This window comes from Staurois parvus, unplaced genomic scaffold (assembly GCF_062004578.1).
Source record: "Staurois parvus isolate SC_StPar_1 unplaced genomic scaffold, SC_StPar_1.0 ptg000297l, whole genome shotgun sequence".
NCBI classification, from domain to species: Eukaryota; Metazoa; Chordata; class Amphibia; order Anura; family Ranidae; genus Staurois; species Staurois parvus.
The window spans coordinates 4,092,803-4,236,981 of NW_028318093.1; the positions used below are offsets into that span (position 1 = coordinate 4,092,803).

The 144,179-nt window shown below is 42.0% G+C and overlaps 2 protein-coding genes across 3 annotated transcripts; one reads left to right on the forward strand and one right to left on the reverse strand.

Annotated features, from left to right (window-relative positions):
• Positions 1–6,205: 6,205 nt before the first annotated feature.
• On the reverse strand, positions 6,206–20,538 carry POLD4 (DNA polymerase delta 4, accessory subunit). Its single transcript, XM_089682736.1, has 4 exons — positions 20,258–20,538; positions 14,525–14,602; positions 8,806–8,917; positions 6,206–8,532 (listed from the first exon to the last, which is right to left on the reverse strand). The coding sequence occupies exons 1-4, from the start codon at positions 20,433–20,435 to the stop codon at positions 8,508–8,510; spliced, it is 393 nt and encodes a 130-aa protein (XP_089538862.1). The 5' UTR covers positions 20,436–20,538; the 3' UTR covers positions 6,206–8,507.
• A 10,001-nt stretch (positions 20,539–30,539) lies between these two features.
• Positions 30,540–110,371, forward strand: TMEM130 (transmembrane protein 130). 2 transcript variants are annotated; one of them, XR_016313520.1, is made up of 9 exons: positions 30,540–30,698; positions 40,909–41,214; positions 47,261–47,432; positions 50,289–50,449; positions 60,449–60,533; positions 78,488–78,687; positions 84,206–84,327; positions 106,513–109,246; positions 109,347–110,371. XR_016313520.1 is itself a non-coding variant. In XM_089682737.1 (8 exons), the coding sequence occupies exons 1-8, from the start codon at positions 30,572–30,574 to the stop codon at positions 106,699–106,701; spliced, it is 1,362 nt and encodes a 453-aa protein (XP_089538863.1). In that variant the 5' UTR covers positions 30,540–30,571; the 3' UTR covers positions 106,702–110,371. The 2 variants fall into 2 exon arrangements, 1 of the variants encoding a protein (XP_089538863.1); XM_089682737.1 differs by having other exon boundaries at positions 106,513–110,371.
• The last annotated feature ends 33,808 nt before the right edge of the window (positions 110,372–144,179 follow it).

A 144,179-nucleotide genomic window follows, 5' to 3' on the forward strand; every position in this document is an offset into this window, starting at 1 on the left:
CCTACAATAAAAAAAGATATATTTCCATGCAAAAAAATGTACTGCTTTGAGCACAGAAATATTGACATAATCAGACCGCTAGGGAGGTTAATGCCTGAAGGTTGTATATCACTGCAACTACTTTGTGTATCTGAGAGAATTGTACCTTGTTTTTTTTTTTTTCTCAGGACAATATTGGACCTTTATTTGATGATAAATGCTAATGCATAGCTCCTGTTTTTATTAGAGGAAAACTGACTTAACATATACATATACGGCGGCAGGGCGGCACTCACAGGCAAAACCACGTTTTAAGGTGTGTGTTTTGTAAACAAATAGGGGGCGCGCATGAGGCGTGCCGCTGCCCTATTTGTCCCGCGGATCACCGCTGCAGATGTCAGTCCCCGGGTCACAGACGCTCCTTAGCGGCTATGTCCCGGCGATCAGCGGCAAACAGTGACAGAGAGCACAGCTGCAGTAGCTGTGCTGTCTGTCACTTCCTTCTCAGCTTGAGGATGAGCTGATCAAGAAAGAACAGTTTCTCTTTCTCGATCAGCCTTGTCCCTCCCAGTACACACCCCCGCCCCCTAGTAAAACACTCCCCTCACTCCTATAACCCTTCCCTGCAAAATAAAGTTAACCCCTTCCTCCCCATTGCCATTGTCAGTTTTTTTTTTTTGCACTGATCACTGTATTAGTGTTTTTGGGGATGTCAGTGACCCCAAGTCAGTACCCCCCAATGTCAGAGTGTCCGCCGCAGTCCCGCAGTCCCGCCATAAGTCCCTGATCGCCGCCATAATTCACTGATCGCGGCCATTATTAGTATAAAAAAAAACCTAAAAATCCCAGTATCTTTCCTGCCATTTGTAAACGCTATAACTTTCACGTAAACCAATTAATTTACACGTATTGGGGTTTTTTTTAGGAAAGACATGTCGCAGAATGCATTTTGGCAGAAATTTATGACTAAATTTGATTTTTGCATTTTTTTTTACTGGACATGTTTTATAGCAAAAAGTCCAAAATATTGTTTTTTTTTCCTCAAAATTGTCAGCCTTTTTTTTTTATAGCGCAAAAAATAAAAACCGCACAGGCGATCAAATACCACAGAAAGAAAGCTCAATTTGTGGGGAAAAAAGGATGTAAATTTCATTTATGTACCATATTGCATGACCGCGCAATTGTCCATTAAACTAGCGCAGCGCTGTATAGCAAAAAAATGGCGTAAATTGCAGTATCTATACCATAGTTTGTAGACGGTACAACTTCCACACAAAGCAATCAATATACACTTATTGGGATTTTTTTTTACCAAAAACATGTAGCAGAATACATTTTGGCCTAAATTTATAACCAACTTTGAGTTTACTATATATTTTTTATAGCTGAAAATAAAAAATATTGTTTTTCTTCAAAATTTTTGGCCTTTTTTTGTTTATAGCGTGAAAAATAAAAAGCGCACAGGTGATCAAATTACACCGAAAGAAAGCTCTATTTGTGTGAAAAAAAGGACTTAAATTTCGTTTGGGTGCAGCATTGCATGACCGTGCAATTATCAGTTGAATTAGTGCAGCGCCGAGTAGCAAAAAGAGGCCTGGTCATTAAGGGGGGTAAATCCTCTGGAGCTCAAGTGGTTAAATAGTTTTACAAAATCATGATTTGAAATGTAGCTGTGTATTTCTTGCTCACCACAAAATTAATTCTCCTGCTCCTGTTGGTGGTCCGAATGCCATATATGTGCGTGTTATCTGTTGTGTGTACCGGTCCAGAAACAATCGCGTGCCTATTGATCCTTTTATCTATATTTTTTAATTCCATCTAAAAGACACTAACCCTAAGGCTCAGTTCACACTGCCACGACTTGGGATCTGACCTGTGAGACCCCAAGTCCCATGTCATGTGAAATCCCATATTAGTCAATGAGAGCTGTGTTAATTTGCACTACTGAAGTCGCTCTGACTTTAGAAAAGGTTCCTGTACTACTTCAAGGTGACTTCTATCCGACTTGTGCCCATAGACTTTAATGGAAGTCGCCTCCAAATCGGATCCTCATCTATATTGATGTAATTTGGATCTGATATTACAGGAAGATTAGCTGTAGCTGATATTCTCATTGGCCACAGGCAAAGTCTCATGGCATGAAAGTCACTTCAAAGTGGTACTTAACTCACATCAAGTCACCATCAAACCGCCAGCAAAGTCGCACCGCAAGTTGCACGACTTTCAGGACTCAGTAGTGTGAACCAACACTGACAGACCCTGATCTAGCTTAAAGCGGAGTTCCACTCACACTGTAAACAAATAAAAGTCAGCAGCTAAAAAAACTGTCACTCACCTGTCCCACGATCCCGCGGTGTCCTCCCCGCAGCCCGTTTCACCAGATGTCTGGTGTTCCAGGCACCGACATCTTCAGTGTGGGCACCTGGCTGTGACAGCTTGCGGCTTCAATGATTGCAAATATCAATGAAATACACTGAAATAGCAATAAAAAAAAATTCCTGATCACTTGCCCAGAGCAGTTCAATGTTACTATGGTAACATTGTATTGCTTTGGTCACAGTGTTGAAAAAAACAAAATAGTAAGAAAAGGAAAAAATAATGTACTAAAAAATATATAAAAATGTGAAAAAAAATTTAAATTACATTTTAATTTTTTTTATATGCTGTCACCAGTCAGTGTCTCTTATCACCGCCACACCAGTTGTATAATAACACTGTACACTGGACTATTGACAATATGTAAAAAAAAAATGACTTATTTTTTTCTTTTAATTTCTACATTTTCCAAAAAATTGTACCAAAAAAGTAAAACCTCCAAAAAACTCACCATGCCTCTTACTAAATACCTTGAGCTCTCTATTTTGCAAAAATGGGTAATTTGATGGGCTGTCAGTACACCAGGATTGATCGATTGTCATATATATATACTATGGTTTGTGGACTCTATAACTTTCCTACAGACTAAATAATATACACTAATTTGGAGTATTTTCACCAAAGAAATGTAGCAGAATACATTTTGATCTAAATTTATGAAGAAATGTTATTTATTTGCAAAATTTTATAACAGAAAAAAAGAAAAATGCGTTATTTTTCAAAAGTTTCAGGATTGTGTTGTTTTATTTAGCAAGAAATAAAAAATAGAATCTCTATTTGTGTGAAAAAAATCAGTGATGATTAAATATGACCAAAAGATAGCTATATTTGTGTAAAAAAAATAATAGAATTTTTTTTATGGGTACAGTGTTGCATGACCGCACAATTGTTATTCAAAGTGCGACAACACTGAAAGCTGAAAATTGGCCTGGGCAGGAAGGGGGTAAAAGTGCCCAGTATTGAAGTGGTTAACATGGGACCCTTTTGTGATAATAGGAACAGAACTGTCTTGAACTAGTTGTGTACTACATTTACAATATTACAGAGGTGTTGGAACCCCCTCACTTGCACAATTTTGGAATTTGATTTTTATTGTGTTTTTTTTATATTTGAACCAGGGGCGGACTGACAACTCATGGGGCCCCCGGCAATAGGGGATCATGGGGCCCCTGTGTCCTTGCCCAAACTCAAAAAAGCCTATAAAAAAGGTACCAGGGGCATCTCATGGGGCCCCCTACTGACCCTGGGCCCTCAGGCAGCGCCCGAGTTTCCAAATCAGTCCGTCCCTGATTTGAACACGGTATTGGTTATTATTCTATATGCATACATAATGGTAAAACATTGATATATTTTCCATATATATATATATTTTTATGATATTGGTTTGTTTGCAGCATCTCACATATATAATATTTGTTTGGAGTTTTGATTATTTCTGATTATGTTAATGTTACGCAGCACCTTATAATACAATTATTCATGGTTTGATGTGGGAACACAGTTTAGTGTTTTGCAGCACATTTAGTTAATAGGAAGAAATGTTTGCACTAATTTAATTTTGTGAAATTTTTACACAAATTTAATTTTGTGAAATTTTTACACATTGGAGGTTGCAGAGTTTTTTTATTTACTTTCATCATAATAAGGCCTACCTTCGTGATGTCACATATTTCTATTTACGTCGGCACCAGCAGGTTAAGAGGGTAAACTGTAACTGGAGCTTTCATCAAAATAATACCTGTAATCCTGTCATGAAGGTCCTTGTTCAGGCACTTCCTGTTACTTGGTGACAACACTCCATTCCCGTCTCCCAGTTTTTCTCCAGCATTGTCCCTCTATTACTCAGGCTTACAATGGAGACTATAAGGGTATGTATGCTCACAGCATAGGCATGTTCTACCAATGTCACCATCAGGAACCCCACCCTGAGAATGAAATGCTTTTGCAAACACAATGTCATCCTATTAAGGTTTACACCTACTTTAAAGTGTTACTAAACCCACAACAGTAAATTAGTCTGTATATGCAGTAAAGCACGCTTGTTATTCTCACTGTAGAACCTAAGGGGTTAATCCTCTGCATTGTGTAAAAAGGCCGTTTGATCCTGTCTACTCTGGTTCAAATGTCCACGTCTTATGTCCTGATAAGACAGACTGAATCCGTAGCCACATGCACATGCTCAGTTTGGTGTGTATTGCTAGAGAGGTTTTTTTTTTTCTTAGGAGAGTGCATGTGATCAGCACAGGGCCAATCAGCACTGTCCAGGCAGAGGTCAGGGGTTCTGCATCCTCCTAGAGCAGAAAGAAAACTCTTCCTACAAGCTTTAGCTAGTGCTCTTCTGGACACTGATAGAAGTCGCAAGACTGCTCTAACTGCTGATGAGAAAAGGTATTTAGCAGTTAATAATTACTAAAACAATTGCATTTCCATATTGTGTGTACTGTGGGAAACCAGATATAGTGAATGCAGGGTCCTGGGTTTAGTAACACTTTAACACGAAAAGTGATCAGCTGGTCTGAAGAAGACGGGGTGCGGTGGGCTGAGCAATGGCAGAGCCAGCTAATAAAAAATGCTTTACTAGACAAACACACTGTATGGATAAGTTCAGTTCTCTTTAAGGTTAGATTTACACTAGCCCACTTTGTATTCACTAAAAATACAAAATGTTCTCTGAATGGCAGAGGGGTCAAGTAAACAACCCACTGTGTTTGATAAATAGATGGGAAGTCACTCAAGCAGCACTCAGAAGAGACCAGAGCCAAGAGTATGCTGCACAGGCTACTAGTGAGTTTCTGCATCCCCAGCAGCCCTGTAGATGTGAGATATGAAGAAGTAGATGTAACCAGAATGATCCAATGTAAGTTTAAAAACAATAATTCCTGGAGTTCAGCTTTAAAAACAAGTCAGTGGCAGTTGCCCACTGCCCCAGTTGTGCTGTGATTAGTTACAGCACAAGCCAAGCAGCGGGTCCCAGGCAATAATTTATGGCTGGGAACCAGTGATCAGCAAAGCGGAAGACAAGACAGAGCTCTGTGATTGTAAACAACACAGAGCTTGGTCCAGACAGCAGAGATGTGCCGTTCTTTTTTTCTTTTCCCCCTGGAATGCAGGGAATAAAACCGGCAAATTCCTTAGTAAATCAGCACACAGTAAACCCACCAAGCATTGTTAGACACACAGTTAACCCTTTGATTGGCCCTAGATGTTAACCCCTTCCTAGCCAGTGTTATTAGTATAGTGTCAGTGTATATTATTAGCACTGATCACTGTATTAGTGTCACTGGAGATGTCAGTGCCAGTTAGTCAATTCACAAAGAGTTAGTGTCAGATTGCCCACCACACTATCACAGTCCCACTATAACCGCCATTACTAGTATAAAATAAATAAATAAATAAAAAATCCAGTATACATCTCATGTAGATGCTATAACTTTCACGCAAACCAATTAATATACACTTATTGGGATTTTTTTTACCAAAAATATGTAGCAGAATACATTTTGGCTTAAGCTTATAAAGAATTTAGATTTTTAAACATTTTTTGTATTAGAAATGTTTTATCTCAGAAAGTAAAAAAATATTGTTTTTTTCTAGATGTCAGTCTTTTTTAATTTATAGCACATTTGTGTGAAAAAAATGATATAAATTTCATTTGGGTGCAGTGTCGCAATTGTCAGTTAAAGTAGCATAGTGCCGAATAGTAAAAAATGCCCTGGTCAGGAAGGGGGTAAAACCTTCCAGAGGGCAAGTGGTTATTTTTTTTTTATCCTGAAAGGCTTTCTTTGAAGCGCTGAATAAGAAAATATACTCCCTCAACCCTACACAAACAAAGCAAAACATACACATGTAGTTAAAATGAACACCAAAAATATTTATTTTAAGAACATTTTTATAACACAACTTTTTTATATACATGGAAAATCAAACTAAATAGATACATTTTCTTTCAATCTTAAAACATAAAAACATATACTATATAGTCATTTAGGGCATCTATCTTTTTGTAGAAGGCAATGGGGTGGATTTGCTAAAACTGGAGAGTGCAAAATCTGGTGCAGCATGCCATGCAGCCAGCTTCTAATGTCAGCTTGTTCAATAAACCTGGAAGCTGATTGGTTTCTATGCAGATTTCACCAGATTTTGCACTCTCCAATTTTAGCAAATTAACCCCAATATGCTAGAAAAATGATGGGGGTCACAAAGATGGCACTGTCCTTGTTGGAAATGTGATGGCCAAGCCTCCAGTACTATAAAGAGACTCTGTCATTTTCATCATTTAAAGCAAAATAACAGGTTCACTCGCTGACACTCTTATCTTCACTCTGCTATTCCATAACTCCATTCCTCTATCAGTGCTTCTGAATATAATTCTGGCCATAAATAGGTTGAATTTCAGCTTTCTGAAGTCCTGCTGAACTAACCAAAATTTAAACCATGGGTGACCCTGAAGCACCAAAAATCAGCTGAGCCAGGGGGAAAACGATCATCAAGAAAATGACTGAAACCTATTAGATGCAATAACTGTTCAGCAATGCCATTGTATGCAGGCAGTCACAAGTGCCCAAATATAATAGCCAGCAACGGAGACTCCTGCATCCATGTTGTCAGAGTGGTTTTGAGCCATGTATGGCTGCCTTAGGGGGGTAGGTGACCAGCTCCCATCATGTAGTGCACAGGCTTGAGAGGCTATTCTCCAGTCCTGGATATTATCACATGAGGAAAGGGAAGAAGTCATTAACCTTCCATAAACTCCAACATCATTTGACACGAGCCTATACAGGGCTAGGTCTTTCTACTCCAACAGCAAAATGGAGTGGTGGGGTAGCATGGCAATAGTGAATATATGTCTACCTAAATAGGTAGTAAAGTCAATAATTTAAAAATTTGCTGACAAGGCAGACTTTTTATAACCGAAGCACCCTACAGGTCTCTTCTGTCTTAAATGTCCCCCCCCCTGCCTGTCAGTGGGTAATGTGATCTGAGCCACACATGCGCAGCTCAGACCACATTTACGGCCCACTCTGTATGTAGCAGCGATGTAAAGTTACCTGAGCTCGGCCAATCAAGTGGCCGAAGATATGAAACCTGGTAGGAAGAACGGGTTAGGATGGACATCGCTGAAGGTCTCCGTTTGTAGGAAAGCCTGTCATAATGTACTAGTATATAGTGCATATTAGTACATTATGACTTAATCCTTCAGGGGGGCCACTTTTTCTGAGTGCCCGCCACACATAATTCTCCCTCTTGCCAACCCCCTTAGCACTGTCATGGCAACATACAAACATGATGGGATGGAGCTTAAAGAGACCCTGCCTGTAGTCTTCATACATTTAGCCATAAGCACCGTGTTAAAAAAACATTAGTTATACTTACATGTCAAATGAGCTGTAAAATCAATCTTTGTTCAAGAGCTAGGGTTGCTGCTAGCAATCTATCCTGCCACCAGCTTCTATATCAATACAGGACACTATAGTGACATAGTGGTTGGCAGGAGGAGCCACAAGGGACTATATCTGGGGACCATAAATCTTATGTTTCCAGATGTGTCCATTACCAGTGGTAGCTGTAGCTTTTGAACAGAGCAAAGGTTGGCATCACCTCCTGCTGGAAAGTTGAGTATCAATGATATTCTTTTACATGGTGCCTGTGGCTTAATTTTGGAAGACTAGCAACAAGACCTCTTTAAGTGGGAATCAAGCAGACTTTAAACTTAACCCTTAAGCATTACTGAAGAACTAACATAACTGGAAGATCAAAGTACAGGCACACTTTATTAGGTTTAATAAAAGGCCATGACAATGTGGAAAGCTTATCAACCCATAGAACCAGACTGCAGCCAAACATGGCTTACCGGTTATTGTGCTTGTGGCCTAATTTTTGAAGGCCAGCAATAAAGGATTGAGTTCCTATTGGCTGCTATGGGTATTTGTAATTAGCATTGCTCTTGACTTACTGAATAAGATTTATCAGCTTTACTACAAAGTAACCAACAAAACAATTCAAATATAGTCCCTATACGTGGATTTAAATGTAATCTCCTTAAACAGAGAATAATGTTAAGCAAGGCACTTTTTCCTGTGTGGCCCAATCTGAGCCATCTCGTCCTTCTCAGCTTCCATTCAGTCTTGGTCATCACTTCTGTTCTGTTCTCTTTAGATGGCATAAGTGTTCCAAAGGCTAAAACAGATAATAAGATATCATTTGCCATCCATACAGTGTATTGAGAATATTCAACATTTTTTAAACGTAGTGTTGGACACAAACAACAGAGAGATCCTGTACAAAGTGACAGGCTAGATTCATCTGGATATCCAGCACCGATGGTGCCTGTATGTGCCTACCCTCTTATCTTGGTTTTCCACACAATGCTCTTCCTCAGAAACTCTCAAGATATCTGCAGTATATTGGACATACAGTAAATGAACTCATGTTCATCTGCCAAAAACTTACTTCTGCTGATACTGAGGATCTGCACTGTGCGCCAGGAGGATCTGCTTTATGTCCTGTGGTGGCATTAGTCCCAAATCCTGTGCTCTCTGCCAGCGCTCCATCCTTGAGATACCTAAAGGTGATTAGATGGTTCAGAAATACATAAATTACTTATGTGATACAAATGACATTGGGCCTTATTTATATAGGTGGCTTAAAGGAAAACTATAACAAAATAATTATCTTTAAAGCCCCACACTGGGAAAATTAAAAATCCACCCTTGCAGTGCCCCCTCCCCCCCCGCATTTCAAAGGATCCTCAGACTTTCCAAACAAAGGGTCCCTATGTTGGTGTCAGTAGGAGGAATAGTGCCTCATCATTGATGTCAGTGGGAGGAATAGTGCCTTGAAACAGTGGGAATGGTAGTGTCCCAAGATAAAGTTAAGCAAAGGACAACATCCATCCTGCAGGCATTTCAAGGGATCCCCAGACTTTCCAAACAAAGGGCCCCCATGTTGGTGTCAGTGGGAGGAATAGTGCCTTATCATTGGTGTCAGTGGAGGGAATGGTGCCACATCATTGATGTCAGTGGGAGGAATAGTGCCTTGAAACAGTGGGTATAGTAGTGTCCAAAGATAAAGTTAAGCAAAGGACAACATCCAGCCTGTAGGCCACAGTTTGGAGATCACTGGTCTAGAGCTGAGGATTAGGGCAAGCCATAGGTTATGCATCTATCTTTCTACGGGTTGCAGGAAAGAAAATTGCTCAATTCCCCCCATCACAGTCAGTGTTGGAGGGGGAATCCCTCTTGTGGAGATATTGGGGTTTATTTACTAAAGCTGGAGAGTCCAAAATCAGACTCCCTTCTGCATAGAAACCGATCAGCTTCTAACCTCAGCTTGTTCAATGAAGCTTTGGCAATGAAACCTGGAAGCTGACTGGTTTCTATGCAGAAGGGAGTCTGATTTTGGACTCTCCAGCTTTAGTAAATAAACCCTATTGTGTTCTCCTGGCAAGGAGCTGTCCCTGCCTGGAGAACACAATGATTACTTGTTTGCAGCTATAGCTGCAGGCAGTAATCGCATGCTAACAATCTGACAGGTTGGTTGTACTCCAGTCTATCGATGGATCAACTTTGGTACAATCAGCTTGCCCATAGATTAATTGAATCTCAGCTAGTCCCTGCTGAACCATCATTCAATCCATCTATGGCTGTCTACTTACCCTACTCCTCAATCCAGCAAGCTCCTTCCAGTGCTGCAACCAGCTCCAGTCGCACTCCAGCCTCCTTAGCATAAAATATGGGGTTAATGTCCCTGCAGTGTACATGATGACACCAAGGATATTGTCACAGAGTGGCACTTCAGGCAGAAGAGGAAAACACTGAAGCCAGCTGGATCTGGGGTATAAGGTATTAAAGCTGCTTGAATGGTAACCCTTAGGCATAAGAAGCTTTTAACCCTTTTGTTGGTGGGGGTAGGGCACTGTAAAAGTGATTTATTTTTAATTTCTCTGGAGTTGGGCTTTAAATTATAAACATTTTAAATGGTGTTTCAATGTACCAGAAACTTGCAAGAAGGAAGGTAAGACATTTTTATTGCAGAAGAGATATAGTGGTTGGTACACTAAAGGAGCAGAGCATGTTCCCTTCGCAAAGTCAATTTTCACTTTAGTGAAATAGGTGAAGTTGTGCTTCATTTATGCAACATGTGCAAAGCTAAAAACTTTTAATTTTTTTCATTCTTCTTGCATATGCCTGGGAATTCTTTGCAAATGGAATTTTCACTTTGTTTCACTTAACCACTTGAAGTCCGGATACTTTCACCCCCTTCCAGTCCAGGCCAATTTTCAGCTTTCAGTGCTATCACACTTTGAATGACAATTGCACGGTCATGCAACACTGTACCCATATGAATTTTTTAGCATTTTTTTGAGACAGAAAAAACTTTATTCTGGTGGTATTTATTCACCACTGGGATTTTTAATTTTTTGCTATATAAAGTCCAAAAATTTTGAAAAAAAAGTGTTTTTCTTATAAAATTTTGCAAATAAACAATCTTTCTTCATAAATCTTGGCCAAAATGTATTCATCTATCTTTTTAGTAAAAAAAAATAAAAAAATAACCCAAATTAGTTTATAACCAAAAATTATAATTTTTAAAATAGTTTTTACATTTTTATTTTAATTTTTCTTATTATTATTTATGTTTTTTTAACATACTATCACCCTAGCAGTACAGTGTCACCATAGCGACACTGTACTACTTGTGGGGGGTTATGAAGATTTTTTTTTTCTCTTACACTGATTGTGTTTACACCCATAAAGGTTGTAAAAGCAATCATTTCTCCTTCTCTCTGTCTGCATTCCTGCAGCCATTGATAAATACTGTGCGAGCTGTGATTGGTCACAACTTGTCACATGGTACAAGGCTGTTGTGAATAGCCTTGTACCATGTGACCTCTGTGATCATTCACAGATTTCACAAGTAGTAAGCAATGATGTCAGGAAGTGACATCTTGTTTACTACTATTCATGTGATGACTAATTAGCCAATCAGTGATCAAACGAATTGGGACTTCACACAGAGGTCCCATACAGCAATCTGTGTTTCGCTGTGTCCTCTGGATACAGCGGGCACTGATCGCAGTTCCGCGCGCTCCCAGGGAGCACGCACAGGCAATGGATGCGGGGGGACGTTTAGAAACATCCCCCCGTATCGGTAGCGCTCCTGTCTGGCCGTTTATTAACATGGGCTGGAAGGGAAGAGGTTAATTCACTAAGATAAGTGAAAACGCAGTTTGAAAGTGAAAATTTCCTTTAAAAGTGAACATGCTCTTCACCTTTAGTAAATCAACCCTATTTAGAGGAGAGCTACCAAATCAGGTCAATGATTTGCACTATGCAACAGAACTAAAAAAAAGCCTATGCTCAAATCCATTATATATATATACCAGGATGTACCTAACGTTGAAATTTAATATTATCAATTAATTTCTGCACACTGCTCTACACCTTTATGCAATTCTAACAATTTAAAACTTCAGGGGACACCAGCACTGCAAGGGTTAAATACTTCTTTAAGTCTAGGGGATGGGAAAAACAGTTTATTTACCCAATTCTCCAGTCCCACAGCAGCCGATGCTCCCTTACAGGTGAAATTCGAAAAATTTGAATATCGTGCAAAAGTTCATTTATTTCAGTAATGCAACTTAAAAGGTGAAACTAATATATGAGATAGACTCATTACATGCAAAGCAAGATAGTTCAAGCCGTGATTTGTCATAATTGTGATGATTATGGCTTACAGCTCATGAAAACCCCAAATCCACAATCTCAGAAAATTAGAATATTACATGCAATCAATAAAACAAGGATTGTACATAGAACAATATCGGACCTCTGAAAAGTATAAGCATGTATATGTACTCAGTACTTGGTTTGGGCCCCTTTTGCAGCAATTACTGCCTCAATGCGGCATGGCATGGAAGCTATCAACCTGTGGCACTGCTGAGGTGTTATGGAAGACCAAGATGCTTCAATAGCGGCCTTCAGCTCTTCTGCATTGTTCGGTCTCATGTCTCTCATCTTTCTCTTGGCAATGCCCCATAGATTCTCTATGGAGTTCAGGTCAGGCGAGTTTGCTGGCCAATCAAGAACAGTAATCTCACGGTCATTGAACCAGGTTTTGGTGCTTTTGGCAGTGTGGGCAGGTGCCAAGTCCTGCTGGAAAATAAAGTCAGCATCCCCATAAAGCTCGTCTGCGGAAGGAAGCATGAAGTGCTCCAAAATCTCCTGGTAGACGGCTGCGTTGACTCTGGACTTAATGAGGCACAGTGGACCAACACCAGCAGATGACATGACTCCCCAAATCAACACAGACTGTGGAAACTTCACACTTCAAGCATCTTGCAGTGTGTGCCTCTCCATTCTTCCTCCATACTCTGGGTCCTTGGTTACCAAATGAGATGCAAAAGTTGCTCTCATCAGAAAAGAGGACTTTGGACCACTGAGCAACAGACCAGGTCTGTTTCTTTAGCCCAGGTAAGACGCTTCTGACGTTGTTTGTTGTTCAGGAGCGGCTTGACAAGAGGAATACGACATTTGAAGCCCATGTCCAGGATCCGTCTGTGTATGGTGGCTCTTGATGCACTGACTCCAGCCTCAGTCCACTCTTTGTGAAAGTCCCCAACACTTTTGAATGGCCTTTTCCTGACAATTCTCTCCAGGCTGCGGTCATCCCTGCTGCTTGTGCACCTTTTTCTTCCACACTTTTCCCTTCCACATAACTTTCTATTAATGTGCTTTGATACAGCACTTTGGGAACATCCAACTTCTTTTGCAATTGCCTTTTGAGGCTTTCCCTCCTTATGGAGGGTGTCAGTGATGGTTTTCTGCACAACTGTCAGGTCAGCAGTCTTTCCCATGATTGTGATTCCTACTGAACCAGACTGAGAGACCATATAAAGGCTCAGGAACCCTTTGCAGGTGTTATGGCTTAATTAACTGATTAGAGGGGGACACTTTGAGCCTAGAATATTGCACCTTTTTACAATATTCTCATTTTCTGAGATTGTGGATTTGGGGTTTTCATGAGCTGTAAGCCATAATCATCACAATTATGACAAATCAAGGCTTGAACTACATTGCTTTGCATGTAGTGAGTCTATCTCATATAATAGTTTCACCTTTTAAGTTGCATTACTGAAATAAATGAACGTTTGCACGATATTCTAATTTTTCGAGTTTCACCTGTATGTTCCAGCAGTGGACTGTCTCTTGCCGTCCTCATATCCAAGGCTATGGACACTGCATTGGTCTTGATGATGTCAGAGGACATTAGGCTGCTGGGGCAAGAGGAGAAGAGGCAGCAAGAACTGGAGCCTGCAGGAGCGGAGGATAGGGTAAATAAAAGTGTTTTGCTTGTTTCCCTAGACCTAAATAAGCATTTAACCCTTGCAATGTGGAGGCAGCCCAACTGCAGGAGAGGATTTTTACTTTCTCTGGCATTCAGTGTTAAAGCAAAATTCAAGGAAACTGTTAAGATTTATGCCTAACTGTGTATTTACATTTCTCTGCGCCTTTTCTGTGCTCCTAATTGCTATTCCCCACCCCTTTCTGTATGCTCTAGATCAGCCTTTCTCAGCCAGGGTGCCCAGACACCCTGGGGTGCCTTGAGGTTTCTTCAGGGGTGCCTTGGCAAAATGTCTAAAAATTGCCCAAAACTTTTATGCAAGCCAGCGGGTGGAATAAGCCTGCCTTTTAGTTACACAAAGTCACAGGCTTTCATTGTGAACCATTATGATCTTCTAGCTGCTGGTGTCCTGACAGCCAGTGACGTTACCAGTTGATAAGGAGGATGTCAGCTGCCTGCACAGCATCCTAGTTTGACCCTCCCCTGCCCCTCTCCATCAGTGTTGGTGTCACATTAGCTCAGTGATGGAGAAAAACTGAGGGAGAGAAGAAACACTGGAATACTAGTCAGTACCAGTGTGCAAAAGTGTATTTGCTTTGGAAGAATAAATAAACTCTAATGTTGGGTGTCCTATGTGTGTGGATGTTGCTGCGTTATATAAAACTATTAGAATAGTTTTTCACATTTTAGAATGTGGTGCTTGAACACTGTCCATAATTTTAAAGGGTGCCTTGACCGAAAAAAGGTTGAGAAACACTGATCTAGATGGGTTAACCTGCCAAAAATGCCAGTGAGGCCTAGCTGCTAACAAGAAATGATCTCTCACCTGTACAAGGTCCAAAATTCCAATTTAGGTCAAACTGGACAAGCTTCTCCAATGGGGTTAGTTTTGGGGTTGGAGCAACTACAGGACAAAAACAAATGTATATAATCACCAACATATTCTTGCAATTAGAAAAACTGGCAAATCAATACATATTTTTGGAGAACATCATTCGATCTGGATGGTGAGTTAGGATATTTTCAATCACATACTGCTTTGTGTACTAGTTACATGCAAGTCTGATATATTTTTGAATTTTGGAAACATTTTAATTAAAAAACTGCAAAATGAGAAGTCTTGATCTAGTTTTCCAGCCAATGTCATATACTATTTTCAACATCTTGCAATAGAAGTTACATGTTGCAGAAAGTATCATTCACCTGAGACTTTATTAATGAGGATTCCATAGTAGCTGAAGGTAAGACCACGTGATATTACTGGTATTAGGAATACACAATGAAAATACTCATAGAGCAAAAGAATGTCATCCTCTTTTTGGACTATATTTTGTATGCAGCTTTATTTGATGTAGTTTTGTATATTTGTATGAGGCCTCATGCACACTGATGTCTTTGGGGCTTTTGTGCCCCTGAACGCACATCAATAAAAGCCTATGTGTCCATGCGTTCCATTTACAAGAGCTTGGGCTCTTTCACACAAACGTTTAAATTGGGTCAGCCTGCCTATTTTTCAGGTGGACCCGATCGGAACCTCCATTCTCCTCTATGGAGCGGCGGGTGTAAATGGACATGTGTCCGTTTACACTCGCTGGCATCCAATCCACCAAAAAGGGATGGGTGGGGATCCAATTCCCCTTCTGTCTGTTGGATTGGATCGGATGAAAATGGACAGGCGGTCTGTTTTCATCCAACTGCCCATTGAGGAGAGCGAGCAGCTCTGTGTCTGCTCTGCAGCAGTGGAGCAGACACAGAGCTGTCATCCACTTGCTCAGGGGGGATCAGCAGAGAGATTCCCTGCTGAGCAAGCGGATCCGCTAAACAGGTCCGTCCCATGTGAAAGATCCCTTTAGGAGCAGCAGCGTTTACAGGCAGTCTAAGCTCCTGTTCCTGAATGCAGAAGAATCGAATTCAGGAGAGGAGCTTTTGAGCATAAAAACAGCAAAATGAACCTAAATGCATCAAAGCTCTAGGCACATTTTGTGCTTGAGCATTTATTAATTTTAATGGCAGAATAAATGAAAATTCTAGCCAATGAAATAAACGCCCAAATGCACTTGAACGCATGTAAACACGACTAAACACATTTGAAAAACGTGGCTTAGGAGCGTTTTTAATTTTCTCTTGTCACAAGAAACAGCCTTTACAATAAACCAGTGTGCATGAAGCCTTATGCTGGACTATCATACTGATCTGGTTTCAGTAGCTTCTCAGTCACTCACTAGGTTAAAGTAGACAGATATGGAGCTCTGAATTTTCTCTGACTTTCTTTGCTGTATGATTGTTCCGGGTCTGCATGGTCTCATTCACACAGCTGTACCAATCGTATATCAGAGCGAAGGGCCGCCTTTGCCAGTGCAGGATGCAGAGGTGTTCCATGTAGCCGAGGGCAGGCAGCCTGTTCAAATCAATGACAGGTGGGTGGCTGCGAGGATCTGCACAAATCTCCAAGGGCATCTTCAAATGTACATCCATGCGGAACCACTGCATGGATCAGAACACAGACAGACTGCTCACATTTGCAGCCAGGCACCCCTGAAAGTCCTGTGTATGCTATGTACACTCCCCTGCACTCATGAAACAGTGTTTGGATCCAGGGCTTCTGTTAGAAACCAAGGGGCCCCATACAGACAACTTGACAGGTCCCCCTCAAATAAACACAGTTTACTATGCTTCAGTAATGAATGAACACAGTGAGTGATCAGTACCAATCACTCGTGTTCATTCAGGAAAGGACGGGGCTGGTAAATGTGGCATATTTACTGGACCCTCCCCCCACTCTCCATTCTGAAGAATCCTATTGTGGGATTGCAGCTGCCGATGGGAAAGAGAGGAAGGAAGCCAGCAGCACTAAAGAGGGTACACGGGGGGGGGGCCTGGGCAGTAGAGGGAAGTGTATGGTGCACATGGAGGGTGTTCAGTGAGGTGAGGGGGGCAATTACCTCCTGATCCTCTGTATGGTTCTTTCTGCAGCAGCCAAAAGCCAGCGGGATGGAGAGAAGAAGCCAGCTTTCAGCTGCTGCAGAGAGAGCCATACATAGGGATCGGTTCCAGTAATTGCCCCCCAGCCATGCTGGTCAACTAGATGCCTGGGCCCCATACAGAGGACTGGTGGTACCCCCTTATCCACGGCCCTGTTTGGACCTGGTGACTGACCACTAAGTCTACTGTGGAAGGCAGGAGGGGATGTCATGTGTTCCCCATACCATGTATTCTTGCAGGAGGGCAAGTATGCATGGCAAACACAAGTTGCACTGTCCAACTTTCTGGTAGCTTGTAGCATAAAGTATATATCAAAGGACACATCTAACCACATTCCCCAGCAGTGATGAGCTTGGACATGTTCAGACAAGGATCCGAACCCCCATGTGTGATCCCCCCGGGAAACTGTCACCTGTGCAGGCCAATCTGTGGCCGCGGCACTCCCTGCCTGGTGTCTGCATGTTCTTCCTGTGCCTGCCTGGTAGGTAAATTGGCTCCTGTCCAAACTGGCCCTAGTGCATATGTTCCTTAGGTACCTTAGATTGTAAGCTCCTTGAGGGCAGAGACTAATGTGAATGTACAATATACATATATAATGTGCTGTGTAAACTGATGCGCTATAATAAATTAATATATGCTGATTGCCCCTGCTGCAGATGATTGGCCTATGCAGGTGACAGCCTCCTAGTCGGCTCACACACGTAGGTTGGAATCTTTGTCCAAACATGCCCAGCACTATTCCCTAGGACGGTAAACACACCATGAAAAATCCATATGCAAAATAATTTGTTTAACCCACTGATTTCCTTTCCCTTTAGTATTTAAAAATCAATGCTTTGTCTCCTCCTCACATGCTCATCTCCAGGACTTCTCCAGAGCCTCTCCCATCCTATGGAACTCTCTACCCTAATCTGTTTGACTATCTCCTACTCCATTTTTCGGCCTCATGTTTACCAGCAGGAAAAAAACCCCAGGGCCAGTGCGTCCAGGAACAGAAGCGTTTTGCCAGGAAAAAACATTTGACGCGGCTAAATGTGTTTAAACGTGCCTTAAAGCGGAGTTCCACCTAAAAAAAAAAGTCATCAGCTACATAAACTGTAGCTGTTGACTTTTAAAATACAGCCACTTACCTGTTCCTCGGTCCAGCGGTGTCCTCACCACCACTGGTTTCGTCGGTCGTCTTCTCTCCCTGGCGTTGGCATCTTTAGTGTGGGCACCCGGCTGTGACAGCTTGCAGCTTCACAGCTGGGTGCCTACTGCCCATGTGCGAGAAGCACTGCACTTTGTGAATGGCCCCGTAGTCTTCTGGGACCTGTCACATGTCCCACAAGACTACGGAGAGGGAGATGGGGGAGGACAACTTCCGCTTTTGATTGCCTAGGCCAGGGGTAGGCAACCTGCGGCTCTCTAGCTGTTGTGGAACTACATTTCCCATGAGGCATTGCAATATTACAAAACTGACAGTTACAGCTATGACTTGCAGAGGCATGATGGAATTTGTAGTCCTGCAACAGCTGGAGAGCCGCAGGTTGCCTACCCCTGGCCAAGGCGATCGCAGCAGAAGTGGGAGCGGGTACTTGTCAAATTCGAGTACCCGCTCCCCAAAGGTGCCAATCCTTAATGGGGAGCGGGGGACCAGTCTTTAAAGCGGAACTTCCCCTTTCGGGTGGAGCTCTGCTTTAATTTTTATTAATTTACACACAAGTTTTTTGGGGGGAGTTTTCTTACAATCTTCACCTCTGGCTGAGAGAAAAAGATACAAAATCTTAAAGCGGAACTTCTTTTTTGGGTGGAGCTTTGCTTTAACACGTTTAGCGCTTGAGTGTTAAATAATTTGAATGGCCAAAATAAATTATTATTCTGGCCAATAAAATGAATGAATGCCCAAGCACTTGACGCTTTAGATTTTTTTAGCGTCCTGTGTGCATGAGGCCCAAGGCTCCATGCACACTAGGGTTTTTTTTTTTTATATAGCATTTTTTTTTCTGCTCCTAGAAGCTAAATTGTGTTATCCTATGTGTAACGTTTTTTGAGATTCAGTGTCTAGGAGCAGAAAAAAAGTTGTTTTTGTATTGTTTTTTAGAGCGTTTTTCCAGCAGAAAAAAACTACAAATGCTCCTAAAAGCTACTAAAGCACTCCTAACAGCTTTTTCTACATGTTCTATATAAACGCTAATAAAACGATAACACTCCTAAATGCTATTAAAAATGCTATTACCAGCATTTTTTATCCAGTGTTTTTTCCAGCGGTTTTTCAGCTTAAAAAAATGCTAGTGTGCATGGAGCCTTTGGTGATCCCTGAATACTTGTCTCTTCAGAGAAGCCTATCCTGCCTTCAGCTATAACCAAATTTTCTCTTTCTCCCATCAGTTCATCCCTCAAAGTTATTACTTTTTGTTCCACCAGCCCCTCCCTCCTAGATTGTAAGCTCCAAGGATCAGGGCCCTCCTAACCCTCTTGTATTGAACTGTATTGTTGCTGTATTGTCTCCCGTTATATTGTAAAGTGCTGAGCAAACTGTTGGCGCTATATAAATCCTGAATAATAATAATAATAATGCAATAAAAGCATTTGCAAGGTGCATTTAATGCCATATGAAATGTTGGATAGCAAAATGATTTAGATATGTCTCTAAACCAAAAAAAGGAGGACAGTTGAGGAAGGACAGAGGTAATCGGTTCCATAAGACAGACAGTTAGGGCCAGTTCACACTGCAAAAAAGCACTCCAGATGCATTCTGGATACGGTTTTGCTGACAGTTCACACCACACGCAGTTTTGATGCAGTTTGCTACGTTCCAGTATGGTTCTGTGCAGAAATGTTTTCTGCACAGAACCATATTGGAACGTAGCAAACTGCATGTTGCAGCATGTTCTACTTTTTTTTCTGCACCGAAAACTGACTAGAACTGGCTGCAATGGTGTGAACCAGGGCCATTGGAATACATGGAAAACACTGTGCATGCATTTTTGATGCAGAAAAAAACACACTGAACTGCACCTGGTGTGAACTAGCCCATAGGCTAGGTTCACGCCTATGCAGTTTGCATTTGATCCGTTTCTGCAGTGCTTTTTGAGGTGCGTTTTGCATACGTTTTTAATTAATTTTGCATTTTATTTCCCAACTTGTTGCTGGGCAGATTAAAACGTGTCAAAAACGCATCAAAAACGCACTACATACATTTCTGCAGCATCTCCATTGAAGTCTATTAAACCAAAATGCAACGTTTTGCGTTTTAAAAAGTCCCTGACCCTTTTCAAAAAACGCACCCGGTGAAAGCGCAGAGATGTGAACGTGTCTCATAGGAAATCATGTTAAATGGACTGTAGTGTGTTTCTGCAAAATGCACCGGAAAATGCTTAGGTGTGAACCTAGGCTTGGAAAGGATAATGTGAACCTGTTACTTTCCCTACAATGGGCAAAGTACACCAAACAATCATAGACTGGTGACAAGCAGAGATCAGCTCTCTGCATATAGCAAACAGGAGACTGAATGGTAAATGAGGAAAGTGAGATGAAGTCACAGATCCAGACATAGATGCAGCCCCTCTAGATGACCCCAGTGATCAGTCCTCACCTCCTGGGTCCTGCTTCTCTTTCTGCAGACTGGTCCTCTTGGCTTTGCCTCCCCCAGGCTGTGTCTGCTCTACCTCCCCCTTTACCAGGGTCTTGGCTCTTTCTGCGGCTCTCCTTCTGCTCTCTTCAGCATGTTTTACTACTGGCAGGCAATCTGTCAGCTTTCTCTTTCTGCCCATGATCCTATGCAGTGCCCCTTCCTTTGCCTGGACTTGTTTGCTGTGTTCTTGCTCCTTCTTCCTTGTTGCTGGTTCTCCTCTCCACCCCTACAGCTGTTATGTCACCCTTGTCATCAGAGCATGTGGTTTTCATATAAGCAATCAGCGACATCTAGTGGACAATTTGCAATAGAACAGCACTGAGGCCTGCCTTATAGCTAAACCAAAAAAGTTGTGATGCCAATGAAAAAAAACTTTAGTTTTGATTGATTCACAGTAGTGATGCACCAAAATGATAATTCTGGTACCGAAATCGATACTGAAAATTCAGAATGCAAGTGGAAAAAAATGTTGGTCTATCACATAAAATCCCAATAAAATACATTTACATTTTTGGTTGTAACATGACAAAACGTGGAAAATTTCAAGGGGTATGAATACTTTTTCAAGGCACTGTATACTATAATATAAATTTTCATCTACGATTTGAGAAATAATGTCCTTGGCAATGGCCTGTAAATCATCTTTTCCAGCAATGTATCTCCTATCTAAATTCTTCACGTTATTATTATTATACAGGATTTATATAGCGCCAACAGTTTGCTCAACGCTTTACAATATAACGGTGGACAATACAGTTCAATACAAGAGGGATAGGAGGTCCCTGCTCCTTGGAGCTTACAATCTAGGAGGGAGGGGCTAGTGGTACAAAAGGTAGTAACTGTGGGGGATGGACTGGTTGGAATAGTAGAAGATTCCATTATTAGCTGAGGGCAGGATAGGCTTCCCTGAAGAGATAGGTTTTCAGAGATCGCCTAAACGTGAGCAGAGTAGGTGATAGTCTGAAAAATTGGGGTAGAGAGTTCCATAGGATGAGGGAAGCTCTGGAGAAGTCCTGGAGACGAGCATGAGAGGAGGAGACAAGGGAGCTAGAGGGTAGGAGGTCTTGCGAGGAGCGGAGAGTACGGTTTGGGTGATATTTAGAGACAAGATCAGTGATGTAATTTGGGGCAGAGTTATAAATGGCTTTATATGTTATTGTTAATGTTTTAAATTTTATCCGTTGGGTAATGGGAAGCCAGTGGAGGGATTGGCAGAGAGGGGTGGCAGATACAGAATGGTTAGTAAGGTGGATGAGTACGGTATTTTATGCGTTTATTTTTGTATTATTGACAAAAGATTCCTTGCAATAATGGGTGGTGGGTGGTGAGTCTGAACTTTGTTATTTTCAGCAGCTACAGCCACTGGCAAAATCTCAAAGTGGTTCTAAAGTCTCCAGTATTCATTGTATGCATGAAGGTAAAAAACCTTCTGTGTGTAGCAGCTCCCCCCAGCCCACCCTAACACTTAACTGAGCCCCATCCCGATCCAGCAATGTCCACAAGAGCCTCTGTTTTTTTTGGTCTCTCACTCCTTATTGGCTGAGGCAGCAGCAGGAGCCATTGTCTCCCTTTTCTCCTATAAGTTTCAATACTTTTATTAGTCACTGTCCTACTGTAAATATGCATATCAATAGGTCCTGACTGTCCTATTTGACTTCACTACTTGCATTACTTGCATACATATGCAGTAACTCAAAAAGATTTGAGGAAAGAAGACAGATAAGCAATAGGGATAAGCTATATGTACATAAGTTTGGTTTGATGTAGGTTCAGTAACAGGGGCGGACTGACCATTTGGAAACTCGGCACTGCCCGAGGGCCCAGGGTCAGTAGGGGGCCCCATGATATGCCCCTGGTACCTTTTTTATAGGCTTTTTTGAGTTTGGGCAAGGACACAGGGGCCCCATGATCCCCTATTGCCCGGGGGCCCCATAAGTTGTCAGTCCACCCCTGTTCAGCAAACATTACCGAAATCCAGATCCTGAATCCGAACTCTATTGAAGTCAATAGGAGACGAATCTTAGAAATCAGAAATGGCCATTTTCTAAGTTAATAGGTAAGGTATTGTCAAACAAAGGGCATGGCAAGCTGGGCAGTATTTTAAAGAATGTTTACCTTATATTTATTATTTGACCAATGTCCACAGGGACCCCAGTTACACTTCAGGGAGACCTATCATTGTTTCATTGGATAGTGTCCAAATCGTCTTTCTCAAAACATCGACTATTTTTTGTATACCATAATATTATCCCTGCCATTGTACATTATAGATTTTTTACATCTTCTCAAAACCCTTTGTGATTACATGTGGAATTCTTTGCATAGCTGGTTGTCATTGGATGTAAGCTCCCTTCATACTTCCTTTCTCCATAACGTTGGCCTTCATGCCTTGAATTATTTTCTTACATCACATCCCAATTACACTACAAACAAGCCTAGTTCATTCTAGAAGGGACTAAATTTTGTCTGGAACACAACTAATTTACATTTGATAATGAATATTATCTCCAAATCAAGGGTATAGATATGGGGGCAAATTTTATGCACAGCTATGCTATCCCGACTATGAAGTATTGGGAGAATGTTCACATTTGAAATCAAAATCTATTTGCCTACAATATAGTATTTTACAGATGATATATTGATGATACTATCATCTGGAATGGTTTTCTGTGTTCAGTACTATCGTTCATGGATCACTGTAATAATAATGACCTAGGCCTCTCCTTTACTTACAAAAGTGATCCCATTTCTTTGCTGTTTCTGGATCTTGAGCTTAGAATGAACAAATCTTATCCAAAATCCATTTTAAACCTACAAATAGTCAATTTTGTTGAATGAGAAAAAATTATTATATGATGATTATGTATATCAAAGTTATATCCCTAAATTGGTTGTAAACATATACACACTGAAGTAACATGAATCAGGTAAAACACAGACATGAAGTAAATCATCCTACATACGTTGTGTCTGTTTTATCTTCAGCCCTCTCTTTTTTACAGCTTTCTAAAACACACCGATCTTAGGCTATTTCTCAGCTTGAGCAAGCAGGGGTGGGGATCTGACATCACACACTCCACAGCAAAAAGAGCAGAGCTGAGTGTAATCTGAGACCTAAGTAGAGGGAATGGACACTGCCAATCACCTGCTGGGGCAGGAACATCTCTTCTGTGGTGTTAGGATACCTTTCCAGAAATGAGTAAATCAGATAGTAGAGGAAAGAGAGAGGAAAAAGAAATCACACTTGGTTCTTTGGATGGAGGCTAGCACACACTTCAGAGGTATACACACTGTTAATTGTTTGTTTCAGAGGTTTACAACCATCTAAAGCAAAATTCCTAGATAATGGCTATAGTCACAAGATGTTAAACATAGCATATCAAGACTGCTTAACATCCCAACCATGATGTAGGGCGAATAACGTGGATGCTCCTGCTGTCCTGATATAAAATTGAATTTGATCAGAAATATAAGAAAATGGAGAATATTATAAAAAAAGGTCTATATTGTTACAGGATCCTAAACTGCGCTCTATCTACCTTCCAAGTCCATATTCATATATCAAAAAGCACTTACTATAAAAAGAAAATTAGCTCCTAACAAACTAAGATCTACCACCGCAAAAATACAGCCTAAAACTTTGTTCATATCTTTTAGTAACCTTCGAAGTATGTATCAATACAAAAAGACAATCTTTCAATTGAATCTAAAACAAAAGAAAATAATTACAATATATGGATTAGGTGGTATCATGTTCCCACTAAATTTGCACTGAAAAATTCCCCAGCCTTGTCCCTTTGTTGGAGAAACTGTGGTCAGCGGGGCACAGTCCTCCATATTTCATGGGAATGCCCCAGGATTCATGTTTTTTGAGCAATAAAGTCATACTAGATGTTGATATACCTCCCCCATCACACCATTTCCTCCTACATGTTCCTACCATGCCATTAGCCACTACAAATGATGTGTATTGCCCCACCTACTCAATGCAGCTTGGAGATTGGTGCCAGTTTACTGTGAATAGGCTTGGGTCCCTAGTAAAGATGACTAGATCAAAAGGGTAAATGAGATCATGGATGCAAAGGAGTGGTTGATAACTTGTAGGGATGCACTGGTGGGCTTTGGTAAGACTTGTGCAGTTTGGTTGTACTATACTTCATTGTCATTGGCCCAGCCAGATTCTCCTTTCACTTTGCCAATGTTTCCCCGTGGGGAAGTGGATAGACCCCTCACTCCTGTATAGAGCATAGCTTTTTGTCTGTCAGGTGAAATGTCCAATGGTATTATGGTAAATTCCCAGCTTTATCTCCGCATCCTCAGACGGAAATCCTTGTTTATTGTTGGTCTTTGACCTCGGTGCATTTTCTTTCATTTCCCTTTGCATGCACCCCTGCTCACATGATCTATCTGTGATCTCTTAGATTGCATCCTGTTTACTCACTCAACATGTACTATCTAGAGAGAATTTCTAGTCTTTGCTATGCTAAGAGTTGATATGGGTTTTGCTGGATGGATGAATGCCCACATTCTGTGTGTTACATTTACCACCAGCTATTGGCATTCCCATACTGTATCTAATTTTCGACATATTCATATATGGCAAAAGTGTGTAACTATACAGATAATAGGGCTGCTCTTGCTTTCCGCTGTTGGATATGTGTCTATAGCACTAATAGTTTGACATTTTATGTATTGAGTGTATTGTTTGTACTCTATGGAAAACTTCCTATAAATAAAGAATACATTTAAAAAAGACAATTTCTCACAGGTAAGTTTGTCCATCATGGGCAAAAAATGTTTATGGAAGGCTATGGGAGATTGTTTTGGCTAAATGCATTTTACAAATGCTCTGTTGTCTTTCTTTCCCATGTGGCCTATTATGCAGTGGGGCAAAAAAGTATTTAGTCAGCCACCAATTGTGCAAGTTATCCCACTTAAGAAGATGAGAGAGGCCTGTAATTGGCATCATAGGTAGACCTCAACTATGAGAGACAAAATGAGAAAACAAATCCAGACAATCACATTGGCTGATTTGGAAAGAATTTATTTGCAAATTATGGTGGAAAATAAGTATTTGGTCACCTACAAACAAGCAAGATTTCTGGCTCTCACAGACCTGTACCTTCTTCTTTAAGAGGCTCCTCTGTCCTGCACTCATTACCTGTATCAATGGCACCTGTTTGAACTTGTTATCAGTATAAAAGACACCTGTCCACAACCTCAAATAGTCACACTCCAAACTCCACTATGGTGAAGACCAAAGAGCTGTCAAAGGACACCAGAAACAAAATTGTAGACCTGCACCAGGCTGGAAAGACTGAATCTGCAATAGGCAAACAGCTTGGTGTGAACAAATCAACTGTGGGAGCAATAATTAGAAAATGGAAGACATACAAGACCACTGATAATCTCCCTCGATCTGGGGCTCCAGACAAGATCTCACCCCGTGGGGTCAAAATGATCACAAGAACGGTGAGCAAAAATCCCAGGACCACACAGGGGGACCTAGTGAATGACCTGCAGAGAGCTGGGACCAACGTAACAAAGGCTACCATCAGTAACACACTACGCCGCCAGGGACTCAGATCCTGCAGTGCCAGACGTGTCCCCCTGCTTAAGCCAGTACACGATACAGATTTCAGTACATGAAACGTGGCTGGGTCTTCCAACATGGCAATGATCCCAAACATACCGCCCGGGCAACGAAGGAGTGGCTTCGTAAGAAGCATTTCAAGGTCCTGGAGTGGCCTTGCCAGTCTCCAGATCTCAACCCCATAGAAAACCTTTGTTTGGAGGTGAAAGTCCGTGTTGCCCAGCGACAGCCCCAAAACATTACTGCTCTAGAGGAGATCTGCATGGAGGAATGGGCCAACATACCAGCAACAGTGTGTGCCAACCTTGTGAAGACTTACAGGAAACGTTTGACCTCTGTCATTGCCAACAAAGGATATATAACAAAGTATTGAGATGAACTTTTGATATTGACCAAATACTTATTTTCCACCATAATTTGCAAATAAATTCTTTCCAAATCAGCCAATGTGATTGTCTGGATTTGTTTTCTCATTTTGTCTCTCATAGTTGAGGTCTACCTATGATGCCAATTACAGGCCTCTCTCATCTTTTTAAGTGGGAGAACTTGCACAATTGGTTGCTGACTAAATACTTTTTTGCCCCACTGTATGTAACATTCTGTCTAGGCACATTATGCTTGAAGGCCCTTGCCTTTTTTCAGCGCACATAAAAAAACTCTCCTTTTTTCTTATTATAAACAAAATATAGATTTTATACATGTTGCAACATTTTATATACTAGTTTAGTTTATATATTCATATATAAATATATCTTTTATTTGCTTATAGTCTTTCATATTTGTTATATACTGTATTCATATAGATTCCATATATATATATATATATATATATATATATATATATATAAAAATCATAACTCACTCAAAATAATTTATTGTTAAGCTATGCTAGCTTTTTCCAATTTTCAGAATAGAAAAACTACGCTATCAAACAACTTCACAAGCAGCTTTGATCCTGCAACATCAGAATGTTGATGCAACAGAATGAAAATTGATACAATCTAATTAGCTGTCCTTTCAGCATATGATATTCTCTCTGCTAAAGACATGCTTCCCAAACAGTATGTCCTTTTGGTCTTAGGCTAGCTTCACCTCTTTGCGGGTGAGAGACGCACTCAAAATTATGCATGTTCCCAACCCAAGAGAAATGTGCTGCACCTTAGCAGATGTGCAGGGGGGTCCCATTAATTCCTAATAGCACTCTGACGTAATGGTAGCCGCAATGCGATTCTGTTTACAAAACGCATGGTGCCACAGCACCATGTGATTCCATGCGGATCAGTTTCTAAAAGGGGTCAAGGAATTCTTTCACCGCATTTCTTGTGGGTAGCAGCCCATTGAAAGGAATAGACTGCCGTACCTGTGACGCAAACACATTTGCACATAGTTGAGCCTTATTCTTGAATATAGATTTTCTGTCATTAATATAAAATATTTTGGAAGAATATAATTGCCTGTTATAGGGGTTTTAACTATTGTCGATTCAATATGTATCACTTTTTGGTTTTATTGAGCCCTGTAGTCCCACATCAACAAAGTTCATCAAGGTATTTCTTCAAAGCAGATCTACACAAGGTCCACTATTCCCTATGACAAGCCTGGGTTCACTCAAGAGTGGTGGGGAAACTGCATGCTATTTGAACAGGAATCACATTTCTGATCAAATCAAATGATTTTCTTTGCGGTGCAATTTGCCTCCGTACATTTTTCATTGATGCAAATCGCACCGCAAAGTATCGGTTTCAGGTATTGGGAACATTTTCACGAGTACTCTTGAAAATACTCGGTATTGGCACTAATACCAATAGCAGTATCGGTGCATCCCTAGTTATAACCAAACTAATGTATGCATTCATTTCTTTTGGATGACGTCACATGATGCGATAGTAGTTTATAGTCAAACATCGTTTTTATTGATTTCTCAAAATATAAAAGCATTACAAAGTTAAGTCAGTGAGCGGTACGTTTGTATAAGAACAGAAACAAAAGTTTACAACAGAATCCAAGGATAGGCTATGTGACTCTACACCAAAAACCTAATCTGACATACAGGGCCGGGATAAGGGGCGGGCAGAAGGGACAGCTGCCCTGGGCTCAGCAGTTTACTGTATGGATAGGGGCACCAGTGAGCTCATTGGGATACTGTGATACAAGGCATTTTGACAAGTGAATGACTGCTGGGGAGAGCATCCCCTAAGCTCTGACTTAATGAAAAGGGGGGGGCGTAGTTTGGCTTCTTTGCCCTGGGCGTTGGATAACCTTGTCCTGGCACTGCCAACATATGTATACAACAGAGGTCTAGAAATGATCATCCTATATGGGTCAAAGGGTTGGAATAAGGGCCAAAAACCTAAAGCAGCAAATTGACCACAGTAAATGGGATACAGGTGTGTCCCACTGAAAGGACAAGAGAATAGGATCAAAAAATAGAAACAAGGAAGAAATTATTTATTTATTTCAGGTACTTATATACCTGAAATACCGTAAAGCGCCGTCAATTTACACAGCGCTTTACATACATATATTGTACATTCACATCAGTCCCTAACCCTCAAGGGGCGTACAATCTAAGGTCCCTAACTCACATTCATACATACACATACTAGGGCCAATTTATATAGGAGCCAATTAACCTACCAGCATGTCTTTAGAGTGTGGGAGGAAACCGGAGTACCTGGAGGAAACCCACACAGTCGCAGGGAGAACATACAAACTCCAGGCTGGTGGTGCCGGGGTTGGAATTCCAACCAGCGACCCAAGTACTGCCAGGCAGAAGTGCTAACCATTTAGCCACTGTGCTGCCCATGAAAAAAAAGGAAAGAAGGCGTGATATTCGGAGGGGACCAGAGGCCAGGGATGAGAAAGAAGTAGTGGGAACCATGTCCCCTATGAAGAGGGAAACCTGTTCAGCAATGTGGTGAGCAAACCAATGATAACTCCTTGATGTATATTCGATAGTAGTTTAAGTCCATGGGGAAATTACTTCAATTTTCGAATTCATTTGATCCTTCCTATAATGATTAGATCCGAATTTTGTTCCATTCATTAAGCTGGATGTACATGATGCCAGTCAATTTTGTACAGTCAGCTCATGCCATTCCTCTTGATGGGTTGGACTCTGAAATGATTGAACCCGTCTGACAATATATCGAATGTATAGCAGTCTTCCAGAAAAACTGAAAATTTTTTTTGAATCCAACGAATATATGAAATGAATGCCAAAGATATAAAACAAATTCCGAAAATTAATCGGTTCAATATAATGAATATGACTAAAGCCCCTTTCAGACAGAGCGGACCTGTCAGCATGATTTTTCCATGATCTTTCCCCGCTAAGCAGGCAGATGACAGGTCTCTGTCTGCTCTGCTGCTGCGGAGTGAACACAGACATTGCCCGCTGATGTCAATGGGACGGTCGGATAAAAACGGACCACTTGTTCGTTTCCACCCGATTGTCATCAGATCCGCTGGACGAATGGGGAACGGATCCCCATCTGTCTGTATTTGGCGTACAGAATCAGATTGGATGCCAGCACGTGTCAGCGACTATTGTCTGCTGACACCCATTGGTCCATAAAAGTTTATAGATGGACCGATTGGGTCCTCCTGAAAAACGGACAGGCGGGCCCCATCGGTCCATTCGTGTAAAAGGGGCCTAAACAAAACTCAATGAATAAATGCATCTGAAAGGATACAAAATGAAAATATCCAGCATTATTATTATTATTCAGGATTTATATAGTGCCAACAGTTTGTGAAGCGCTTTACAAGATGAAGGTAGACATTACAGTTACAATACAATTTGGTACAAGATGAAACAGAGGGCCCTGCTCGTTAGAGCTTACAATCTAGGAGGAAGGGTTGAATCTAGGAAGAAGGGCTGAGTGATACAAAAGGTAATAGCTGTGGGGGGATGAGCTAATGGAGGAAATAAAAGGCAATTTACTAGTTAGAAGCAGGATAGGCTTCTTTAAAGAGAAATGTTTTTAGGGATCATCTAAAGGTGGATAGATAAGGAGACAACAGGACAGATTGGAGTAGGGAGTTCCATAGGATGGGAGAAGCTCAGGAGAAGTCCTAGAGGCGAGCATGGGAGGAGGAGACATGGGAACTAGAGAGCAGGAGGTCTTGGGAGTATCAAAGAGAGCGGTTTCAAAATGCGTCAGTATGACCAAGAATCTATCTCCCTTCCGGATGGAACTCACACATGTCTTCTAGCCCTGTTTTAGTTTGGGATGTTATATGCCTTTTTTACTACTACTCTTGAAAGTATAATTTAGCAATAAATTCATGAACTGTTTACTGAGGTAATGCGCAAGGTAGGTTTTGTTGTCTACTACAGTCAATATCGAGCTTCCCCAGCTTCGTGTTAGAGCTGCATAACCTTTGATCAGTGTTGGATGAACAATATCATTTTACTCGATCGGCCCTCCTCTGATCTGAGTCCTCGAGCGCAGGAGGTGGTGGATGTGCGTCGATCAAGGACATAAAGGACTGAGTTGTATGATTCCACTGACTGTCCTAGAAATAGGAATATTTTGGAGGACTTATGATGGAAATAAGACTTTCTACTGTACTGCTGTGATCAGTGTCAGTTCCCTGTGTCGTCCTGTAGATGGCGGTATGATGCCTCGCTCCATTATACACATGCTCTGGGAAGGCAAGGTGTCAGCTGTCATATGATAAAGCGTCTTCACATCTCCCATTCTCTGCCATTGTGTCGGGCTCACATGGCCCCTGGCATGGATCTGATGGCCCCGGGTCTTCTCTTTGTTATTGCTGCTGCTTTTACCTGTGTATCTGCAAGTAAGTGACCTATTTACTGTATATCCAATATATAATACATAGTATACCCAATACGGGCCATAGAACAAGTCCTGGGTTTATTATGTAGACATGACACAGAGGGATCTAGCTGATCACTGTCATCCTACTATCAGATATGATCATTCTGTAGACAGTCCTAGGTGTGTGTCTAATACACTGCATTACATACAGGGGATTAGCTCCAATCATAGACAAGAAAAATCACTGCTTCCCAATGTATAGGAGGCCATGGAATAGGAGAGCAGGCATTATTTATTTATCAGAAATCATTATTGTATAAACATCATAGTTTTTAGATTACATTATTATTATACAGGATTTATATAGCGTCAACAGTTTGCTCAGCGCTTTACAATATAACGGGAGACAATACAGCAACAATACACTTCAATACAAGAGGGTTCGGAGGGCTCTGCTCCTTGGAGCTTACAATCTAAGAGACATGTTCATGCTCTTGTATTGTATAGCTCTCCCTTCGTACATTTTAAAATAAAAATAATTACATTAATTTAATTAAAAATGAAAAGTCTTACGTTGGGCAAATAATAGTGATTGTCCATTTCATGTCCAAAATGCCCAGTTGTTTGTCCCCCCACCCCCATAAGCATAGTTGGCCTGCAGTGTCCATTGTTGCCTTCAGAATTAAAGGAACCAATCACAATTGGGTTTATGCAAGGATCTCAAGCTATTTAAAACATGTTCTGATATGCAGCGGGTTTGCTTCTCTGCATCCATTTTTGTCTTTGACTTTAAAGTGTTACTAAACCCAGGACCCTGCATTCACTATATCTGGTCTCCCACAGTACACACTACATGGAAATGCAATTATTTCAGTAAAAATAAACTGCTAAATACCTTTTCTCATCAGCAGTTAGAGCAGTTTTGTGACTTCAGCAGAGCACTGGTTAAAGCTTCTAGGAAGAGTTTTCTTTCTGCTCTTGGAGGATGCAAAACCCCTGACCAGGGGCGAACTGACCATTTGGGAACTCGGGCACTGCCCGAGGGCCCAGGGTCAGTGGGAGGCCCTATGAGATGCCCCTGATACCTTTCATAGGCTTTTTTGGGTGTGGTTTGAGTGTGGGCGAGGATACAGAGGCCTCATGATCCCCTATTGCCCGGGGCCCCAAGAGTCCGCCCCTGCCCCTGCCCCTCTGTCTGGAAAATGCTAATTGGCCCCTTGCTAATCACATGCACCCTCCCAAGAAAAAAATACCTCTCTAGCAATACGCACTAAACTGAGCATGTGCAGAAGGGCTACGGGTCCAGTCTGATTATCAGGTGGAAATTTGAACAAGAGGAGGGGCAGAGAAGACAGGATCAAACAGCCTTTTTACACAGTGCAGAGGATTATCCCCTTAGGTTCCACAGTGAGTATAACAAGCATGCTTTACTACATATACAGTACAGACTGCTTTTACTGTTGTGGGTGTAGTAACACTTTAAGGCTGTTTAAAATAAAAAATAAACATGTCATAATTACCTGCTGTGCGTAATGGTTTTGCACAAGACAGCCCCGATTCTCTTCTTCTTGGGTCCCCTGCCACCTTCTTCCCCCCCCCTGCTGAGTGCCCCCAGAGCAAGACACTTGCTATTGGGGTACTCAGGCATGTTTGCTCCTGAGCCCCCCTTTGTATGTCTGTATAATGCACAGAGATTGTGGCTCACCCCCTTCCCCATCTCTCTCCTCACTGGCTGTGATTGACAGCAGTGGGAGTCAATGGCTGTCACTGCTGTGTCTTAGCCACTGAGGAGAGAGAGACAATGAGGAGCTACTGCTCTCATGCACATCACTGGATTGAGATTGGGTCCATGTAAATATTTGGGGGGGGGGGCTGCGAGGGGAGCAGCAGACAGAAGGTTTTCTACCTTCATGCATAGAATGCATGAAGGTAAGAAAATTTCAGCCTTTACAACCACTTTAAAGTGTAATTCAAGTCAAAACCAAAGTAAGTTTAAAGCAAAGCCCCACCCAAAAGGGAAAGTTCCAATTTAAGACACCCGCCCTCCTCCTCTGCCTAACTTGGCATGTCATTTTGGAGAAGGGGGTGTGGGCACCTTGTTTTGACAGGTACCCTCTCCCACTTCCGCTTGGTGATCTGAGTGGAGGTTCTCCTCTCCCCTCCCTCTCCGCAGTCTTCTGGAACATGTAACAGGTCCCAGAAGACTACAGGACCATTCACAAAGTGCAGAGCGACTCGCGCATGTGCAGTGGGCACCCAGCTGTGAAGCCAAAATCCGCACATCTGGTTGCCCACAGTTACCAACCCGGAGGCTAGTGAAGAACCAGGGGGAGGACAGTGCTGGATCCTGGGACAGGTAAATGTCCATTCATTAACCATTAGCCGCCTGGCCAATGGCCGTTTAGCGGTCGGCAAAATCCTTCAGCGTTCCCGGTGGACGCCATATGGCATCCTCCCGGGCATTCGCAGTTTGCTCGCCTGCAGAGCTGCGCAGCGGCACGATCTGTCACCGGCCGCGTACCTCGGATGTGGCCGATGACAGATCTGAGTACTGGCCCCGTTGCCGGAACCATGTGACCAATCACAGCAGGTCACATGACAGCTGTATACAATGGATGGCTTCATTCATGCCATCCATTGTATTCTAGTGTGCCTAGCTGTGAATGGTCACAGCGATCACATGCACAAGCTGGGCCAATCACAGCCCAGCTGTGTCATGTGATTAGCCGTGGCCAAATCACAGCTAAGCACAAAAAAAAAAAAAAAAAGCCCTGAATGAATCGATGTCATTCAGGTAAATGCTTGCTTATAGCAAAGTAATTCTTTGCTATAAGCAAATTGTGTAAAAAAAAAATACTGATCACTTCCCCAAAGTAGTACAATGTTACTATGGTAACATTGTACTACTTTGGTCAAAGTGAAATATGAAAACTAAAATCTTAAAGAAAAGAAAAAAAAGTAATAAAAAATTAAAAATAATAAAAAAAATTAAAAAAAAAATTACATTTTTTTTTTCATACTGTCACCAGTCAGTGTCCCTGATCACCGCCATGCCAGTTATATGATGACGCTGTACTGCACCGGTGACAGTATGTAAAAAAAAAAAAGTGAAAATAATTCTTTTACTTTTTTAATTTTCTGAAAAATTATGACAAAAAAAATACAACTTCAAAAAAACTCGTCATGCCTCTTATGAAGTACGTCGGACTGTCTACTTTGCAAAAAGGGGTCATTTGGGGGACATCTGTACTGTTCTGACATTCTTGGGCCTCAAGAAATTAGATTGGCTGTCAGTACTTCAGGATTGATCAATTTTCAGATCTATACCATAGTTTGTGAACTCTATAACTTTCCTACAAACTAAAAAATGCATCCTAATTTCGGTTATTTTCACCAAAGACATGTAGCAGAATACATCTCGGCCTAAATTTATGAAGAACAATTATTTATTTGCAAACTTTTATAACAGAAACAAAGAAAAACATGTTTTTTGTTATTTTAGCAAAAAATAAAAACCCCAGTGGTGATTAAATACCACCAAAAGAAAGCTCTAGTTGTGTGAAGAAAATTATAACATTTTAGTTTGGGTACAATGTTGTATGACCGCGCAATTGTCATTCAAAGTGTGAGAGCGCTGAGACCTGAAAAATGGCCTGGGAGGGGGTAAAAGTGCCCGGTATGGAAATGGTTAACAGTCAGCTGCTATAGCAGTGGTTCTCAACCTTCCTAATGCCGTGACCCTTTAATACAGTTCCTCATGTTGTGGTGACCCCCAACCATAAAATTATTTACCCAGTAATTATAATTCATGAGAGTCGTTTTACCTCCAATACTGCTGCTTTCAACACAGTAGCTGCTTTTAACAGAGTAGCTGCTTTCAACACAGCAGCTGCTTTCTACACAGTAGCTGCTCTTTACACATCGGAAATATGTGTTTTCTGATGGTCTTAGGGGACTCCTGTGAAAGAGTCGTTCGACCCCCAAAGGGGTCGCGACCCACAGGTTGAGAACCACTGTGCTATAGGATCTGTAGCTGCTGACTTCTCTTTTTATACAGACTGAACCTCTGCTTTAAATCTCCTCTAATCTCCATTCTAAGACTATTTTGTCTAACCTGTAAAAGGAAAGATGCCTATACTTACCTATTCTGAAGTCTCTGCAGTCCAGTCACATGATCTCTGCAATGGCGGTTCAGTGTAGAGGAGGGACTGCGACAACGGCTGCGGAACCTGGGCGACATCACCCATAGACTTACTATGGGGCATCCATTGTCAGCTGTCCCTCCTTTACACTGAAGCCGGATCTGGGACCCGGTTATGTGACTGTACTAGAATGACTGCAGAATAAATATAGACATCTTTTCTTTTCCAGGTTCACAATGAAGAGGGGAGTATATTTTAGCTGAGGTCTTGACTAGAATTACACTTTTATTATAAGGCCTCTTACACACAGGGCTTCAAAAACACCACTTTTACAGGCGTTTGGCTTTTTTTTTCTGTATGTAAATGCACCTCTATGTTAGCCTATGTGTCCATGCACACATAGGCATTTACAGGTATATTGAAGAGCGTTAACATGCAGAAATAGAAAAACGCATTACCGGTGGGTTCATGAAAGGAGCTGAAAAGCAGAAGCTCATGCACTATTTTGGGCTTCAAGCTTTGCACATTTTTAATCGCATACTTTGCCCTGTTTGGTGAGTTTTTGTTTTTTCTTGCACAACACTGTGCGTATTGCTTGCCACATTTGGGGTGCCGTTAACAATGAAGGATGCACGTTTTAAGAGGCCTTTAGGGCTGTAATGCACATACGCATCTATGAGCTTTAGAGCTTTCTGTGCTAAGAGCGAGCTCACTGCGAGCTACCAGCATAGTGATCGAGCTGTCAAATATAGCTTTTGGTCCATACTGATGATAAGAAGTTGGTGTGTAATCATGTGATCAGCAGATCCTTCGTGCGTATACGGACCCTGTTAACCACTTCCAGTCCGGACACTTTTACCCCCTTCCTGACCAGGGCAATTTTCAGCTTTGAGTAATGTCACACTTTGAATGACAATTGCGCGGTCATGCAACACTGTACCCATATGAATTTTTTACCATTTTTTTGAGACAGATAAAACTTTATTTTGCTGGTATTTATTCACCGCTGGGATTTAAATTTTTTTTGCTATGTAAATGAAAATGTCCAAAAATTTTGAAAAAAGTGTTTTTCTTATAAAATTTTGCAAATAAACAATATTTCATCATAAATCTTGGCCAAACTTTATTCCGTTACCGTTATCTTTTTAGTAAAAAAAAAAGCCAAATTAGTTTATAACCAAAAATTATAATTTTTAAACATTTTTTTTTACATTTTTTTATTTTTAATATTATTATTTATTTTATTTTATTTATTTATTTTACATACTGTCACCCTAGCAGTACAGTGTCACCATGGTGACACTGTACTACTTTTGGGAAGTGATGAAGTTTTTTTTTTTTTTTTTACACTGATTGCTTTTACACCCATATAGGATGTAAAAGCAATCATTTCTCTTTCTCTCTGTCTGCATTCTTGCAGCCATTGAGAAATACTGAGTGAGCTGTAATTGGTCACAGCTTGTCACATGGTACAAGGATGTTGTGAATAGCCTTGTACCATGTGACCTCTGTGATCATTCACAGATTTCACACGCAGTAAGCAATGATGTCACAAGTGACATCTTGCTTACTACTTTGCATGTGATCACTGATTGGCCAATCAGTGATCACATGATCGGGACCTCGTACAGAGGTCCCGTCCGACGATCGGTGTTTTACTGTGTCCGGAGGACACAGCGGGCACCGGATCGCGGTGTTGCGCGCTCCCGGGGAGCGCGCACAAGCAGGGTGCGGGGAAGCCGTTTATAAATGGCCACCCGACCCTGAAGTGCCACCGTTTATATACAACGGCCAGTCGGGAAGTGGTTAAAGGGATGCTGGGGCTGGGCAAGCGCAAAATCACACCAAAAAAATTGTGCAAAGACATGCGTTCACAATACGCTACCTGTGACTCTAGCCAAAGACCCCTTTACACAGGGCCAATCCGTCAGCGGATCCGTTTACTCAGCATGGGATTTGCCTGCTGATCCCTGCTGAGGAAGCAGATGACCGGTCCGTGTCCACTCCGCCTATGCCCGCTGTCCTTTGTGGATGATCGGATGGAAACAGACCACCTGTCCATTTCCATCCAACTACCATCTGATCCAACAGGCAGAAGGGGGAACGTACCATCCCTTTTTGGCAGTCCGGATTGGATTTGATGCTGGCGAGTGTAAACGAACACATATTCGTTTACATCTGCCACTTAGTAGAGGAAAATAGAGGTTCCGATCCAATTCACCTGAAAAACGGGGAGGTGGACAGGGGCGGACTGACAACTCATGGGGCCCCCGGGCAATAGGGGATCATGGGGCCCCTGCGTCCTTGCCCAAATCAAAAAAGCCTATGAAAAAGGTACCAGGGGCATCTCATGGGGCCCCCTACTGACCCAGGGCCCTCGGCAGTGCCTGAGTTTTCAAATGGTCAGTCCGCCCCTGGGTGGACCCAATCTGAACATTTGTGTGAAATGGGCCTAACTGTCATAAATCCCTTACACCACTGTAAGTCAGCAACTTCTAGCACTTAAACCTACAGTTTCTGTTCTAGGTTCTCATAGAGGGTCACTCGCTCTCCACCATTCATAAAACCAGAACGACTGATCTAGTTTAGAAGATTGTGACTTTCATCCGTTGCCCCCTCCAATGTCCATTCACAAAATGCCTTGTATTCTGTGAAACTGTACTAGAGTTGTGACTCTTAAGTTTCAGCTCAGTGTTGTACAGGATTCATGGAAATAAGGCTTATTTCCTTTTGTCATCAGGAGGTAGTAAAAACAGGTGGTTGAGCCACATTTTTACTGCTTCCTTTAAGCTGCAAAGGCAGCAGGATGGGGTTGTACATATGCTGTGATGATTTCCTTCATGGCTATAGCAAAAATGATCCCCCCTATCATTTTTGACAAGCAGTACCAGTGCCAAAAACAACCCATTCATGCCAATGGGACAGCACTAAGACTACCCTGAAACTACATGCAAAGCACAAGCTTTCTGTGCAGTGGTGCATCATTTGCATAGTGAAAACAGTCAATGAGGCAACATATCCCCTCCTCACCGCCTGCCAAATATGATGGATCGCTGTTCAAGGGCTTTTACTAGTGTAAACTTAGCTTAAGAGTCTTATTGATTGCAGCAGCAGCCAGATATGGGACAACAGTCATTAGATATGTTTTATTTTTACAATGCAAAGTATTTTTTCCCCAGAATTTCACTATCACTTTCATGCTGTAGTTTTGATAAAATCGTTATATCCTTAACAAGGGCTCGGTAAACTGAGATTCTGCTTTGCCAACATGGAGATTAGAATAATGATGGGTAGAAATACCTTGAATCTGAGAGGATGTGCAAAGATTGCAGACAATTATTATTATTATACAGGCTTTATATAGTGCCAACAGTTTGCGCAGCGCTTTACAATATAAGGGAGACAGTACAATTACAATATATTTCAGTACAGAAGGAATGTGAGGGCCCTGCTTGTGGAGCTTACAATCTAAAGGAAGGGGGAGGTGATACAAAAGGTGATAACTGTGGGGGATGATCTGGCGGAGGTGATTCAAGTACAGTTCTTAGGTGGAGGTGGGGTAGGCTTCCCTGAAGAAGTGAGTTTTCAAAGATCGCCTAAAGGCAGACAGGGTGGGGGCTGACCAGACATGCTGTGGTAGGGAGTTCCAGAGGATGGGAGAGGCTGTGGAGAAGTCCTGGAGGCGAGCGTGGGAGGAGGTGATGAGGGAGCTAGAGAGGAGGATATCATGGGAGGAGCGGAGTGGGCGATTTGGGCGGTATCTGTGGATGAGGTTGGTGAAGTAGCTAGGGGCAGTGTTGTGGATGGCTTTGTAAGCTGTGGTTAGTATTTTGAATTTTGTACGTTGGGCTAGTGGAAGCCAGTGAAGGGATTGGCAGAGAGGGGCAGCAGTCGCTGATCGGTTGGTAAGGTGTATGAGTCTAGCAGCAGTATTCATAATAGACTGAAGGGGGATAGCCTGTGTAACGGTAGACCAGTGAGGAGGGAGTTGCAGTAATTGAGGTGGGCTTTAACCAAGGCGTGGATAAGTTGTTTTGTGGTGTCATTGGTCAGAAAGGGGCGGATTTTGGAAATATTTTGGAGGTTGAGGTGGTAGGATTTAGCCAGTGAGTGGATGTGGGGCCCAAAGGAGAGGTCAGAGTCTAGGATTACACCTAGCACCCTGGCATGAGGGGAAGGACCAATGGTTGTGCTGTTGATCTTAATGGTAAAGTCGTAAGTGGGGAATCGGGGAGGAGGAAATATTACAAGCTCAGTTTTTGAAAGATTGAGTTTAAGGTAGTGATGTGACATCCATGCTGATATGTCGCTTAGTAGATTTGTAGTCGTGCTGAAATGCCAGATCAGCTAGTAGCTAATGCAGTCATTCTCAGTCAGGCTTCCCTGGAATCCTAAGGATCAGCTAGAACAGTAATTTCCAAGTCTCAACTCAGATTCAGTGGAATCCTATAGTTCCTCTTGAGCAGACATTTGGAACCAGGCATCTGTGGAATTCTATGGTTCCTCTAGAGCAGTCATTCTCAACCAGGGTTTTGTGGAATCCTATGGTTCCTCTAGAGAAGTCATGCTCAACCAGGGTTCTGTGGAATCCTATAGTTCCTCAAGAGCAGACATTTTGAACCAGGGTTCTGTGGAATCCTATGGTTCCTCTAGAGCAGTCATTCCCAACCAGAGGTCAGTGGAATCCTATAGTTCCTCTAGAGCAGTCATTCTGAGCCAGGGTTCTGTGGAACCCTAGCATTCCTCCTAGGGGTTCCTTGAGCTGTAACAAATTGTCCTCACATTTGATGGTGTCTGCATAATTCCAGGGCAAATGCCACATAGCAGACTCAGTGGCATAATGTCAGTGATCTTTTTAGCTATCTGTAAGTGAGGCATTCTGACCATAACTGGAAGGGGACATTCTTCCCACTAACTACCAATATACTGTAAGAGGCATTTTCCCTACTGGCCAACAATGACTTGGATTTAACAGTGGTTTCTCGAGGCCTAAAAAATATTTCAATGGTTTCTCTAAGGTACAAAGGTAGAGAAAGACTGCTCTAGAGCTTGCTAGGGGTACCTTGACCAGTGGCTGATTGACCTTCCATCTGATGTTGCCTTTATATTTCCAGGACAATGCTATGTGGCAAAACTATCAGTGTGACACCAATAATATTTTTAGCTGTTTGTAAGGGTGACATTTTTACCATCACTGTAAGGGGGGCATTCTTCCTACTGACCACCAATGTAAGTGGAATTTTCCTCCTTGACCCCTAAAGAATTAGTTTTAGTAAGGTCTGAAAATTATTTTTTGGGTTCCTCTGGGGGAAAAATATTGAGACAAGCTGAGCGAATGAGTATCAGTCGCAATTCCTACTGCTATTAACTTTTTTGTTGCCACTGATGCAAGCCTTGCTACAACAGCCAGGAAAGCATGTAAATATGACTGTCAACTGATGGCCCCAGAAGCCTCCCAGTGTGACCCCCTCCATCCATGTTTTTTGGGGGCCTAGAACCCACATGGCAGTTGTCTCTGGGTAGAAAGGAGGGAGACCAGTGAATCTCTGTTCTTTCCTAGCTAGTAAAAACTCAGAAACGATGTGTATTAAATCATAATAAAGTTTAGTGAAAAAAAATGTAAATATTAAAGTTAACCCCAAGCAACTAAAACCATCAAAATTTTGAGCCCCCCCCAAAAAACCACATACACATAAAAATAAAAACACATGCGTTGGGGGAATCTATATACAAAAATTGTGTTACATATGTTATATATCACCACTCTAAACTGATGATCTATAAGAGCTTTTAAAGCACCACCTATGGACAATATTGTGTTTGTTGCAGTTGCATGCATTTTTAAGGCTTGACAAATCTTTTATCTATTTACTCTGTGCAACTACAACTTCTATATTTCCCCAAAAATTTGGCAATATATTTGCATGTACTAAAATTACCTTTAGTGTATAGAGGAGAGATCTCACTGTATGGTTTTGTTTATTTTTAAATACATGAAATCTTCTTTAGTTACTCAACCATGTGACAATATGGATTAGCTTTTTTCTCTCAATTCCTGTTTCAGTTCCTAATTTTCTGTATTTTTAGATAAATCCTATATCCTGAAGATGACATCAGATGGTCCAATAACCTCAGGTGCACTGGCTACTGTCAATGCCAGTCTAGGGATATCACATGATGGCATGATTCTTATTGTGGACCCCAAGCTTTATAATTTCCACTGGATCTACTCTCCGCTACTGCTCACCCATCACACAGAGAACGACACCAGTTCTGCCTTAATGCTGCAATGTAATAGCCCAGGAACTTTCCAGGTTTCAGTCTGGGTAACCGAGAGGAGTTGCCCCTCATGTGAGCCAATTGCTCGGAACACTACAGAACTCCAAGTGACAAGTAAGCACCGTTGACTTATCAAAGAAGTGTTTTTAGCATTCCACCATACTGTCTGAGCTGGAGAAAGGCTATAGATGTCACTTTCCATAAAGCCACCATTTCAGCCTCAGGCATACAGTGAAGGAAATAAGTATTTGATCCCCTGCTGATTTTGAATGTTTGCCCACTCACAAAGAAATGATCAGTCTAAAAATCGAATGGTAGATGTATTGTAACACTGAGAGACAGAATAGCAACAAAAAATTCAAAAGAAATGCATGTCTATCAAATTATGCACTGATTTGCATGTTCATGAGGGAAACAAGTAATTAATAAGTAAGTAATGCAAAGGAGCAGGAGAACGGATAGTGGGGAAAGAGGGGGTGGGGGTTTCCTGCAGGCTTGGGTGGTGGCATCAGCAGCCAGAAGTTGCCCAGGCTGGTCAGATGCAGAGTGGGAAGAGCGTACAATCACCAAGGGGCCCCACTTGTAGGAATTTAGCACGGGAGTCATGCAAAATGCTAGACATCTTTTCATTTATCATCAGGGCGGTCAAATTGCTCTTCACTGCTGCAAATGAGACAGAAGGTGTCCTCCAGAAGCCTTCATTTTTCAAGTGTAAATGAGTATTATTCCCTGTTCACACCTGTGCGATTTTACACTTGATGGGTAACATGCAACAATGCATAACAAAATGATTACCTTTATGTTCTATGGGGCCGTTAACACCTGTGCATATCTCTTGAGTACAGGTAGGACAGGCATGGGTCTGACAATGCTTGGGTTGTTGCAGCCTTTGATACAGTCATTGATCAGGAGTTGAGAAGAAGTGCATACACTTTGTGGTATTCCTGTTGAGCAGGGGCCTTCAAGCATCGCTCAGGGTCTGTTTTCACTGTTATGTTTTTATACGACACATGCATGTTTGCTTCTGGTTTGTATGTGTCTTACATTGCAGGTCATTGAAAACCCTGAAATATGCATTTTCTGAAAAGTCTAGGGTTGGTCTACCTCTTCCACCTCCCACACCTTACTATTGATCCTCCATGTGTGGGCTTAGTAACCAGTAATTAAAGTAGAACTAATCTGTCTCAATCAACATTAAAGTGGTTCTAAAGTCTAAGTGTTTTGTTTACCTTAATGCATTCTATGCAATAAGGTAAAAAATGCTCCACTGCCTGTTACCCCACCCATCCCTAAACACTCACGTAGCACCTGTCAACCATCCAGCACAGTCCTGTCTGCAGCCCCGTTCTCCTCTCTTCCACGTCTCACAGGAGAAACAGGCATAGGCTCCTGCTGTCAGTAAATCCTGTGAAGAGACAGTGAGGGCGTGGTCATGTAATGCTGGGTGTCTATGGATGCACACAGTCCGTCTAAGGAGTGTACCCACACAAGTGCCCCCTCAGCAGTCGACTTGCTGAGGAGGTACTCAGAAGAAGAAAAAGTGCAGTGTGCTAGCAGGGGACTTCAAAAGAGGAGGTAAGGGACCAATCTGTGCAATACCACTGCACAGAGCAGGTAAGTATAACAGTATTTTTAGTTTTAATGTGAAAAAAGGCCTTTACAATTACTTTATTCATTTTTAATCCTTATGCTGCTAGCTATAGTAAATAGATAGCAAGGTATATATACTTTGTTTAAACTTTTTTTTTACATTTCTTCAGTTACTTCCTAGTTTTTGGCCTAAGCCAAGATTATGTCATACATCCTAGGAGTCTTCATCAGCATTTTTTTCTTTCAGCAGGAAGGGGGGCTTTCTCAGCCAAGCACACCCTCCTGCATGTATGCCTGAGCTAAGGACAGATGGATTCCAGGAATTAAATGCTACATGAATCATCTGTCCTTGCTCAAGATGGCCATAGCTAGGAATGCTTGCCAGATGTTTTTCAAAGTGATTTCTCAACAAAATAAAGCATGTAGACACGCATACATGGGTGCGTTTTCTTTGAATATTAAACATGATTGAAATAGTTTTCTCAATATAAACCAGCGCAAAACACAAATATTACAATAATGAGTGAATATAAAATTATATAAAAAAAATTTTTTAAATAATCTTTAAAGTCCAGTGATAAATATAAGTGACCACAAACCCGTGACATTTAAAAATTAAAAAATATAAACATTATTTCATGAATCAAAAGTCCAGTGATCCCCAAAAAAACTTTCTAAAAAATAATCTTCGGTGCTTCAAATAATTCTTCCACCATCCACCAGTGCCAAAACTAACATAAACCACACTCACCAGATATTGGTGAGTAAAACACCATTCAGGATTATTTAGTGCTCCTGGACCCCCTTTGTGGACTCCTCTATTTTCCACCTCAGACCTATGGGTATTTCTCCACTCGTCCCCTCGCCAATTCACCAAGTTCCAAAAAGGAGAAAAAGACTAATAGTGTAATACTGTTATACCCCTTATTATTTAATTTAAGCCAAACCACTCACATTTCATAGGATAAAAACCAGCATTTATTTATAGACATCAATCAAATTTTCAAACAGCAATTGAATTTCCACAGCTCCTAGGAACTCACAGCCTTGTATACAGCAGGATGACAGCCTCCATAGAGAAAGCTTCCTCCACTAGTCAAAATGGCTGCCTGGAACGCACCCCTCGGCGTGCGTTCCGCTCACCGGAAATGACGTCGGATGTTCGGGAGACCAACCGGAAATACGTCAATGCGTTTCGCCCCACCCACAGGGCGTTCTCAAGACTCGATTGATGTCTTGCAAAATTCGATTGATGTCTATAAATAAATGCTGGTTTTTATCCTATGAAATGTGAGTGGTTTGGCTTAAATTAAATAATAAGGGGTATAACAGTATTACACTATTAGTCCTTTTTATCCTTTTTGGAACTTGGTGATTTGGCGAGGGGACGAGTGGAGAAATACCCATAGATCTGAGGTGGAAAATAGAGGAGTCCTCAAAGGGGGTCCAGGAGCCCTAAATAATCCTGAATGGTGTTTTACTCACCAATATCTGGTGAGTGCGGTTTATGTTGGTTTTGGCACTGGTGGATGCTGGAAGAATTATTTGAAGCACTGAAGATTATTTTTTAGAAAGTTTTTTTGGGGATCACTGGACTTTTGATTCATGAAATAATTTTTATATTTTTTAATTTTTATATGTCACGGGTTTGTGGTCACTTATATTTATCACTGGATTTTAAAGATTATTTAAAAAAATTTTTTTTTATATAATTTTATATTCACTCATTATTGTAATATTTGTGTTTTGCGCTGGTTTATATTGAGAAAATTTGTTTTGGTTTATATACCTATGCACAGCAGCATTTCACTTAAAATTGGTTGTTAGTAGATTGGTCCTGGGCGCTGTGCTTTTTCCATTTAAATTCTATGATTGAAATAGTGTTTTCAGTTTGCGAAGCTCAGGTACAGTTAAGTTCTGCTTTAAATGTTTTAGACTTTAGTTTCATATAATTTTTTAGGTAGGTAAGGAATGCCATGTATCAGAATCTCCAGTCAGTTGGAGAACAATGATTACGATATTAGCGTTTGATATCAACAGGGCCAACACTACCATTAGGCAAACTAGGCAGTCGCCTAGGGCGCACTGCCACCTAGGGTGCAGCCACAGCCGCTGGTGTCCCCCCTCCCTCCCCTTGGCTATTCCTGCTCCGACCTCCTCTACCCAGTCTCCGTGTGCCTTCTTTCTGCTGTCTCTCCGTCCCTTTCTCAGCTGCCTCTGGCTGTCGTTCCGCCCAGGGACCACAGTGCTGTAGCCTGTTCACAGCCTGTCCCTAGCGCTCCCAGCCATTGTCACTGTTTCCTTCTCAATGTGATAGTGAGGAGGCGTGGGATGCTGTCAGCCAGTGAAGTTCCCAAGAGTGGGTTGGCTGTCAGCCAGTGAAGTTCCCGGGAGTGGGTTGGCTGTCGGCCAGTGAAGTTCCCGGGATTGGGTTGGCTGTCAGCCAGTCAAGTTCCCGGGAGTGAGTTGGCTGTCAGCCAGTCAAGTTCCTGAGAGCGGGTTGGCTGTCAGCCAGTCAAGTTGCCGGGAGTGGGTTGGCACTTCCTGTACACACAGAGCAGAGCAATGTGAAGTGAGCTGTCATGGTGTGCTGCATTTGCTGGGATCTATAGAGAGCTGGGACCCTGGTGAGACACTCTGGATGCATGCTGACTGCCCTACTCCCCCTGGATGGGGTTGGCTCATGGTAAGCAACCTGCTGATTGATTCTCTGGCTCTGACAGGTCATATATTAAGTGACAGCACTGAACTCTGACCAGGGACAGGAGAACTTCCAGCAGGGACAGGGTGGGGAATGGGGTAGGTTGCATGCCACCTGCACCCAGGGATGTCCCTGCCTCTGATCCACCTTACAGGGTTGCTACATCCATTTTTATTTGCTGTGCATAGGCTGGTAATGCTTTAGGGTGAGTTACATAACTACCCCCTGCTTGCAGTTTGCATTCCTAGGGGGTTCCAAGGGGGATCCTGCTGTGCTGGTGGGTCATGGTAGGCCTTGCAGGTTGGGCCCAGCAAGAAGGAGGTGGTGCCTAGCATTATCTGCTGGAGCGGGATCCGGTGGAGGAAACAGGTGCTCGACAGTGTCTTCTCCTCCTCCCAGCCCAATCTCTGCTGATCTCGAGCTTGTTACCCTACAGCACCCCCTGTATCAATCCTGGCAGTATTGCTAGTTTAGTTTTACTGTTTTTTTAAATTTTTAAATGTTGAAGTTTTATTTTTTTTTGGGGGGGGGGGGGGGCAAGTAGCTTGTTTCGCCTAGGATGCAAAATAGTCTAGCACCGGCCTGGGTATAAAACATTGGATTGGGGCGTCCCCTTCTTCAGGGCTTTGGTAGTGTTTCCATCAAAAACACTATGACCAACAGATTATTATATATATATATATATATATATATAGCGCCAGGGCTTTTTTTCTCAGAGGAAAGGAGGTGGAACTCCCCCACCCAAACCTGGCCACGCCCCCATCAAACCCTAGGACCACCCCTTTAGAGAACAGGAATGCAAGTAAAATTTGGGAGGGGCTATAAAAGTAAATGTATGGAATTAACACCGCCCCCCCCCCCACATTAGTAAGAATAGCGAGTAACACTGCCCCCCCCCACATTAGCAAGAAAAGCGAGAAAAATTGTATCGCCGCTCCTTACCTGATGCTGACGATCCGCGCTATGGTAGGATCGACGAGCAGAGGGCGTGATGACGTCAGCGCGCACCGCCGGGTGTACTAAGATACACCTTTCCTATGGGGGTGGCCGCGCGCCCCCGATGTTTACACGCTGGCGGTAGAGGGGGGGGGGGTGAAGCGTGCATGTCCCCGCTCACCGGCTGTGAGCAGCGGCAGTGACAGGTGCCGGGCACGCGCAAGCATGACATAAACAAGCCGCGTCCGGCACCTGTCACTTTCGCTGCTCTGCATAGCTTGTCAGCTCTGCAGAGGCAGTCGGTGAGCGGGGACAAGAAGAAAAAGGTGGCGGAACGCAGTACCGCCGCGTTCCGGCAGAAAGAAAGCCCTGTATAGCGCTAACAGTTTACGCAGCGTTTTACAATATAAGGGGACAGTACATTTACAATACAGTTTGATACAGAAGGAAGATGTACCTAGATCCCTAAAGAAGTTGGAGTCTAAATCCCCTGAAACGTGCTGGCTATGTTGAACTGTAATAAAGTGATCATATTCTTCAACCAGCTGGAAATTCCAAGACTTTCTGTTCTCCAACTGGCTGGAATTTCCTAGACTTTCTATTCCTGCATGGTGCTCCTCACCTACCTACATAATCGTCACGTGCTTGAAGGGACCCATTCTATTGGCTCTCGCTGAGTCGAGTCTCCACACAACTACCCACCACTGACAAGGTCCACCAATAACCCTCACGCATACTACAAAGCTCAAATATATTTTTAGGAATTTATCAGGATGCTTGCTATATTACAGTTTTATAATGTAATGGCTCTTGCTCAAGGTCTTCCTTAACTGTTTTGGAAGCTGCCATCACTGAGGTGGTAAGCACTGCAAACATAACTGATACCCAAATGGTGCTAGCAAAAGTTTAACAAAACTTTTTTTGCCCACACAGGAGACATTGTAGGACATTTCACAGCAATACAGCCACAAGCCAATGGCACATACTTAAGCAATGGCACCTTCCTGGCCACTAACAGCATGGTGAAATTACTGTTCGTTATTCATGACCCAAGCAACTTCTTCAAGTCAGCCGAGTTCAGCTACACGTGGAACTTTGGAGATAGGTATACTTATTAAACTGTAATAATTACTGATATCACACTTCCCTCCCATTTCTGCATACGTAAAGATTTATTAGTAAACCAGAGAAATTCTGGGTTAGAACGCCATTCTTAGAATGCAGTCATTACCATTTCAGATATATTTTTGCATATTCTGCAAAAGTACCTGCAATTTGACCTATATGATATCTTGAGCAGGCAATGTACGCACAAGCTCGCAACAAGACCATCCAGGGCAGTGCCACCACCTAGCCTAATATATACTTTATTCCATTATTTGATGGTAGAGCTGTGTCCCTGCTGCAAAGCCTCTCTGAAGGCTATTCACCCCAGACTCTGACACCCCCCCTCACTGTAAAGAAAGGAATTTAAAGTGATACCAAACACACACAGTTCAAATTTCATTGTCCCTCTCTCTGTATGTAGTAACAAAGGAAAACCATGATCAGAGGGGTGGATGGGCAGAATTTAGAGCTGAAGAATTATTAACAGGTATCTTTAAGAACCTGTACAAGCATATTTATTTTTAATTGCATAAAAAGGACATTAGGTTTATCTTAAAGGGTGGCATACAGGTAAAGTTTAGGCCAGCAACCTGACTTTGGCAAAAAATCTAAAAAATGTATTGTGATATATTGTAGGCCAAACAAGTCTTTGTCACTAGCTTGTCATCCAGTGCCCGTCGTCTCTTCTCTACTTTTAACTCTCTACTTTCTCCACCTCCAGCCAGTACCTCACTCACTGCTTATGAGATTGCAAATAATTTAACAAACAATATTGATGCAATTTGTAGGGGCATCTGCACTGCACAGACATCCCTCCCACTTAGCATACCTTATACTAAACCTCCCTCAACACTTTCCTCTTTTGACCTTGATACTACCGAAGAGATCACTAAGGTTTTCTCAGAAGCCTGTCTCACTACCTGATCCCTGGATCCTGCCCCCTCACAACTACTATGGTCACCCTCTTCTTCTATCCTGTGCTCCCTCACTCACATCTTCAATCTCTCCCTCTCTAACGGTGCCCTCCTCCCCCTCTAAAGCATGCACACATCACTCCCATACTTAAAAAGCCCTCCGTAGACCCCACCAACCTGAACAACTTAATACCCATCTCCCTGCTGCCATTTACCTCTAAACTCTTAGAACGCTTAGTCTACAATCGCCTGAGCTCCTACCTCAAAGACAACAACCTTCTTGACCCTTTACAGTCTGGCTTTCGCTCACAACACTCCACTGAAACTGTCCTACTAAAACTCACTAATGATCTACTAACTGCTAAAACCAATGGCCACTACTCCATACTCTTACTACTTGACCTCTCTGCAGCTTTTGATACTGTTGACCACCCCCTCCTCCTCAAAAAACTCCACTGTCTTGTTCTTCGAGACTCTGCTGTCTCCTGGTTCTCCTCCTACCTATTGCAGCGCTCCTTCAGCATTACCTATAACTCTGTCTCCTCCTCCTCTCCACTGGTAGGGGTCCCTCAAGGTTCGGCCCTTGGACCCCTTCTCTTCTCCATCTACACCTCCCTTGGTCACTTGATAAACACCCATGGCTTTAAGTACCATCTCTATGCTGATGAAACACAAATCTATCTTTCTACTCCTCACCTCACCCCTTCAGTCTCCTCTCCCATTACTAACCTAATAAGTGACATATTGGCATGGATGTCACTCCGCTTCCTCAAACTCAATCTTTCTAAAACTGAGCCCATACTATTCCCTCCAGCCCGTGCCACCTCCCCTGACTTCTCCATCAAGATCAATAACACAGCCATCAGTCCCTTCCCTCATGCCAGGGTGCTAAGTGTAATCCTAGACTCCCATCTGTCCTTTCAGCCCCAAATGCAATTGCTGTCCAAATCTTGTGGACTTCACCTCCGAAACATCTCCAAGATATGCCTGTTCTTAACCTCGGAAACTACTAAGCAACTTTTTCACTCCCTGGTTATCTCTCACCTTGACTATTGTAACTCCCTCCTCATTGGCCTACCTAATCGCAGGCTATCCCCTCTTCAGTCTATCATGAATGCTGCTGCCAGACTCATCCACCTTACTAACCGTTCCATATCAGCCACCCCTTTCTGCCAATCCCTCCACTGGCTTCCCATTGCCCAACGGATAAAATTCAAAACATTAACAATAACATATAAAGCTATTTATAACTTTGCCCCAAATTACATTACCAATCTTGTCTCCAAATATCACCCAAACCGTACTCTCAGCTTCTTGCATGACCTCCTACTCTCTAGCTCCCTTGTCTCATCTCTTTGTTCACCTCACACTTTCACTGCAGCCCCCTCAGCTCTCTCACTCCTCCCCTCTCCTCTCCCTATTGGCTATCCGGGATCTGACAGCTCTTATATACTCTTCTGCTGTATGGGCGGGCCTGCTTGACAACGGAGGCAGGGCTTCTGAAATGCGTTGCAGCCCACCCACCATTCACGGCATCTGTCACGGCACCTGCCGCAATTCCCCACCGCTCGGTGGGAACTTCTGAACAAATGCCGCTGAGTCTACTAGTGGCTCCCCTTCAGGTCATGCAGCCTACATTGGTCTATCCATCCGAGTGAACTGCGGTCCTGCTCCTCTGCCTATCATCCTATCCTGCATGCTGAGTGAAGGAGTTTTAGATGTAAGTCTTCTGAAAATAGATTTTATATGTTTATAACTTACACTGACCTAGCGCCCTCCTTTCTCTTCTGCTATGGTCAATAATAGTGTGCTACTAGATACTAGTACAGGCACAAGAGAATGAGGCTTATGTCTACCACTTGTCTCTGCTAACAAGCCCATCCACTCAATGTAGGTAATAATACTTTCTTTCGGATACTGATTGTCTGTGTTTTCCCCAGCACCACAGTGAAGGCATCAGAGCCCTTTGTCTATTACAGCTATTCTAAACCAGGGAACTACAGCTCGTCACTCCAAGTCACTGCTCATCTCCACAACTCCCAATACGAAAGGAATCTTTGGGAAAAAACAGGACATTTCAAGAACATACTAATATTACAAGGTGCTCATTTTTGAAAATGGTTACATAGGAATTTGAGTTTTGGATGTACTATTTATTTAAAGTGGTTCTAAAGGCAAAATATGCATTCTATGCATTAAAGTAAAAAGCTTCTGGGTGCAGCTCCCCCCTCAGCCACCCTTATATTTAACTGAGCCAAATCTTGATCCAGCGATGTGCATGAGAGCTCCGGCTCACCTGGGTCTCTCTCTCTCTCTTCATTGGCTCACAAAGCAGTGGGAGCCATTGCCCCCATAGTAAGAAGCTCGCTATTGGGGACACTCATTTGGAGGGCTCACTCAGTGAGCCAATGAGGTGAAAGCGGAGGGTGGAGCCAATATTGTCCATTCACAGGAGTTCTGGAGTGAGCCTGGTCAAGTTCCCTCTCATAGTAAGAGGCTCGCTACTAGGGACACTCAGCAGGGGGGAGGAGCTAGCAGCACCAGCGGAGGACCCGAGAAAAGGAGGATTAGGGCTGTTCTGTGCAAAGCCATTGCACAGAGCAGGTAAGTGTAGCATGCTTATTATGTAAAAAAAAATGCAACCGTTAGAATCACTTTAAGGAAACCTTTCATTGGAGAAATATGAAGGCTAGCACGGTTACTACTCATTCTGCAAAGGCTAGTTTCCTAGCTGTCTTGTTTCAATAGTTCTTGCCCTTACCTGAAACATGCTTGCAAATAAGGATAGAAAAAACAAATAACTGCGCTTGAATATAAAAAACAAAACAAAAATAAATAAATATAAACAAAAAGCAGCTGACAAATGAAGGCAATATAACAAATAATAAACTGAATAATTGCAGCTCTAATTAGAAAATTATAAAGTCCAAATTAAAGTCTTTAAAAGTCCTCAAAGAAATAAAACAAGATGAAGGAGAATGGTCTTGATCTTATACACCATCACCATACACCCAGAAAAAATTGGCCCCTTACCGGACATTTTGACCATATACAGCGGTCGGTATGCTCAGTGTAATGAGGAATAGATGTGGCAAATAATTCCCAATGGATTTAGTCTCCCAGATAAGGATAATGATTCCGCTAAGAAAAATCCCCAATAACACCGATCAGTAAGCACCATGTAATAGGGACTCAGAATGGCAGGCGATCCACAAAGGAAATCCTCTTGCACATATAGGAAGAACTGTCCACTTTAAACTTCAAAGAATCTCCCATCTGGCATTCAGAACAGGAATAAAAAACAGAAAGAACTCATAGTGTAGTAATCAATTAAAACTTTGGCCAATTTATTAAAAGATCCATGTACATCAACTCATAATTTAACCAGCATTGATGCGTTCTGTCATCAGGAATACATCGTCCTGACGTACACCCCTGACGACGTCTTCCTGATCACGAAACACATTGGGTGGAGCTTCGGTGTGTGACGTCACCGTGTTCTGGAGGGACGTGGCCATTTTCTTGGTTTGAAACTTTTGTTCATTCAATGCTGGTTATATCATGAGTTGATGTACGTGGAACTATTAATAAATTGGCCAAAGTTTTGATTGATTACTACACTATGAGTTCTTTCTGTTTTTTATTCCTGTTCTGAATGCCGGATGGGAGATTCTTGGAAGTTTAATGAGTTTAAAGTGGACAGTTCTTCTTATATGTACAAGAGGATTTTCTTTGTGGATCGCCTGCCATTCTGAGTCCCTATTACATGGTGCTTACTGACTGGTGTTATTGGGGATTTTTTTTAGCGGAATCATTATCCTTATCTGGGAGATGATATCCATTGGGAATTATTCGCCACATCTATTCCTCATTACACTGCGCATACCGACCGCTGTATACAGTCAAAGTGTCCGGTAAGGGGCCAATTTTTTCCAGGTGTATGGTGATGGTGTATAAGATCAAGACCTTTCTCCTTCATCTTGTTTTATTTCTCTGAAGACTTTTATTTGGACTTTAAAAATTTATAATTAGCGCTGCAATTATTCAGTTTATTATATGCAAATAAGGATGTCTGGCTTTACAGATATACATGCTTGTTCTAGGTCAGTGACTCAAACCTTATTAAACCCAGTTAGTGCAGTAGCCAGACAGCTAGCATCTTCAGAAGGGGATTGACAGTGGCAGCCCATATGTGTCTCTGTATGACTTTAAAGCAAAGTTCCGCCCCTCCCCCACCAAAAGAAATTAAAAGTCAGCAGCTACAAATACTGTAGCTGATGACTTTTAATATTAGAGCACTTACCTGTCCAGGCATCCAGCGGTGTCCTAACCCCAAGCCAATTCTTCAACTGGCTGTTGGGTGCTGGTGCCACCATCTTGACTAAGGAAAACCGGCAGTGAAGCCTTGCAGCTTCACAGCCGGTTTCCAACATGTGTGAAGCATTTCCCAGAGGCCTGTGCTGGGGGGCCCGAACTTCCGGCTCAGTTGCGCCGCAGCGAACGGAGCCGGACGTGGGAGCGAGTACTTGTCAAAATCAGGTACCCACTCCCCCCCAAAAGGTACCAAATGTGGCAGCGGAGGGGGGGGGGGGGGGAGGAGGCAGATAAGTGGAGTTTCCACTTTTGGGTGGAATTCTGCTTTAAAGTAGATGTAACTCCTAACCTGAAAACACTGTGTTTTGCTAAATCACCGTGTATCATTGTCAGGTGCCATTTTTTTCCAATCAAATACTATTTTCATATTTTTCATCCTTTTTTGTGCATCTCAGTGCTGCTTATCACTTCCAGCCTCTTTCAGCCACTTCTTGTTTACATGCTCTCACTCTATCGTTGGCTGCACGCCTTGCCCACGCAATGCTTGTCAGCAGAATGATTCGTCAGGGGTGCATGCAACAGGGTGACAATAATTGGGGTCAATTTACTAAAGGATTCCACATTTGATATGAAGTACATGTGATTCATTTTCCAGATATATTGCATGAGATGTTAAGAGAGTCAGTTCATCAAAGTAAAATATTAAATGTGAGGTAAATACTGCAAACATTTTTTGATAAATCATAAAACCTGGTTCACACCAGTGCAGCTTTGAAATCACGCTACTTCGTGCAACTTCATAGCTGACTATTCAGTGCAACTTCATTGTGACTTACTGACACTCTGCACAATTTCATTTAACAGATGTCAATGCAAGTTGCAATGACGCTGTACAAAAATAATGCAGAATCTTTTTAACCACTTGCCCACTGCCCTATAGCAGAACTGCTGCTACCGGATGGCAGGGCTGCGCAAAAGCACGTATATATACATGATTTGCATTTCCAGGTAGGGGGCCACACGAGCCACCCTACCTGCACCGCCATTGGAGACTAGGGATGTTAATCACCGGGTCTCGGTGATTGTTGGGGAAAGCTGACAGGGGAGAGACCTGCTGTCACAGCAGAGAAATACAAAGCAGCATGCCTCCCTAGTAAAACACAACACAGCACACAGAAAAACAGCACACAGCGCACAGTTAACCCTTTGATCGCCCCAGATGTTATCCCCCTTCCTGCCCAGTGTCATTAGTACAGTGTCAGTGCTTTTTATTAGCACTGATCATTGTATTAGTGTCACTGTGGATGTCAGTGGCAGTTAGTTAGTTCCCACGCAGTGTTAGAATGCCCACCGCAGTCCCGCAGTCTCATTATAAATCGCTGATTGCCATCGTTACTAGTAGAAAAAAATAAATAAAAACAAAAATCCCAGTATATATACCTCCATTTGTAGACACTATACCTTTCACGTAAACCAATTAATTTACATGTATTGGGATTTTTTTTTTAGCAAAGACATGTAGCAGAATACATTCTGGACTACAGTTATGAAGAAAATTTTTTTTTTTTATTGGATATGTTTTATAGCAAAAAGTCAAAAATACAGTTTTTTTCCCCACAATTGTTAGTCTTTTTTTGGTTATAGGGCAAAAAATAAAAAATGCAGAAGCGATCAAATACCACTAAAGAAAGCTCTATTTATGGGAACAAAATTGTATTTATGTACAGCGTTGCATGATTGCACAATTGTCAATTAAAGTACTATATCGCAAAAAAAATGGCCTGGTCAGGAAGCGGGGGTAAATCCTCTGGAGGGGAAGTAGTTAAAAGTCACTGCGACATGGGTCACTGCAATTTGAACGGTTCCATAGGCGCTAATGGGGTGCAACTCATCATGCGACTTTGAACTCTCAAGTCGCATGACAAGTCGCACTGGTGTGGACCAGGGCTTAAGAACACATTCCTTTTTTATCACATGCTAGTAGGCAGTCTGTATTTTAGCAATGTACAAAATAACGCTGAGGGGAACTCTGTACTGGCCAGTACATTAATAGTATACAATGTATCAGTGTAGAAATCTTCTGCCCTGAGCTCAGGAATGAAATTAAAGTGTTACTAAACCCAGGACCCTGCATTCACTATATCTGGTCTCCCACAGTACACACAACATGAAAATGCAATTATTTTAGTAAATATAAACTGCTAAATACCTTTTCTCATCAGCACTTAGAGCAGTCTTGTGACTTCAGCAGAGCACTGGTTAAAGCTTGTAGGAGGAGTTTTCTTTCTGCTCTAGGAGGATGTGAAACCCCCGACCCTCTGTCTGGAGAGTGCTGATCATATGCACTCTCCCAATAAAGAAAAACCTCTCTAGCAATACACACCAAACTGAGCATGTGCATGTGACTACAGATTCAGTCTGTATCAGGTGGTCATTTCAACAAGAGGAGAGGCAGAGAAGAAAGGATCAAACAGCCTTTTTACAAAATGCAGAGTATTAACCCCTTAGGTTCCACAGTGAGTATAAAAAGCACGCTTTACTGTATATACAGACTGATTTTACTGTTGTGGGTTTAGTAACACTTTAAATTGTAACATTTCACCAGAGGGAGATTGTTCTGTGAATGAAAAGCATACTAGAATGTTTTCACAGTTTCATATTATTCCTATGTGCATTTATTTCCAGAACTAACTTCCTCTGGTGCAGTTTAAGCATGTAAAAAAAGAAAATTGCAAAAAAATAAAAAACCCGCCAAAAATAGTGCAAGATTTTAGAAATAAATATTGCAAAACATAAATATGCATTTGGGAAATAACACTTTTTTTAGTGAATTGACTACTTTTGAGAGAAATACCACGAGTTATTTTAACTCAAAAATGTATGCAGTATTTATCTCTTAGTGAATGGGACCCAATATAAGAGTAATATTGGGAGACAGTGGTCACTTCATTATAGGATGTGCCTAAACAAAGTCCTGCATGGCAGGATCATCAGATATTCTTCTTTGTTATAATTGTTAGTTCAAGACATGTATAGGTTTGTACAGAGAACCTCAAATGATATACTTAAACATGGTTACACTACGAGTATCAATTGCAAATAATTTATTTCCATAAAAATGTATAGCTGTTACAGAGGTCAATATAAAGCTGGTTACACACGACCAGGGGCGGACTGACCATTTGGAAACTCGGGCACTGCCCGAGGGCCCGGGGTCAGTAGGGTGCCCCATGAGATGCCCCTGGTACCTTTTTCATAGGCTTTTTTGAGTTTGGGCAAGGACACAGGGGCCCCATGATCCCCTATTGCCTGGGGGCCCCATGAGTTGTCAGTCCACCCCTGCACACGACTCATTTTTTTCATCCAGCCAGATTACTGTATGAACACTTTTGAGGTGGATGCAAGAAAACCGCTCACCAGGATATTTTATTCTGACAGCGGGGACTCTCCACTGTCAGAATACGCTGATCAGAGCTGCAGCTGATTGCCTGCAATCCACTGATCGAAAAGAGTTTTCCAGTAGGTTCGTTTGACAGAAGCTGATCTAATGGTTGGTTTCTGTTGAACAGGGAGGGCCACACACACATCAAAATTTGGCTGGTTTCTGCTAAACAGATCGAATTTCGATCCATGTGTACCCAGTTTTAGTGTGGTGGCCACCCTCCTAGGTTAAAAGTTGCTATGATGATTGGATAGTAATCTATGGATCCCAGAATACATTGGGCTTTCCAAATAGACAGTTGTTTCCTTTCACATACTCTGTATCTGACTGAATCTTTTGCATGGAGCTGTCTGCAAAAAAAAGAAGGAGGACGAGTTAGGCAGGCCATAGACGGGCCGTTTATGGGCCGAATTGTCGGCCGATAAACAAAAAATCGGTCAGCCCCGTTGCCAATGCTGCCACCAATGTCCACGAAAAACGTCCATTTTTCGTGGATTTTCCAGCATGACCGATAAAAATAAATGAGGAGATACGCAAAAAACAGCCAACGGGCTGGCCCCACTAACAGCATGAATATTGGCCGATTTTTCGTGTGGATGAAAATTTGGCCAATAAATTACCCATCTATGGCCTGCTTTAGTGCTCTGACTAAATTACTGGTATCTACATTTCCACTTGAGATATTGAGCTCTGTAAACAATAGGCCTTTTTCAGCAAATCAGACCTGGAAAACAAGTGAAATGTGTCCGTGGTTAAAAATGAAAATACCAAATAATACAAAGCAAAACAACTAAAGTCCTCATGCAGGTGGGTGGGACTTTGCCATAGTGATACTACAGATGAAGTCTTCCTTGTTGCTTTGTTGCTGCCACTGATATTTTCCCACTGTCCTCCTCTGGGTGTGGCACCGTCTTTATTGGCCTGCTCGGCATAACACAACTTAAGCATATGAGTTAATTCATCCTAGTATTGAGGCATTCTAAAATTGTATACTTAGCAGCGCATGTCTGACTCGATGTACAGCAGTGGTTTCCGAACTGCGACCCTTTGTTTGTCTTTATATGGCTTTTGGGACACTATTCTTTCAACTGACCCCAATGATGAGCCACCTTTCTTCACACTGACACCATCAAAGGGACACTATTTCTCCCACTAACACCATTGATGGGGCACTATTCCTCTCACTGCTACCATCAATGGGACACTATTCCTCTCACTGACACCATCAATGGGACACTATTCCTCCACTGAAACCATCGATGGGGCACTATTCCTCTACTGACACCATCAATGGGGCACTCTTCCTCCACTGACACCATCGATGGGGCACTATTCCTCCACTGACACTATCGATGGGACACTATTCCTCCACTGACACCATCAATGGAGCACTATTCCTCCACTGAAACCATTGATGGGGCACTATTCCTCTACTGACACCATCGATGGGGCACTATTCCTCCACTGACACCATCGATGGGGCACTATTCCTCCACTGACTCTATCGATGGGACACTATTCCTCCACTGAAACCATCAATGGGGCACTATTCCTCCACTGACACCATCAATGGAGCACTATTCCTCTCACTGACACCATCGATGGGACACTATTCTTCTCACTGACACCTTTGATGGGACACTGTTCTTCTCACTGATACCATTGTTGGGGCCAGGGGCGTATTTACCACAAGGCAAACAAGGCACTTGCCTAGGGTGGCATTTTTCAGGGGGGCAGCACCTCCCCCCAGAAGAAGGGATGGGAGAAGGGACACGCGTGCCATAGGAACCAGGTGGAATCCGAGAGAAGCTGCGGGCTGCTTGATGGTGTATGTAGAGCCTGACTTTTGTTCCCAGGGATGTCCGGAGCTGTGAAGATGAGTGTCTTTCTCTCTATCGCTGGTTGGGGTTAGTGGAAAGCTTTCCCAGGTGGGGGGCAGGGGTGTTGTTGGTCAATGTCAGGCTCTCTCCGTGGGAGGGGGAAGGGGTGGTGGTGTTGGTTCATGATCGTGGGGCAGACGATCTTTGTGTTGCCTAGGGCGGCACAAAACCTAAATACACCACTGGTTGGGGCACTATTCCTCCACTGACACCATCAATGGGACACTATTCCTCTCACTGACACCATCAATGGGACACTATTCCTCCACTGACACCATCAATGGGACACTATTCTTCTCACTGACACCATCAATGGGACACTATTCCTCCACTGACACCATCAATGGAGCACTATTCCTCTCACTGACACCATCGATGGGACACTGTTCTTCTCACTGACACCATTGATGGGACACTGGTCTTCTCACTGATACCATCGTTGGGGCCAGGGGCATATTTACCACAAGGCAAACAAGGCACTTGCCTAGGGCGGCATTTTTTCGGGGGGCAGCACCTCCCCCCAGAAGAAGGGATGGGAGAAGGGACACGCGCGCCATAGGAACCAGGCTGGATCCGAGAGAAGCTGTGGGCTGCTTGATGATGTTGTTGGTCAATGTCAGGCTCTCTCCGTGGGAGGGGGAAGGGGTGGTGGTGTTGGTTCATGATCGTGGGGCAGACGATCTTTGTGTTGCCTAGGGCGGCACAAAACCTAAATACACCATTGGTTGGGGCACTATTCCTCCACTGACACCATCGATGGGGCACTATTCCTCTACTGACACCATCGATGGGACACTATTCCTCCACTGACACCATCAATGGGACACTATTCTTCTCACTGACACCATCAATGGGACACTATTTCTCTCACTGACACCATCGATGGGGCACTATTCCTCCACTGACACCATTAATGCAGCACTCTTCCTCCCACTAAAACCAATATTAGGTCATTGTTTACTCCCACTGGTGCCAGGGCATTTTCCACTCCTACTGGCCATAGTCTCCTCCCCTTCCAAAGCCTGAAGGACAGTAAACTGGCCTTTTATTTAAAAGTTTGGAGACTCCTGGTGTACAGTATTACAAAGATTGCTGGCAGGGAATGCAGAAGAGGTGCAGGATACCTATTCTGTAATAGAAAGCCTACCTTTCAACAATTTGTTCTCTAAAGGATTTAGTTTTATCTTAAGATTCTGTATTTTAGATATGAATCAACAAGTTGATCAGCGTAGCCTAAATATAAAACAAAATCTGTTATTATAATTCATTTACTATAAATGTAATGCCAGGCAAGTACAAAAAAAGCATACTCTTCTAGATAACATTGCAGATATGAAAAAAAAAAAGAAATGAATAATTTTTTTAGTTCTGCTTTTAAAAAATAAAGAAGATATATACAAAATGACTGTACATTCCCTTTAATGCTCCACTAAGGTTTCCCAGTAGACAGAACATTCCCCCAATGTACGATAACAGCTGCTCTATTGGGGGAGGTGGACTACTATTTATATACAGGCTTGGCTATATAAAATCATTAATCATTTATCATAAAAACCTATTTAGAATTCCCTGTAGTTTAATCCTGGCAGAGAGTTCCTGGTTTGCATACAGTATACAGTATATCTCATATCGGCAGCTTATTTAAAGTCTTATTAAACCCTTCGTTTTGTAAGTGCTTTCAGCAGTTGTTTTATTTAAATGCTGAATATATAGAGTCTTTATCTTTTAATCCTTGCCTGTGTTCCTGTTTAAGCTGGTGCCATGACCTCTGCCCCAGGCTTCCTGTTTCAAGATGGCTCCTTTCTCTTGCAACAACCTGTGGGGTCTGCCTTATATGCAGGGACTGGAGTTGTCTCTCCCTACACTTTGTGCATCAATAGAAACACGCAGACCCAGGGGTGGACTGACCATTTGAGAACTCGGGCACTGCCTGAGGGCCCGGGGTCAGTAGGGGGCCTCATGAGATGCTCCTGGTACCTTTAATAGGCTTTTTTGGGTGTGGTTTGAGTGTGGGCGAGGACACAGGGGCCCCATGAACCCCTATTACCCGGGGGACCCCATGAGTTGTCAGTCCGCCCCTGCGCAGACCCATAACCTAGGCTGGCAAGGCACTCCCTTACTCCTCTCTCCTCCTTCCCCCTCACTTTTCCACGTTAACATATTGATTGGAGGATGCACTGTCTATTGTTAATGTTTTCCTATAAGGATTGGAAGTTTAGGGAAGTGGCACTAAGGGAGCAGGAACAGCAGCATTAAAAGTTGTAAACTGCAAGTGCTGGGGTAAGAATTTTAACAAATACTTTATTGCGGAATGTTTATTTTATTGTGTTCAGTGTGTTAACCTAAAATTGCTGAGAATTTACTACTACTGTTGAGGAAATATCCTGTAGCACAATCATCCTTAAATACTTGAGGTTTTCTATATTAAAACTGCTTACAGAGATTCTTTGTATTTCTTTTTCAGATGCTATACGTAATATCACAATTGCTGGGCCTACAGAAACCAACACTGAGCAGAATTTCAGCATGTCTCTGCATTTCCTTGGCAGGTACACAAGATTTATTAACAAAAGCTTTAGATTCTTTTAAGAGAATTCTTTTTTTTCCTGCTGAATTGCAACAATATATAATTTCCTGGCACAGAAATACATGTATACTTCGTGGATGAAGACATTGTGTTCTCCAATAAATGACAATTTCTATTGTTGTATGTTGTAGTAGAAAATGAGTCAGAGAAGTGACTTATGACCCTCTTTCTTCCTCTGTCTGAGGTGTCAATGAAAGAAAGAATGTTATAAAGATCTAATAAACTTTTCCTTTAAATCAGCTAAATATATTCGAGGCGCCTGGAAACAAAAGGTGTGCAAAGACTTACAGTTTGTGTTCTTCAGAAAACAGCCACAGCCTGAGTAAAAAAGCCTGTCCCTTGGCAGTACAGGCACACCTCGGTTTACAAACGCCTCGGTTAATGTAATTTTCAGTTTACGAATGAAAATCCATTGAAAATAATGCCTCGGTTTACAAATTTTTTTTTCAATACGAACTGATTAATTGGTTTTTAGTGCATTTCCAAATTGTTGTTTAACCAATACACGCCCGGGCAATAGCCAAAAGGCAGCCGGAAAAATGTATGTCCTCCCGCACATGCGCACTTTTTGCGCTTGCAGAGCCGCGCAGAGGCGCGATCTGTCACCGGCCGTGTACCTCGGACACAGCCGATGACAGATCTGAGTATCGACCCGTTGCCGGTACCATGTGACCTGCTGTGACCAATCACAGCAGGTCACATGACAGTTGTATACAATGGATGGCTTCATTCATGCCATCCATTGTATACTACTGCCTAGCTGTGAATGGTCACAGCTAATCACATGCACATGTCATGTGATTAGCTGTGGCCAAATCACAGCTAAGCACAAAAAAAAAAAACTCCTGAATGAATCGATTTCATTCAGGTAAATGCTTGCTTATAGCAAAGTAATTCTTTGCTATAAACAAATTGTGTAAAAAAAAAAAAATACTGATCACTTCCCCAAAGTAGTTACAATGTTACTATGGTAACATTGTACTACTTTGGACATAGTGAAATATGAAAAAAAATTCTTAAAAAAAAGAAAAAAAAAGTACTAAAAAATTAAAAATAATAAAAAAATGTAAAGAAAATAAAAAAAATATATATATTTTTTTTTCATACTGTCACCAGTCAGTGTCCCTGATCACCGCCATGCCAGTTATATGAAGACGCTGTACTGCACTGGTGACAGTATGTAAAAAAAAATAGTGAAAATAATTTTTTGCATTTTCCAAAAAATTATGACAAAAAAAATACAACTTCAAAAAACTTGCCATGCCTGTTATGAAGTACGTTGGACTGTCTACTCTGCTAAAAGGGGTCATTTGGGGGATATCTGTACTGTTCTGACATTCTTGGACCTCAAGAAATTAGATTGGCTGTCAGTACTTCAGGATTGATCAATATTCAGATATATCCCATAGTTTGTGAACTCTATAACTTTCCTACAAACTAAATAATACATCCTAATTTGGGTTATTTTCACCAAAGACATGTAGCAGAATACATCTCGGCCTAAATTTATGAAGAACAATTATTTATTTGCAAACTTTTATAACAGAAACAAAGAAAAATGTGGGTTTTTTCAAAATTTTCGGTCTTTTTTTGATAATTTAGCAAAAAATAAAATCCTCAGCGGTGATTAAATACCACCAAAAGAAAGCTCTAGTTGTGTGAAGAAAATGATAAAATTTTAGTTTGGGTACAATGTTGTATGACCGCGCAATTGTTATTCAAAGTGTGTGAGCGCTGAAACCTGGAAAATGGCCTGGGCAGGAAGGTGTAAAATTGCCCGCTATTGAATTGGTTAATCATGTTCCTGTACAGTACTATGCCTTTAACCACTTCCTGAATGGCTCATGTATATAAATGGCCAGATGAGAGCAGTGCAGGGGCTGGTGGCCGTTTATAAACATCCTCCTGCTTCCCTGCCTGTGCGCTTTCCCTGGGAGTGCGCGGCACCGCAATTCGGTGATTCAGAACACCGATTGCAGTATGTGTGAGGTCCCGATCATGTGATCACTGATTGGCCAATCAGTGATCACATGAATGGTAGTAAGCAAGATGTCACTTCTGACATCATTGCTTACTAGTAGTGAAATCTGTGAATGATCACAGAGGTCACATGGTACAAGGCTATTCACAACAGCCTTGTACCATGTGACAAGCTGTGACTAATCACAGCTCACTCAGTAGTTCTCAATGGCTGCAAGAATGCAGCTAGAGAGGATAAATGATTGCTTTTACAGCCTTTATGGGTATAAAAGCAATTAGTGTAAAAACAAAAAAAAAATCTTCATCACCCCTCACAAGTAGTACAATGTCACTATGGTGACACTGTACTGCTAGGGCGACAGTATGTGAAAAAAAATAATAATATAAAAATAAAATATATATTTTTTGGTTAGAAACTAATTTGGGTTGTTTTTTTTTTACTAAAAAGATAGCTGAATACTTTTTGGCCAAAATTTATGAAGAAAGATTATTTACAGTATTTGCAAACTTTTATAAGAAAAACACTTTTTTTTTCAAAATGTTTGGACTTTTTCATTTATATAGCAAAAAACAAAATCCCAGTGGTGAGTAAATGCCACCAAATAAATTTTATCTGTCTCAAATAAATGCTAAAAAATTCATATGGGTACAGTGTTGCATGACTGCGCAATTTTCATTCAAAGTGCGATAGCACTGACAGCTGAAAATTGGCCTGGAAAGGAAGGGGGTGAAAGTGCCCGGACTGGAAGCGGTAAAAGTGCACTTTATTCAAGAGTTAACTGTTCAAGAGTTTTGAACAGATAAAAGACTTTTTTTTACTTTTTTTGACCTTTGGATTGGATTAATTGGTTTTCAGTGCATTCCTATGGGAAACCGCGGTTTGGTTTATGAATTTTTTGCAATACGAAAAGTCCCGCAGAACGAATTAAATTCGTAAACTGAGGTACGCCTGTATGCTATAGTGAAGGACCCTTGCTCTCTATGTGGAAGCAGTGATTTCTCGGTAGAAGCACAACAGATTCCCTACTAAGTCAGAACTGTGGCTCTGCAATCAGAAAATCTCATGCTTATTTGAGAGCTTTACCTTTGTGTGACTCAGCAGGGAATGTGTTGGACCTCTGCAGAGAGACCACTGCTTCTTCTTCACAGAGAGGGAGGGTTCTTGCATGCTGGCAGGGGACATGCTTTTCTATTCAGACTGTGGCTGTTCTATAAAGAAAATAACTGTAAGATGTTTATTTAAAAATCAGCAGTATGGTCATACAGACTCCACACATTTATAAAGCACAGAGATGTGCTGTACAAAGGTGCACTGTGCAGTAAAAATAAAAGCCAGAAGGATAGCCTGATCATGTGATCTGTCAAAGGCACTTGCTCACATGCGCTCTCTTTCAGTTATGAAGCTCTCCCTGCTGTATTGTGTTATGTGGCCAGGTATTGGTTTGACAGTGCATGCTCCCAGAGCTTTTAATCCTTTGCCAACCCTGGCCCTTTAAGAGGATCAGAATGCTGGGAGGCAGAGGCAGGCTTTCCTGCTTATGTGACTGCTGTGATTTCCTGCCACAGTGGTCACATGATGGTAAGCTTCCAATCATAAACAATAAGAAATGACAGCCGTTCCCCATAAAGGCATATCTGCAGTGGCTTGGTGTCAAAGCCCACCTGCCCAGCCACCACATATATGCGTACAGCCAGCAGGAACCAACTAAGGTGTTTCCAGGCATGTGTTTAAAGGACGGTAGCTAAGTAGCTAAATCCTGAGAGGCAACTGTATCCTCATTTTCTAATAAAACCCAAGACTGAGACAAGCTGACCATACACACTACAATCCGATTATACACATTTATTCAGCTTCTGTACACATTTTCCAACAAGTATGTATAAAATGTACCCAAATAGGCCATTCAGTTTATATCTTGTTAGGTAGATTCATTCTTACTCTAGACAGTTGTTGGTAAAGCAAAAAAAAACTGCACAATGGGATTGTATCATGGTCAATTTTAAAGGAAAGTATTGTGGTTATTTTATTCTCTTTTTTTTTCTTTTTTTATGATGGTTGGATTAAGATTGTGTTTTGTCTAAGGTTTCCTTTCAATTATAAAAAAGCCAGCATGTTTGAAAGGATATACTGTAACTGCTGCTGTGCTCTCTCTAATACTCAAGGTATTCAAAATAAATGAATAAATAAATAAATAAAATAAATTATTTTTATATATATATATATATATATATATATATATATATATATATACACACACACACCCTCACCAGCCACTTTTTTAGGTACGCCTGTTCAATTGCTTGTTAACACAAATTGCTAATCAGTCACTCATATGGCAGAAATTCAGTGTATTTCAGCATCTAGACGTGGTGAGGATGACTTGCTGCAGTTCACACCGAGCATCAGAATTGCGAGGAAAGGGGATTTAAGTGGCATGGTTGTTGGTGCTAGATGGGCTGTTCTGAGTTTTTTAAAAACTGCTGGTCTACTGGGATTTTCACACACAACCATCTCTAGGGTTTACAGAGAATGGTCCAAAAAATAGAAAATATCCTGTGAGCGGCACTTGTGTGGACATAAATTCCCTGTTGATGTCAGAGGTCAGAGGAGAATGGGCAGACTGGTTGTTGTGACATTCAGATGGTAGGGTCAGAATTTGGTGTAAACAACATGAAAGCATGGATCCATCCTGCCTTGTATCAACGGTTCAGGGTGGTGGTATCTAGTGCATAGTGAAATAATGCCTTTATACAGTAAAGCCTAGTTTGAAAGACATGGCTTTACCACATTATTTTATATTTGCATTATACAGAAAGCTGTGATCAGGGTGAATGGGAGGTGGAGTGATGAAAAGTAGCATGGGATGGGTTGTGGAGAGTGGAGGACAGCAGCTTTGGATGGAGGTTGAGGAGGAGTGGACCTTAGTGTTGAATGGACAGGTGAGGAGCAGAGGAAAGCCTCACTGGATGGAGATTGGAGGTGCAGCGTTGGATGAAGGGATGAGGAGCAGCAGGTAGCAGTGTCTGATGGGAGGTTAGGATCGTAGGGCACCTTGACAATAAATGGTTTCTGAGGGAGCAAAACTGGCACCAACTGCACTGGGAAGGAAGTGACAGGTGGCACATTCTGAGCACTCCACCTCCATTTGATACTGTTGCAGCATTATTTACCAGTGGCCATGGTGTTTCTTCTAAATACTTCAATGTGTCCAGCTGGCGTTTATTTCCTTGGTACTGAGCAGATGCAGAGCATACAGACATTGCTAACTGTGGGTAGCACATGCTGGGGGGAATGTGACAAACCTCTGATTTGCCACAAGCAAACAGGAAAGTGTGCTTCTGTTGCTGTTCCCCATGTGTTTCTGTTCCTCGGTGGCAAAACAGAAGTAGACCATTTTCATTATATTATTAAGGATATAGGCTTTAAAAAGATAGACACACACACACAAAAATGCAAAACTGACCGAAAACTGTTACAGCTTCCCTTTCTATAAAAGTAGGACTGTCCATTCCATGGTTCAAACAATACCATCTCTCAGCATGGGATTTATGTTATGTTTGACTCATCCATAAATACCATGAATAGATGGATTATACAAACCTCAGGTAAAATCAGTAGTCTTTCTGGCATTATTAATGGTTATAGCAATACTGGTGGAATCCGCCAATGTGTGGAACGCACCAAATTTGATTTATGTACACAAAATTAACATAAATCAATATTATAAAACAAATAAATATCAATGTCCTTCCAACATTTGAAAACTCAAATCCACATGCAACAATGGTGACACCCTCCTCAATCAAAACATGTACATAGCATACATTTGCAACCGTGCAAATGCAGTAATGGTGATATAAAACTATTAATGATCAGCTGCTGAACATTAATAGTTTATATGAGTTCTGTTATATGAGTTTTCAATAATCCAAAAGTAATATTGGCATCAATAAACAACACAGAAAAATGACTGTATGTGAACACACTGCAAAATATGTTCCCATGGGCAACAAGTTTAAAAGGCTAAAAATCAAACCTATGTGGCTTATGGCCAAAGTTAAAAAAGCTATAGATAATAAGAAAAGAGCTTTTATTCAATATAAAAATGAAGGAACACGATCATCGTTTAAACATTGGAAAGAATACAGCAGAATATGCAAAAAGGAAATAAAGGCCGCAAACATTGAAAACGAACGACAGATGATAGGAGGACCAACCCCCAAAAATTCTTCAAATATATCAATAATAAAAAGATCCGGTCCGAGCATGTAGGCCCTTTACAAAATAATCTAGAGTGGGTGACTGGGGACAAAGAGAAGGCAAATTTATTAAGTACCTTCTTCAGCTCTGTGTATACAAAGGAGCATGGGGGAGCTCTTGTCCATAATGGGCATGGTATTGACACAGCTCCAGATGATCCACATTGTCTCACAATTTATATGATCCAAAAATAGTAAGACAGAATAAAGGTGAATAAAGCACCTGGACCGAATGGCGTATACCCACGGGTCCTTAAAGAATTGAGCTCTGTCATGTCAAAGCCATTGTTTCTAAATGTTAGAGACTCTTTAATGACTGGCATAGTACCACTGGATTGGCGTAAGGCCAATGTGGTGCCAATATTTAAAAAGGGGTCAAAATCTTTAACAAGTAATTATAGACCTATTAGTTTAACTTCTATATTTGGGAAGATACTGGAGAGTTTAATAAAAGACCACATAGATGAGTTATTGCTGGAAAAAAATATTTTAAGCAACAGACAGCATGGATTCATGAAAGACAGAAGTTGTGCAGTGGAATAACGTCCTTACAGGATGTCTTTAACTTACAAGCTGACCTCAATGCTCTATTTGGTTGGGTAACTATGTGGCAAATGAGGTTTAATGTTGATAAATGTAAGGTTATGCACTTGGGGGCTAAGAATATGCATATATCATACATACTGGGTGGGTACAACTGGGGGAATCAATGGTGGAGAAGGATCTGGGAGTTCTGGTAGATCACAAGCTTAATAATGGCATACAATGCCAAGCTGCGGCTTCTAAAGCAAGCAAAATCCTCTCTTGTATTAAAAGAGGTATAGACTCCAGAGAGAAAGACATCATAATACCCCCGTACAAATCATTAGTAAAACCTCATCTGGAATATGCAGTTCAGTTTTGGGCACCAATTCACAAAAAGAACATTGGGGAACTGGAGAAAGTACAGAGAAGGGCAACCAAACTGATACGAGGCATGGAGGAGATCAGCTATGAGGAAAGATTAGAGGAACTGAATTTATTCTCTTGAGAAGAGGAGATTAAGGGGGATATGATCAACATGTATAAATACATCAGTGGTTCATATAGTGAACGTGGTGTAGAGTTATTCACCCTGAGGTCATCACAGAGGACGAGGGGGCACTCTTTACGTCGGGAGGAAAAGAAATGTAATCTCCAAACACGGAAAGCTTTCTTCACAGTGAGAGCTGTGAAAATGTGGAATAGACTCCCTCAAGAGTTGGTTCTGGCCAGCTCAGTGGATTGCTTTAAAAAGGCCTGGATTCTTTCCTAGATACACAGAATATAACTGGATACTAACATTTATAGGTAAAGTTGATCCAGGGAATATCTGATTGCCTCTCGAGGGATCAGGAAGGAATTTTTTTCCCTGCAGGAGCAAATTGGATCGTGCTTTGCTGTTTTTTTGCCTTCCTCTAGATCAACTGTGGGTATAGGATTATAACTTTTTTTTTTTTTGAATGGTTAAACTGGATGGACTTTTGTCTTTTTTCAGACAGACTAACTATGTAACTATGTAACCAGATTTTCTAAGGAGATCTCATTTTTAATTACCATTTTTTAAAAACTGAAATACTTATATAGGAGATACTCTATCTGGGGTCTGGAGTTCAACTTTAACATTCAATTCTCATGTCAGAACTGATAGTTGGAGAATCTTGTATCAGAAAGGATTTGTTAGGCTATACAGCAACATGATTGGAAGTGTTTTCCATCTCTGCTTAACTTATTAGTAGCCTCATGGAAAGGAAAAGAATGATAGAAATGTTTTCATAATACAGAAGTACACAGTGACCTCTACTTCGGAATATAAGTTGGTAGACTGGATCTGTCAGTTTTGCTGTCAGATGTTTCTGGCTGTTATTGGTTAGTTTGACTATGTTCTCTTTAAAGGGCAGTTTGACCCAACACTGTTATCTGGTGGGTGAATCACCAAATTAGCTTTTATAGCTTTTGGAAAGTAATGAGATGTCCCAGCAGGAGTACTAATCTTTCTCCAAAATCCCAACAAAGGGGGAATGGAAGAAGTAAATTGAAACTTTAAATGTGCCTTAGAGGGAACATGTATCAGACAATATTCAGACAAAATTACTCTTTATTACATCATTAAAATCTTACTACAATACAAAGATACAAAAAGATTTTCAGTCAATATATGTTGCATAAAATAATTGACAAATATTTTCGGTTCCAAAAGGTGTATTGAATCACAATATGCCATTTGGAGTAATTTTATCTAAATATTGTCTGATACATGTTCCCTCTAAGGCACATATAGTAAAGGAAATAAGTATTTGATCCCCTGCTGATTTTGAATGTTTGCACACACACAAAGAAATGATCAGTTTAAAAATCGAATGGTAGGTGTATTGTAACACTGAGAGACAGAATAGCAACAAAAAATTTAAAAGAAATGCATGTCTATCAAATACCACCAAAAGAAAGCTCAGTTTGTGGGAAATAAAAGATGTAAATTTAATTTGGGTGCAATGTTGCATGACCGCGCAATTGTCAGTTAAAGTAACACAGCGCATAATGCAAAAAATGGCCTGGTGGGGGGGGGGGGGGGAATCCTCAGGAGGGCAAGTGGTTATTGTACAGTTGTTTTTACAATCTCCTTTGACATTGCCAGAACTATGAGGGCTTCCCCAAAAAACCCATTCCATTTTTATCCTGTCAGACAGTCCCTTCTTCCACGGTATCTAGTGCACCTTTACCAAGATTCATATTTAACCCTCTCAATACCAGCATATTAATTTCCCAAAAAATTGTGGCAAAAATTTAGTTCACCTTGGGGTGTCCACTTTCCAAAATGGGGTCAATTTTGGGGTTTTGGGGTTTTGATACTGTCCTGGCATTTTTATTTTATATGCATTATAACAGAAATTAAGTAAATAGTTTTTTCACAATTTGGTTTTACTTTTTCTGGTAATAGTTGAAAAGTGTTTTTTAAATACCATTAGAAGAAAGCTCCATCTGTTTCAAAAAAATGATATAAAATTAATTTTTTTACAGTGTTGCATGACGGAGCAATTGTCAGTCAAACCATCACAGTGCTGAATACTGAAAAATGGCCTGGAAATAAAGGGATATTACAGGCTGGTACTCAAGTGGTTAATGTGCATTATGTTAACCACTTCCCATCCAACCCATGTATATAAACGGCTGGACGGGAGCAGTGCAGGAGCTGGTTGCCGTTCATAAACGGCGCCCACCATTTTATCCTGTGCGCGCTCCCTGGGAGTGCGCGTCACGGCGATAAGGTACCCGCTGTGTCCTTCAGACACAGTGGAACACCAATCGCTGTACGGGACCTCTGTGTAAGGTCCCGATCATGTGATCACTGATTGGCCAATCAGTGATCACATCAATAGTAGTAACTTCTGACAATATTGCTTACTACTTGTGAAATCTGTGAATTATCACAGAGATCAAATGGTGCAAGGCTATTTACACCAGCCTTGTACCATGTGACAACCTGTGACCAATCACAGCTCTCACAGTATTTATCAATGGCTGCAAGAATGCAGCCAGAGAGAAAGAGAAATGATTGCTTTTACAGCCTTTATGTAATCTGTCTCAAAAAAAAAAGCAAAAAAATTCATATGGGTACAGTGTTGCATGACTGTGCAAATGTCATTCAAAGTGTGATAGCGCTGAAAGCTGAAAATTGGCTTGGACAGGAAGGGGGTGAAAGTGTCCAGACTTGAAGTGGTTAAATAGTAGGTTATAAAAGGAGAAGTAAGAGGACACGTGTTCTTGTCATTCTGGTACTGGTGTGCTGACTCAAGCCTTGTGCCTGTCAAAAACATAAACCAATATTAAGTAATTGTAGGAAGTAAACCATACAAATATGTATAACGTACATCTATATTAAACACTTCCACAGTATAATAATGGGGTTCTTATTTTATGCAAAATGGAGTGACTGATAGCAACCAATCTGCAGTCATATTTGATTGTTCTGACTGGCTGTCAATTAAACAGATCTCGTGATATAAGCAACTTGGTCCATTGGGTTCCTGCAGCAACAGAAACGGATAGCTATATTCTTTATCAGAGCAATCAAATGAACTTGGTAAAATATACAAATTAATCATTATCAGGGGAGGATTAAGCAACTTCTGCCTGGTGGACAAAAACGGCATGGTGGCCCCATGGTAGGGTCAGATTCCCTTGGGCTTAATAAAGCATACGAGATGGTATCAAACAGGTTCAAGACTAGTTTTGTAACATGCCGACCGGTAGCAGCACAAGGCTGCACATACAGTTACAGGGAGAACCGACCTTCATAAGTTAGTGTTCCAAAAGACATCATCCTGTGTACATCAGGAGCTGTGCAGCTCAATTCTTGCTCCACCATTCCACGCTTCCATTTAGGACGTACCGTAAATCACTTGCCATGCACATGATCAACGCGGCAAAACAGTGTATCCCAGTTCACTGGCGCTCAACACATGTTCCCACTATTCAAGAATGGTTTGCTAGGATCAACATAATTGAGGAAATGGAGGATTTGATTTCTGTAGCGAAAGAACATCCCGAGAGATTCAGGAAGACTTGGGCTTGTTGGAGCCATTTCAAAACCACCACTACCTATCGCCTCTTAGTTCATGCACAGCCTATACCCCCTGACTGAATGAATAGACACTATGCTGTTTTAGGGAGCGCCCTGTCCACCGAAGACGCATTTGGTGCATATTTGGTTGGGTTGTGACTCGGCATCGTGGCCTACATTTCAGATTCTTGACCTACGTGTTACCCCTTTGACTGACCCTACATGTATTGCATCCTAACCTATAAGACTATTTTTTTTTGGCTCGTAGCAAATGATGTGAATGATTTTATCCACAATTGTCCACCTTAACATCCCCTTTACTCAGTACCCATTCCCCCCATTCCCCCCCACCCTTTCTTTTTTCTCCGCCTCTCATTACCCCCCCCCCCCCCCCCCGCCTCCACTACCTCACTCTACGTTTCCATCTCTTTCTCTAGCTATTCTCCTTTCTGACTTTTCTTTATCTCAAGCTTTTTTATAAATATATTCCCAACAAATATGGCATTTCATCTCGCATACAGGTGTGCCTGATTTCACATGGCTTACACACTCCCGAAATGGACACACAAATTTTGTCATATAAATTATCCTGTGCTAGCATTTCCCAACACTTAACATTCACTCAACATAAGGGCTCACCAGTACATAGGTCAGTAATCATTTTACCTATTTTGATTTATCTACTATACTCTTTGTATCTACTGGTTTGCCATATGCATTTGCAATAAGGATATATTTCAACCAGATGTGTATTTTGTTTAAACCCATGGCCGTCTGCGAAATGGGATGCTACATGATGTGTCTATGTTCGGACTGTGATCCATATTTGTATATACACTGCTATACCTTACTTTTTCTAATAAAAAATATTTTTGGAAGGAGCTGTGCAGCTGGTGCTAATCTGACCAAGAGTGTTACCACGTCTGCTATTTCATCATGGACAGCAAGTTAGAGCAAAGAGCAAACGTCAAATTCTGCATGAAACTGGGCAAATCTCAGTTTGCAGTGATGCTGAAGCGAGCCGTTCTAGGTATTTTGAGCGGCACTCGCGCTTCAAGAGTGGAAGAACATCACTGGAAGATGACGAGAGATCAGGAAGACCTTTGATGATCTCAACCCCCAAAAATGTCAAAACCATTTGGCACTTATGCATGTTGACGTTCATTACTGGTGTGAAAACTTAGGTGTATGGGTTTCACGCAGAATTTCACGTTTGCTCTTTTTTCTAACTTGCTGTCCATGATGAAATAGCAGACGTGGTAATGCATGCAGTCAGAATTGCACCAGTTGCACAATGCCCTATGTACACAGGACAATGTATTTTGGCACACTGACTTATAAAGGTCAGTGTTCCCTGTGACTGTGTGTGCAGCCTTGTGCTGCCATCTGTTGGCGTATTACAAAACTTTTGTTACAAAACATTTTGATACCACCTCATACTATGCAAAATATGTTGTTGCACTAGAGTGAATAGTGGTCATAGTGAATGGTTGGTGTTCCTAAAGAACATGATTTACAGTGACATGCCTTTTTGCATCTTCCCTTGTGGTTCTTGGCATTTGGGCACATGATATCTCAGAACCAAACAGGAAGCCGATGCTGGAAGACTTTCTTCTGCTAGATGCTGTGATCACAGGCCTGATTGGGAGTGGCTATATAATGTCTACCATATAATGTCTACCATGTGTTATTGGTTGATGTCTGATGTGAAGGAACTCCATTTAGGACCTCTAGCTTAGTAGTGGCGAATCTATGGCACATGTGCCGCAGTGGGCACATAGATCCCTCTCAGTTTGCATGTGAGCCAAGTTGCCCCAGCATCACCCCAACAGCTGAGCATCGGATAACAGTGCTCATAGGGGCCATGTGCATGCTCGGAAAGGAGTGGCAGCGCCAGGCAATGACATCACGAGCCGCGACTCATTAGCCGCGACTCGTTTTAGCTTTAGCATGGCCGGTCAGTGGGCTGCCAAGGATATATATATTGGACTGACTGTGAGTTTTAATACATTAGTTTTTTATTAACACAAGATTTTAGCTTGTGCTTGTGATCAGTGGAACTTTGATCCCTTGTGCTAGTGGTCAGTGGAACGTTACTTCCTTGTGCTAGTGGTCAGTTGAACTTTGCTCTCTTGCGCTGGTGTCCAGTGGAACTTTACCCCTTTGTGCTGGTGGTCAGTGGAACTTTACTTCCTTGTGCTGGTGTTCATTGGAACTTTGCCCTCTTGTGCTGGTGGTTAGTGTAACTTTGCTGTCTTGTGCTGGTGTCCAGTGGAACTTTACCCCTTTGTGCTGGTGGTCAGTGAAACTTTACTTCCTTGTGCTGGTGTTCATTGGAACTTTGCCCTCTTGTGCTGGTGGTTAGTGTAACTTTGCTGTCTTGTGCTGGTGTCCAGTGGAACTTTACCCCTTTGTGCTGGTAGTCAGTGGAACTTTGCCCCCTTATGCTGGTGTTCCTTGGAACTTTGCTCCCTTGTGCTGGTGGTTAGTGTAACTTTGCTGTCTTGTGCTGGTGTCCAGTGGAACTTTACCCCTTTGTGCTGGTAGTCAGTGGAACTTTGCCCCCTTATGCTGGTGTTCCTTGGAACTTTGCTCCCTTGTGCTGGTGGTTAGTAGAACTTTGCTCTCTTGTGCTGGTGTCCAGTGGTACTTTACCCCTTTGTGTTGGTGATCAGTGGAACTTTACTTCCTTGTGCTGGTGTTCATTGGAACTCTGCCCCCTTGTGCTGGTATTCATTGGAACTTTGCCCCCTTGTGCTGGTGTTCAGTAGAACTTTGCCCCCTTGTGCTGGTGGTCAGTGGAACTTTGCTCCCTTGTACTGATGTTCAGTGGAACTTTGCTCTCTTGTGCTGGTGGCCAGTGGAACTTTACTTTTTTGTGCTGGTGTTCAGTGGAACTTTGCCCCCTTGTGCTGGTGGTCAGTGGAACTTTGCCTCCTTGTGCTGGAGGTCACTGGAACTTTGCTCCCTTCTGCTGGTGGTCAGTGGGTTGTTTTTTCTAAACTAAAACCTCAGTATTCAGGTTTAATTGCTGTGTTGGCACTTTGTGATAAATAAGTGGGGTTTTGGCTGCAGTTTGGGCACTTGTTCTCTAAAAGGTTCACCATCACTGCTCTAGCCCAACATTTTTTTTAGAATTGACCCAAAGGACAAATGCCCTCCCTTTGTGTTGCTACACAACTATACATCCCTGTTGTAACCAGAAGTTGTCCTAAGCGAGTCCCAAGGAAACAAAGGACAATCTTTAAAACTGTATTTCACAAGTTTTATTTGCTCAGTAAAGATTAGGCTCACAACCAGGACCAAAAGTCAGTAGAAAATGCATGTTATATTATTATGTGCTCCATCAGTAAATTAGAATGGAATGCTTATTCAGGGGTGTCCAACCTTTTGACTTTTCTGGGCCACATTGGAAGGAGGAATTGTCTTGGGCCGCACGTAAAATCCACTAACAATAAGGATAGCTGGAGAGCAGAAAAAGTCAGGCAGATCACAAGTTAACAAGCACTGATAAAGATAATGTACTTATCTGAGTAAAAAAACTTCATGTTTTTGTATTTATTTTTATTATAAAAGTAAAAGAAGGCAGCATAAAACTAGTGCAATATTTGACACTGTTTTTGATAAACTATTTGATTCCATGGATGTAATAGCAAGTCTCAATGAATTCTCAAGGGGCTGATCAGATATTTTGATTCTAATTTTGCCCTTCGTGTGCTTCATTCCTAAAAATAGCTGCTCACAAATATAGGTTCTGACGAAAACTGATGACATGAATATGGCGTGATTGTGGAGAGTAGGATATTTTTCTTTGCGAAGATTAAACTTCCAGTAAAGAGACACTGTCATTTTTCTTTGGCCGCATGTGTTCACAAAATGTAACCGCATTCTTACATATGTAGAAAAAAAAAAATCAACATTTTTAAGTATATATAAGATTTTGTTTTACCCTAGTCTTACACGTAAGCGGTTTCCGCAGCGTTTTCTGTTTTTCAGAAATGCACTACAGTCTGTTTAACATAATTTCCTATGGAACACGTTCACATCTTTGCGTTTTCACCCGGTGCGGTTTTTTGGAAAGGGTCAGGGACTTTCTTGAATGCAAAAAGTTGCGTTTTTGGTTCTATAGACTTCAATGGAAATGCTACAGAAAAGCATGTAGTGCGTTTTTGATGCGTTTTGCGTTTTAAATCTGCCTAGCAACAAGAAAAAAAAAGCATCAAAAATGCATCAAAAACGTAAAGCAAAACTCAGTGCACAAATGGATCAAACGCAAACTGCATAGGTGTGAACCTAGCTTAGACCACATTCATAGCCTTCTTGGGCCGCATGCAACACCCTTGTCTTTTATGAAAACAGTGGGAATATGTATTATATGCATATCATTTACAGTATCAGTAGCTGGGTACAGTTGTCTTGTCATTTTTAGGGTAGTGTTTTGTGAAGAAATAATTATGCACCAACCTTGTATGACATAATTTCTAAATTACTGCTAAATTTCTCTAAAGACTGATAACTGCAGTATTGTAAATGCCAGTATAATTGCATGTGACTTTAGAGCCTTGTAGAAATGTGTAGTAATAATGTATTTAGTATATAATTGAAATATTTCTCCAAATTTGTGATAATATGACTGGAGGTATAGTTATAGCTAATTATGTCACAGTACTTTACAGAGGCAGTGACACCGTTGATATATCTATTCTCAGGTTCTCATTTTCTATGCCTCTGCTTTGCTCTGGTGCTTCTTTATAATGTCAGGTATATGTGTATATATGTGAGCTACCAGTATTTCTACTGAAATGAATGCTGTCATCAGAAAAATACAGTTCTTCCATTGCTGATCCAATTAGGAGATTGGTAGTCGCTTGCATATCACACTGATCCTCTGATTTCACTGCATTCTAAGTAACTTACCTGAAAACAATGCAGATTTGGGGTTGAGACTTTAATTGCTGCATACTTGTTCAAGGTCAGTGACTTAAAGTGTTACTAAACCCACAGCAGTAAAATCAGTCTGTATATGCAGCAAAACATGCTTGTTATGCTCACTGTGGAACCTAAAGGGTTAATCCTCTGCATTGTGTAAAAAGGATGTTTGATCCTGTCTTCTCTGATCCTCCCCTTCTTCTACTGTCCCCAATCAATCTGCTGATAAAACAGAGCCTTGGGGGCAAGCTGTGCATGCTCAGTTTGGTGTTTATTGTTAGAGAGTTTTTATTTTTTTTTGGGGAGAGTACATGTGATCAGCACAGGGCCAATCAGCGCTGTTCAGACAGAGGGTCAGGGGCCATGCAGCTGTATAGGACAATCAGGAGAATGAAAACTCCTCCTACAAGTTTTAACCAGTGCTCTGCTGTACACTGATAGAAGTCACAAGACTGCTCTAAGGCTTGGTTCACATGGCCGCGACTTGTGATCTGACTTGTGAGACCCCAAGTCACATGACATGTGAAATCTCATGTTAGTCAATGAGAGACATCTTAATTAGCACTACCGAAGTCGCTCTGACTTTAGAAAAGGCTCTTGTACTACGTCAAGACAACTTCTATCCGACTTGTTCCCATATACCTTAATAGATGTCATCTCCAAGTCAGATCCTCATCTATAATGATCCTCATCTATAATGATAATGATTTGGATCCGACATTACAGGAAGATTACCCAATCATTCCATGTTCCAAGTTGCTTCAGAGTTGCTTCAAAGTAGTACTCAAGTCGCTTGGCAAAGTCGCACTGCAAGTCACGTGATTTTCATGTCGCATTAGTGTGAACCAAGACTAACTGCTGGGTATTTAGTGGTTTATATTTACTAAAATAATTGCATTTCCATGTTGTGTGTACTGTGGAAGACCAGATATACTGAATGCAGGGTCCTGGGTTTAGTAACACTTTAAAATTAAAAAGTATTGTTGAAAAAGACAGCCAGGCGCCTAGAGAATTCAACAAGAGGTCAGCCATGACAGCCTCTTTATTTCTCTTGTAAAAAATGTCCTTTTTCATTTTAGAGTAGACCTGCATCCAAACTATGTACATTAAAATATTTGCAAGTATTAACAAGCAGTAAACACACATTAAAAAGCCCTCTCTGACCTCTCTAGCTTAAGACTTTGAAGAGAAATTAATCTTCAATGTCCACAACAGAAGCACTGAAATCATAACTAACCTCCCCTCATTTCCAGTGGGAGTGATGACTTGGCAGCCTGCCAGCTGTCTAATGTAAACAAATACCATGTGCTTGTAAACTACTAGAAATCGCTGAAACTTACTTCGGAGTCTCTGCTGTGATGATCACTTAGGATAAATTGGTTCACAGTGCATGTAACTAAAGAGGTCAGTGATGTGTTCTTCTTACCTTTACCCTCCTGCTGATGTAAAGCTTATGTCGGCAGCAACATGGACTTACACGCAGTACGTTAAGCTGACTGTTGGCATTCTGGTGGAAGGACTCACTTCTACACCTCTTGTAGGGTAGAGTTTCTCCTGCCAACCTCTGTAACATGTATCTCGGAGTTCTCTTTTCGCCTTGCAGTCCCATTTTGGGCAGGCGGGTGTTGGTGGTGAGAGTGGAGGAAGAGCAACGCACACACATTCACTGATCTCCCCACCAGCAAATGAACTTGCAAGTGATGGGATTTCATCACTTATGGGTTCAGTGCAGTTTTTGTGGCTGGGGAAGGAACTGATGCTCTGTCTGGTGCTCCAGGCTGTGGGTGGGCCATTGCCATCCTCTTGTACAGTGCAGGTCTGTAGACTGTTGATGGTCCCCTGATCCATGTGTCAATATTTAAAGTATAACTCCATCTAAAACTTTTTTGTGTTGGGAAGTTGATAGGAAGTGAGGGAAAACAGAAAGCAATAATAAACTAACAGGGGTTCCTGCCTTCCCCCATTTTAATCTATTTTTTTTTATTGCTCCTCATGTCTCCATGTCGGAGAGTTCTACTCTTATCCTGTCTTGAGAACATTTTGTCACCAAAGAGGTTCCTTGAAGTTTATTAGTCAAATGGGTTTATTTTGTTGTCTAAATATATGACACCTTATTTGATGTGTCAATCTTCTTGTCTAATCATATGACACCTCTTTGTGTGTTTCAGTCCTCCATTGGCTGTTTGCTGGCTTATGAAGTCCGATTGCGTGTCTTTGGATGAAGACTGCCACCCAGTGGTGATAAATAACACCACCTACAATATAAACCATACCTTCAACACAGCAGGACGCTACTGCTTGAGCATAAAAGCCCAAAATGAAATCAGTATGCTGGTAACACATTACAGCATTACTGTTAATTCTACAGGTAAGCAATGGGTGAATCATTACTAATGAGGCATACTGTGCAAAAACAAACACAAAAAACAAGCAGAAGTACCTATAGGGCTTTATCAGTAAAAAGGTGAAAAAGTACAAGAAAGTGGGAACCACTCCAATCCATAACTGTCCTATACAGCAAGGTGCATTTGTAGGGCAATGCACAGCATAAACAAACAAACAAAAGATTTCCCTGCACACTTACCGACCAGCCAGCAAAACAACCAAATTAGCCCTGCCTAACAATTTGCATTAAAAACAAAGGGTTTTGTTTGCACACATTTGCAAATATATGTGTAAGCTGCAGTGCCCACGCCAAGAGACCTCTGTATATATTGCGGTCCTAATTCTAAATTTCCGGAGTCTCCATAGTAGGAGCATACAGTATATAAGAATGGATAGATTAGGGGCAGGTGTGCCTGGAGGTTGCCCACTCCTCCGTAAAGGCACAGGGACACACGTGACTCCCAGCAAAAGCATGATGGCAGCCTTGGCATCATGTGCGTCCCTGCACCCAAATCGTCCAACTGTACAAGTGGCAACCACCCCAATCTATAACTGGCCTATACAGCAAGGTGCATATGGAAGGGCAATGCACAGCATAAACATACAAACAAAAGATTTCCGTGTACACTTACCGACCAGCCAGCAAAACAATCAAATTGGCCCTGTCTACAGTGAGGAACAGAAGTATTTGAACACCCTGCGATTTTGCAAGTGCTCCCACTTAGAAATCATGGAGGGGTCTGAAATTCACATTGTAGGTGCATTCCCACTCTGAGAGACAGAATTAAAAAAAAAATTCAGGAAATCACATTGTATGATTTTTAAAGAATTTATTTGTCTTGCACTGTTGAACATAAGTATTTGAACACCTGAGAAAATCAGTGTTAATATTTGGTACAGAAGCCTTTGTTTGCAATTACAGAGGTCAAACGTTTCCTGTAGTTGTTGACCAGGTTTGCACACACTGCAACAGGGATTTTGGCCCACTCCTCCACACAGATCTCCTCTAGATCTGTCAGGTTTCGGGGCTGTCGCTGAGCAACACGGAGTTTCAGCTCCCTCCAAAGATGTTCTATTGGATTTAGGTCTGGAGACTGGCTAGGCCACTCCAGAACCTTGATATGCTTCTTACGGAGCCACTCCTTGGTTATCCTGGCTGTGTGCTTCGGGTCGTTGTCATGTTGGAAGACCCAGCCACGACCCATCTTCAATGCTCTGACTGAGGGAAGGAGGTTGTTGCTCAAAATCTCCCAATAAATGGCCCCATTCATCCTCTCCTTAATACAGTGCAGTCGTCCTGTCCCCTTCGCAGAAAAGCACCCCCAAAGCATGATGTTACCACCCCCATGCTTCACAGTAGGGATGGTATTCTTGGGATGCAACTCATCCTTCTTTTTCCTCCAAACACGACGAGTGAAGTTTAGACCAAAAAGTTCTACTTCGGTCTCATCTAACCACATGACTTTCTCCCATGCCTCCTCTGGATCATCCAGATGGTCATTGGCAAACTTCAGACGGGCCTGGACATGTGATGACTTGAGCAGGGGAACCTTCGGTGCAATGCATGATTTGAAACCATGACGGCGTAGTGTTCTACCGACAGTGACCTTTGAAACTGTGGTCCCAGCTCTCTTCATGTCATTGACCAGCTCCTCCCTTGTAGTTCTGGGCTGATTCCTCACTTTTATCATCAGTGATACGCCACGAAGTGAGATCTTGCATGGAGCCCCAGTCCGAGGGAAACTGACAGTCGTCTTTAGCCTCTTCCATTTTCTAACAATTGCTCCAACAGTTGATCTATTTTCTCCAAGCTGCTTGGCAATTGCCCCGTAGCCCTTTCCAGCCTTGTGGAGGTCCACAATTTTCTCTGGTGTTTTTTGACAGCTCTTTGGTCTTGCCCATGCTAGTAGTTGGCGTCTGACTGACTGTGGTGTGGACAGGTGTCTTTAAAGAGCTCAGACAGGTGCTACTAAGTTAGATTAATGAGTGGAGTAGAGGTGGACTATTTAAAGGCACAGTAACAGGTCTTTGAGAGCCAGAATTCTTGCTGTTTCTCAGGTGTTCAAATACTTATGTTCATCAGTGCAAGACAAATAAGTTCTTTAAAAACCATACAATGTGACTTCCTGAATTTTTTTTTAAATTCTGTCTCTCAGAGTGGGAATGCACCTACAATGTGAATTTCAGACCCCTCCATGATTTCTAAGTGGGAGAACTTGCAAAATCGCAGGGTGTTCAAATACTTCTGTTCCTCATTGTAACAGTTTGTGTTAAAACAAGAGGGTTCTGTTTGCACACATTTGCAAATATATGTGTAAGCTGCAGTGCCCACGCCAAGAGACCTCTGTATATACCGCGGTCCTAATTCTAAATTTCCAGAGTCTCCATAGTAGGAGCATTTATAAGAATGGATAGATTAGGGGCAGGTGTGCCTGGAGGTTGGCCACTCCTCCATAAAGGCACAGGGACGCACATGACTCCCAGCAAGAGCATAATGGTAGCAAAGGCTATGTCCCTGCACCCAATTGTCCAACTGTACGAGAATGTGGCAACCACCCCAATCTATAACTGGCATATACAGCAAGGTACATATGAAAGGGCAATGCACAGCATAAAAAACAAAAGATTTCCATGCACACTTACCGACCAGCCAGCAAAACAACCAAATTGGCCCTGCCTAACAGTTTGTGTTAAAAACAAAGGGTTTTGTTTGCACACATTTGCAAATATATGCGTAAGCCACAGTGCCCACGCCAAGAGACCTCTGCATATACTGCGGTCCTAATTCTAAATTTCCAGAGTCTCCATACTGGGAGCATATATAAGAATAGATAGATTAGGGCAGGGCTTAAATTTTCAAGTCCTGAACTAAGAGTTGCTTGCCACCAGTTGCCCCACCCAACCCCTACCCTGCTACACCCCTAAATCCGCCCCTAAACACGCCCTCGTAAATTATTTCATGAAATTACACTGTTAAATGTTACCCACATTACATCAGGGTCCCCCCACATTACATCAGGGTACCCAGAGTCCCCCCACATTATATCAGGGTCCCCAGAGTCCCCTTATGCTACATCAGGGCCTCCAATGTCCCCCTAAACACTCCATGATACTTAGACCATGCACCGCATACAACCATAACCCCCCATAATCTTTCACTCACAAAACCATAACTCTACCAAGCATATCCTACCTACTATCCAACCCAGCAATACCTCAAGTGCCCCATCCTCTAACTCCCATAATAACCACATCATCCTGAACCTGACCCAACCACCCATACATGTAGGTTTGCATACAGACACATGTATATACACACACACAAACAGAGACACCTGTACACACACACAGACATGTACATACACACACACATACACAGAAACATGTACACACACGCACAGAGAATCATGTACACACACACACACACACACACACACACACATACAGACACATGTATACACACACAGACACATGTACAGACACACATACATGTACATACACACAGACACATGTACATACACAGAAATACACACACACAGACACATATACGTACATACACACACATGTACATGCACACACACATGTACACGCACACACAGACATATGTACACACACACATACATGTACATACACTCAAACACATGTACAAATACACACATGTATATACACACAGACACATGTACATGCATACACAGACACACACAAACACACACACAGATACATGTACATACACATACAAATACACACACACACATGTACACACACACACACATACAAATACACACACACACAGCCCTATAAAAAGTTGCAGTACTTTGTTACGTTCACTCACAGTGCTGGGTACTGCACTCTAGGGGGAGGCAGAGAGCACAGCGCAGTGACAGATCCGGCCTGCTCAACAAGACGGCCCTGGGGACACACTCGCCTCCACCATAATTTCCACTCACCAATGCGAGCAGGCGAGTGGAAATTTCAAGGTCTGGATTAGGGGCAGGTATGCGTGGAGGTTGGCCACTCCTCCATAAAGGCACAGGGACGCACGTGACTCCTAGCAAGAGCATAATGGTAGCAAAGGCATCATGTGCACCCCTGTACCCAAATCGTCCAACTGTACAGGAAAGTGGCGACCACCCCAATCTATAACTGGCCTATACAGCAAATTGCTAATTCTAAATTTCCAGAGTCTCCATAGTAGGAGCATACAGTATATAAGAATGGATAGATTAGGGGCAGGTGTGCCTGGAGGTTGCCCACTCCTCCACTAAGGCACAGGGACGTACGTGACTCCCAGCAAGAGCATAATGGCAGCAAAGACATCACATGCATCCCTGCACCCAAATCATCCAACTGTACAAGAAGTGGCAACCACCCCAATCTATAACTGGCCTATACAGCAAGGTGCATATGGAAGGGCAATGCACAGCATAAACAAACAAACAAAAATATTTCCATGCACACTTACCGACCAGCCAGCAAAACAACCAAATTGGCCCTGTCTAACAGTTTGCTCTAAAAACAGAGGGTTTTCTTTATCAGTAAAACAATGCAAAAACACCAATGAGAGTTCAGAGTAGAAAAGATTAAATTAAATTAGTAGCCACAATTTACATATAGCTCCTTGCCACAAAGTGTAAAAAGCTCAGAACTGCTTCACTATAAATTTTAAATCACCAGCATAAAGAATGACTTACCGAATCTACGTCTATTTTAATAAAAAGCATCACTGCCTGTATAGCTCTATATTAGCTGCCTTCACTTTAGGACTGTCCTAGAATAATAATAAAGGATATCTTTTTTTGGCTGATTCTGATTAAATCTTTTTCTTAGATTCAAAGACAGCTACAGTATAATCTAAAATGTAAAGTGTTTTGACTGTAACTTACAGCCAGTTGGCAAATTGTCAGCTCTGCCTTGAATTGTGGATAGGGAGAAGACACTATTGGGTTGATTTACTAAAGGCAAGTCGACTGTGCACTTTGTAAAGTGGGGCAACACTCTGCAAGTGCAGTTGCTCCAGAGCTTAGTAAATGAGGTAAAGCTTCACTAAGCAAAGAATAACCAATCATGGGCAAGGAAAATAAAAAAAAGAAAAATAACTGCACGTTTGCATGAACATGATTGGATGATAGAAGTCAGCAAAGCTTCTGCTCATTTACTAAGCTCTGGAGTAACTGCACTTGCGGAATGCACAGTCTATTTGCCTTTAGTAAATCATCCGCTATGCAGGGGCGGACTGACCATTTGGAAACTAGGGCCCGGGGTCAGTAGGGGGCCCCATGAGATGCCCCTGGTACCTTTTTCATAGGCTTTTTTGAGTTTGGGCAAGGACACACGGGCCCCATGATCCCCTATTGCCCGGGAGCCCCATGAGTTGTCAGTCCGCCCCTGCCCCTATGCCCCTGATTATGTTATAAAGGCCCAGTTGTGTTGAGTCATGTTCTATCAGAGGGAGTACTTTGCTTATATATCTCTAACAAGTGACTTTTCATCCACTCTCACAGGTGTGCATCCCCTTTGGTTTGTCCTTCCTTGCTGTGCATTCATTGTCATTGCTGTTGGTTTCATCTTCTACACCCTATTCAAAGCTGCCAGCCACAATACACACTCAAAGTCTTTGGTGGAGGTAAGTCACTGATCAAACTGTTCCAAAATAGTAATGTGCACACCAATCTACTGGGACTACCAGCCTGTTTGTATGAGTGAGGTGAGTAACAAAGAGGACTTCTCGCTCAAAATTTGACTATTAAAGTTCCTAAAGGGAACCAAACAAAAATATGATATATTGCAGCTTACCAATCATTAGATGTGGTGGTTGCATTAGTTTTCTCTTCATAGTCCATTTCCCTTCTGTTTTCACTTGGTGATCTGGACAGTAGCACAACTCTTGTATTAGAGTGGCCACATTCTGGATGAAGGAGCAGAGGATGCACAGCAGACAACAGCATTGCCAGTTTGAGGGGGAGGTAGTTTTGGATGCACTAGATTTAGTTACACTTACAAATTGAAGCCAAACTCCTTTGGGATAAAAGATTTAAATAAATAAAAGCTGATCATTGTAAACACCCAAGTCAGTGTTGATTGGTTGGTCTCATTTCTGTAACTGATAGATCTACAAGAGAACCTGTTATGTTGAAGAACAACAGACTTACTGCCGGATCACCAGATGAAAATAGAAGAAAGAAAGCCTTAAAAAGAAAACTAATGCAGCCATTACATCTATAGTTGGTCAGTTGTAATATAATAAATGTTTGATTTTGGGTTTGATTCCACTTGAAATTAATCCATTGTCAGGTGCTATAAAGTTAAAATATAAACCTCCAAAACAAAACTCCACAATATTTCAAGCCTCAAAATGTTGCTTTCCTAGCATAGTATAACACTGCACTTCTTGTGACCTTTCTGGGAGCCAGAGGTTCCACTAGGCCCAACAGACAGACCTGCAGAACCTGAGGTATCTGAATAGTCATTATGGTTGGGATGAATTGTATATTCTGTGACCAGTAACTAGCCATCGCTGGACAAGTACAGAAGATATGAAGAAAATCTGCCTGTGGGCTAAAAAATGCTAACATAGCCCAGAATCAGTAGTTGTAAATTTCCCCACTCTCTCTGGTGTGAGGTAAAAATAGTGAACAATTTTGAATTGAATCAATCTATCCTTTATAGGAATAGGATATTAGAAGAGGAGGTCCCAGACATTGTCCCATCAACATTGTCCAGACTTGAGATTTGTTGAATGTGCCTCAAGAAGGGATTCAGTGCAGAGCAACGATCCCAAGTCATTGACTTGAAGGGCAATAGTGACCGAGCCAAACTGAGATAAGCATGCATGATGTAGATATAGAAAGAATACACATAGATATAGAAAGAAATACCAGCTGGGTAAAGAGAATTTAGCTTGATGGTAGGCAGCCATCAATTATTATGCCACCCAGCTTCTTGATGCCCCCAATTGCCCATATAACTGATTCCAAGACCCAAAATAACTGAAGAAGAAGTGGGTGGTTAGGGGACTGTGAATGGAGCACCCCGGCCTTATTCCTAACCGTAGCCTTCATGGTTCTAGTAAGAGGGTACGGGGCTCGGCAACCCCTGTAAAGGAGTGATTGGAGTGCCCTGTAGGACCCAAGCACCACAGCGTCTGCCACAACTGAGGCATTCCCTTTATCCAGTGAGTCAGTTGTGAGCATGTACCAGCTGCCCTGCCAAGAAATACTGAAAAAAAATTGGGAAAGGCAAGGCCCTCGATTGTCACTGGCTGCTTTACAGTTGCAAGGCTGAGGCCTTGACTGGACCAGAGTGGATTGAAAATAGGTAAATATACAGATTTTTTTTATATAGGTTAGGAAGGATAGGTAGGGGAAAGGAGGAGGGAACATTTTTAGAATAGTTATAGTTAAAGCGACAATAAACCTTCCTTTTTTAAAAAAAATAAAATAAACAAACATATCATACTTACCTGCTCTGTGCAATGGTTTTGCACAGAGCAGCCCTGATCCTTCTCTTCTCAGGTCCTCCACTGACGCTCCAGGCTCCTCCTTTTCGGCAAGTGTGGGAATGGGTTGATAGTTAAGCTATTGATCTTGCCCGAAAAATCAGGGGAAGGTGCACTTGGGAGAGGAAATATTATGAGCTCAGTTTTGGATATATTAAGTATGAGGAAGTGCTGTGACATCCAGTTTGATATGTCTGTTAGTAAATCAGTGATACGTGAGGAAATTGATGGGGTGAGCTGAGGGGTAGAGAGATAGATTTGTGTGTCATCAGCATAAATATGGTATATAAATAGTAATGGTAATATAAATGGTATTGGAACCCATGGGAAGCTATCAGCTGACACAGGGAAGAGATGTAGATAGAGAATAGGAGAGGTCCAAGGGCAAAACTTTGGGGAACCCCAATGGTAAGAGGAATAGGAGAGGAGGAAATAGAGTTGTGAGTAACACTGAAGGTGCAGTGTGATAGGTAAGATGCAAGTATGGAATAGTGACCGTTGCTTTTAGCTGTTAATAAATCATTTGTGAGCTTTAGGAGAGCAGTTTCTGTGGAGTGTTGCAGGCGAAATTCAGATTGAATGGGATCAAGAAGGTCATTCTCATATCATCTTATTCAAATTAATTCCACTCAATTCATTTTCTATTTTTACCCAAATTTTCCCCTTATAATTAAAAGTCCAATCATAAATTCTTGCTAAAATTACAGCTTTGTAATATCTCTTGACATCAGGTAGTCCCATCCCCCCTTTCTCTTTAGTCCTACTTAGTGTTTCATATGATATTCTTGGTTTTTTATTCTTCCATATATATCTTGTTAACATTCTTCTCATTATCTTAAAAAACGCCTCTGGGAGTTTGATTGGGATCATTTGAAATCTATAGAGTATTTTAGGTATAATTACCATTTTAATTAGGTTTATACATCCTAACCATGATGGGTTTCCTCCTTCTAATCTTTTTAGTTCGTCCTTAGTCTCATTTATCAGAGAAATATAGTTTAGTCTATACAGTTGTTTATATGAGGTAGCAAGTTTTATTCCTAGGTATTTTATATCTTTTTCTCTCCACATAAAGGGGAATTCTTTTTGTAGCTTTTCTTTTTCACTTTTTGGTATATTAATGTTCAGGATCTCTGTTTTTGTTGGGTTAATTTTTAGATTTGATAGTTCACCATATTCCTTCAGTATCTTCATTATACTTGGTAGTGTTATTCGGGGATTGCCTACATAAAACAACAAGTCGTCCGCAAAGGCCGCTACTTTATGTTCTATATTTTCTACCTGTATTCCCTTTATCGCTCCACTAATCCTTATTATTGATAGCAGGGGTTCCAATGTCAAAACATACAGCAAGGGGGACAGTGGACATCCCTGTCTTGTTCCATTGGACATCCCAATGGATTCCGACCTCTCCCCATTTACCGTGATGATTGCGGTGGGCTCCCTATATAATTTACCTATCCACTCACGCATTCTCTCTCCAATCCCCAACACCTCCAAGTTGTCTATCATAAAGCCCCAGTCCACTCTATCAAACGCCTTTTCGGCATCAATTGACAAGAGCACCACCGGGGCTTTCCCTTTTCTACTTTTCTGGATAAGCATCAAAGTTCTCAACCCATTGTCTCTACCCTCTCTCCCCGGGACAAAGCCCACCTGGTCTCCATGGATCCATTCGGGCATTAGATCTTTCAACCTATTTGCTAGGACCTTTGCGTACAACTTGGTATCGGTGTTTAATAATGAAATTGGTCTGTAGCTAGAGCACTGAGAAGGATCTTTTCCCTCCTTGTGGATGAGAGCGACATGGGCCTGAAGGGATTCCCTCCTCCCCTCCATCCCGCCTCCCAGGTCATTCATATATTTCCTCAACTTTGGTAACAATACTTCACAAAATTTTTTATAGTACTTAACTGTATAACCATCCGGGCCTGGGCTTTTCCCTCCCCCTGTACTTCTTAATGCTGCTTCTATTTCTTCCTGGGAAATTTCCGCATCCAAGGAGTTCAATTGTGTTTCACTGAGCTTTGGCAATCCCGCATTTTTTAAATATATCTTCCTTTTTTCGTTAATACCTTCTCTAATTTCTTTTGGTGACCCTTGGTGACTGATGTTATACAACTTTCTATAATACTCCGTAAATACTTTAATGATTTCTTTAGTTGAGTGAACCAACTCCCCCTTAGGGCTTTTTATCTTTTCTATATAATTCCTGTTTTTCTTTTTATTCAGAGCTCTCATTAAGTATTTTCCTGGTCTATCTCCCCATCTATATCTTTCACTTAATACTTTATTATATACTCTTCTCCTCTCCTCTTCCATCAATCTCTCTAGTTCGTCTTTTTTATCCATTAACTTCTGTCTTGTTTCTATTGTTATTTTCTTCTTATGTATCTGCTCCAACTCCAGGATTTCCTTTAAGAGTCCACTAACCCTCTCTCTTCTTTCTTTTTTCTTCCTTGCTCCCATTGCAATCAAGATTCCTCTTATATATGCCTTATGACTTTCCCATACTGTAGCTGTCGATACTTCCTCTGTCTCATTCTCCTTGAAATATACCTTGATCTCTTCCCTGATCTTCTGCACGATTTCCTCATCCAAGAGAAGAGCCTCATTTAACCTCCATCCTAAGCCTCCCGTCCACCTTTTTCCCCATCCTATTTTCATTATGACAGGGGCATGATCCGAGAAAGTTCTTGTCTCTATTTCTATTTTAACCAGCATTTCAATGAGTTGATGATCTATTAGAATATAATCCAGTCTCGAGTATATCTCATGTGCATTAGAGAAGAAGGTATAGTCTCTGTCTTTCATATGCATCATTCTCCAAGTATCCACCAATTGGTACTCGTGGATCGCCTTCTTCAAGGCCCTCAGAGACCTACCACCCTCTCTCTGCACAAGGGAGGTTGCATCCTTTTGTGGGTCCATGCAAAGGTTTAAATCTCCTGCTATTATCAAACGCCCTTTTTTGAACTCTATCAGTTTTTTCAGCAAACCCTTCAAAAAGATCTCCAGTTTCTTGTTGGGGCAATATATATTGGCTAGTGTACACTCAATTCCCTGTAATTTACCCTTCAAGAACAGGAATCTCCCCTCCGGGTCAGTCCTTCTATCTTCCAACTCAAATCTCATATTCCTTGCCAATCCTATTGCCACCCCCTTTGCTCTTTTAATTGGAGAGTCAGCGTAATACCATGTTGGATAATATTTGGATTTTAGTTTCACATTTGATTCTATCTCAAAATGTGTCTCCTGTAAAAATACTACTGACGTAGCCCTGTGATGTAACTCTTTAAACAACTTAAATCTTTTCCCAGGACAGTTCAATCCATTCACATTATATGTTATAAACTGTATTTCTTCCATCCTTCTTGATTCTGTCTCTCTCTCTTCTGATTCGTCTCCACCTATTAGGCCCCCCTACTATCTTGCAGCATATCAACCCAACCTCCCCTCCCTCTGGTCCCTCCCGCCCACCCCCCATCTCCCACTCCCACTCCCCTCTTCTTCTTTTTCCCCTACCCATTTTTAGGCTTATGGACTACCTACAAATCATTTGTGGATCTGTTTCCACCTTTTGATTTAAAATTTAGGGCGTAAGCTCCGCCCATGGACGGCTCCCCTCTCCTCCGACCCCCCCAGATCCCCTCTCTCTACCAGCTAGACTCAGAAAGAATCTTTACTTCTCTTCCTTAACCGAAGCTTCCTGGAGAACCTCAACTTCCGGGGGGGGAGAGACCGGGGGCGAGAGAGAGAGAAAAAAAAAAATTATTTTCTACTTAATTCTCCCTCCTTTCCCTGCCCAACCCTAAAGCCTCCGTCCCCCTAACCCTGACCCGCTGCCAGTCCTCTTTTCTTGTATTCTCTGTATCTCCTTTATCTTCTTCTTCCCACCCAGCTATCTCCATTCTTTGCAAGTCCAGTCTATCACAAAAGTCCCTTAGTTCCTCCGGGAATCTCAAATAGGCTGTGACCCCGTTTTTCCAGCCAATTAGAGATGCTGAGGTACCCCATCTATACTGCACATTCTGTTTTCTCATTTGCTCCAGCAGGGGTCTCAGGGATCTCTTTCTCCATAGGGTCTCTGCTGTTAAGTCCGCATAAATTTGGATAGTCCAATCTCCATACTTAATTAATGATCTTCCCTTAGTTTTCTTCCAAATCTCATCTTTGACCCCATATTTTTGGAACTGGACAATTATGTCTCTCGGTCTTTCCTTCTCTGTAGCCTGTTTGAACTTTCCTATTCTGAACACTCCGACCAACTCGATAACATCTGTATCAGGTCTGTCTCTTATGGAGTTCAAAATTTTTTTAACTAGTTCATATAGCGTTTCCCCTTTTGCAGTCTCTGGGATTCCTCGTACTCTGAGATTACCCCTTCTTTCTTTATTTTCTTGAGCTTCCATCCTATAGATCAATTTTTTCTGGGAGTTTTCCAATTCGTTTATTTTTTTCCTTAGGTTATCTATGTTTTGGGCCTGGATTTTAACTTTCTCCTCTGATTCTTCCATTCTTGTTAGCAGGTGTCCCAAATCATTACGGATGGCTGTCATTTCATATTTTATTGTTTTTTCCAAATTTTGAAACATTTCTATCATCTCCTTCTTATTTGGTACTTGTAGTTCACCATCAAGTTCTTTTTTTCCCGAGCCATCCACTATTTGTTGGCTACAACTGCTATTCATGCCCAATGATAGTCTAGGACTGTTTCCTAAGCTAGTGTCCATTTCCCCTTTTGCGCTTGCGCCTTGGGCCCTTTCTGGCGTAATATTTCCATATGATGTGAATTTCTTTAATGTTCCTGTTTGGGACCCTTTGAACCCTGCTCCCTTGGAACCTTTATTCTTCATATTCTCAAGATGGGATTTTACCGCTTCTTTATGTTTTATGGACCAGACAGGCTTGCTGTTTTTCCTATGTGTTTTTACTCTCCTGGGATCCCTGGGCCTCCTCTCTTCTTCTCTTCCAACCCCTGGGAATCCTCCCCTCCCCTCTTTCACCCCTTGGACTCCTGTGTCACTCAAGGGTCCACAACACAGTAAGCCCCCAGCAGCACTCACTCACCCTTCCCTTCTCAGGAGGTGGCTCCAGGCTTGTGGCTCCAGGCTTATGTGGAGGGCCTTCCCATCTGCTCAGTCCTGGGGGAGGGATTCCTCTGGGTTTCCGATGCTGTTTTTCTTTTGGATTCGTCCCAGGGAAGCAGGATGGGTCTCTTTGCATTCATGGGTCTCCCTGACCCAGGGTCGGACAGCCAGCCAGAGGGAGCTTGCAGCAATCGACCTGCGTCTCCCTGTCACATCAGGAAGCCGGCCGGTTTCCTCGTTCCCCCAGTAATGCTCCGCGGCAGGTCACGTGGTCCCGCAGCGTCTCCTCTCCTCTCCACCGCACGGATCTCCCACTCATACCTCGCCGGGGGATCCGGCGTGACACTGCAGCCTCAGACCAGCTCCCATCTCCGGCTCTCCAGGTTCACCTCCCACCCCTTCCAGACTCCGGTGAGTCAGCACCTAATGAGGGTCACTGGGTGGGTCGGGAAGCGGGACCCAGCAAGGAGCTAGAGCCACTCGCTCCCCACAGCCGCCATGATCCTAATCCAAATTAATTAATTTGAATAAGATGATATGGGTTCCAGCACACTATAGAAGAATTAAAGAAAGCACAAGTACTTATACTTTAAATGTTTTAAGGATATGGGATAATTTACATAAACACATGAAATGGGAATTCAACTCTATATTAATGCCCCTTGCAAACACGGAGTTCTTCCCTCCAGGAAAAGATGAGATATCAGGGAGATGGTTTAAAAAGGAAGATATCCAATTGAGAGACGTATTGGTAGAGGGGGAATTGAGAACATTTAAAGACTTAAAAGAGAGGGGAGGAGATATGTTTACTAAAATAGATGAGTGGAAATATCATCAATTAAAATGTTTTATTGGAACTCTCCCAAAACCCTTGAGATTAAAAAAGGAGTGGAATATGTTTGAAAGGCTATTAGAAACACGTCGAGATGGGAAACACGGTGTCACAAAAATGTATAGAATTCTTACAGAATTAGACACAGACACAAAGTTAATTTTTATAACAAATTGGGAAAGAGATATGGAGGTGGAGATAGATTAGGATCAACAGAATAAGATATTTAGATTAGTTCACGAGAGTGTTAGTATGAGAGACGTTGAGATTAATTATAAGTGTTTGACACGATGGCATATTACACCGAGCACTGAGCACAGGATGAGGGAGGAGAATTCAAAAATGTGTTGGAGAGGATGTGGGGAGGAGGGCACGGTGTTTCATATTTGGTGGCAATGTCCAAAAATTCAGGTTTACTGGAAGACAATAGTCAAATTAATAGAAATAATAACTGGAAATGACATAGGATTAAACCCAACCATGTGTCTCCTACATAATGTTGAGACAACAGTAAATAAATATAAAGAATCAGGAGTATGGTACTATTTAAGTGCTGCAAAAGGGTTGATTCCCAAGTTTTGGTGGAAGACAGAGGTGCCGACGGAGGAGGATTGGATCAATAGGGTAAACCAGATTAGTAGAATGGAAAAATCTTATTATACTCAGGAAGACAGGTTGAAACTATACCAATCGCGATGGGAAAAATGGGAAAAATCAGGATTGAAAGAGAAATATAGAAAACTCTAAACTAGGAAGTTACTTAAAGTTATTGGGCCTTGGGAGATTGGAGACCTTGCAGAGGGGAGGGAGGGGGGAAGGGGGGAAAAGGTGGGTTGGGAGGGAAGGGAAGGGAAGGAAAAGAGGTAAATAGAAGGGACAAAGTAGAAATGTATGGATTATTTATATGTATTATGTCTCTTCTTATGAATTTTATGTAATAACATGAAAAATTAATAAATATTTAAATTAAAAAAAAAAAAAAAAAAAAAAGAAGGTCATTCTCAATGAGGTGGCAGCTCAGCTGGCTGTAGACTAGACATTTAAGGAATTTGGAGGCAAAATGGATTAAGGAGGTGGGTCTGTTAAGATTGGTGGGGTCCAATGAGGCCTTTTTAAGTATGGGGGTGACTAATTCATGTTTTAGAGGGACGGGGAAGATGTCAGTAGAAAGGGAGAGATTGAAGATATGAGTTAAAGAGTGTAGGATAAAGCTAGAGGGTGACTGTAGTATTTGCAAGGGAACATGGTCCAGGAAACAGGTGGTTAGGTGGAGTTAAAAGTAGAAAAGAGTTGACAGGGACTGCATGAAAGGGTGTTATTGAGAGTGACAAAATAGGTCTGTTTGGCAATGTGGAGGGAGGAATTGTATTTTTGGAGGACAGATTTATATTGTTCAAAGTCTTGCTGGGACTTAGTCTTATGCCGCAGGCGCTCAAGAGCATGGCAGCATTTTTTGAGGCATCTGGTATTGTCTGTTTGCCAGGGTTGTAGTGGTCGGGGACAGATTCCATGTGTACTGAGGGGGGGTCAATTTGTCCAGGGTGAACTGTTGTAGACAGAAGTAGCAACGTTGGGGCAGGACAGGGCTGAGATTTTGTCATAGGGACAATCTGTTGCATAAAAAAGAAGAGAAGGGTTAAGATGGCAAAGGTTTCTAGGGGTAAATGTTAAGTATTTGAAAGGAAAGGAGGAGGTACAGAAAGTACAGAAAATACTTGTTAATCTTGTCAGAAATGCAGTGCCTTTGTAAATTCCATTGAATTGAACTGGAAGCAAAAACAATAGTGTCTTTCTTGTTTAAATGACTAATCCCCTTACCTCCCTATGTAAAGGAGATGACAACCGGAAGAAATGTTTGAAATCTAGCCTGGATGCTAGGTGGCAACCATTGCTCCCTCTATAGATATAGTGGAGCAGTGAGTGTTGTCAACACAATAAAATAAATGTGTTATTCAAAGATTGCCAAGTGAATATAAAGGGAAAAAAGTCTGAAAAAGGAGTACTAATGTGGGCATGTAATCTAAGGACTGGTAAGCTAGGCTATCGTTTAGAATGCCTCCTTAATTGGGCAGACATGTGGGTCAGCAGCTGAAGGATTAACTTAGGCCCTGCCGTGTTCCTATTGTTCCTGCCTATCCTGGTAGGTGGGTTGCAGGGATCTGACATGGGGAAGAAGCAGTGATAGAGAGCCAGCCACTAGTGTGGCCCTGACACTGTTGCACAGTTAGGTCAGTTAGACTGTTGTAACTGATTAATTCCTCTGAATTTGTTCTAGCTGAGAAACCTTTAGGTGCTTCTGAAAAGCCGTATTGTCTTGTGGTTGTTTGACAGATTCCTTGTCCTTCTGTGAGTTACGATCACTATTGTGTAACTATCTGACACTGACAAGTAGTACGTGTTGCCAGCCTGTTAGTGTGTGGAACATTTAATTGCAACATACCTGTAAAGGGCAAGTTGGTCATGCACCAACCACCTGTGCCAATATTACAGTATTGGCAAAACAGAAAGTCTTCACATTTGTGGCTGTTTTGCTGTGGGGACATCAGCTGATATGCCAAGGGGTATTATGCAAACTTGTTTTATGATTATTTACAACTTTTAAAAAAATAATGTGTCGAAACCAGTGAACTCCAAACTGCAGCCCAGGGGCCAGATGCGGCACTTTACTTGCTTTTATCTGACCCTTGGGGCATTATTCCTCCGACTGACAACAATTGCGCACTCTCTCACTGACACCATCGATCAGGCACTATTCTTCCTACTGACACCCAATATGGGGCACTATTCTTCCGACTGACACCAATGATGGGGCATTATTCCTCCCACTGATAACAATGATGGGGCACTATTCCTTCCAATGACACTAGTATAGGGGAAATATTCCTCCCACTGACACCAACGATGGAGCACTGTTCATCCCACTGATACTAATGATGGGGCACTATTCCTCTTGCCACTGACACTAATGATGGGACACTATTCCTGCCACTGACACCAACAATGGGGCACTATTCATTCCACTGATACCAAAAATGGGGCACTATTCCTGCAACTGACACCAATGATGGGGCACTATTCATTCCACTGATACCAAAAATGGGGCACTATTCCTGCAACTGACACCAATGATGGGGCACTATTCATTCCACTGATACCAAAAATGGGGCCCTATTCCTGCAACTGACACCAATGATGGGGCACTATTCCTCCCACTAATACCAACGAAGTCGCATTATTCCTTCCAATGCCGCTAATGATGGAACTATTCCTTCCATTGACAACAAGATGGGGCACTATTCCTCCCCCCTAATACTAAAGATAGAGCATTTTTAACTCCTCCTTGGAATGGGTGGTGAAGGAAAAGAACTTCTGTCAGACGGGACTGTTGGAATATTTTCATTCAATCAGCAGCTGTAGCGTTGATCATTGTAATCTTACAGAGGAGCAGTCTCCACTGTCAGAATACCAGAACACAGAGGAGAGGATTCCTTCGCACACTTGTGTAAATGGGAGAATCCATTTGTTTTTGATCAGCCCACTGGCTGATTGAATAAGAATGATTCATCTAAGGCCAGTCTGGAGCAGCTGTACATGGCTGCCAATCAGATTCTATCTTTGTTTTTAGAAGCATACCTGAACAAACTGAACACCGAATCTGATTGGTTGCCATGCACGGCAGCTCCAGATTGTGTCTGCTTCAGTATTAATGAATTTCCCCTATTTGTTCCCTTTAAGGGGTGCATTCTGTGTTGGCACATCTGAGAAGTCATTCTTTCATTGACCGTGGTCTTCATAGTACAGTGTTTTTGGCTTTTTTTATTAATGCAAATTTAATTTGAAGATAAGAGCAGTGTATATGAATGTGCAATCACAGGAGCATATTCATATTGATTTTCCTAGAGAAGAAAAAAAAACATTATTTTCTTCTAATAAGTCTTAATAGAATGTTGGCTCCAAAAGAGCAGGTGTGAGTTATTACATTGGAGTATCATTTACACGCTGTGTTCAGAATCTATGGCTCTTTCAAATTTGCAGAGATGAGTCAATGTTGCTTTTGAATTGTCCTCCCAACATATTTCTGTGCATTGGTATGACTCAACACACTGAAAGACCAATGAATAGCAGAAATAACATTAAAATGGCTACAAAAAGCAGATCTTACAGACCATTTGAACATAATTAAAGGTGTGATATATCATTTGAATTCAAGCTATTTTCCCCATCTTTTGTTAGGTGGACCAGAAGTGCCTTAGCGACCTTTCAGGATGTGTTACATTACATTCAGAACATCCTGCCATAGCTGATAATTATAGATGGTGTTTCATGAAGCAGTATCCTGATATTTTCTTGCATGCAGCTAAACGCAAAGGTACAATGCACAGCGCCCCATGTTTGCAGCTCTGAGGCTGGCATTGCAGGGAGATGAATAAGGATGACTCTTCACAGTAGCAGAAAGCAATTTACACTCGTGGTGTGATGTACTGAAAAGACAGTTTGTGATATGAGCCATCACAGAATCTGAACCTTATTAGAAGAACAGACTTGTATGTACGCAGAGAAAGCTGCAGGTATGAAAACAAATTGGAATGACGTAAGTTGGTGATGGATCAAAACACTACAAAGGAAATGACAGATGAAAGGCAAGCCGAGGGAATGTGGTCTCATCTGTACACTTGCTATTAGAATGGGGTCTTTTGTTTGTGTAAAAAATTCACATCTTACAAAAAAGAGGGATAAAATCAAAGTTCTTTAATGGTGAAAAAAATGATTGCAATCTGTAGAAAGAAAACATGGTGAGCAAGGTATCCTGGGTTTGAGCAGTTCCAAGACTTTCTACAGACTATTATGAGACTATGGTGTGAATTTTAATGGGCACCATGCTTATTCTTGCTTGTTATGCTAATTTATAGCAAGCAGAGCACCTAAATAAACCTGTTATGAGTGAAACGTGGGAGCTGCATTTACTGATTTGATTTTGAAAGCTTGGCTGGTTTGTCAACCCACTAAATTTACTACTTTGTAACCTGGAACAAGTATTCAGAACAGAAGGGTTAGAAAAAGTCATTGTATGCATCTTGTTCTGGGCTTGGTCTGAGTGACTTCTAGACATTATAAATAGGAGAGGTCACCAGTGGCAGTTTTCATGTTTCTTTTATGCACTGCTATCAAATCTCCTCTACAAGTGTGGTCTGGATCTCAAGCTGGTTACATTAGTGCAGCATAAGGTACTAATCTAAGGTCCAGCTTGACTTAGGGCTTAGTGGTAGACTTCTAATGGACCAATGGTGTTTACGCATGTGAGATGTACATGTGCTAGTTCCCGTGAACCTTGCCCTTTGTTGATACATGGGCTGATACATGCCCTTTATTAACCAAGGACTCTAAATGCTGTCGGGTTCAGTAAGAGAAATCTTTGGGTTCTAGCCTAGGTGAATTTTGACACTGAACTCTCTGTAAGGAAAATCCTGAAACTACAATATTTCCCCCAATATTCAACTCCAGTATAAGCCAAATTGTAATAAGCAAAGAAAAAATCAAGACCTTTGAGTCTTTATGAAATATTGTGTGTGGGTAGTACAGTATGTGTGTGTGACTTAAGGTAACAATCAGGGGCGGACTGACCATTTGGAAACTCGGACACTGCCCGAGGGCCCGGGGACAGTAGGGGGCCCCATGAGATGCCCCTGGTACCTTTTTCATAGACTTTTTTGAGTTTGGGCAAGGACACAGGGGCCCCATGATCCCCTATTGCCCGGGGGCCCCATGAGTTGTCAGTCCGCCCCTGGTAACAATCTAAGGTCCAGGTTGACATAGGGCACAGAGTTAGACTTCTAATGGACCGATGGTGTTTACGCATGTGAGTTGTACATTTGTTAGCTCCCATGGACCTTTGTTGGTACATACCCTGTTACATGCCCTTTGTTGACCAAGGACTCTGAATGCTGACAGGTTCAGTAAGATAAATCTTTGGGTACTAGGTGAATGCTGACAGTTCCTGTAAGAAAAATATTGAAACTACAAGATTTCCCCCAACATTCAACCCCAGTATTAGCCAAACTGTATTGAGTAACAAAAATAATCAAGACCACGGAGTATTTATGAAATATTGTGTGTGGATAGTACAGTATGTGTGTGTGGCTTCACAATAGCATGGTACTTCATTGGCACCTTTGTGTTTCAAGCTGTAGATGTCATCCCTTCATAAATGTACAAGTATTGAAAGATAGCATCATTTAAAATACATTGGGGGGATTTACTAAAGCTGGTTCACTCAAACTCTCATGCACTTGTGCATGGTAGGCAATCAACTTCTAACCTCAGCTTGTTCAATTAAGCTTTAGCAATAAAACCTGGAAGCTGATTGGTTTCCATGCAGAAGTGCATGAGATTCTGAGTGAACCAACCTTAGTAAATAAACCTCTGTATGTGATTATGCTGCTTTTTAAGTGCTGTATTGGTTTTGGAATATAAATCAGTTGTAACAGTGAACACCTTTGTAAATTAATTTATTGAAGGTAAACTATTGTGTTTCCATTAGGACCTAGCCAATAAAAACATCAATAGGACAAGGGTCTCTGTGATGTTTCCAAGGGGAGCTTGAAAGACCCTGGACTGGAGCAAATTTATGAACTGAAGGCTCTATTGACATTGGTTTTATGCACCTGTCTTTGTGGACAACATTTTATACGTGTTGCTGAGTTTACCTTAGGACGTGGGCATGATTTTGGTCACTAAAGTTTGTAGACAACACTTTCTCAACCAGGGTTTCGTGGGACCCTAGCATTCCTCAAGAGATTGCTAGGGGTTCCTTGAGCAATTTCTGCATCTCAGATAAGTAACCACTTACCCACTGACCTCAATTGCAAGGAGCATTCTTTCCTCTGACCATCATGCTATTGTACTGTGAAATGTAGATACAATAATTATCAGCAGGGGATCTTTGAGTCCAAAAAGTTATTTCAAGGGATCCTCAATGTTGTGAAAAGGTTAAGAAGGACTGCTGTACATATACAATATCTGTTGCCCAAAGCAAAACCCCTGTACTGCAAGGACACAAAACATTTTCTTATGTTACTGATCCTAACCTGGCTCAGAATATCTTGAAAATGGTTAAATTAGCTGGCAATAAATAATTTTATTGATGATGTGAAATCAGTGTGTCAACAATATGTTGCAGTGGGATTGATTTACTAAAACTGGAGAGTGCAAAATCTGGTGCAGCTGTGCATGGTAGCCAATCAGCTTCTAACTTTAGCTAGTTCAATTAAGCTTTGACCAAAAAAAAAAGGAAGCTGATTGGTTTCTATGCACAGCAGCACCACATTTTTTATTCTCCAGTTTGAATAATTCAACCACAATGTGTCATAGATAAGTACACAGGCAAATGCAGCTTCTTTGTCCCTGCCTATACTGCCTGTAGGCACTGGCCTATTGTGACTAACGGTAAAGCCGGCCTTGGTGGGAAGGGCAGAGTTTTGTGTGCCATCTCTTTGACATTTTCATGAACTGTTGGCCAGCATTTCAAATAGTATATAATATATAATAGAAAATAGTTATAGCAAAAGAGTAACTCTACTAGAGTGAACCTTGGCCCTTAGCAGTTATAGTAGTACAATGTACTGTGTTCTCTTTGAAATGCTACTTCATGCATTAATATACCTCCTTAGACCCATTTTTTCCAGACAGTGTGGTTGCCTGCTGACTTGGCATCATCCACAGGCAGCTTAACTCTTCATTAAGACACGAAACTTGAATCCAACACATTTTAGTGCAGCCGGTTGTAGTGCAGATTATGTTTTTCCAGTATTTTGAAGTGTAAGAAGACAATAACATTCCTAAACCCTATCTTTACTAAGTACTAACAATTTTACTTCATCCAATCACAGTTCAGAGGATGATTTTCCAGTCTTTTGACGTGTAAGAAGTCAATAACATTCCTAAGCCCTGTCTCACTAACAGTGACTGATAAAATATGGAAGAAACAGGGAGACTCTAGCTAGGACTGAACTAACTAGCAATGAACAAGAGGAGAGGACAGAGGGTGAAACCAATCAAGTAAACAAGTTGTAGTGGCTCAAAAAAGATGTCAGCATACATCAAAGCAATGTTACTCTGCTGCAGTTCAATACAACACATACATACACACTCACAATACATATACAATTGGCACAGAATATATGGTGAGCGCTTTGTGGTGAAAGTATGGATTGTAAGATTTGATGCGTTCATTCATGTTCAACCGGGAATACTGCACAAAAGAGTAAAGTCATCTGAAAATTTTCAGTATAAACGTATGATGCAGAGTACTGTGCCAATAGCTATAATTTATGTTGAAACTTATCTCAGTATAACTTGACTATATGTTGTGCACTAACATCCTAGCATTGTGTGGAAAAATACACAAGCAAGACTTTCATTTTCTGCACGCCTGCTGACAGTATAAAGATGGGCTGTTAATATCTGTGAAGGCGTTGAATAGAGAGCAGCAATGTGTCAGATTTTGCTAAAATAACAAAACCAGCTGTGTGTTTGAACCTTTTGTTCTATAATGAGTACAGGCAGATCCAAACTTCTGAACTGATGAGCAGTATTGGGAGAGAGAGGACTGTGTATTGCTAGCTTTCATCCTGTATTGTTGGAGGTGACAAATTATGTGAGTTGCAGTAAAGATGTTTTTCCCTGAGAACTTCAGTTGGGTATTGAAATTGAACTTTTACCCATTTGCCTGTCTTGGGTCAAGAGTAGACCATGCTGGACTATCTGGTTCAGCCTATCTTGTTATAGCTACTGCTTTGTGCCAAAGTAAAACAGCACCAACAGTGTCTGTTAATGCTTTCATCCGTGCTTCTAAACATGCATGCTTAGGAAGTCCAAGTTTGCATGTTTATTTATTTTTATTTATTTATTACAGGTACTTATATAGCGCCGTCAATTTACATGTGTGTGTGTGCGCATATGTATAGTACATTCACATCAGTCCCTAACCCTCAAGGAGTGTACAATCTAAGGTCCCTAACCAGGGGCGGACTGACCATTTGAAAACTCGAGCACTACCCGAGGGCCCGGGGTCAGTAGGGGGCCCCATCAGATGCCCCTGGTACCTTTTTCATAGGCTTTTTTGAGTTTGGGCAAGGACACCGGGGCCCCATGATCTCCTATTGCCCGGGGGGCCCCATGAGATGTCAGTCCGCCCCTGTCCCTAACTCACATTCATACATACACATACTAGGGTCAGTTTAGACAGGAACCAATTAACCTTCCGGCATGTCTTTGGAGTGTGGGAGGAAACCCACACAGGCCCAGGGAGAACATGCAAACTCCAAGCAAGTGGTGCCATGGTTGGATTCTGAACCAATGACCCTAATACTGCCAGGTGGAAATGCTAACCATTTAGCTGTATTTACAGTATACACCAATCTTAAAAGGAAGCCTTTAGACAACCCTCTGTGCCCACCTTAATGATCAATGTACTTTGACACGTACAGATCATTTGATGTCGAATGTGAGAACTATAATAAAGATCCAAGCCCAAAGCACCACTACAGCCTTGGACTTCACCATCCAGAGTGCAAGACAACCCAGTTTCTGTGTTTCAGATGTGTTTCAACAATATTTAAATCCAAAATTTACATTAATTTATGTTCACTTAAAAAAAATGCCCATTTTTTGTGCAGGTAAAAAATATGCATTTACTAATTTTTTTGGAACCTGTAAAGCATTGCACTACAAATCAGCAGAACGCTGGTGCCATGCAGGTCTCCTGCAGAATGTCAAGCCGCAAAGGATGTCGGTACTTGTAGTTCAGTAATTCACAGAACTCTGTGAATGAATGACACGGTCTTGTGGGCGGGACACCACTGTTTCCAAAAAGCGAAAGCTAGTACAGGGAACCTCCCCGTTTGCTGTCACTGGGAGAGAGCGCAGTGGCTGGAGCAGTGGGAGCATGTTACATGTTTCACCCTAAAAACAGGTGAAACATGTAACATGTTCACAGAGGTGAACTTATCCTTTAATGCATTCTCTGCGTTAAAGTAAAAAACCTTCAGAGTCCAGCCCCCCCCCCTTTTACTCACCTGAGTCCAATCTTGATCCAGCAATGTGCCGCGAGAGCAACGGCAATCTCCACTCTGTCCCTCCTTTTTAGCTCAGACATAGCAGTGGGAGCCATTAGCTGCTGTCAGTCACAGCCAGTGATGAGGGAGCAGGGGTCGGGGTCGGGGCCAAGCCGTGCTTTGCGTGTCTTATGGACACACAGAGCGCGGCTTAGAGGTGAGCATGATCGAGTGCCCCCATAACAAGCAGCTTGCTGTGGGGCATTTGGTGGAAGGCAGTGGGGGACCCAAGAAGAGGATTGGGGTTGCTCTGTGCAAACCATTGTATAGAGTAAGTAAGTATAAACCTGTTAGTTATTTAAAAAAAAAATTAAACAATGATCCTTTGCAAGCACTTTAAGGCCTCGTTCACTTTACCGTAAAAATGTTACTGATGTTATAACACAGGAGAAAATTTCCTGCATAATGATCAATAAAACACTTGCGTATAGACGCATTTAAATACATAAGGATGCTTATGTGTACATATTTAGTTTTTAATGATAATTTAATTTTCTCCCTTTGTTTAGACTTAGTTTATGCACTTACAAACACTTATACATGCGGTTATATGCATAGGAGCATAAACCACATGTTTTTAGATGCAGATTTTTAGATTCTGTGTTGCAGATCTGAAAGCAGCTCAAGTTTGCGCACCTGTGTGAATGGCTCCATTGAAAACAATGCAGCTGCATTCAGATCCGTAATCAAAACACACTTGTATAAGCAATTTTTTTTTTTATTACTGCTGTGAAGCCTAACAGTCCTAGGCCCTGTCTTTTGATGCACTTAATGATGACTGTACTGGTCTTAGACATATCAAGACTGTGCCCCTATTCTATCCACACTGTTAAAATAAAGGGCTAACTATTTGGATCTGGAGGTGGTTAATTAGAGTTTGGTGACCAACTGGGAACTTGTGCTTACACTATAGATGCTTAAGTAAATCTGAGGCTGCATAGCAAGCACTGCAAAGCATCTGCTCCCACCTTGCCAGTGCTGCTGGCTTCCAAAATCTACAAATGTGGAACCCATAAAAAAAACAATTGTCCAGGTATGAGAAACATGTGCACTGCCCTCTCATCCAGCCGGTGCCACAGTTTTATGTATAATATACCAGGACATTCCCAAGCCCTGGGCAAACACCAGCATTTCAGTTCAGTTGAGGTTTTGGAGGGCTGCTTGGGGGTGAACAGGGAGGTGGTGGTCCTACAAGGTAGGAGGCAGTACCCTAGGATGGCTAGTGTACAGCGCTATGATAACTTTGTTATGTATAAGGATGTTACAGGTCGGATCTCGGGTGCTCTGTTAAGGTTTTGAATACAGTTATGAAAGCATGGAAGGACAGCACTAACAGTGCCTATAATAGAATATGGTATAAATTCACAGGATTGCTGCTGATCAAGGTTTTATACTGGGCTTTTCACAAGTCTGTCACATTCTGAAGTTCCTGCATGCAGGGCTTGATTTTAGCTATCACTGCCTTCACCAGCATACAGTGGGCATCCAACACTTATTTATATTGTTCTCCAAGCTGCAATCTGGTTGAAACCTCCCTAAGGGATTTTTGTTCCCTAAGTGGGATCTCCCATTGGTGTTGGACTTTTTTGCATCAGATGACTTCAATGAAAGTGGTCCCCTGTGGTACCTCTCCCTGAAAACATATTTCCTGCTGGCAATCATAGCAGTCAGTAGCGTGTTAGTATTAGCGGCTTTGGGGTTTTAAGAACCTTTTCTCACGCTTTTCCTAGACAGGGTAGTATTAATGCCGATGCTCGAATTTTTTACTAAAGTGGTCTTCAGCTGTGCTGACATGGGGCTCATCAGAAAAAGAAAATTGTGTATCTGTACATTCAATTTTCCATTTTTCTTACTCCCATTGACAACCAAGCCTAACGCATTATTTAACCCCATTGACGCAGGGCATTTTCTACTCCCACTGACCACAGGCTGGCCCCCTTAAAGTCTGACTGACAGTAATCTGGCCCTTTGTTTAGAAGGTTTTCTGCATGAATATTACAATGAATGTAAGACATTTTGAGGCACATTGTAAAAATCAAACAAAAATACCTTTTTGCTGTATAGTGGTTTAAACAGGTTTACATTTACTTGTAAATACTCATACTGTTTCTACAATTACCTGAAATCTACCATTATATACGTACATATCTGGCAGTCCACTGCAGAGCAAAAATTAGAGCTGAAATGTCAGCTCTGTGACCCAGTCATTCTACATTTCAAGCATTGTTATTGCTGTCATTCTAACATGTCTCATGCACTGGTGACTGGAAGGGAAGCTGTCAGTCTTGATATTGTTAGTGAAAAGAAAATGGGCAAAAAGCAGGTAAACTACAATTTTATAATGTCCGCATGCACAACTTTCTATCAGCCAATCTGCTGTATATGGAGAATGTAGGCAAAGAGAGGAATGGATCATGTAACCTCTCACTGACTGTTTTTCTATTCCAGCCAACACTTAAGCTCATGACAAACAAAAATGCTACACAATCACCTGTCCAGCATTGATGGTGTTCAGGGGCTCTATAGGAATTTTTTAAAATGGGCTCTCAGGAATTTTTTTAGAACTCTCTGCATGAAGGACACACTGGGAGACTCTGGTGGTGTTTGTTTAGGGTGAAGTGATACGGGAACCCCACCATTCTCCCCCAATCTCCTTTCTGTCTCTATACCCTACTACACTCCCATACCACCACTCCTTTTCTTTTGCACCTCACGCTTTTATCTCTATCTTTGTTTGTTATTACTGCAACCTCCTCCCCCCTGGGGTCCTACCGATAACCACCCACCCATCGACCAGATCACCTCCTTATCCCTCCACTCCATCCCTAATATTTGATAAGCTGCTATGTCTCCCATACCTACAGGAAGATCACATACAATTTCATCTTGTTCCTATGAGAGCGACAACAATACCTACATTCTAAATACCTACCTTTCCTTGTTCTTCATAATACTTCAGACCTCTCAAAAGGGGTATACTTGTTACCTATTCAACTAATAACAATTACACATATAATAACAGATACTGACACTGTAGCCTCTACTGGTTGATTTTTCCATGTAAAATTCATAAACCTGTAGGCTGGTTCACACAGAATGCGGTGCAGGAAACATGTGTTCCATATGTTTTTGTGCACTACACTCTATCGCACCACCCTTGCAATCTGCTGTGAGTGCCAATGTATTGTTAATGGCACCCCAAACCCAGATCACAAACGCAGTGTGCTCAGGGGCACCAAATGACATGGTGCAGCATGAACATATGGAGCATTTTTTAATAAAATGCATGCACCACTTTTTCTGCCTTCCGATGTAATTTGCAGCCGATTCAAATGGCCAGTGAAATAAATTGTCAAAATTTATTACATGTGTTTACAAGAGTTCTTTCTGCCAAGTGGCAGGAGGAAAGGCATCTTTGAAAGATGGTCAAAGCGTCCAGTGTGTATGAGGCCTTACATTGGTGGCCAGTGGGAAGAATACCCCTTTGGTGACCAGTGGCAAGAATGCCCCTTAGGTGGACAGTGGGAAGAATGCTCCTTACATTGTTGGTCAGTGGGAAGACTGTCATTCTTACATTATTGATCAATGGGAAAAATGCCCTTACATTGGTGGTCAGTGGGAAGAATGTCTTTTATATTGGAGGTCAGAATGACATCCTTACAGGCAACTAAATACGGTAGATAATTGATAATATAAAGCTGGGCTTCTCAAGTGCCAATGACCTTGGAGCTATGCAGGCATCATCAGAGCAGAGGTCAATCAGTCACAGCTCAAGGAACCCCTAACAATCTTTGAAAAAACTCTAGGGTTCCACAGAACCCTGGTTAAGGATGGTTGATTTAATCCCTCCCCACCCAGCCCCAACATCCCTTTAACAGGTTTTTTATGCCTTGGCGGCAGGAAGGACTGCCTGATCATGTGACCACCATTATTGGCTGTCACATTGGTCCTATGATCATGAGCCAGTCCCTCCAGTTCCTGATCAGTACTAGAGATCAAAGTCTTTCAAACTTTGATCCCTGTTGTGGGAGCTTTCAGTGAGTGTGCTGTCAGAGCAGAAGCCTCGGCCGCCCATGGAGACCTGCGCCTGTGGACATTAAAGTCCACCCTCTTTGCCGCTGCACATAGGCGTTGTGTGTGCAGCAAGAGGTTAAGATATGCCAATTTAAAAGTTGTGAATCTCCTGTACAGTAAAAATAAAGTTTATATCTCCAGCTTGTTTAAATTACAGTGAAAAAAAAGTCTATCTTCTGTTCTAATCACTCTTCTTTCTACTCAGGTGGCAGATTTTGATTTCTCTCCTGTCATGGACAAGTATGACACTCTTCCAGAATATAAAGAAATCCCTGCAAGAACATGTTGCACTTACTGCAGGAATGACAGAACTGACGAAAAAACTGAGGAGGAAGCAGAGACTCAGCCCCTGTTATATACATTGTCTTCATCAACTAGGAGTTACACAATGTAGCTCTCATCTGATGCTGGTGCTCTTCTAAAGGTACCCATGCTCAGGTTCAGTAAATCATTCAGTATGGATGATTCTGATCATTCTGAACAACCGTCATCTGACAATGTATGTAAGTGCAGAGATCAGCTAAAAACACGGTACTTGGATGAATGTCTCCTCACTCCAGCCCTTAAGGATGTCAGTCTCCAAGGCAGGAAGTAGTGTGAAATCTCCCCAACAAGGATGTAAGCAACAGTTAAATCTTGACAACAGTTCTAACTGATCTTAACTCTACCCAAAGCAAAGGAAAATTTTCGGCTGGATTTCTACTAATGAGATATCATTTTCGCTGTATATGGGAACCTTAAAAGTTGCCTTAATAAGCTCAGCATACAGCTTAGTACTGTACTCATAGAATGTGAAATTGTGAACATTTTACATTTTTATTAAATATGTGAATGACACAAACAAGATTACATATAGTGTACTGCTTTTTAATGTTCAATTAAGACTGGAAGCAGGAAATGGACACTGTGGCAACTAAGATTGGCATAATAGAAACAGATGGACACATCAAGAGCATTAGATTTAAAATACTAGCACTAGCATTATTACTGCTGTAACAGACCACAATTAGCTACAACTGTTGGAACAATCTCAGGTAAAGTGTCCCCTCCTGGGTAGAACATCCTCATCAAGTGTATTCCCTCTATTTAGCATGGTGGAGCTAAATAGATATTCGCATAATATGGTTACAGCAACAGACATCCATGGTATGCTGGAGCATCACATTTTAGTATACGTAAAACTTTCCTGTTCAGCCATTTTGGCTTTAATTTATTCCTTGAAATGTGCTCTCCTATCAAACACAACTACAATGGTACTTGCCAAATGCGGAACTAAACCCATCCATTTTACGGTTTCAAAAAACAGTTACATTCCTGGCATGCCAGGATTGACAACTGTCACATTGCTTGTGCTCTCAACCAGATTGTCAAACCATCAAATGGCTGGAGTCCCAACTGATCACACATGCAGATGGAGATCAAACAGAAGCTAAGATGGCAGCTTCCTTGGCTGATAAGGATAAGAGAGTTTAGGTCTGTTCATTTTCCGATTGGGTCATTGACAAAAGACATCCTCGGCAGGAAGTGGAATACTGGATTTATGGCTGTAGCAATATGCCATAACCCTGGTATTGTTTATTTTCATTCTCTGATCAAATTGGTCTGAGTGGCGGATTCACTGCTGGATCACTTTTAGAAGCGGCAGGAGTGTCGCCCCCCCCTCATTGCTTCCCAGTGGTTCTCGGCCTTATCTGGATGATCAGTAGCACTGAGAAGCGATCTGGGGGTTTGCGGTAGCTTGTCACAGATATGAGTGGAGGGAATATGGCCTCCACTCATCTCTATGGCCTGGGAGGACCGAAGCAACGTCATGACGTCACTTATGGTTCCGGCCTAATGTAAACAAGGTCATTTTTTTTTAAAAGCACTAGATCAATGCAGTCTCATATCGTAAACGCATAGGTCACTAAGTTATGAAAATTCTCGTAAAACAGAATACAACTTCGGAAGTGATATATGTGATTGTAATTTATTCTTTTGTTTCCGAGCATGGGTGTCCATGGTCACTCAAGTTTTTTGTACAAATACTATACTAATTACACAAATATCGTTTGTTCTGTTATCTTACCAGAAAAATGTTTATGCCTGTCCCTTCAGATATTTTTGCATGAACTGTCATGATCGGTTCTCCAAAGCTGTGTACTAACAAACAGATTAGCAAATGTTCACTCCGAAAGTGTTTTATTTTTGTCTGATTTTCTCATCATGTGTACTAGGCATTATGTATTTCAACTGGGATTTTTCCCAGTTCATAGTTTTTGCACTCTTTTTAAAAAATATTTTATTTAATACCATCCAATTAATATTTTATTGAATACCATCCAATTAATATTGTGCTTACTGTTGCCCAAAAGATTCCTAGACCTGGAAATTTAATATAGTATCTGTTCTCTTTAATCATTTCCTAATCTAGCAGAGTTTCGCCTCTAGCCAGTTCAGCCAACACTTGTGTAGTATAGTTTTCTTACACATAGAAACCTGTGTTCGTGGCTAGAAATGGTGGCTTTATTATTCCCATTGATGTCTAAGGCTGGCCATACATGGTCAATTGCCGATTGTCGACCGATTTTTAATTCGAAAATCGGACCTAACAATAATCGGCTAATTTTCACTCTGTTAGTGGGGCAATGGCAGCGGACGATTTTTGTGGTTCCTCCCCATTTAGTTTATCGGGCATGCTGGAAAATTTGTGAAAAACAACAGATTTTCGAAATCATTGGTGGCACCATCAGAATACAGACTGAACAATGTTTTTGATCAAAAAATCATTCAGAATTCGACCCATTTATGGCCTGTTTAAGTAGTTGGACCTCAGCTGCGTCATTTATGTGAGATGACACATTTAACCCTAATTAGTATGTTACAGCTGTTACTGTATATTTACCCATACAGATTCTATCCTATAACACCCCGGTCACATCAAGCCCGGCTTTGAAATCGTGTGACAAATCGCACCTGAAATTGGCATGTCCCCCGACTTTGAAATTGTGCGACTTCACTGTCACATGATTTCAAAGTCAGGCGACATGCCGATTTCAGGTGCGATTTGTAAGACATCTGACACAGATGTTTATGCAAATCGCACCAAAAGTAGAACATGTACTACTTTAGAAATCGCTGAGACTCCGACCAAGTCGGAACCGCACCGATTTGACCGCTGTAATTGCGAACAATAGGGTGTGACTTGCCATACGATTTGCAAGTTGCATGGCATTCAAATTGCACCGATGTGACCGGGGTGTTACTGACTTCAGAGAATCACTTATTTAATGCTGATGTAAGACAAGATTTTCTAAATGCACTGCAGTCTTCTAGATCCATTATTCAGCTATAGTTGACATCAAACCAAGATTCGGTTATTCTTTAATAAATTATATTCTTTTTCTATTATAAGCAATGACAGCTCATCAAGTTTGTTTAAAAAATGTTTTATTTTAACCATTTTATATCTTTGCATTTAGTCATCTGTGGAGAATACCGATCAACAGGACAACATAGAGATCAGCTGACTGTTTCAGCCCTGGTTCACATATATGTGATTTATAATGTGTTTTGTGCAAAGTGATTCAGGCAACATTGGGAATTGCATGTGTTTCTTTGTAAGGTGTTCACATTTGAGCCACAGTGCAAATTTAGAAAAGGGTCAACTTTTGGACATTGCAATGCATATTTGTGCTCTGTGGAGGTCAATGGGACTACAAAACCTGAGTGATTTGGCAATGCATATGTGTGAACCTAGGCTGACTTAATATTTTCAGTGCCAGGGGTCATAAATGATAGTTTCTTTACTTAACTGTACTCATGTATTCATTAGGGAAACAGATCATCAACTGCTGGAAGAAAGCAGCTCATGATTTATCTAAACCTTCCCCCCCATCCATCACTTATTCCTGGAAACCAATTGTGGAGACTGGAATGCACATTTTGAGGGATCCATGATGCCTTTCTTTTTACTAGTTCTTGTCTGAAAACAGCTTGAATGCAAAGAGACCAATATTTAAACCGTCCTGGGTCTGTAATGCCAGATTTTAAATCACATGGAAATAAAAGTCTCAGAAAGAAAAGGTTTGTATTTGCACTTTTGTATTGTGTCACAGGCAAATCTTAAGGAGATCTGGATGGAGCTCTTGTCTAGCTAGAGTCCACCTTCTGTTATGGGTGAATCATCTTCACAGCCAATACCTAACCTATTTGTCTTGTGTGCAGTGAACTCTATTTGTCACTTCCAGACACACATTTCTTATGCACACCAATATTTTGTACCTATGTGCTGACTCCACTCCTCAAACCATATCAACTACCAAGGATGGTTTCTTCCATGCCTGAGAGTCCAAACCTAGAATCCAGAAGTCATGTATATCTTCCAAGTATCTAGACATATCTCCTTACCCTCATCTTCTAGAGTCCTTTGGAAATGGGAGTACAATCCACTATCCTATCCAAATCACTATCAGATCCAAATCTTATCCTATTACACCTTTTTTGGGTACCTTGGAAATTCTGAAATTAAGTTTGCTAGAATAACACGTGAAACTGTTTAGCATGGAATTTTTGATGAGGTGACGAACAGTACACATTAAACCACCAACTGATATACATTTCTGGGATTCTAGATGACTTACAAATATTCACACCTAGTTCAAACAGCGCATCTGTGTGTTAGATTCACATTATACCCAAGTGAGACATTCCTTCTGTTGGGACCATATGTAGACACTGGATAGACTGAGGTTGTGAGATGTAAATGAAGGTTTAAACAGAGATGATGCCAAAAATAAAAATCACAGAACATAGAGGATTTAAAACAAAAGCCTTTATTTACCTGTTATTATTTGAAACATGAAAGTCAAGATCACAGTGCTGTATAGCAGACTGAAACACCACAGAAACCTTCTTTAAAGGGAAACTGTAATTGTTCTTAGGCCATTTTTAGGTTAGCATGTGCTTAAACTGATATTTTATATTGTTCACATTTATTTTTATATTAAATCTTTAAATTACAAAAGCATAATTCATACAGGATGTATTAATGGTACTACTGTGTCACACAGCATTATACATAGTCTAATGCTGCAGAAGGTGTCTGCTTTAAGACAGGCTCTCTCTAACTGAAAGTCTGTAGGAAGCACTACAGAGGATAGAGGGAGGGGGAGGAAGGGGGGGTGCCTATTCTCTTATTTATTTAGGTAGGTGTCCAATATAAGCTTGAGCTATTGAACTTTTGAAATAAGATTTTCCTGCAAAGCAGATAGGAGTAGACTGGTACACAATTGAAAGAGAGCCTAGAGCTCTACCTGCTGGCTGGAAATGCTACAATGGAAACATTCCTATGCAATATTTTAATTCCACAAATGTATGCAGTATTTTATATTTACTAGATATAATTTTTTTTTAAGTATATGTGAACCCTCGCCTTGTAAAACAACCCATTCAGTTTAAAATAGAAATAAAAAGGCAAAACATTTGTTTATACATATAAAACAATATAAATACTTATTTTTCCCCTTTTTTTATAAGTGATCACATACCCTCTGTTTTCAGCTGCATAAGGAGCTCAGAGATCTGGGAGAGGAGAAACTGCAGAACACTGATCTTCCCCATGAATGGCTGTGCAGGGGGGTGGGAGGCATGACAGCACAAGCCTGATCACTGGAAGAGGGCACACTGAGTTCTCAGCACAGCTACAGAATTGACCGTGCTGTGCTGTCCTGTCTATTGTGGTCAGTTTTCAATAGGAAAGCAGAGGGACTGACAGAAACCCCAGGGATTTATGTGCTAGGGTGTAACTTTTTGAAAATACTAGCCACCTGGCTGTCTTTTCCAATAATACTTTTTAATTTAAAGTGTTACTAAACCCAGAACACTGCATTCACTACATCTGGTCGCCCACAGAACACAGAACATGGAAATGGAATTATTTTAGTAAACATAAACTGCTAAATACCTTTTCTCATCAGCAGTTAGAGCAGTCTTGTGACTTCTATCACCGTCCAGCTCAGCACAAGCTTGTAGGAGTTTTAATTCTTGTCTTACTGCCCTATGAGATTGCATAACCCCAGACCCTCTGTCTGGACACTGCTGATTGGCCCTGTGCTGATCACATGCACTCTTCCAAGAAAAAGAAAGAAACTCTATAGCAGTACACACTAAACTGAGCATATGCAGAGTGTCCCAGAGGCTCTGTTCTATCAGGAGTTAAAATGGGGAACGTGGAAGAAGGGGAGGATCAGAAAAGACAGTTCAGTTCCACTGTGAGTATAACAAGCATGCTTTACTGCATACACAGACTGATTTTACTGTAGTAGGTTTAGCAACACTTTTTTTAATTGAAAGGTTTTTTTTACTTAATATTATTTTTTCATCACATAGGGGAAAAAAAGTTCCCTATGTGATGATTTATTTAATGAGACATCCAGGGTCTCAAAGACCCTGGATCTCCCCTATGCTCCACTGAATGTAATGCAGCACAGATCACACTGCATTGCATTCTTTTCCTGCCTTGATGGCCAGGGACAGGGAAAATGGGGACCTGGAAGTGGAATCATACACAATGCTTCCAACTCAGGAAAAAAACGGGGAGAAGAGAGTGAATGTGTCTTCTCTCTTCCCTCCCCTCTAACTGGCAGCACCCTCTATGTCAGCCCGCAGATGGGCAAACAGAGCCGGGGATACATAGCGGGGGCTTGCGCAGGGGGGGCATGTTAAAAGGGTATGTGGAAGGATTCAGGCAGCAGCACAGTGAAGAATGTTACCACCTGACAAGTATGATCTGCTGCTTGTCCTCAGCAGGGCTAAATATTACAAGAAAATACCTGCCCGGCAACCAGAACAGCATGTCCTGGGTGTTGGGGAATATAACATCCCTGCAGTGAACAGGCTGACAAAAGCCCAGGCACCAGGAAACAAAGTCTAGTTACCATGGCGACCTGGCACCTGGGATTTGTTGAATCCCGATTTAAAGTAAATGTTACAGCATTTGTTGTCTGAGCATATGATGTGAATGAACCCTTAAGAAAAGGTGAGCCCCTGCCTTGTGCCATCTAATACACAAAAGGGATCTATCCTTTATGGCTTCTCACTGGTGCGCTGCGGTTTGGGTGCAGTGTGATGTTGTCCATGATTTACATATGGTTTAAGGTGCGCTCCCTTTGACTTCTATTAAACCATGCATTTTCTGAAAGTGCATAAAAGATGCAGCATGCAAGACTTTATTGAGCTTTCATGAAAATGCACTGTCTGATACATTGCACAGGTCAATGGGAAAGCACCTAAAACCGTGTGTAAAGTGTGCATAAATCACGCTGCATCCAAACTGAAGTGCACTGGAGTGAACCCAGCATTGGAAGTACTAATTGTTATAGTTTCTCATCATTATTTCTTATGGGAGACTTCCATGAAATAATACACTAACCTTATTGATTACAGATTTCCTGCTTGCTGTATTCATTTTCCCAGTAGATGGCACTCTATGTATTGGTTTATGCTAGATGTTGCATATATTTTGTAGATAGTAATATTAACATATTAAAATGCAGTATTTGTTTTATATATAAATTAGAAAAAGCTGTAAATGGCATATGCGTCATTTGGTTTACTTTAAATAAGTTTTTTATTTACAAAGTTACAGAATAATTGAGATCGAATATTTAAGAAATATTACTACAGTTATATACAGTAAATACAGGATTTGTTGTTACTGTTAAAAAGAGTTTTACTAAACAAAGTATGCTACATGCACTTATACATAGGATATGGTTGCTGCCTAAAGCTGGCCATACACTAGTAGATTTCCTAATGAACATTTGTATGAAAATTCTCAGTATAATTGAGGTTTAAAAAATGGTGCTTGAAAGTATTTCAAAATTATGTTTGCTTTTAACAATTAGTATTGGAGTGAATTTAATTTGTGGGGGGAAAACATACTGTACACTGTTTGAAATTTTTAGTTTAAAAAAACATTTGTTCAATTTTCTCATCATTTGTGGGGTCAAATTGGCATTCGATTTTAACCATTATGATGAAAGAATTAGAAGAAGCAGGATGAAATTTTCTCTTGAATTAAAGAATTTCTAATGACCTTCTACTCGTATATGGCCAGCTCAAGCTTAACAAACTCTGTAGGGTTGGAGGAGATGATCTGTAGATACTTTCTGAAAACAGCCGCTACCTTTGATTTACCCAAGTCATCCACCCCCTTTACGCAATCTATATTATTATTATATTTATTATAATATTATTATTATTATTATTATTAATAATCTTATTTTAAAAATTGGATTTAAATCCCTAATTCTTTTCATAAAATTCCAGTCGCGTGGCAGGCTGGGGTCCAGGTCTTCTTCTTCTGATCTGTAAGGTGAGAGGGTCTGGTCTGCAGTGCCCATGTTGCTTGCTGATGCACAAATACACCAACAGGTCATAATAAATAGATATAAATCATAAAAAATGGGGCATATGATGGTATGTTTCATTATTGAACACCAGAGTTAATTCAACAGAAAAATCTTGAAAAAAATGGGGACTATTCTTAGAGATTAGGTGTACAACACATGAAACAGTTGCCTAACTAGCACCACTCCCTTTCTATAAATGGATTTGTGTCAGTTCCTTCCATTCAGCTTGCTAGAGAAGAGCTTGGGCATTCTCAAAACTCATCTCCATCTGAAATTCCACTTTGCACTGTTTTCTGGTCCAATTGGCTGCAGGCCAGGTTATTTCCTACCATACATCACAAGTTAACAAAGATGGGATGCTGGTGATGTTATTGTCCTAATATGGACACATGCACATATTTTATTGGAAGGTGTCAGTGCCTTTTACTTGTTGCCCCTCTTATAGTGATGTATTGGGTGAAGATAGTGCCCCTTTTTATGCCAACTGTGAGTGGGGCTTAAGGCACTTTGGATAAGGGAGCACCCCCTTCTACAAGATGTAATCTGTGAGGAGAGCAAGGAAAAGAGCCCTCTGCAGGGCTCAACTGCCGGGGTGGTGGGTGAGGACACTTGGAAGCTGACAGAGAATACTTGACCCCCTTGAACCTCACCTAGTGTATCCCATGTACTCTCAATAGGGGGTGCTATTACAAAGTGCTCAAGTCACAATATGAATATACTCAGCTAGTAGACACATATGATTCTGTGCAAATATGCCAACATATAATCTTAAATAGAAATAATAAATTCAATTAAATTAAACATTAAATTAGTCCATTAAAGTGTAAAAGGTCCATATGAGTTCGATCTTGAAGAAAACAATTGCTTGGTGCTGATATTCCTTCACCATACAGTATCCATGTTTCACCCAGTGAAAAGGCAATACATAAATCATTCACCAGACCAATATGATGAACCCCCCCTCTTTATGCTATTGACCTTGTGTTTACTAACCCAGCCATTGAAGCTTGCCGGGAATTGATGCATAATAACCAATGTCATATGTACAATGCATGAATAGAAATTGATATGCAAAAAACTAATAAAATAAATGCATGATATATGCTTGTTAGTGTACCACATCCACTTATGTAATATAGATGTAACATCTAATATTAAAATCCAATGATTATATAAACAACTTGTAACAATAAAAAATGAATAAACCTCTCCACTTAGTTAAAATAACTAAAGCTTCTATTAAGGCCCCCTGTTGGTGAAAAGTCTAATAGGACTCTAATCAGTGAGAAAACAATTGAGGTTTATGTCAATGTTCATCCCACATGAAGCCATAGTATTGAGCTCATATATCCATTTTGTTTCATTCTGTGAGATCTGTTTGGTAAGGTTATTCCCTCTCTAGTTTTTATGTACTCGTTACTCGTTACTCAGGGACACAGAATCGTTACTCAGGGACACAGAATTGTTACTAAGGGACACAGAATCGTTAATCAGGGAAACAGAATTGTTACTCAGGGACACAGAATTGTTACTCAGGGACACAGAATCGTTACTCAGGGACACAGAATCGTTACTCAGGGACACAGAATTGTTACTCAGGGACACAGAATTGTTACTCAGGGACACAGAATCGTTACTCAGGGACACAGAATCGTTACTCAGGGACACAGAATTGTTACTCAGGGACACAGAATCGTTACTCAGGGACACAGAATCGTTACTCAGGGACACAGAATTGTTACTCAGGGACACAGAATCGTTACTCAGGGACACAGAATCGTTGCTCAGGGACACAGAATCGTTACTCAGGGCCACAGCTATCAAAGAATCGAAAATTTAAAGTGACATACACCCTTTTTTTTTTTGGTGGCTGTCGTGCACAGTTGGTGCTGCAGTTTGCCGATTGTGCAAAATAAACTGACTTTCTGCTTCACAACCACTATTGTACGTTCAAAGAGTTAAATCCATTTACATGCCGGCTGGCGGTAATATTTTTTGGGTGATTAGTGCATTCCAGTGACACAAACGTACAGTTTCCAGCCAACGGCAAGCTGCAATTGACCGATTGTGTACAATAAACTGACTTTCTGCTTCACAACCACTATTGTACGTTCAAAGAGTTAGATCCATTTACACGCCGGGTGGCGGTAATATTTTTTGGGTGATTAGTGCATTCCAGTGACCTAAACGTACAGTTTCCAGCCAACGGCAAGCTGCAATTGACCGATTGTGCTAAATAAACTGACTTTCTGCTTCACAACCACTATTGTACGTTCAAAGAGTTAGATCCATTTACACGCCGGGTGGCGGTAATATTTTTTGGGTGATTAGTGCATTCCAGTGACATAAACGTACAGTTTCCAGCCAACGGCAAGCTGCAATTGACCGATTGTGCTAAATAAACTGACTTTCTGCTTCACAACCACTATTGTACGTTCAAAGAGTTAAATCCATATACACGCCGGGTGGCGGTAATATTTTTTGGGTGATTAGTGCATTCCAGTGACATAAACGTACAGTTTACAGCCAACGGCAAGCTGCAATTGACCGATTGTGTACAATAAACTGACATTCTGCTTCACAACCACTATTGTACGTTCAAAGAGTTAAATCCATTTACACACCGGCTGGCGGTAATATTTTTTGGGTGATTAGTGCATTCCTGTGACCTAAACGTACAGTTTCCAGCCAACGGCAAGCTGCAATTGACCGATTGTGTACAATAAACCGACTTTCTGCTTCACAACCACTATTGTACGTTCAAAGAGTTAAATCCATATACACGCCGGGTGGCGGTAATATTTTTTGGGTGATTAGTGCATTCCAGTGACATAAACGTACAGTTTCCAGCCAACGGCAAGCTGCAATTGACCGATTGTGCTAAATAAACTGACTTTCTGCTTCACAACCACTATTGTACGTTCAAAGAGTTAAATCCATAAACACGCCGGGTGGCGGTAATATTTTTTGGGTGATTAGTGCATTCCAGTGACATAAACGTACAGTTTCCAGCCAACGGCAAGCTGCAATTGACCGATTGTGTACAATAAACTGACTTTCTGCTTCACAACCACTATTGTACGTTCAAAGAGTTAAATCCATATACACGCCGGGTGGCGGTAATATTTTTTGGGTGATTAGTGCATTCCAGTGACATAAACGTACAGTTTCCAGCCAACAGCAAGCTGCAATTGACCGATTGTGCTAAATAAACTGACTTTCTGCTTCACAACCACTATTGTACGTTCAAAGAATTAGATCCATTTACACGCCGGGTGGCGGTAATATTTTTTGGGTGATTAGTGCTAGAGATGAGCGAATCGAACTTGGCGAAGTGGAATTCGTTTAGAATTTTAGGAAAAATTCGATTTGCGCCGAATCCGAAAATTAGCATACTTCGGATGCACGAATCGAATTTTCCCCGATCGGCCGATTTTCATCCCTTCTACAGCCGGCAAAAAGTGTCCCTGCAGAGAGCTCCGCTATTTCTGACAGTTCTCTGACAGTTCCTTCACATTTACAGCGGTTGAAACATTGTATCTATTTGTTTCCATTTAGGATACAGATGTTTTTATTCGGAAACAAATAGATACAATGTTTCAACCGCTGTAAATGTGAAGGAACTGTCAGAGAACTGTCAGAAATAGCGGAGCTCTCTGCAGATACACTTTTTGCTGTACTGGAATTCTTCTTTTTTTCATCCTACTTCTTCTTCTTCTTCTTCTTCATCCTCATCCTCTTCTTCTTCTTCATCCTCATCCTCTTCTTCTTCTTCATCCTCTTCCTCTTCTTCTTCATCCTCATCCTCTTCTTCATCCTCATTCTCTTCTTCTTCATCCTCATCCTCTTCTTCTTCATCCTCATCCTCTTCTTCATCCTCATCCTCTTCTTCATCCTCATCCTCTTCTTCTTCTTCATCATCCTCATCCTCTTCTTCTTCTTCTTCCTCACCATCATCCTCTTCTTCTTCTTCTTCATCCTCATCCTCTTCTTCATCCTCATCCTCTTCTTCTTCTTCTTCATCCTCATCCTCATCTTCTTCTTCTTCTTCTTCCTCATCCTCTTCTTCTTCTTCTTCATCCTCATCCTCTTCTTCTTCATCATCCTCATCTTCTTCTTCTTCTTCATCCTCATCCTCTTCTTCTTCTTCTTCTTCTTCATCCTCATCTTCTTCTTCCTCATCCTCTTCTTCTTCATCCTCATCCTCTTTTTCTTCTTCATCCTCATCCTCTTCTTCTTCTTCTTCATCCTCATCCTCTTCTTCTTCTTCTTCATCCTCATCTTCTTCTTCTTCATCCTCATCCTCTTCTTCTTCCTCGTCCTCATCCTCTTCTTCTTCTTCATCCTCATCCTCTTCTTCTTCCTCATCCTCATCCTCTTCTTCTTCTTCATCCTCATCCTCTTCTTCTTCATCCTCATCTTCTTTTTCTTCATCCTCACCCTCTTCTTCTTCTTCTTCATCCTCATCCTCTTCTTCTTCTTCTTCTTCATCATCCTCATCCTCCTCTTCTTCTTCTTCCTCTTCTTCATCATCCTCATCCTCTTCTTCTTCTTCCTCACCATCATCCTCTTCTTCTTCTTCATCCTCTTCTTCATCCTCATCCTCATCCTCTTCTTCTTCATCCTCATCCTCTTCTTCTTCTTCTTCCTCATCCTCTTCTTCTTTTTCATCCTCATCCTCTTCTTCTTCTTCATCCTCATCTTCTTCTTCTTCTTCTTCTTCCTCATCCTCTTCTTCTTCTTCTTCTTCTTCTTCTTCTTCTTCTTCTTCTTCTTCTTCTTTATCATCCTCATCCTCTTCTTCTTCTTCTTCTTCTTCTTCTTCTTCTTCTTCTTCTTCTTCTTCTTCTTCTTCCTCATCCTCATCCTCTTCTTCTTCATCATCCTCATCCTCTTCTTCTTCTTTTTCTTCTTCTTCTTCTTCTTCTTCCTCATCCTCTTCTTCTTCTTCTTCTTCTTCATCCTCATCCTCTTCTTCTTCATCCTCATCTTCTTCTTCTTCATCCTCATCCTCTTCTTCTTCATCATCATCTTCATCCTCTTCTTCTTCCTCATCCTCATCCTCTTCTTCTTCTTCTTCTTCATCATCCTTATCCTCTTCTTCATCATCCTCATCCTCTTCATCATCATCCTCATCCTCTTCTTCTTCCTCATCCTCATCCTCTTCTTCTTCTTCTTCTTCTTCTTCTTCTTCATCCCCATCCTCTTCTTCTTCATCATCATCCTCATCTTCTTCTTCTTCATCCTCATCCTCTTCTTCTTCCTCATCCTCATCCTCTTCTTCTTCATCATCATCCTCTTCTTCTTCATCATCCTCATCCTCTTCTTCTTCCTCATCCTCATCCTCTTCTTCTTCATCCTCATCCTCTTCTTCTTCTTCATCCTCATCTTCTTCTTCATCCTCATCCTCTTCTTCTTCATCCTCATCCTCTTCTTCTTCTTCTTCCTCATCCTCTTCTTCTTCATCCTCATCCTCTTCTTCTTCTTCATCCTCATCTTCTTCTTCATCCTCATCCTCTTCTTCTTCTTCATCCTCATCCTCTTCTTCTTCTTCCTCATCCTCATCCTCTTCTTCTTCATCCTCTTCTTCTTCTTCTTCTTCTTCCTCTTCTTCTTCTTCTTCATCCTCATCCTCTTCTTCTTCTTCTTCTTCTTCTTCATCCTCATCCTCTTCTTCTTCCTCATCCTCATCCTCTTCTTCTTCTTCTTCATCCTCATCCTCTTCTTCTTCTTCATCCTCATCCTCTTCTTCTTCCTCCTCATCCTCATCCTCTTCTTCTTCATCATCCTCATCCTCTTCTTCTTCCTCATCCTCATCCTCTTCTTCTTCATCATCCTCATCCTCTTCTTTTTCCTCCTCATCCTCTTCTTCTTCATCCTCATCCTCTTCTTCTTCTTCTTCATCCTCATCTTCTTCTTCTTCTTCATCCTCATCCTCTTCTTCTTCTTCTTCTTTATCCTCATCTTCTTCTTCTTCATCCTCATCCTCTTCTTCTTCATCATCATCATCCTCATCCTCTTCTTCTTCTTCTTCTTCCTCATCCTCATCCTTTTCTTCTTCTTCTTCTTCTTCTTCTTCTTCATCCTTATCCTCTTCTTCTTCTTCTTCTTCTTCTTCTTCTTCTTCTTCTTCTTCATCCTCATCCTCTTCTTCTTCTTCTTCTTCTTCATCCTCATCCTCTTCTTCTTCTTCTTCTTCTTCTTCATCCTCATCCTCTTCTTCTTCATCATCATCCTCATCCTCTTCTTCTTCTTCCTCATCCTCGTCCTCTTCTTCTTCTTCTTCTTCATCCCCATCCTCTTCTTCTTCATCATCATCCTCATCTTCTTCATCCTCATCCTCTTCTTCCTCTTCCTCTTCCTCATCCTCTTCTTCTTCTTCTTCATCCTCTTCTTCTTCTTCATCCTCATCCTCTTCTTCTTCTTCATCCGCATCCTCTTCTTCTTCTTCCTCATCCTCATCCTCTTCTTCTTCTTCATCCTCATCCTCATCCTCTTCTTCTTCTTCATCCTCATCTTCTTCTTCATCCTCATCCTCTTCTTCTTCTTCTTCTTCTTCTTCATCATCCTCATCCTCTTCTTCTTCTTCTTCATCCTCATCCTCTTCTTCTTCTTCATCCTCATCCTCTTCTTCTTATTCTTCATCCTCATCTTCTTCTTCTTCTTCATCCTCATCCTCTTCTTCTTCTTCTTCTTCTTCTTCTTCTTCTTCATCCTCATCCTCCTCTTCTTCTTCTTCTTCCTCATCCTCATCTTCTTCTTCTTCTTCTTCATCCTTATCCTCTTCTTCTTCATCCTCATCCTCTTCTTCATCCTCATCTTCTTCTTCATCCTCATCCTCTTCTTCTTCATCATCATCCTCATCCTCTTCTTCTTCTTCTTCCTCATCCTCATCCTCTTCTTCTTCTTCATCCCCATCCTCTTCTTCTTCTTCATCATCCTCATCTTCTTCTTCATCCTCATCCTCTTCTTCTTCTTCCTCATCCTCTTCTTCTTCTTCCTCATCCTCATCCTCTTCTTCTTCTTCATCCTCATCTTCTTCTTCATCCTCATCCTCTTCTTCTTCTTCATCCTCATCCTCCTCTTCTTCTTCTTCCTCATCCTCATCCTCTTCTTCTTCTTCTTCTTCATCCTCATCCTCTTCTTCTTCTACTTCTTCATCCTCATCCTCTTCTTCATCCTCATCTTCTTCTTCTTCTTCTTCTTCTTCTTCTTCTTCTTCTTCTTCTTCATCCTCATCCTCATCCTCTTCTTCTTCTTCTTCTTCTTCATCATCCCCATCCTCTTCTTCTTCTTCTTCCTCATCCTCTTCTTCTTCATCATCCTCATCCTCTTCTTCTTCTTCATCCTCATCTTCTTCTTCTTCTTCTTTTTCTTCTTCCTCATCCTCTTCTTCTTCTTCATCCTCATCCTCTTCTTCTTCTTCTTCATCCTCATCCTCTTCTTCTTCTTCATCCTCATTCTCTTCTTCTTCTTCATCCTCATCCTCTTCTTCTTCTTCTTCTTCTTCTTCATCCTCATCCTCTTCTTCTTCTTCTTCATCCTCATCCTCTTCTTCTTCTTCTTCTTCTTCATCCCCTTCTTCTTCTTCATCCTCTTCTTCTTCTTCTTCTTCTTCTTCTTCTTCATCCTCATCCTCTTCTTCTTCTTCTTCTTCTTCCTCATCCTCTTCTTCTTCTTCTTCATCCTCATCCTCATCCTCTTCTTCTTCTTCTTCATCCTCATCCTCATCCTCTTCTTCTTCTTCTTAATCCTCACCTTCTACTTCTTCTTCTTCATCCTCATCCTCTTCTTCTTCTTCATCCTCATCCTCTTCTTCTTCAATTGAAGCTGCTTCTGCTCCGCCACTCTGCCATTGGACTCTTGATAGTCGTCTCCCCACACTGCTGCTGGGGGGACTTTTTAACATAGGCCTCTGTATGGCCTTCAATTTAAGCTGCTTACGCTTCGCCACTCTGCCATGGGCCCCTGTACCGCCTCCTCATGCTGCTGCCAGGTCCAGAGTGTGTCATGGGTCCCTGTACGGCCTCCCATTGCTGCTGTCTCCATCGCCACACTCTGCCATGTGCCACTTTCAGGTCTCCTCACACTGCTGGTGGGTTCCATTTTGTCATAGGGTGCTGTATGGCCTCCCATTGCTGCTGCCTCCACCGCCACACTATGGCTCCACACTCTGGTTTTGGCCCCGTGACTGCCCAAATGAGTGAAGTGTGCGGTGATTCTAAGATCGACGGCACTCATCTGCATGTCATACTGACTGACAGTATTATTTCTCTTCCCCAGCAGACTCCAAGGGCATTTAAATTAAAGGTACAGTGTTCTGCACTAATATAAAGGCTCTCTGAAGCCTAGAAACCCTTTTAATAAGTTAAATTTGCAGCGAATAAATTCGCATCGAATCGAATTTATTCCGCAAATTCGGCGAATCAGCCGAATCGAATTTTTGAATAATTCGCTCATCTCTAATTAGTGCATTCCAGTGACATAAACGTACAGTTTCCAGCCAACGGCAAGCTGCAATTGACCGATTGTGTACAATAAACTGACTTTCTGCTTCACAACCACTATTGTACGTTCAAAGAGTTAAATCCGGTTTTATTTTTGGGGTGCTTATTGAATTAAAGAGTATGTCAGACAACACGCAGAGGAGTGGCAGAGGAGGCAATGTTTCAGGAGCGAGCAGACGTGGCAGCAGAGGAAGGGGTCGAGGCAGCACTAGTCGCAGCCAGAGGCCAGTGCTCCCGGTGTCATCCAGCGGTCGTGTCTCCACCGACAACCCTGCCGTCATCGATTGGTTGACTCGGTCGTCTTCCTCTTCCCAGGTCACCTCTGACACCTACAGCCAACGGTCGGTGGGTACGTCAGACACAACCGTTAGTTGGCATGGCCCGGGAGCAAGCCCACTGAAATCACGTGTCCTCGACCTGCCCCTGTCCTTTGGTGTTCCCTCACCAAGCGAAGTATCGCATGCTGTGGGCTCAGCCCCACTGTACAGTGAGGAAGAGCTAACAGAGGGCGGTCAGGAACGGGGGGAGACATCCGCCTCTTCAGCAGCCAGGCGAAGAAGTACTGGCGAGGAGAGTGGCTCGGTAGCCGGTCTAGAGACAGGTCTGTCTCCTGACCCACACGCAGCCGAGGGGGCTAGTAGTGACGCGGAGACCCTAATTGATGATGATGAGGCTGATCGCACTTGGCAGCCTCGTCGTCATCAGGCTATTGCTTCCACATCATCAGGAGAAGAGGGTGCCAGCTTGCCAGCGAGCAAAACAGTCGGTGGGTTGCCCAGGAGGCAGCAGGGTCGCAGCATTGTCAGTGGAGCCAAACGGCCACGGAGTAGAGCACCAGCTCCACTGCAGCCTACCACCACGGCCAGTAGTGGTGCCGGTGTGCACGGAGGAAGTAGCAGTCAGCCAGTGAGGAGTAGCGGGGGCAAAGTTTCCTACTCGGCGGTGTGGCAATTTTTCGTCAAGACGCCCGAGGAAGTAAACGTAGCCGTATGTCGACTATGTGGCCAGAAAGTCAAGCGTGGCCAGGGGGCCAATGTTGGGACTACAGCGTTGCGTCAGCATATGCAGCGTCGCCATTCGGTGGCCTGGGAAAACCGTGATAAAGATACGGCGGTTCTGCCTGCCCCAGCCCCCGCTCCATCACCCGCTCCGTTACTTGCTCCGTCACCCGACGTCAATCGCCCTCTATCAGCCAGTCAAGGCTCCAACACCTCTGCTGAGGGGAGTTGTCGCTCGTTGGCATCTTCCGCTCGTTCAGATGCTCCTTCTCCTGCTACTCCTCTTCACGGATTCCGTCAGCAGTCTTTCTTGGAATCCGTTTCCAAGAGACAACAGTTTGCGAACACGCACCCGACGGTGCAGAAGCTGAACGTCCTCCTGTCCAAGTTGCTGGTGCTGCAGTCCCTCCCTTTCCAAGTGGTGGACTCAGCACCTTTCCGAGAAATGATGGCTTGTGCCGAGCCGCGGTGGAGAGTGCCAAGCCGGCATTTCTTCGCCAAAAAGGCAGTGCCAGCCCTGCATTCACATGTAGAAGAGATGGTGGGCCAGTCTTTGAGCATGTCGGTCTCTGCCAAAGTGCACGGCAGCGCCGACGTGTGGAGCTGTAACTACGGTCAGGGACAGTACATGTCATTTTCGGCCCACTGGGTGAACGTGGTGCCGGCACAGCCGCACCAGCAACTTGGACAGGTCACGCCGCTTTTGCCTCCACGTTTGCACGTCCTTGGTCCGGCAAAGATGTCCGCCTCTACCACCTCTTCTTCCGCCGTGTCCTCAGCCGCCACCCCCGTGCCAAGTCCCATTACCCGACCGGCATATCACATGTGCAGGGCGCAACGGTGTCACGCTGTGCTGCACCTGGTATGCCTTGGCGAACGTAGTCACACAGGGGAGGAACTTCTCAGTGTAATGAACAGAGAAATCGACAGATGGCTGTCTCCGCGCAAACTGAAAATCGGAACCATGTTGACCGACAACGGAAAGAACATGGTGTCTGCTCTGCGTCAAGGAAGGTTGTGCCATGCGCCATGCATGGCTCACGTGTTCAATCTGGTTGTCAAGCGGTTCCTAAAATCCACCATCCCACTGCAAGACATCCTTAAAATGTCACGTAAACTTTGCATGCATTTCAGCCATTCCTACACCGCAAAGCACACCCTCCTTGAGCTGCAGCGGCAGAACGGAATTCCACAGCATCGCCTGATCTGCGACGTTGCAACAAGGTGGAATTCATCCCTACATATGTTAGACCGCCTTTACGAACAGCGAAAGGCCATCACCGATTTCCTGATGTTACAAGCGGATAAAGGTACTCCCCTGTGTAACTTAGATGTCAGCCATTGGCAGCTCATGCGTGACACCTGCCGCTTGCTCAGGCCCTTTGAGGAGGCCACGCTATTCGTGAGTCGGCAGGACTATGGGATGAACGACGTCATTCCTCTGTTGCACGTCCTGGAACAAATGCTGTTAACAATGGCTGGTCAGGGTACGGTAGACGTGGCGCACAGATCTCAACGCCACATGACCCCTGTGGGGGCAGGACAGGAAGAAGAGGAGGAGGTAGAGGAGGACATTTGTGCTCAGGAATTATTGAGTGAAATGGGTGGTTTTTCCACTCAGCGGACAGGAGTGGAGGAGCAGGAGCATCTGGTAGAGGAGGAGGAGGAGGAGACAGAGGACCCAGATGCACCGTGGCAGTATGCTGTGGAGATGGAGGCAGGGAGTCCCTCGCATTCCTTGGCACAAATGGCCCATAGCATGCTCGGTTGCTTGCATAGCGACAGCCGAATAATAACCATCAGACAGAGGGATGACTTTTGGCTGTCCACCTTGTTGGACCCTCGCTACCGTTCAAAAATGGTGGCCTTTTTCACACCTGCTGAGAGGGAGGCCAAAATAAAGTACTATAAAAACCACCTATGTAGTCAGTTGGTCTCTGTCTTTCTGCGCCAACGTCCATCCTCAGACACTGTGGGCCCTGTGCGCTCGCGTTCCGCTGCCATGGCAGCAGGGGAGGGGTGGGGTGGTAGGAGCAGTGGCAGCTCCACCAGCAGCGGCTGCCTTAGTCTGCAGTCGATGATGAGTAGCTTTCTTCACCAGCGCAGTGAGGAAACTACTAACCAGCCGCAGCAGCAGCAGCATCAGGTGGACCTGGAGCAGGACCTCAAACAACAGGCTTGGGCCTACTTGGACAGCACCCTGCCAACCGAGGTAGACAATCCCCTTGACTACTGGGCAACGAAACTTGACCTTTGGCCCCAACTAGCTGAATTTGCCCTTGAAAGGCTGTCATGCCCGGCCAGTAGCGTGGCATCGGAGCGCGTGTTTAGTGCGGCAGGAGGTATTGTAACTCCGCGGAGGACACGACTGTCCACCCAAAGTGTGGAGAGACTCACGTTTGTGAAAATGAAACGTGGCCTGTGTATGGCTTCCGAATACTGCTGCCTCCACCGCCACCCTGCGCCATGTGCCACTTTCAGGTCTCCTTACACTGTTGGTGGGTTCCATTTTGTGATAGGGTGCTGTATGGCCTTCCATTGCTGCTGCCTCCACCGCCACCCTGCGCCATGTGCCTCTGTCGTCTGCTCACGCTGCTGACGGCTTCCGCTTTTTAACCGAGGCCTGTGTTTGGCTTCCGAATACTGCTGCATCCACCGCCACCCTGCGCCATGTGTCTCTGTCGTCTGCTCACGCTGCTGACGGCTTCCGCTTTTTAACCTAGGCCTGTGTATGGCTTCCGAATACTGCTGCCTCCACCGCCACCCTGCGCCATGTGCCACTTTCAGGTCTCCTTACACTGTTGGTGGGTTCCATTTTGTGATAGGGTGCTGTATGGCCTTCCATTGCTGCTGCCTCCACCGCCACCCTGCGCCATGTGCCTCTGTCGTCTGCTCACGCTGCTGACGGCTTCCGTTTTTTAACCGAGGCCTGTGTTTGGCTTCCGAATACTGCTGCATCCACCGCCACCCTGCGCCATGTGTCTCTGTCGTCTGCTCACGCTGCTGAACGGCTTCCGCTTTTTAACCTAGGCCTGTGTATGGCCTTCAATTGAAGCTGCTTCTGCTCCGCCACTCTGCCATTGGACTCTTGATAGTCGTCTCCCCACGCTGCTGCTGGGGGGACTTTATAACATAGGCCTCTGTATGGCCTTCAATTTTAGCTGCTTACGCTCCGCCACTCTGCCATGGGCCCCTGTACCGCCTCCTCATGCTGCTGCCAGGCCCGTAATCTGCCATGGGCCCCCGTACCGACTCCTCATGCTGCTGCCAGGCCCGTAATCTGTCATGGGCCCCTGTACCGCCTCCTCATGCTGCTGCCAGGTCCAGAGTATGTCATGGGTCCCTGTACGGCCTTCCATTGCTGCTGTCTCCATCGCCACACTCTGCCATGTGCCACTTTCAGGTCTCCTCACACTGCTGGTGGGTTCCATTTTGTCATAGGGTGCTGTATGGCCTCCCATTGCTGCTGCCTCCACCGCCACACTGTGGCTCCACACTCTGATTTGGCCCCGTGACTGCCCAAATGAGTGAAGTGTGCGGTGATTCTAAGATCGACGGCACTCATCTGCATGTCATACTGACTGACAGTATTATTTCTCTTCCCCAGCAGACTCCAAGGGCATTTAAATTAAAGGTACAATGTTCTGCACTAATATAAAGGCTCTCTTAAGCCTAGAAACACCCTTTTTATAAGTTAAATTCGCAGCGAATATATTCGGCACGAAGCGAATTTAATCGGCGAATTCGGCGAATCAGCCGAACCGAATTTTTGAATAATTCGCTCATCTCTAATTATGACCTTTTTTAATGTTATTCACATGTTGTCCTGCCAATGTACTGAATATGACACGGACATTCCAACATATATGTGACAAATTTAGTGTCGCAAATAATAAATTGGTTAACTTTGTAATGTTTCTTTATGCTATGTGATTGAAACTCCTTTATTTTCCTGTCCTTATTGTTAGTGGTCCTGCATGCTTTGCATCTTCTGCACTTACAGAACCCTACCATATTTAGAAAGGTGGAAGTTTTCCTAGGTGGATCCAGAATGTTTGGGTCTATCTTATTCCTCAACTGAGGAGCTTTCATATATATAAACCGGGGCTTAGTGGGAAGGAGATTACTGAGTGTTATCTCTAAGTAAAATTTAATTGTCTGCTCTGCTTATCTGTATTGTGTACTGTACTCCAGGGGTGTGCGGAGCTGTGGAGCCTGCATATACAGCCACGCTGATACATTTGTGCCGATGTGGAGGCACATTTAGATCTAAACATTATTTATTACTGTATTTTATATTACATTTTAATAAATGGACTACACTATATTACCTTTTCTATCCATTTGTTCCTGTGTTTGATGATGAAGTGAATGAGAAGACAAGTTTGAATTATCACACCATCTGGGAATTTCCATACACTGATTGGGTAAACAAGTGCATGAGACCTTCTTTTTAATAAAAGTGGTCATATTGGTCTGGTGAGTGATTTATGTATTGCTCTTTCACTAGGTGAAACACAGATACTGTATGGTGAAGAAATACCAGCATCAAGCAATTGTTTTCTTATGAACATTACACTAATTTATCATTTTACTTTATTGAATTCATAATGTTTATTTTTTTTAAATTATTATTATTACTACTACAGTACTTATATAGTGCCGTCAATTTACGCAGCAATTTACATGTTGTACATTCACATAATTTATGATTATATGTTGGCCTATTTGTACAGAATCATATGTGTCTACTAGTTGGAGTATATTTATATTGTGACTTGATCTCTTTGTAATAGAGCCCCCTATGGAGAGTACATTTAGAAGGTGATTTTCATTGGACACTACGGGTTGGCAGCTTATATAGCCACTTTGGTGTGGGGGTTTTTGCACATTTTTTTGCACAGTGTGTCCCATGGCTTGGCTTAGAGCAGCCTCTAGGCCTATGGAGGATGGTACACCCTGTGTGAGTAATGCCTGTGATAAAAGACTGTAACACCTTGGGGAAGATGGGTGTAACGGATTTGTGAGGCACTGAAGTGCCCTGCACTTGTGTGACCACTGTATGGGAAGTCATGAAAAGGAGGGAAGTGTTCTGCACTGTGGACTTCTGTCAATGAGTTGTGTACTGAAAAGTGGCTGTTACCTTAAAGTGGTTGTAAAAGCTGAAGGTTTTTACCTTCCTGCATTCTATGCAGGAAGGTAAAAAACCTTTAGCATGCAGCTCCCACCTCAAGCCCCTAATACTTACCCGAGCCCAATCCTGATCCAGCGATGTGCACAAGAGCACTCCTCCCTCCTCATCACTGAGACACAGCAACTGGAGCCATTGTCTCCTGCTGGTGTCAATCATAACAAGTGATGAGGGAGTGGGGGATGGGGCCAAGCTACACTTTGTGTGTCTTATGGTGGCTCGGGAGCAAGCAAGCACAAGTTCCCCCAGAGCAAATACTCAGCAGGGAGGAGGGGCCAGGAGCGCCGGCGGGCTCTGTGCAAAACTTTTGCACAGAGTAGGTAAGTTTGATATGTTTGTTATTTTATTTATTTTTCTAAAGCTGAACCTTTAGTATCACTTTAAGTATCACTTTGTGTTGGAGAGACATCATGGACTGGACATTCCTTTATTCTGTGTAATGAAGGGCACCATTCAGAGAATGGCTTTCAATTTCTAAATGAATGCAAAATGTTCTCTGGTTGGATGAGGTGGAGAGATGGGGTGGTGACATCACTCTCTCCACTTCATCCAGTCATAAACTATTTGCATTCATTCAGAAAATTCAAAGCATTCTCAGAATAGCACCCATGCCAAGTGCCTGACCCGTGCCCTGACCTCCTGTGTTCAGAATGTAGCAGGGTAGTCACTTGGCACAGGACCTGGAAGCAAGTGGAGATCACTGGAGTATTGGTGTCTGCTTCCATGATCACCAACTTCCAGGGGCATCAGCTAGGTATGATATATGCATAGTTCCATTGGTCCAAGCTGTGGTTCAAATAGTGAACTCGGTGTAGAGTTATTCACCCTGAGGTCCTCACAGAGGACAAGGGGGCACTCTTTACGTCTGGAGGAAAAGAGATTTACTCTCCAAATACGGAAAGGTTTTTTCATTGTAAGAGATGTGAAAATGTGGAATAGACTCCCTCAAGAGTTGGTTCTGGCCAGCTCAGTGGATTGCTTTAAAAAAGGCCTGGATTGTTTCCTAGATACATATAATAGAACTGGATACTAACATTTATAGGTAAAGTAGATCCAGGGAACATCTGATTGCCTCTCGGGGGATCAGGAAGGAATTTTTTCCCTTGCAGGAGCAAATTGGATTATGCTTTGCTGGTTTTTTTCCCTTCCTCTGGATCAATTGTGGGTATAGGATTATAACTTTTTTTTATGGTTGAACTAGATGGATTTTTGTCTTTTTTCAGAGAGACTAACTATATATAAGATTTCCATAACTGGAATTCTCCTTTAAATATATACACAAGGGTGGGGGGTGAAGTCCCATTTAAGTGTTCTTGTTCAGTGAAGTCTTTTCCCCCTCTAGGTTTTAAGATAGCATCTGTTCCCATTCTAGGCAAGTTTATGGCTGCGAGTAGTAAATTGCAATCTCAATAAGTGAGTATAGCATACTCTTCTTCTTGACGGCTCTGCCAGTAAAGAATAAAGCAGACGCTGGTGTGTCAAGCTGAGACTTCATTACATTTACAGTAACCTACAATTATCAACTCTGACAAGTGGGTGCAAGCTGAGCTTTAGGTACCATTCACTGTTTTCTCCGTTTTACACTGTGGTGCAGCCTCTTTTTTTTTTTTTTATATCTTCAGACAAATGTTGGTCTTCTAGTACTCCTGCTGATTTTTGCTTGTCAGGATTCATAAACTTTCCAGGGTATTTTATGCTCTTACTTATATCCTGCCTTCATTCTGACATTGTGTTAAGAGAATGTTGAAGTGTGATCTGTCATATCAATACTGTCTAGACGGAGTCGAATTGGATATAATCACCAGCAGCTATTAACAGATTTCACATCAGTATCTGGCAGACACGCTCTGATATAATAAGTACTGTATATTTAATAGATAATGAATTGATCTGTGAACAATTAGAAAAATGACAAAGTAGAGGAATGCATGAGGCTTTTTAGAAACAAAGCGTAATGCTGATCTTTATAGATCAACTCAGGGCACCTTAAACCTACCAGGGTTATAACAGCTATATATGCCATTACATCAAAAGAAACCAACCCCTTCTCCCCCCCGGGTGATGCAGGCTTTCTTCTAAATCCAGCAAGTCTGCTTGTTTACATGCCAGATTAGTACAGCTCCCACTATACTTTCAGGCTGCTCGGATTTATGTGCTGCAGATCTCATAGACTCCAGCGCTGTTGTCTTGCTTCCACCTCACACTCCTCCTGGCCATTCATAGCGTGAAGCCTGATGCTGAGTACTTGTTAATGGCCAGAAAGAGAGGGAGGCAGGGACATGACTGCAGTGCTGGAGTCTAAGAGACATGCAGCGCTTACATGTGATCGGCCTGGAAGTATAGTGGGAGCTGTACTGTTCCGACATATAAAATTTGATTTGATGAGTTTAGAAGAAAATCTGCAGGGGGGGGGGGGGGGCAAAGAAATATATAACTGTTAGACCTCATGCACACTGGGCATTTTAAAAACATTGCAAGTGTTAGCTGTAAAAAAAAAAATCACGTTAAAAAACACGAGTTTTTGCACATTTGCGCATTAGAGTTTAGCTGCGCTTTTCCATGTAAGCATTTTGTTCTGGTTTTTAGACAAAAAAAATACAGTTTTGGCTCAAAAAGTGCTCAAAAACACCGGTTTGCCACGTTTTACTGTGTTTACCAGCATTAGAGCATTTTTACAGCTAAAATTCTCCTCTAGAAACCAACTAGTTCTGAGCTTTTGTTACAGCCTAAAAATGCCTCTGCCAGCAAATGCTGGTTAAAAACAATAATCAGTGCAGCTCACCACCTCAATAAAATTAAAATAATGTGACGAAAAAAAGTTAATTTATATCAATATGTGAGTATTAAAATATGTGTTGCCCATAATAAAGTGTCCAAAAATATGTAGATTCCAATTGAAGAAAAAAATAAAAAATCTTTAATGCCAGAAATAATACTTCCACCATCCACCAGTGAAAAAACCAACATCCACCGCACTCACCAGATATTGGTGAGTATTGCGCCTTCTAGGATTATTATGGGCTCCTAAACCCCCTTTAAGACCTCCAGGATTCCTTTCCACCACAAGGTATAAGATATTCCTCCTCTCGCTCCTGTCTTTTCCTCTCTCCAACTCCACAGCAGTGCAGGGAAAAGAAATACCAATAGTGTAATACTGCTACTTGAGAACGCCCTGTGGGTGGGGCGAAACGCGGCGACGCACTTCCGGTTGGCTGTCCGTACGTCCATTACGTACATTTCCGGTGAGTGGAACGCACGCTGAGCGGTGCGTTCCAAGCGGCCATCTTGGATCAATATTGAATGGTGTATCCTGTATCCTGTCATCCTGCTGTTTGTTTAGGCTGTGAGGTCTCGGCTTCAAACTATGTGGAACCTGTGATTCTGTGGCAAAAGCAATAAACGCTGTTTATGATCATGAGAAATGTGAGTGGTCTGGCAAACGGTTTTTTGATATAACACAGTTTATTAGCAGTATTACACTATTAATATTTCTTTTCCCTGCACTGCAGTGGAGTAGGAGAGAGGAAAAGACAGGAGCGAGAGGAGGAATATCTTATACCTTGTGGTGGAAAGGAATCCTGGAGGTCTTAAAGGGGGTTTAGGAGCCCATAATAATCCTAGAAGGTGCAATACTCACCAATATCTGGTGAGTGCGGTGGATTTTGTTTTTTTCACTGGTGGATGGTGGAAGTATTATTTCTGGCACTAAAGATTTATTATTTATTTGTTCAATTGGAATCTACATATTTTTGGACACTTTATTATGGGCAACACATTTTTTAATACTCACATACTGATATAAATGAACTTTTTTTTTTTTCGTCACATTATTTTAATTTCATTGAGGTGGTGATCTGCACTGATTATTGTTTTTTTTCTGTTTTGGTTTGTTTGACCTGTGTGCAGCAGCAATTCACAACCTTGGTTTATTATTGTTTCTTAAGGGTGGTCCTGGGCGCTGGGGTTTGTTTTTATATAAATGCTGGTTAAAGCCTATGTGTGCACGGACACATAGGATATCATGCTGAGGAGTTTGCTGGCTATAGTAAAAAAAGGCCAAAAGCCAAAAATGGCAGCTGTAAAAATGTCCAGTGTGCATGAGGCCTTATAAGTCTGGTAAGTATATTGTGCCTGGAGTCGTGGTTGAATTTGCTTAAACATGCAAAATTATAGAATTTGTGACAGATTCATCAGCCTATAAATATATATATTTTAGAATTTAACCCTGTTTTTAACAGTTATTTATTTATGTATCTTATCTTACAATCAGGGTTGTCAACCATCCGTATTTTCATGGACAGTTTTCTCATATAGACAATGAAGAGGGAGAGAGAACTGTCCCCCCCCGGAACCCCAGTATTGCTGACCACCCTATCCAACACACAGTCCTACAAACGCACATACTGTATGTCTTCCAGTCAGATAGTCAGCAATCCACAACACAAGGGAAACATCAACCTGCATCGCTATTAACTTCTCACCCAGGAGAGTTGGCCAGATAGTATAAAAGCACTGGAAAAGTAAAAAAAAATGACATCTCCTATGCTTTCCAGCTTATCCAGGTGTGCATATGTGGTATTTAGCATGTGGATCATAGCATCCTCAACTCCCAATCTAGGCTGGTAGATGAACTTCAGCAGATCTAAATATTTACTAACCATAGGCCATAATTGATTTAAAATGAGTCTCTCCAATGTCTTCATGATGTGGTAGGTCGCCAGCCTGTAATCCTTAAAACTGTCAGGATACAGTTTCTTCAGCACAAGACCAAGGGAAGACATCTTCCACAGTACAGGGACCTTGCAGAGACTCAGGCTTAGGTTAAAGACTTGTTGAAGGACACCCCCAGCTGAGTGCACACGCCCTAAGTACCCTAGGGCTGACGCCATCAGGGCCAAACTATTTTCCTGCCTTAAGTCCCCTCAATTAACTACTCACCTGTTCAGCTGTAAAATACATTTGTGTGGTGATAGAGAATAGTGTAATCAGGTGCTAGGTCCCTTTTAGTTAGAGTCCTCCTGTAGTGATGTCATGGGTGAGTCAGTGCCCATGTATAAGCAAGGTTGGGAGGAGCCTTAGTGCAGTTGGGGCATGGGAACCAGATACCCCACATTGCACAGATGTAGTCACCTACTGCAGGGGTCCTGGATAGGGCTGGAGGACAGGGGTGATAATTCTACACCAAGAAGGGCTGGCTGTAGTCATCCTGTCTCTTATGGTGGTGGAGGCTAGTGTGGGTTGCAGAAGGCCTTTAAGGCCAGGTCAAGTGTTCTTTGAAGTGAGTTAATCCCTTTGGAGGACCCAGAAGAAGTTTACTGGAGGTGCAGCAGCAGTGTTTTTATCTCTGGATTGACAAGAAGGGAGTCGTGATCAGGACACAGATAGCCTAAGGCAGGCCATAGATGGGTCGAAAATCAGCCGAAAATTTGTCCAAAAGAATAATCGGCCGATTTTGGGATCGTGAGTGGGTGAATTTGTTGGCCGTTTTTCGTGATTTTGACACATTTTTTTAATCGGTTATGTTGGAAAAAAAACGGTTGATTTTGTCAATCGGACGATTTTCACGGCAATGATGTGCAAATCAGCCGATCTTTTTACCGATTATAAAAAATGCGTATGAGCCATAACCTGCAAGAAGAAGGAAAAGAAGATGAAGGCAAAGAAAAAGAACATCTGTATCTATTTGTATCCATTTTGGATACAGATGTTTCTATTCGGATACAAATAGATACAATGTTGCAATCGCAATACTTTTAAATGTCAAAAATAATAGCGGAGTGTCCCTGCAGAGAGCTCCGCTATTATATTTGACATTTAAAAGTATTGCAGTTGCAACATTGTATCTATTTGTATCTGAATAGAAACATCTCTATCCGAAATGGATACAAATAGATACAATGTTGCAACTTTGCTATACTTTTAAATGTTAAATATAATAGCAGAGCTCTCTGCAGGGACACCTCTATTATATTTGCCGGCCGTAGACGGGACGAAAAGCAGCTGATTTTTTTTACCATTGGTGGTAACGTCGGCCGATTGAACGATCGATTTTTCATTTTTTGAAAAAAAAACTGTCTGGTTTTCGCCCCGTCTATGGCCTGCTTTAGGCAAGCCAAAGCCCTTTGAGTTAGTACTAATGACTCTGGGAAGGAGAGAGACTGTAAAAGGAAAGATGGCCAAAGGGGGGAGTGTTGTATGTTGCTTTCACATGTGACTGCTGCAGTTCGTCCACTATATGTGATTGACAAAGTACTGACAAGTGATCCCCGTTAGTCTATGCGATGTGACTGTAACTCCCATCTTCCAAAGTAACACCAGTAAAGTGCAGCAACTATGCTTCTTTTGTGTGGACATTCCTTTCTTTTGGAATATAAAAGCTAATGGCCGGAGATGTCATGGGAAGGCCTCTGGCAAGGAACTGGGCACAGGATGGCAAAGGTTTAGGGCTTCAAGCAGGTGCGGAGTATTCTAGCAAAAAGAAGCAGAGCAAAGACTTGTACTTTGGCGCCAATACTCAGTCATTTACAAGCCTCTTTACAAGAGGATGACAATGGAACTATCTCCTCCAGACTTGCTCTGCCTCTCAGTTTCTGCTCTGCTGACAACAGGACTCAGATGTGAGGGGGGGCACTGATTGAAGGGGGAGCGGGGACACTTGTGTAAGGGGGAACACTGATGTAAGAGGGGAATGGGGACACTAATGTTAAGGGAGTGGAATGGAGACACTGATGTAAAGGTGGGCCCTGATGAAATGGGGGACTCTGATGTAAGGGGGTATAATGATATAAGAGTGAACTCTGATGTGGAGGGAAATGCTGGGGACTTTAATGTAAGGGGGGACTCTGTAGATTCTGCTGTAAGGTGGGTTTCTGTGGATCCTGAGCAATCCCCCCCAAGAACCCTTCCTGCCCTTAGAGCTAGAGCACCTTGGCTTCCACCAGAGCTCCCCCTAAGAGTACCTCAGCCCATGCCAGGCACGCTCATATTATTCCTCCCCATTTCTCACTGACCACCAATGCATCCACAAACTTTTCCATCAACCAACAGTACACCAACATATTTCTCCACTGACCACCACTACACCTGCACACTTGTTAACAGACCACTTTTACACTGATGCTCTTCTCTGTTGACCCCCCCCCCCAACTGCGCCCATGCACTTCTCTAATGAATTCTACTAGACCCATGCACTTCTCCACTGACTACTACTTCTCCTGCACCCTTCGTCACTGACTGCACCTGCATCCTTCTCCACTGACTACCACTGAATCCCTGCACTTCTTCATTGATTGTTCCCAATTTATTAGCACACCATATAACCAAGGATATATATTCAGGTTTTGGAGTATATCTGGCACTTAGACTCTGGCAATTAGGTAATCATCAGGTAAAAACATCTTCAGCAGAAGGCAAAGTCCTGGGCAGGCAGGAATATAGATTCCTGTGTAGAAGGAACCTTTTTATGCACTCTGGTAGGCTGTCTCTGAAAGCTTCTCAATACGTACATGATCCCGTGCACCCCTGCATCAAAAATCCAGAGTGGTTCCCCAGCTTACTTCAGATTGGTCACCACCCCTTTGAAAGCAACCTTATTCACTCTCAGTAGTTGCCCAATATAGAGTTTAGTTTCTGATTGATAGGTGTGCTTCCTAATAGTTTTCTATATTTCTATTGTTGACTTATCTTACTCTGCCTCCTGGACCAACTAACTTTCTGCCATTATTTGACTATGATGCTTGTCTGACCCTCTGGGTTAGTTTCCTGTTTGTTAGCTCTTTTGGTTTTACCACATACCATGCCTGACTAATTTCTATTCTCTGTATTGGTTCTGATGTTGACTTGCAGTTGACTTGAGTTGATGTTGACTTGAGTTGTGGATGCACTCCAGAAAATGCCATATGCCTTTTTACTAAATCGAATATGTTGCTAAACCCCCTTATGGGACTTTCAAGGCACTCGGTATTACGACGTAGGGTAAAAATATAGTATGCATTATATATATATACAGGTTTAAAAGGATGAAAAACACAAATATACAGCTTTTGGTACATAACATCATATATAGAGTATACATCATAGTTTGTCATAGAAGATATGGTAATTGTGATGTGTTTCCATTCACCCTACATGTTTCAGAGATACACAACTCCTTCCTCAGGGGTATCAGGAATTTCACATCTCTACAATACAATTGTACAAATTAAAGACACAAAACCATATATCTTATTTAATAAATAATACAATTAATTGCATGTATCTGCTGCTCACAAAGATGATAGTTATTGGATATGGAAAAGATGTAATAGATAAAAACAACAAGTGCAGACATCGCCTATCCAGCCAAGTGGACCAAGAGGCGTATAGATAACCGGGGCTCATTTACAACACGGGGGGATGAGAGGCACTCAAGGACCACTGGGGCCCAGAAGATGTCAGTCCTATAGTAAAACAGAATGGTAATTTCTAATTAAATGTCCATACTACTTGAAAGAAAGGAGGGATAGTCCTATTACTTCACTAATCTCCCAACAGCACTTATAATCAAATAAAGACTCCTATCCATAGTATGTCAACTTTTTGGGGTGTATTTATAATTTTTTTTCAAGCTTTGATATCATATATTTGCATAAATTTGCATTATCTAAAAGTATATGTATGAACACTAAAAGTCATTGCAGGGACGTTATTGTTTTTAAATGAGAGAAAAAATATCAGAATCAGTTTACATCACAGGGACAGCAAAGTACAATGCTTCAAAGAGTACCCAAAACCTTACTGTGCCACATACTGATAAATATGAGATAGATTGCACTAGAAATCCTTTATATATAAATAAGGTGGCAAAAACAGAAAGATCTTGCAACTAGATTCATCATAATTACAATTATTGAGCTTGTGGCATGTCAAGGTGTTCAATCAATGACATTGTAGCTGCTGAGTTTATCTTACCTATTGGCACAGAAACATGGTGCAGCCTAAATAGAAGTGAGACAATTAAAAATTGCCAACACCTAATGTTTGCTGTGGAGTTTGCTGCTGTCTGACAAAAAATCACTCCCTGGGCTCATGTGCGCAGCATCACCCACGATCCTAGGCAATTATATTGTCACATCGATGCTTTGGGATGACATCATGTGCATTGTGTCCACCAGCACACACCGCCCAGAGGACACACCGGGAAGGCGAGGGAAGGGGGCTAGCACAAGAGAATAGCACTCGCCCACCATCCCACCACCATAACGCTGCCAGGGAGAAGGCCACCGAGCGGCGTGTGCGTGCCAACCCCCATCCGCCAGAGATCCCCAGGTACCATGCCATCTAGAGGTTGAAAAACAGGTGACATCTAGGAAAAACAAAAACAAACCAGACAAAACAATTCGTAAGGCAAAATACATCTCAAGAGATGGAAATCAAAACATCACAGGGCCTGATAGATGCAAGTAGTCATCAAAGAGGTGAATATAACTGTAACTGACATAACATAATATTCTTGAGTAACTACAGTTGTCAAATCCATATTCAATCCCACAATATCAAAAATATATGTTTGCTAAACGTTGGAAAGACCAAGCAAATAAATATGTATTCATATTTCCAGCCCCCCTGAGACAAAGCCTTCCAAGAAGGGCTTAAAACTCCTTACCTCATTAATCCCTGGGGGTGAGGTAGCTTTTAGTCTATAGATCCATTTGAGCTCCACTTGGAAGAGTATTTTGTTTCAATCTCCCCCTCTACTGCTAGGATGTATACGATCCCATATCAAAAATTTAAATTTCAGGTGTTTGTCTTGGAGTGTGATCATTACATGTCTGCCAAGGGGTAATTCTGGATCACATATTTTCATGCTTTTGATGTTCCTGTAGGCATGTTTCCAAAATTCTAGCTTGGTCTTGCCAATGTAATAGCAACCATATTCACAGTATAGAAGATAAATCACACCAAATGTCTTACAATTAGCATAATGTCTCAGAAAACATTTTACGATTAGGAAGTTTGATCTTTTTATTGGTCCACATGTACAGTACTTACAATATTTGCAAGAACAACACATAACGGTACCCCAGTATTTACAGATGTCACCTCGTGTCTCACCTTTAAATTCACTATATACAATACAATTATGAATGGAAGTTGCTCTTTTATATGTGAACAGTGGGTTCTGTGGTACAACATTGCCCACATTATGGTCCATAGTTAGCATGTGCCAATATTTTTTAACAATCTTTCTCACCCTATTGTGTTGATTCGAATATTTCTTATTTGTAATAATTCTTATGAGATTGAACTCACCTTTGAGTTTATTTTTATTACAGAGCAATTGATTCCTTGTCTTAGAGAGGGCTAATTTATAAGCTATATTTGTACAGTTGTGCCTGACTCTCAGGTACTGACTGTAGGGAATAGAGTTAAGCAGAGGTTTTGGATGAAAGCTAGAAGCATGGAGGATAGCATTGCCCGCCGTTGGTTTGCAGTACAAATTACTGCCAAGAGCGCCATTTTCACCTCTAAATATCTCTATGTCTTTATTTCATTGCATTGTAACTGTCAGATTAAAGTCATTACAATTCATCCTATCAATACATTTCATAAGCAGTTCAGGAGAACCCGCCCATATGATGAATATGTCATCGATGTATCGATAGCAGAATGATATATGGTCAGTGTACATCGACAAGGTCTCATCGTTCATAAACATTCATTCCCACTCCCCCAGGTACAGAATGGCGTAGGATGGGGCATAACAAGTCCCCATCACTACGCCCTGCACCTGGAGGTAGTGGGAATAGTTGAAGGTGAAAACATTGTGGTGCAATATGAATTCTAAAACTGAAACTATGAATTCATTATACACCCAATCCTGCTGACTACATTGGGCAAGGGTATGTATGACAGCTGTGAGGCCTGTATCATGAAGATTAGAGCTATATAAAGCTTCAATGTCCACTGTGACTAACAGAGCATCATTGGAAATATGAAGCACATTTATAATTTGAAGGAGATATATGGTGTGCCTAAAGTAGGAAGGCAGACTTGTCACGTGGGGCCTAAAATATTCATTGACAAGTCTTCTGGCATTTTTGGTCAGAGCTCCTCTCCCTGATAATGGGTCTCCCAGGTGGGTAAATGTCATTTTTATGGATTTTGGGCAAAGCGTAAAAGGTTGGAATAATGGGAAAGCTTGTTCTAATGAACGCTCAAGTGGATTTAGAAATTTTTGCATTAAGGTAAGCTGTATCAATTAGGTCATAATATTTTTTGTTTAATTTTTCAACAGGAGATGCTGCAGTTGGACCAATTTAATTTGTTAAGAATTTTCTCACACATTTTTATATATTGTGTATTATTCATGAGGATGATGTTGCCTCCCTTATCCTCTGGCTTCCTTGTAATCGACATATCCTTAGATAATTTTATTAGGGCCTGTCTTTCCTGTACACTTAGATTACTATTAGTAGATTTTTTAGTGCATTGATTTCTTTACTTATTAGTTTAAGAAAAGCTGCCACATTTGGATTAGAGCTAGGTGGAGGGAATTTATCAGATTTCTTCTTAAGAGTGGAAAGGTTCTGTTTACTTTGATTTTTTGTAGAAGAATTTACTAAAGATTGTAGTAATTGGGTGATATCCACATGATCAGTCAGATTGGTTGGATCACTCTCTTCAAGCAAAAATATCAAGTGGCCTGTTAGGCCATTAGGGCTAAAGCGTGCCATAAAACGTACATTCCACATGAGTCATTTTTCATATAATTCATAAACTTCAGCAGGAACGGGGCACATTAATATGAAGTATTTATTTGGATAGATCATTTTAATATGAGTCACGCAAGACCTTACATCACTATATTAGTACCTACAAGAGAGAAGAAGCAGTCTATTTTATCCTGGGTGACAAGGGTACGCTATGTTTGATATCTTTGTGTTTGGAATATAATTCTGAATATTAATCTGTCAGTTGCTAGGATGCTATCTGTACCTATTGAAGGTTATTGACCTTAGTATGAAATTGTAAGGCAACTTGGTCATAACCTTGGTTACCGCCTAACACCCATCCCCAAACTGTATGATTGGTTATTTGTTCTCAGGAGACACCCCTTTGATATGATAGAAAAAGACTGACAGCCTGGAGAAAGGAAGCTCTCGTTTAACATCTATCAGAAAACATCTAACAGACTTGAGAGCCAAGGCAACCTTTTTGTTTGGACAATTGGACTCTGCTCAAACAAAGGACTTTTGCAAGTATTCTGACTTCTGAACTCCTTTCTTTTATTTCTTTGTTGTTTTATTGTTCTCTTTATATCTTTGTTACATCTTTTTCTGCAAATATTTTAATTGCACCATTTTGACCTTTTAGAAATAAATCCTATTTTTTGAAAAGTGTTGAAACTGTCTCTAAAGCTTTTAATGCAAACTAAAGAATCCCTGTCTGTTGAAGAGTGCTACTGTATGTAATAATCCTCTGAATATATCTGTCTGTGGTGACAGTGTATATTACAGACGCTTATACTAATATCATAGTGTTACTGCTAAGATTTGTGAGTTTCCTCCTTCTCTGTAAAAAGGTGGTGGTGGCAGTGTGAAGGGTTAATTGCATAATTAACCTGACCCAGTAACAATCGCTCTCAGGCTGCTGGCACATAGATTGTAGTCCCGCGAACTGGAAAATCTTTGTGCATGGTGTAGCTGAGAGTGGCATTGTTATGATGATCGGCTGGTCCTTCGGTCATGAGTTGGTGAGAAGGGCTGGGGTTGGACGCCACATTCAGTCATACTTATGGTTTTATGAGTGGACAGATTTTTTGTATTTATGTTTTCATGTATATTATGTTTACAGCATTTTTTGTCTCCATATATGTTTTTGGGGACATTTGTTCATTATCATCTTTTGTTTATATGTACTTTTTATTTTCATTCTTATTCATTTATATTTTTTGACGCAGTGTTTTTATATGTTTTATCCACTCTATAACATTGTATCAGAAGGCGTTTCTCTGAGGCTAGAGAATGCTGATTAGGACAGGTGTTCTTTATTGATTGATGCCTCTTTCTTTGTTATGATTAACCACGTGATTGTGTGAAACACTTTAACATCCATGTACATGTCCTGGTGCTCTTGGTGTCTTATGGATCTATAAGCTGTACCATTGTTTTTTTTTTTAATCAGAAAATCATTTATTGATAAAAGTTGTAAGAAAAACAAGGACGAAAAAAAAATCCCAGTTTCCAGATTGACCACAGCATAATACACTGGGAGTATACGTCAGTTACAATATCTGCAAATGTTCTCAAGAATCTGGAGCAGCCTTTCTCAACCTTTCCAACACAGAGGAACCCATGAAATAACTTTCTAGTCTCTGGGAACCCCTGGAAAGAATTACTATATCTACAGCTCACAATACATTAATGTGATGGTCAGTCGGAAGAATGCTGCTTACACTTGTGGTCATTAGGAAGATTTTTTTCCCTTACAGATAGCAAACATATCTGAGAGTGTTAGGGATCCGGGTATGACCAGAAATGTGTGGGAACACAGGTGTAGTCAGGGCTGGAGAGGTGGAATGGTCAGGCAGGACGTTTGGTACTGTTAAACACCGCCTGGCGGCGTCTCTAGCAGCCCACAGCACGGGGTTCCTCAGGGCGCGGGGTCTAAGTCCCAATCTGCTTATTCACCAGGGCCCATGATGGTGGGGATGGACATGAAGCAGACTGAGACCAGGTCGCGACCCCTGAGTACGTCCGGCAATGGTAGAGACCGTCGTCAGAGGTGTGCGGGGAAAGGAGCCTGACGTGGTAACAGGGACAGATCCCTGCAGGATGGATGGATCATCTGGGTAGCGTAAGGCGTAGTCAGGCAGGCCAGGTCAGCAACGTGCGGGCAGCGAGGTACCAGAGGAGCAGGAAGAGAATGGTCAGGGTCACAAGCCGGGTTCAGTAACTCACGGGCAGCGCGGTACAGAGGATCAGGCAGAAGGATGGTCAGGCAAGCCAGAGGTTAAACAGGAGACGGTCAGCAGGGTCAAGAACAATGCAGAGGTCGGCAACAGAAGATTCACAGGATACCAGGTACAGGGGCTCATGGGAAACAAACACCAAGGCACTGATTGCAGGCCTGGTCCTGCTTAAATAGACCTCCTGCAATCAGCCTCAGGTGATGGCTTGATTGCAGGAGAAGGACCCTGGCTGCTGAAAGCACCCTCTGGTAGGAGCTGGTACTGCAGCCCACAGAGCAAGTGAGCCACAGCACCACCAGTGGTGAGTCCATTCCTGACAGAGAGGCACCAATTGCACATTGCTCAAGGAACCTTTAACAACCTCTGGAAGAACCTTAGGCTTCCATGGAACCCTGGTTGACAAACCCTGATCTAGACAATCACAATATATTGATAGCTATGAGGTGCACAAAAAATATACATGTCACACAATAAAACCACACATGAATTGATAAATGATTAACAAAAGTTGAGCATGCCCTGTCAAAGAAAGAGCTTCCCCACCACTAGATTGAGTAGACTCAGTACTGGTGTATCTAGGCATTGAGAATATACCTTCTTAAAATTGCCTACATACCCTCAGATGTACCATTTTTTCCCTGGTTGAGGCCTTAATTTGCCATATTTTGCTCTTTAATCCTGGAGGATACCCAAGTAGTAATGAAAAACTTCCAGTATGCCTGGATGGTGACTTATCTATAAGTGAAGACTATGAGCATGACAGCACAACAGGAAGTCCTGCTTCTTAGGGAAGTTCCTGTCTGTGGCTGGTAGAGAGAATTATGTTAACTAT

What these genes read in the sequence shown, in the direction of transcription:
- POLD4 (XM_089682736.1), bottom strand. Translation starts at nt 20,435, where the DNA reads ATGGGCAGAAAGAGAAAGCTGACAGATTGCCTGCCAGTAGTAAAACAT. An exon ending in AGAGAAGCAGGACCCAGGAG is followed by an intron (nt 14,603 to 20,257) that starts GTGAGGACTGAT and finishes TTTGTCCTGTAG; the next exon opens with TTGCTCCAACCCCAAAACTA. An exon ending in GAATTTTGGACCTTGTACAG is followed by an intron (nt 8,918 to 14,524) that starts GTGAGAGATCAT and finishes AATCACCTTTAG; the next exon opens with GTATCTCAAGGATGGAGCGC.
- TMEM130 (XM_089682737.1), top strand. Translation starts at nt 30,572, where the DNA reads ATGATAAAGCGTCTTCACATCTCCCATTCTCTGCCATTGTGTCGGGCT. An exon ending in TTTTACCTGTGTATCTGCAA is followed by an intron (nt 30,699 to 40,908) that starts GTAAGTGACCTA and finishes CTGTATTTTTAG; the next exon opens with ATAAATCCTATATCCTGAAG. An exon ending in GAACATACTAATATTACAAG is followed by an intron (nt 50,450 to 60,448) that starts GTGCTCATTTTT and finishes TTTCTTTTTCAG; the next exon opens with ATGCTATACGTAATATCACA.